General features: G+C 40.0%; 3 protein-coding genes across 5 annotated transcripts in view; 2 read left to right on the forward strand and 1 right to left on the reverse strand.

Annotated features, from left to right (window-relative positions):
* Nucleotides 1-3,463: 3,463 nt before the first annotated feature.
* CFAP43 (cilia and flagella associated protein 43) lies at nucleotides 3,464-102,177 on the reverse strand. The gene is made up of 38 exons (XM_029244562.1): nucleotides 102,015-102,177; nucleotides 100,383-100,636; nucleotides 94,559-94,655; nucleotides 89,191-89,358; nucleotides 85,935-86,085; nucleotides 81,336-81,495; nucleotides 77,912-77,979; nucleotides 76,202-76,333; nucleotides 71,734-71,850; nucleotides 65,197-65,277; nucleotides 60,731-60,879; nucleotides 58,825-58,928; nucleotides 55,283-55,423; nucleotides 54,299-54,471; nucleotides 53,013-53,162; nucleotides 50,798-50,928; nucleotides 48,699-48,846; nucleotides 46,126-46,227; nucleotides 45,290-45,367; nucleotides 39,733-39,858; nucleotides 34,392-34,496; nucleotides 32,108-32,224; nucleotides 30,986-31,213; nucleotides 29,192-29,398; nucleotides 28,174-28,263; nucleotides 27,797-27,877; nucleotides 27,045-27,170; nucleotides 21,813-21,932; nucleotides 18,876-18,983; nucleotides 17,227-17,313; nucleotides 16,451-16,539; nucleotides 14,645-14,858; nucleotides 13,434-13,546; nucleotides 11,802-11,961; nucleotides 7,151-7,315; nucleotides 5,280-5,360; nucleotides 3,925-4,078; nucleotides 3,464-3,737 (listed from the first exon to the last, which is right to left on the reverse strand). Exons 1-38 carry the CDS (start codon nucleotides 102,077-102,079, stop codon nucleotides 3,571-3,573), a joined length of 5,007 nt encoding a protein of 1,668 aa, XP_029100395.1. The 5' UTR covers nucleotides 102,080-102,177; the 3' UTR covers nucleotides 3,464-3,570.
* An 11,441-nt stretch (nucleotides 102,178-113,618) lies between these two features.
* On the forward strand, nucleotides 113,619-125,005 carry GSTO1 (glutathione S-transferase omega 1). Of its 2 annotated transcripts, none has more exons than XM_029201240.1 (6): nucleotides 113,619-113,729; nucleotides 113,926-114,034; nucleotides 117,257-117,479; nucleotides 120,148-120,246; nucleotides 123,908-124,014; nucleotides 124,781-125,005. In XM_029201240.1, exons 1-6 carry the CDS (start codon nucleotides 113,696-113,698, stop codon nucleotides 124,932-124,934), a joined length of 726 nt encoding a protein of 241 aa, XP_029057073.1. In that variant the 5' UTR covers nucleotides 113,619-113,695; the 3' UTR covers nucleotides 124,935-125,005. The 2 variants fall into 2 exon arrangements, with proteins under 2 accessions (XP_029057073.1, XP_029057072.1); XM_029201239.1 differs by having other exon boundaries at nucleotides 113,696-113,825.
* A 1,260-nt stretch (nucleotides 125,006-126,265) lies between these two features.
* The window catches only part of LOC114883450 (glutathione S-transferase omega-2-like), a 22,782-nt gene continuing 4,868 nt past the window's right edge, over nucleotides 126,266-144,179 (forward strand). The window contains exons 1-5 of one of the 2 annotated variants that reach the window (XM_029201263.1): nucleotides 126,266-126,332; nucleotides 131,500-131,721; nucleotides 131,990-132,098; nucleotides 133,769-133,991; nucleotides 134,939-135,040. In XM_029201263.1, coding sequence (XP_029057096.1) covers nucleotides 132,040-132,098; nucleotides 133,769-133,991; nucleotides 134,939-135,040 — 384 coding nt within the window. In that variant the 5' untranslated portion in view covers nucleotides 126,266-126,332; nucleotides 131,500-131,721; nucleotides 131,990-132,039. Of the gene's footprint in view, nucleotides 126,333-131,499; nucleotides 131,722-131,989; nucleotides 132,099-133,768; nucleotides 134,028-134,213; nucleotides 134,225-134,938; nucleotides 135,041-144,179 lie in introns of those variants that run through there. The other variant, XM_029201264.1, reaches the window with a different exon arrangement.

Genomic DNA, 144,179 nt, shown 5'->3' on the forward strand with positions numbered 1-144,179 from the left:
AGCCCATCTCTTTTTGTGGCTGGAGCTGTTGTATGTGAACTTGAAAGCAGAAAAGCTGGTGTGCTTAAGTCTGCCCTTACAGAGAAAGGCAGAGATGACGGAGAGAGAACTTTGTGGGTCAGTGGCTTCTTGGTTCTGGTTTCCAGTCTCTTGGGTCCTTTTAAGGGCTGAGACAGCTTTACTTAGTTGTGGTTTTTTTTCCCCCAATCTTAAAAGAAAAGTACTTCCCTACTACTTGGTAAACAGCGACTACCCTAAGCTTCCCCGCTCCGCCCCCAGCTGCTCCTTACTCTCAGCCCAGTCCTTCCCCGTGATCCAACAGACTATTAATGTTGGCATATCAAGACCCTGCTCTTGCATGCATTCGAATTGTTAATGCCCATGCCAGTAACCTAACCCTCACCCCGGCCTCAATTCTTGCCTTCTAGACACGCCATTGTCATTGGCTTCTGTGAACCCAAGAGGACTGGCCTTCCCTGGCTCTGGGATTCCCAGATGGGCATCCCTGGGAAGCTGTGCTGACCAGCCTCCATTGCTTCTTGCTGCTCAGCCAGAGGTCCTAAATGTGGCAGGAGAAGTGGTTTCCCTGGTGATGGTGCCAGCATTTGACTGCAGCTGCCCATTACTGACTAGCACATCCCCTGGAGTCACCCTTACACGTCCATTTGGGGGAACTACAGCATCAATGGGACTCTGGTTTGGGGAGAGTTTGGGAGCAGTTGGTGCTATAGCAATGGGGACTTCTAAGGCATTGGCTAGGTGCTGAGGGCTCCAACAGCTCAGTGAGCACTTCTACGAGAGGAGGTGGATCATGGAGTATGGATGGGGCTTATGGGAGAGTTTGGGGCCTAGGGGTGCCCATGAAGCAGTCCCCTTTTTAATAATTTCTATTGAATTTCACCTCCATTTAATAGGATATATTTATTAAGAACTACTGAATAAGAATTATTTTTATTCATTAAAATGAAAGCTAACACTTAGCACTTGCTTTGTGCCAGTTTTAAAGGTATGTTAACTCATTTGAGTTTTGCAATTATCAACATCCCAATTTTAAAGATGAGGAAATTTTAAGATTAACTAGTTATTTAGTGACAGTCAGAATTTGAACCCAAGCGACCCAGCAACAGAGCTCATAACCATGTTATGTTTGACCCAATTAATTATATATATTACTACTTGATAATATAGATAATATTTTAAAGGGCTATAAAAATACAAATATAATTGCTCTTAGTTCAGCAGAAGCTGAGAGGAATCAGTACCATAAACATATCAAGAGAGAGGACTGGGTTCCATGACCCATGTGCCCTTCCAAAGCACCTGCCAATAACCCCAAAGCAGAAGATGCCTCTTGTTGAAAGTGCTGCTACTAGAATACAGCTTGGGGGGGGCAAGAGGCTCTTGCTAACCTCCACTCTATTTATGCCTCAAAGCTAAGGCATTCAAGCAAGGAGCATTGCCAGAATCACTCAGGGTAGACACTAAGAAACAGAAACGAAACAGGCTGTTAAGACCTGGGAATCCACAGAGCACTGTCCAGCGAAATTTGTGGCCTTGCCTTAGTAGCAAATGGAGGCTCCAGTAGCTAACTTAGGTGACATGGAAATGTTACCAATAGGCACTACCCTGCTTAATCAGCCAAATCGACTACTTCAGGAGTCATTCTAGGTCTAAGGGGGGGAGCTGTCAAAATGATGTTGGTTCTATTTTCCTTACCATTCCCACCACTGATCACTATACAGGTGATCAATTATGGTACTATCCTGGCAATTTCTAAATAGAAGGTTTTAAAACTTCTAAATTTTTTTTTCTAAATAGAATGTTTTATAATTGCTCTCTTGCTTTACCTACACCAGTGTACATTGGGTATGGTGTTACTAATTAAACTTAACATTTAATTCACAAATTGCAGAACATTGAGACATTGACACCCTTTGGAGATTGTGGTTAATGATCCCAATGGTATTACCTTGGAATGCAGCAGTCCATAGGCTATGGAAAGGCAAAGCAGTTTTCTGAACAGTTAATCTTCTCATTACTTATTTATCATCATCTACATGAATAAAGTGATAAACTATTTCATGGAAATGTAAGAATTCTGATCACCAAATTCCTTTGTGTGTGTCTGTGTTTCTCCACACCAAGCAATTCTCAAAACACCATCTGGATGTCCTACAATTCAACTAAATTCTGACACATCTATCTGGAGACAGCATCAGATTCTACAAGTTAAGGGCTCAGACCCACAAGACCGCCCTCCACTTCAGATGCCATTTGAAAACCCAGATTGTTACCTGTGCTTCTGACCGGCTGGCAATAAATCAGAGGTTCCCAAGATTCCCTCCTTCCTTGGGTTCAGTTAATTTGCTAGAGTGGCTCACAGAACTCAGAGAAACATTTTATTTATCAGATTACCATTTTATTATAAAAGGATGTAACTCAGGAACCTCGGGATGGAAGAGATGCTTAAGGCAAGTTATGGTGAAAAGCTCAGAGCTTGCTTGCTCTCTCTGGGCACACTCTCCAAACCTTGTCCTTCTGGGCTTTTATGGAGACCTCATTACATAGGCACAATTGATTAAATCATTGGTCATTGGTGATCAATTCAACTTCCAGCCCCTTTACCCTTCCTAGAGGTGGGGGTGGGGGGTGGGTGTGCGTAAAGGGTGGGTGGGTGGGTGGGAGGTTGGGACACAGGGTTGGTTCTCCTCGAAAACAGCCCCCCATCCTTAGGTGCAATCCAGAAAGTCACCTCATTAACATAACAAGACACCTGTGCCTCTCTCATCACTTAGGAAATTCCGAGGGTTTTAGGATCTCTGTGCCAGGAATGGTGTCAAAGACCAAATATATATATTTCTTATTATAAATCACAATATCACAATGAGAAAATGCTTTTTTCCTGTTTACTAAACTATCGTGTGGGGCACAAAATTAAGTTCTGTTGCAATATATATGAATATAGAAGATTATGTCATGTTTATGTAGAACGTCTATGTAGAAGAAAATATGTTGTAATTTACAAATGATTTAGGGCTTGGTAAAAGTAAACAATTCACCTTGTTCCCATTGGTAGGACAGGGAATAATCTTAAACATTCTATTAATTTTTTTTCTGATGATAGAGAAATGCTTACTGAAGAAAATGGGAAATATAGAAAAGTATAAAAGATAAAAATCATTCATAATCTCATAACATTTCTGGTAATTTTATAAAATTAGAAATACCAGTAGTGGCTAAAAATAATTTTTTGTCTTTAAGACTTTCTATATTTCTACTGTGAAAATAATTTTTGATCAAATTAAGACAATAAAATAGATCTTGAATATATTCTGAGTTAAAATCGTGTTCATTCTTGAATAAAAATCATTTGTGTTACTTTAGACATTTATTCATGCAGGACGTTTTTATAATGACTAAGGCTAAAATCAATCAATTTGCTATTAAAAATATGCCACTAAGAGGAGACTCTACTTAAATTTCCTTATATAAGAGAGACAGAAATCATTTTAACCAAATGAAATTATTTTTAAAACGACTGATTTGGTCTTATGTTTCCCACCAGCATTTTTACATTTGAACGAGAGCAGGAAATGTTTTCATCCTTAATCTTTCAACTTCAGCCTGTAGTATTGAAATCTGCTCAGCTTGTTCTTTTGAAATTTTTGTTAACTTTTGCTGTTGCATCATGTTTTCATATCGTTCTTTGGCAATCTTTTCACAAGTCAGTGTAGACCCTTATCCCAGAAATGAAGAAGAAGGAATTATTTGGATTATTATCTATACTTTTAAATACAGAAACAGTACTCAGAATCAATTAAACATATGGAACAAATACGGGTAGCTTTATAACCACTGTACAGATTTTAGGAATTATGATCACTTTTAAAGAAATTGACAGTTGATTAAAGAAAAAAATCTTACCCACTGCATTACAGATGTCTTTTCTCTCTGAGACAGCCACCAGTTCTTCTCGTAAATTGCAGCTTAGGGTATAATTTGCTACATCTTTTTGATTGCTGTACCTTCTCAGTTTTTTAAGCAGCTTTTTGCAGTTTTCCACATTCTTTTTGTGGGTCTGAAATTTTTGTTCCCATGACACCCCACAGAAATAATTTTGAAAAAAATATATTTTATAAAGACATTATTCTTAAAATTTAAATACATTGTCATCATTAGGACATCTTACCATCATATCCCTAGTACCTAGCATAATACCTGCACATAGTGGGTACTTAAATTATTTGTTGATAGATAGAATGGTATGTTAGTACACATTTTAGAAAAATATTTGTATATTCTTAGAAATAAGAGAAGATTTAAAAAACACATAGCCTTGAGATTACTTTGTTTCCATCTTATATATGTTAAACACTCAAAACTGAGCATTGTTAGGCAATTAGGGTAAAACAAAGCCTTTACAATGCAAAGGAAAGACTATCAACACTTCTACTACATAAATCTTAGGTAACCTAATGTGAAACAGGAAATTCACCTACACTCTGATATCTCCCAAGGGGTTAATTCAAATGTTAAAAGAAGTGCTTCACAACCTAAATGACTGACAGATGAATGGATGAAGAAGATGGGGTACATACATACAATGGAATATTGCTCAGCCATTAAAAAGAATGAAATAATGCCATTTGCAGCAACATGGATGGACCTGGAGATTATCATACTAAGTGAAGTAAGTCAGACAGAGAAAGATAAATATAATATGATGTTGCTTATAGGCAGAATCTTAAAAAAATGATACAAATGAACTTATTTACAAAACAGAAACAGACTCCCAGACTTAGAGAACAAACTTATGGTTACTGGGGGAAGGGAGAGAGGGATAGATTGGGAGGTTGGGGTTGACATATACACACTGCTATATTTAAGATAGATAAGCAACAAGGACCTACTGTACAGCACAGGGAACTCTGCTCAATATTCTGCAATAACCTAAATGGGAAAAGAACTTGAAAAAGAATAGATACATGTATATGTATAACTGAATCACTTTGCTGTACACCTGAAACTAACACAACACTGTTCATCAACTATACTCCAATATAAAATAAAAATTTTTTAAAAAAAGAAGTGCTTCAGGCTACCACATTGGTTACAATTGCAAAGACACTATTTAGAGACCTCTAATTACATCCTGAATATCAGTATAAAAGAGCAAGATTTTGGTAGGTTCTATTTGAATTCATGATTTGCAAACTATTACTTTGTTTAAATCATTCACAACTACTGGAATTATAATGATCAGTATCCTTGAGACCTACCTTATCTAAAACAGCAATGGTTTGCTCCATTATTCCAATCTGAATGGCAATCATAGTCTCATAGTTTGGTTCATTTAAGTACTTTAAGAGGAAAAAAAAAACCCCACAATGTATGTAAGGATATTTTTTTCTATTTCTTTCAGTAGATAATTTTATAAAGATTATCTTAGTTTTGAAAGTTACTGTTTCTCATGAAAATTATCTATCCAAGTTAGGATTGACTTGACTTTAGTGTCATGCTATTTACTTATATTTGACTATTGATACACTCATCTATATACTAATAGTTACAAATGCCTAGAGTTTATCTTCTCATTCATTCATTCACTTATTCAACTCACCAAATATTTATTGTGTCTCATTTGAGAGTGTCTCATTAAGTCCCATATTAACAGTATCCCAGTTAAAGATACTGAGGGAGATAACAAAGATAGATAACATGACAGAGACTTCAAGAAAAAGAGAACGTGTAGTATGATTAGTTGCCAGAATGTATGTAAGGTGACATGCAAATTAAAAGGTGGTTTGAGTTGGGCCATGGTTTCTCTGAACTGGGGAAATCAAAAGGCTTTATGGATGAGGTGGCATTTAAACCAGACCTTGAAAAATAGATAGATTAGGGATGTGAAAAAAAATGCGGAAAAATATTGCAGGTAGAAGAACCAGTATAAGCAAAGGCACAGAGGTAGAATCCTGGAATATAAAATCAGTTTGGTTTGAGAATACTGATGTGTAAGAGGAACAGTGGGAATGAATTTCAAAAGATAGTTTGAAGGACACCGAACGCCACTTAAGGATTTCAGAATTCATGTGCCAGGTAAGAAGAGGAGCTTTAAAATGTTTGAGCAGAGTAGTAATGTTATTAGACCTGAATAGGAATGTGACAGCAGTATACAGTATAATTAGAAGAGAAAAACCCAAGGTCAAGAGACTAGTTAGGAGATTATTATAAAATACTCTAAACCATTGAAAAGGAAGGACTGAAGCAAGGTAAAGGCAGTGGGCATAGGGAATGAGGGAGTAAATGGATAAACTAGTCAAGACTTGGAAGACAAGGGAAAGAGCGGAATCAAAGAGGACAACAACTTTAACCCTGAGTGAATGGCTGAAAGAACAGAAATAAGCAAAATAAGAAGAGGAGCTGTTGGGAAGTAGGAAATACAGAAATAGAGCTTGAGAAAGGTCAGGTTCAGAGAGCTTAGATTGGAATTGGAATTTAACTGGAGTCCAGAAAGCTTGGATGAGTCTTAGCAGTGATCATGAAAGTCAGAAAAAGAGAAATCATCAAAGGAGAGGGCATGGAAAGAAACACAGAGCTGAGGGCAGAATCTTAAAAATAGCTATACTTAAGAGAAACAAAAGAGAAATGAGGAAAAGAGGCAGAGTGGTCTGACATGTTGGAAGAAATACAGGAGAAAACAGGGATGACTAAAGCCAAAACAATGGGCAATTAAGAATGAAGATGGATGGACTTCCCTGGCGGTCCAGTGGTTAACACTCCGCGCTTCCACTGCAGGTTCGATCCCTGGTCAGGGAACTAAGATTCCACATGCCACGCGGCCAAAAAAAAAAAGATGGACAAATGCTACAGGGATGGTTATGACTGGGAAAGGGACCACTAGATTTGACAATTAGGAAATTCTTGGTGAACTGCAAAACAGAACTATACTCCCGAATGGGTCACAAAGAACCAGAGGCAGCAAATGTAAACTACCGGAAGAAACAGACAGAATTCATAGTCACATTATGAACTACTTCTGGCATAGAACATGCTTGACATCACAGAGGCTTCTTATTAAATACTGGTTGAATGAATGAATACATTAATGAATGAAATTAAAATTATATAGTGGGGGGCAGGGAGAACTTACCTTTTGACGATCTCTTGAGAAAAACAGCATCTGAATATCCCGAGCCTTCTGATTTAGATCTTCCATTTGCATCTCCATTTTCTTATGTTCCCACTCGATCTGAAATATTCCTTTGTGGACTTCTTTACTTTCCATCATGCTAGCAACTTTCTTTTGTCCTTGAGTCTTAAAGAAAAAGTACATTCCGATATTCATATAATATGATTCTACATACAGGATACAGAATATTTGAAGCTGAATGCTTTTCTTAGAAAACGCTTGGAATGCAGAGATAATTCTATCCTCTTTCTTAAAATGTAGTAGATATTAAAAAATTACTTGTGGGCACAATCTGATCACTATAAAGCATGGTAGTTACTGAACAGAAGGGATTATAAGATACATTTGAATGGCATAGCCAATTTACTTTTATGTCAGTGATTAGGCAGGAACTCCTCTTGCCATCACCCATCTACCAATCTGTATGCGTTTATACCCCTAGTCTGCCCTGCTTTTTGACACTATAGATAAAGGATTGTAATTTAATGCAGCTAGGCACAGCAGTATCTTGTTGGTAGCTAGTGGAAAAGCAAAAACATTCAATGGGTTAAATATGATATTTAAACACCTAGATGTTTTGTACTTCATTTCAAATTGCCTACATGAAGTTCAGGAATATTTTCATGGAGTTGTTCTCCCAGATTGCTAACAGTGAAACTACTATGTCTCTAAAATAAATTTGTATGTGAGCTCCATCAGTTAATGTTTTATATTTTTCCTCCCTTCTCCTTCAAGAACTTAGTTTTTTCAAGTTCATGCCACTAGACTATACCAACTGCTACTCTTTCTAAAAATTATTTTCATCTTTTGGTCACTGCTTGGCCTCAGTTCCTTGAATTTCCCACTTTCAATGCTCTTTTCTCTATCTTGCTCAGCCACCCAGCTCCCATGATCATACCCTTGATCTTGTCATTGCCAGTTCCGAAATCTTAAGGTCAAGCATTTCTCTGGAGCAGTATTTCCCAAATGTGGGAAATATTGCCCCACCAGGGCACATTCAACTATGTCTGGGGACATTTCTGGCTGACATAATTGTAGGGGGGCATTGCTACTGGCATCTAGTGGGTAGAGGCCAGGGGGGCTGCTAAGCTTCACACAATACACAGGACATCTCTCCCCAAGAAACAATCATCCAGCTCAAAATGTCAGTAGTGCTGAGGTTGAGAAACACTTCTGTCGAACTACCACATCTCCTCTCTCCTTTCCTTTCAGTCAACTTTGTCATAAGATTTATTTTATAGTCCTGGTCTCAACTTCCTCACTTCATATTGTTTCTTCAGCCATCACCAATTGAGCTCCTGCCCCAACCCTCCACTGTCAAGTAATTGACATAGTGCATGGTTCCCTCCTCCTTGGAACTGTTTCTCTCATGGTTTCTAGGTTTCCTCCCATCTCACTGGCAGCTCCTTCTCAGTCTCCTCACTTAACTCCTTCTCTGCTAGATCTTTCAGAACTGGACTTCGGGTGTTGGCCCAAACGCCCTCCTCCTATCTACCCACTTCCTACGTGGTCTCAAGCAATCTTGTGGCATAAATTATCTATATGCAGATATCTATATGTAATAATCCATATGTAGTTAAATATATGTGATCTACATATAGAACACTCCTAAATATATATCTCAACCCTGAATTCTGGCTATTAGATATTTCCATTGGGGTGTTCTATAGGTATCTCAAATTTAACGAAAGCCAACATTCTTCATCCTATGTCCCCAGCCAAGGCTATACCTCCCCAGTCTTTCTCATGTCAGTGAATGACACCATCGCCTTCTCAGTTGCTCAAAAGCCAAAATATTAAGATTTATTCTTGATCCCTCTCTTTACCTGACCCTTCACATTCAGTCCATCAACAAATCTGATGATGGTTGCTCCTACCCTAACAACAAAAATTGAAGGAGAATTAAAAATTCCTGAGATAAACAAAAACTGAGGGAGTCCATCATTACTAGATTGCTCTACAAGAATTGCTAAAGGGAGTCCTTCAAGCTGAAATAAAAAGCAAGTAGATAGTAACTCAAAGCCAAAAGAAATAAAAAAAACAAAAAAACTAAATAAAAAATGTAACTACATAGGTAAATATAAAAGCCAGTATTCTTGTATTTTTGTTTGTAAGTACTCTATTTTTCCTGTGTGGTTTAAAAGAAAAATGCATAAAATAATAATTTAAAATCTATGTTAATGGACACATAATATATAAAGATGTAATTCATGATAATAATAACAAACTGGGGGAGAAACAGAGCTCCATGGAAGCAGAGATTTGCATACTACTGAAACTAAGTTGGTGTTAATTTGAACTAGTCTGTTATAAAATTAAGATGTTAATTGTAATTCCTAGGGGTAACCACTAAGAAAGCATACGGAAAAGGAAAAGAGAAGGGGATCAGAATGGTACTCTGCAAAAAACCCCAATTATCTACTAAAGAAAGCAATAATGGAGGGACTGAACAACCACAAAATATGACATGCAGAAAACAAATACCAAAATGGCAGCAGTAAGTTCTTCTTTACCAGTAATTACGTTCAATGTAAATGCATTAAAGCCTACAATTAAAAGGCAAAGATAGACACAATGGATTAAAAAAAGATCCAATAATATTCTGTCTAGAAGAGACTCACTTTAGATCCAATGACACAAGTAGCTCAAAGGTGAAAGGATAGAAAGATATCTTCCATGCAAACTGTAACCAAAAAACAGCTGGAATAGTTATACTAACATCAGACAAAATAAACTTTAACACAAAAATTGTCTTTTATATGCTGATAGAAGGCCAATCCTTCAAGAATATATAACAATTATAAACATATATTCACCTTAAAAGTTTCAAAATATATGAAGCAAAAATTGACAGAATTGAAGGAGAAATAGACATTTTAATAACCATAATTGGAGACTTCAATATCTTACTTCCACTAATGGATAGAACAAGTACATAGATCAATATAGAAATAGAGGATTTGAACACTACAAATTAATTAGACATAAGAGACATATACAGAATTCATCACTCAATAACAGCAGAATACACATTATCTGCAAGTGCAAATGGAACATTCTCAAATACAGATCACATGTTAGGCCATAAAATGAATCCTAATACATGTTAAAAGATGGAAATCATACAAAGTATCTGCTCTGACCACAAGGGAATGAAACTAGAAATCAATAACAGAAAGAAAACTGGAATATTTACAAATATGTGGAAATTCAACACCACATTATTAAATAATCAGTGAGGTCAAAAGAGAAATAAGGGATATTAGAAAATACTTTAAAATGAATGTAAGTGAAAATGTAACATACCAGAACTTATACAAATCCTTCTCAAACACTTAACAAAAAATTGAAAAGGAGGGAATATTTCCAAACATTTTATGAGGCCAACATTACCCTGTTTGATTATCAAAGCCAAAGACACCACAAGAAGAGAAAATTACAGGTCAATATCCTTGATGAACATGGATGCCAAAATCATGAACAAAATATTAGCAAACCAAAGTCAACAGTACATCAAAAGGATCACACACACACACACACACACACACACACACACACTCCTAGACATATGTTCAAACTGCTGAAAACCAAAGATAAAGAGAAAAATCTCAAAGGCAGACACATTATTTTAAGAGGAACAAAGATTAAAAAAATATAGTAGGCATCTTGTCAGTAGTTCCGTAAGCCAGAAGAAGATGAACACCTTTAAAGTGAAAAGAATAAGAGGGAGAAAGAAAGAACCTGTCAATCCAGGGAACCCAACAAAATATCTTTCAATAATAGAGGTGAATCAATTTCAGACAAGGAAAAACAGAGAATTTATTACCGACAGACTTGCAATTCAGTTGTTAAAAGAAGTTTTTTAAGTATAAGGTATATAATACAAGACAGAAACTTCAATCTATACAAAGAAAGATCTCTTGAAATAGTGAAATTGGAGGGGAATAGAAAATGCTTTTTTCTTATTTTCATCACTCTAAAAGATAACTATCTATAGCAACAATAATAACAATATATTGTGGGTTAAGAGCATTTATAAAAGTAATATGTATAGCAACATTAGCACATAATTCCCAAATAGCACAAAATCCTCAAATATTTGGAAATTAAATAACACACTTCTAAATAACCCATAGTAACTTCTAATAGGAAGTTACAAGGGAAATTAGATAATATTTTAAATGGAAAGAAAATAAAAATACAAAATTTCAAAATTTGCAGAATGCAGCTAAAATAGTGCTTAGAAAGCAATTTATAACATTAAATGTTTATATCAGAAAACAAGCAAGGTCTGAAATCAATTCTCTAAGCTTATCAAACTTATCATTAGGTGAGGAGATTGACTCTAACAAAATAATAGTATGTATATTAGGATGAACATTTAACTCCATGGTCCTGAACTTCTTTTACCTTAGAATTACCTGGCAAGCTTTAAAAAATGGGGTCTGGACACATTTGTAAACTTGTTCAGGTGATTCTAATGTAGAGTCAGAGTTAGCAACCACTGGTTCAACTGAATGAAAATGATTTACCATAGAAATGGGAGAATATGAAAAATATTTGGTACAGCAGGTGATATGTTGGTTTTTTCTCCTTAAAGCATGATAATTACCCGAATCACAGAATTCAAGCCTTCAATTATGTTCTTGTTGATGAGGATTGCATCAGAATAATCCAGCAGTAACTGGAAATTCTCCAGTTCTACTTGCCCTTGTTTAAGGAGGATTTGGATTGTCAAATTCAACTGGAATTTCACTTTGTCTTCCTGTAATCTAAATTGAAAAAGACTTTAAAGTAAGTAGTTGTAATACATTTATATTCAAAATTTCATCTATCATCTGATATATAAATTTGATAAAATATATCTGATATAAAAATTGAATATAAAATTCAAAATTAATTTTCCTTAAGTTGAAGGAAAACATGCTGGAGGTTAATGTGGAAAATATTTTCCCAATGACAAGCTTTCCTAGAGGTCTCTATGGTACCTCTTCTTACTGATGTGGAATTACACTTGGGCTGCTCAAAGAATGGTATGGACAGAAACACATTCATAAAGTTTTACTTCATGATTAAGAAAAGATTAATATGGTTTTGAATGTAAGTGGAAAAAATAGAGATGCTACCAAATAACAAATCTGTTAAAGTTCTGACTTTGTGTATTGACCTCTGACATTATATTAACAATGTTTAATCTGCATACTACTTATCAAATCTATTTTTAGGTAATTCATATTCCTACTTATCACCTAGATCTGAAAATGATGTTTAATGATGAATTTGGGAACATCAGAGAAGTATTTATCAATGTGGCTGTAAATACAGCCAAAAGTGAAGCAAGGACTTAAAACAGTAACCCAATTACTCTGGAAAATACAACAAGCTCCCTTGAAGAAAAAATATTAGCTGCTTAGGCCTCTACATGGAAATTTCTTGGATATCTACTTAATTTTCCACACAGTTTGCTTGTGTGGCTTGAGCTTAAAAGTACTTACCAGCAGAAACGTGTTCTTTGTATTTTCATGTGGAAGGAGATTAAAATAAAAGATTTTCCCCAAGTTTGCCTATTTGATTAAGTCACAGGAATGTGAGGTATAGTATAGGGAATATAGTCAACACAATTGTCACAACTTTGGGCTTCCCTGGTGGCGCAGTGGTTGAGAGTCCACCTGCTGATGCAGGGGACAAGGGCTCGTGCCCCGGTCTGGGAGGATCCCACATGCCGCAGAGCAGCTAGGCCCGTGACCCATGGCCACTGGGCCTGCGCATCTGGGGCTTGTGCTCTGCAACGGGAGAGGCCACAATGGTGAGAGGCCCGCGTACCGCAAAAAAAAAAAAAAAAAAAATTGTCATAACTTTGTGTGATGATAGATGGTAACGACCTATCATGGAGATCACTGAGTAATGTATAGGAATATCAAATCACTATGTGCGCATCTGAAACTAATTTTGTAAGTCAATTATGCTCCAAATTTAAAAAAAGGGAAAAACAGAAATTGAAGAGTAAAAAAAAACTTGACCATTTGCAGTACGAACAGTGGAGCATGTAGTAGGCAAATTTCATTCTGAAATAAGGTCTTATGTAACAAAATGCACTTTCTCAAGGAGAAGTTATAAAGCCATGAATATAGGTAAGCCAGTGCCAGCTGAAAACCAGTGAGTCAGCATTCTCTCCCCATGATAACACAACCTAATTTAGCCCTAGATTTTGAATAAATGAACATGAATGAAAGGTTCAAATTACAGGGTGAGCTCACGGAACACTTTTTCAATTTCATGTTGCACCTTCTCATCATCCTCAGTTCTCCTCTGGAGGAAAGCCACCATTTCTACTAAGCCAGCTGCTTTCTGCTTTACCTGAAGAAACCAAACCACCAACATCTCAGAACATACGGAGCTTTAGAAATAAAAGCAAACTAATTTTAAAGAACTTTAAAAAATATACATCTTTTAATTTTGCTACAAAACCTTAACAAGTCCAACTTTCTAAGAAATAAACCAAAATTTAAATCCTGCCATTATGTAATATAAGAAACCCAAAACCTACATGGTACCTCCCATGAATAATTAGAAAAGTATCAAATTTGCTTCTCACTGAAAGACAATAAGCAAGCAACTAGAATTTTTCTTATATCTTATCATCTTAGATAAAGTTTTACAATCATAGATACTTTAACAAAAATATGACAGCCTGACGCATGCGGCACACAATTTAGGTAATCTGGTGGCAGGGCCAGGGGGCAAGGTGTGGTCAAGAAGCAGCAAGAGGAAGAAGTCTCTTCCTAATTAAACACACTCTCAAATTGCTACCCTTTGTTACATTAACAAAATATTCTAGCAAAACTATAAAGCTGATTCTGGTGAAATATAATTCTTCTATGCAAAAAGGGATGAGGACTACTCAGGACCAGAGCAGACAGGAGAAGTTGTATCTACAACAGTGTTGTCCAAGAGAAATGTCACGTGAGCCATCGATGCAAGCCACATATGTAATTATAAATTTTGTAGGAGCCACATTATACAAGTGAAATGAAACAGATGAAATTAATTTTATTATCTTATTTAATACAATATATCCGAAACATTATCATTTCAACCCGTAAGGAATATAAAAAATATTAAGACACTTTCCCTTCTTTTTTTCATGCTAAGTCTTCTAAATCTGTGTGTATTTTCCAGTTACAGTATGTCTCAATTAGGACTGTCCACATTTATTTCAAGTAAAAAATAACCCCGTGTGGCTAGTGGCCATCAATTTGGGTCTACAAGTACTTAGCCCTCAATAGGACTGAGGTTAATATTTTATTTCTTTATCATTATTATTAATATTACTATTACCCTAGTGCGAAAACCTAAATAACTAGCTTTCCTAGAAGCACTGACCACCATAAACTATATATTTGATACTAGTACACTAAATGAAATGAAATAAAATAATAAAATGTTACTATATACTTTCTGTTCATTTTCCACTTTCGCTCGTCTGGTCATGCAGAAATGTTCCCAGACGGAGGGGTCCAAGCCTTGTGGCATGTTATTAATACTGTCCAAGTCATCCATGGCTTTCATTAACTGGGCAAAGGCATCCTTATTCAATTTCCCAGATCCTGGTCGCTCTCCAAAAGGCACAAGACTGGTCGTATCTGAGTGCACTTTTTGTTTGTGAATCCTGGTATTACCAATAAAAGCCCATCAACCTTTCACATTCTCACATACAAAAAAAATCACTGTTAAATTAATGCAACCCTTAGCAGAGGTGTGATACTGCAAGACAGTTTCCTGTGGCTAGTGGGTGGATTACCCCAAAGAGAAAAGCACCCACTTGGACCTTCTTCCATCCCCTCTGGATCCCCAGACATGACCTCGGCTGGACTGTAGATGTCCCCAGTTTCTGTCAGCACTGGCAGTTTTACCTGCACTAGAAAATGTCTCCCTTCTGGGCATTTTAAGCAGGTAAGTAAATGCCTGAGGGAAGTGTGGATGTCCCCTGGTTCTGCCCCATACATCCCCTGCTGGTATCCTTGTTGCAGGTGAGTAGCCTGGAGAATGTTCAGCTATATGTGCAACTGGAGAAGTGCCTCTTTTTATCTACATTAATGGATTAGTTTTGTTTCCCTGGCCTGCAGCTGGGAAGAGAAGGGTACAGAGATTTGTACCAGGCACTCACTCTCAAGGTGCTTTACAATACGTCGTGAAGTTACTATTGTTATCCTCTTTTTCTAGATGAAGGAAGTGAGGCTCTGAGAGAAGTGACTGGCCAAGGCCATAGGTCTGATAGATGTGGAGTTAGGATTTAAAGCTAATTCTGTTGGACAATAGAGTTTATACTTTTTCCACTGCTGCCTCCCAGTATATGGGAGGTCTCACTTCTTTCTTCACAGGCTTATGTAACTCACTCCTTTAAAAATAGGGAAACAAAGACATAAGGCTTGCTCTAGACTGAATTCCTCAGGTTGCATGTAACCTGTCAAAGGTGAGAGAATGGGTTTGCATCTCAGACACAAATGAGCCTATATCTTTGTGACAAACTCCATGATTCCTACATTATGTCTGATTAAAAATTATGGAAATCTGAATTTATAAAAATTTGGAAATCTGTGAAATGTAGTTCTAATGCTACTCTTGGTATAAAAATCAGATATTTTAGAACTCTTCTGATAATGGTTATTTTCAATCATTTATACTGGCATTTTTCAAACTTTATCTTGAACACAAATCACATGAGATGCTCCAAGGAAAGGGTATTGGTGGTCGAATAAGTCTGGAAAACATTTCCTACTCTATTTCTTATACTTGGGGATGCAAAGGCTACAAAAAGTTCTGAAATGTTCTTCAGTAAAGAAAATCTTTTAACTTTATCTTTTTCAACCCAGTATTTCCTTAAACTTATTTTGTCCTGGAAGACTTTTATGTGTAATTCCAATTCATACTGCAAGGGACTCATACTTGCTGGAACACATCTTGGGAAAAACAGTTTATAAATCTGTCTGCCATCTGTGTCTTACAAGGAACTACTTTCATGTATAAAATAGAACCTATAATAGCACTATGATTACTTAGATACTTAACTATTTTTAAATAGTAAAAAAGAAATCCTTAGTCTTCATTGCCTACTGTAAGATATAAGAATGATCTTTAACAAACTGAGTTATGATCAAGACACTTGAACATTTTCACATAAAAGATGTTACACTGAATATTACGAACTAATCGGGAGAAAAAGCTGACATCTAATAACATGATAACAAAGAGGAAACAAACCTTGGTCGGCGTTTAAAAAGTTTGTAGAGTATATCCACCTGATGACTGGGAATTTCAGAAAATTCCTTTTTAAAGCTGCGATCTAGAACCTAAGGGAAAACATATCATTGACAGGATTGTAACTTTGTTCAGAAGGCTTTTATTTGTTGACAATACTCTTTAAAATATAGGTTGTGTCACTTTGATTTTAAAAATTCATGAAAACTTGGTTTATAACCTTGTTAGAGGGTGACCACTCACTGTGCAAGGATTTAACAAAGATTTACTTTGAACAAGAAGCACCTCAGTAAATTTAAAACATTACTTCATATAAGAGGTCTTAGAAATCATTCAGAACTGAAGTTTCACAAAATGATATTTACCTGTAAAACATGCAAGTTACCTCTATTTTATTCCATTCCGTTCTATTCTATTCTTCTGTTTGCTTTTCTATCCTATTCTTTTCCATTATAAATCTGCTGATCATAGCCTACTAAATTGATTTCATAACCAACTAATGGGACTTGCAACCTGAAGTTCAAAAAGCTCCAAAGTCTACATGAGCTCTCTCTTTTTTGTACAAGAGAAAGCTTGAACGAGAGAAGTTTTAAAAAATTTATTTTACACAGTGATTTTTAGAAATACACAGTGGCATAGAATGAAGTACACCCGTAACTGTGAATTACAGTAGGAGAAAAATCTATGAGGAAATTAAATTATATCCCTCTTAATCTTCCCCAAATCCAGGCAGCAGCAACTCTATTGCATTAGCGAGTGGGTGAGACAACAGCTCTCACTTTGTCTTCCGCCAGTAAGTTGTCGTAGTGTTCCTTGTACATATCGAGGTCTTCTCTAGATTTCCGGATGGCCTCTGTAGTCTGGCTCTATAATAACATCGGGAATAGAAGATTGGAACTGGAGATTTTTCAGGATAAACAAAAATATTGGGGATACTGAAAAGAACAAGGAATTCCCTAGTACAAGATAAATGTGAAGTGAAGTATCGATTACATATAACATTCACAGAAGAAAGTAAACTGACTGGAGACTGAAAGGACAAACATCCACTCACCTGTTTCAAAGGGTAGCCAGCTCTGTATGTGAGTGTGTAAGTGACTAGGGAGCACACTACACTCTTGGCAGGGCAGTATGGATGATGAAATTGCACAGGCTTGGGAGTTGCACGGACCTTGGTTCTGAGAGACTGAATATGTAAATGGACAACGGCCAGACCGTATATAAAGATAGAGCCCTGACCCATAACCTACAACTAGCCAGGAGGGGAAACCACAGCCTCTGCAGCGATCGGCCCTAAACTGCCAGGACTTGGTCAATAACTTTCAGCTTTCCTAATTTTTGCCACCATTTTCAACTTAGGACCAACCAGAGAAAGCCAAAGCTCCTTCCTAAACCAAGCACATAGGTTGCCAAGCTTCTAATTAACTTGCTCCAGGCTTCTCCATGCCAACAACTTCGAATCAGGGAATAGCTGAAGCCCTCTCTTCTATTCATTATAAAGCTTTCTCATCCCCTGCCTGGCTTTGAGTGTCTGCCAAACACAAGTGATGGTGGCTGATTCCCTTACTATACCAAGCTCTGAATAAACAGTCTGCTTATTCTCATTTGGAGGGTCTTTATTTATATCTACAGTTCCAATTTCTGGTGTGTTACACACTAGTGAGTGACTTAGCCTGTTACCCGTCTCTCTGAGATGGACTCCTCATCTACAAAAGAAATCCCGTACTCTGTAGGGTTGTTATAAGTAGGGTTGTATTTAGAAGGTGCTTTGCATATGCTCTTTAACAGCCTCTTGGCAACAATAACTACATATGTCATTTGATACTTTATATCATTCATAAATGTCATTTATTAATACTAATAAAAGCTGACATCTTTTGAAAATTATCATGTGACATGTATTTTGTATTCATTGTCTCTTTAATGAAACATATCTATTCATGCTCCTATTTGAGATTTTCAAACTATGACAGCTTTTCATTCTATAAGCTAACCCATTACTTATATATTTAGTGAAACTTAGGGTGCCAAAAGGTCCAGAGAGAACAACATTCCCTAGAGAAGAGCTTGAAAATAGCTTTAAAGTTTATGTGTCTTGTCCAAGGTCCCATAGCTAGTCAGTGGTTAAAAGTGGGCCCCTTCAACCATGAAGCCACATGGCCTCATTTTATAAACCATATGTCATATGAAAGTTACATAGTTCGTTTGACTAAATGATTGCAGACGCAGAATCACATAACTTTATGAACAGATTGGAGTGGGCACTTTCATCTGACCCTGGGGCAAAGTCCCAGACAGGGAGCCAAGGAAAGCACACAGTTGAGTAGGAATGTAGAAGGAAGGAAGGGGCTAGGCATGTGAGCTCTTGTTAAGAGGGATCCCCTTTGTCAGAAGATGCTTGTACTCAGGTATCAGACACTATACTTACTTTCTCCTCCTGCTTCCTTGCAAGGTAGTTGTTCAGGAAGGCTTCTCTGGAGCTTATTTCTTCATCCAACAGTAAGGAAAACACAAGGTTGTTTATTTTCAATTCCTCCTACAGAAATATTTAAAAAGGGGGGAAATGATCAATATGCCTACCTTTGAAAGGATTTCCTGTTGAGGGTCACAGACTTGGCACTCATCAAGCAAGTTTATGACATACAAGTAAGAGAAATTCTTTTAAAGAAAAAGGGAATATAAACTTGCAATAACTGCTCAGTTGTTTTTACCTTTTTCAATTTTCATTGTAAGATAAAACACATACATAGGAAAATACGTAAAACAAATGTATAGTTGAATGAGTTATTATAAAGGCAAAACACACTTGTTATCACCACTCAATTAAGAACTAGAACTTTACCACTTTACCAGAGCCCTTTCCATGTGTCCCCATTCTAATCTCAACCCCGATAATAACCATTGTCCTGACTTTTATAGTAATCACCTCTTTATGTTTCTTTGCAGTATTATTACCCAAATATGTATCTCTAGGCACTATTGTATAACATGCTGGTGAAAAAACTGTCACATTTTAAAAGTCTCTTATAATCCACAGGTTCCCTTTCAGCCCTTTCTTTTCCTCACATTTATTTGCAGTTATCTGTAGTTTCACCTAGGCTGGGTTTTGCTAACTGCATACTTATGGCAAGTTTTTCAGAGTCCTTTATCCCATGTATTTCCTGAAAATTGGCAGCTGAATCAGAGGACAGATCAGACCTATGTTTGATCCTTTTATGAAGATCATAAAGGATATTGTGCTTTTTGATCAGGAAACAGGTAGTATCAAGTTGTCTTTCTTTTTGAGATGTTAGCAGCTGTAGATCTCAATGCCCGGGTCCATTAATCCACTGGGAGCTGCAAAATGGTGATGTTATATTTCTATCATTCCTTTTTCACTTACTGATTGAAATCCTCTTCTAAAGGGACGCTTCTCCCTATCTATTTGGTTACCTAGCAGTTTAGTTCATACAGGAAAACAGTAAATACTTGACACTTTCTCTTTATTAGTTTTTAGATAATAAATTTGTTATCCTTTGATGGCATTTTTATTTTTAAAATATCACACATTCATTAATCTAACAAATTTGATAGGTTTCAGTTAATTGCAATTATTATTATCGTTGAATCTTAAATTGTCCCATTTAGGGGAACTTTTAAAGTTGACTCCTGAGTCCTTTTGATGTTACTTAGTAGTCTTTGATAGTTTCCTCATTGTCTTGTATGAAAAGATGTTCTATCTTTTTAAAATAACAGCTTTACTAAGATGTATTTCACGATCCATACAATTCACTCCTTTAAAGTCTGTAATTCAATGGTTTTTAAAAATCAGATTACCAGTTGTGCAACCCTCACCACAATTTTAGAATATTTCATCACTTCTAAAAGAAATCCGTTAGCAGCCATTTCCCATTTCTCCCCACACCTCCCAGAGGTCTTCATGCCTCCACCCAAAGCAACCACTAATTTTAACTTTCTGTCTCTATGGATTTGCCTATTCCGGACATTTCATATATATGGAAACATTCAATATGTGGCCTAGAGTGTCTGGCTTCTTTCACTTAGCATGTTTTCAAGGTTCATCCATGTTGTAGAATGTATTATTACATTCTTTTTGTAGCTGAATAATATGCCATTATAGGGATAAACCACATTTTATTTATCCATTCATAGTTGTTGGACATTTGGATTATTTCTACGTTTTGGCCATTATGACTAACGCACTCTTAAGACTAATGCTGGAGCATTCATTCCCAATCTCCCCCCACCTAACTACCATATGCATACATCCTCTCCCTGCTGGGCCAGTGATTATGTTCTTCTATCTGTGGCCACGATAACTGAGGAACAGCCCCTCTCCCATCGCTACGGGTCTTGCTGGGTCCTGGTAATAGTGCCCTTCCCTTGCCTCTTTAACTCTAGGGATGACACTGGCTTCCCATCGTTTCTAGTCTCTGGCTGTTTCACCATTCTTTACTGTTTCTCTTAACCCTGCCCATACCTCAGTGAAGAGTCCCTGCATTACCTCTCTTAAACGTAACCCTTTCAGGGTACCATTCCTATTAGGACCCTGACAATACAGACATCCTCCTGGAGGTTCCTTAACCTCTCTCAACTTTTTTGGTTGGCCCCTTTGCTTTGGTGAGATACATCTTCCATTAGCTTCCAGAGAATGGGTGCATATAAATTTTTGAGACCTTGCATTTCTCAAAACATTATTCTCCTTTCACATTCAGTTGATAGTTTGGTCAGGTATAGAATCTAATGTTAGGAATAATTTTCCCTCAGAATTTAAAGCCTTCATTCTTGGTCTTCTTGCTTCTAAGTTATTGTATGCTTCATTTATATTCTTACTGCTGAATCAAATTAAGTCAGATTTTTCATCTGATCTTTTAGGGCATGTATATTATTCATTCATTCAACATACAAGATGAGCCCAGCCCTTTGCTAGTTGCTGGAAATACAAAAATGAACAAGACAGACTCGGTCCCTACCCTCACGGAGCTTAGAGTTTTGGGAGCATTAAAAAGTGATTCACAATAAATTAAAATTCAGTTGTAATAAGTGATAGGAAGTAAAAGAACAGAGTATATAACAAGAAGACCTAACCTAGTCTGGGACCTGAGAGATGAGTAGATATAGCCCAGGAAGCAGAGAGGTGGGCAGAGTCTTACTGCCGCGTTGGGAGGAAGGAGATGTGAACAGGAGGCAGAGAACTCAGCATGGCAAGTGAGGGGGGCGCCACAGATGAGGCTGGAGCAGGAGTCATGGCCATCGAGTGCAGGACCTGGATGCCAGACAGGGTGTTGGTCTTTGTCCTAAGAGCAATGACAGGCCCTGGAGGCTCCTTAAAAGAACAAGTCATATAAGTAAAGCTTTTATTTACCTGGCTGACAGCCATCTCCGCCCTCACTCTCCTTTCAAAGAGTCTTTTCAAATGTTCATCAAAATTCTGTGTGCTTTCTTGAATAGAGTTTTGAAGTTTCTTCATTTCTGTTTCTAATGACTAAAAGGAAATCAGCAGCAAAGTTAACATTTAGGAACATCAAATGTTCCTAGGAAGTGGTTGTTTACATTTTGCTAAAACAAAGGGGCAGGTGGAGGGCAGGCCTCGTGAGGTACTCTGGGCTCCCCCTTTAACCAGAGATGTTTCTGCTGGGTCTGCTATATTGTGAATCTGAGATTTTTGCTTAAAAAAGATTACACTGGGAAAAAAAAGTTAAAATCACTGATCAGGGCTAATGATGCAAGCAGACAGAGGTCCGGTAAAACAAATTGCAGCAAAGCTTTCCAGAAAATTCTGACTCTACACAGGACAGAAATTTCCAGGCACACAATCTGGCCCTAAGAAATCTTGGTTTGTTTTTTTAAGTTATGAATACAGTTGGTGGTTGAAAAACGTGGGTTTGAAATGTGTGTGTCCATTTATACGCAGATTTTTTTTTCAACAAATATGTATCACAGTACTACACCATCCACGGATGGTTGAATCCACAGATGTGGAGGGCCAACGGTAAAATTACACTCGGATTTTGGACTGTGAGGAGGGTCAGGGCCCCTAAGCCTGAGTCATTTAGGGGTGAACTGTATATATACATATTTATGTTATTTATACTCTCTCTTGTTTTCTGTATGTTTCCTCCCTCTATATAGTTCTACATCAGAAGGAAAAAGTACCACCTCCTTCTTTAAAATTCCAACAAGACTTAGCACTAAGCACACAGTAGGTAGGTGGAAAGATATAAATTTACATTTTTAAAGAGAATGACATCTGCAGATCAATCCTAGACATACTGTTAACAAACTATTTTTACCTTAGAAATTTTTGGTAACTTTTAAATTTTGATATAACTTCAAATTTACAGAAAAGATGCAAGAATAGGACAAAGAATTCTCATATGCTTTTAACCAAATTAATCAACGGTTAATATTCTACCCCATTTCCTTTATCGCTTGCTAAATCTCCCCCCCTTCCTCTCTCTCTCTCTCAACCATTTCAGAATAAGCTGCAGACACTTGAATACAGGCTAGTAATTTTGGTGTCTGCCACTCAGGTTAGGTCTGTCTGGCGTTTCCTGTGCTTAGACCAGCATGTACATTTCTAGCAGGAATGCTCCACAAATCATGTTGTATCCTTCCCAGTGCACCACTTCAGGAGACACAATGCTGCTTCATTTCACTTTGGCTGATGTTAACTGTGATCACTGGGTTAGGTAGCGTCTTCTAGTTTCTCTATTGTACCGTTCCCGCTTTTCCATTTGTAATTGATTTGTGGGAAAATACTTTGAGACTATGTAAAAAAATCTTGTTTCTCATCAAACTTTTAGCATCCATTGATAATTCTCACCTGAATCAATTATTACTATGATGGTAGAATGTTATTATTTTAAATTTATTTTAAAAAACCAAGTTTTCTCTATGCTGGTTTAATAAAGGAAGAGACTAACCCTGGGAAGATTATGGAGAGAGAAGTTTAGCAAAATGTATAGAAATATATGATACAAGGAGAAACACCACCTAAATTAGGCTAATTAAGCAATGAGGAAATATTAAAAATAAAACAAATACAGCTCTGGGCCAAATTTGCTTGTAATAATTTATGACACTATCTCATAGGAATGGAAAAATCCTATGAATTGTGGCCTCCTAGTAGTTGTTTATCAAGTTCAGGTGTTTCTGGATAATGGAAGCATCATTATATGGCAAATGGCCAAAGACACAGCCTCCTGAGGCCAGATTGTCCAAGGGTCCCCTATGCACCCTTCTTTAAACACTGAGCTTTCAGGCCTTTGAAGCTCTCTGGTCTGAAAGGAACTTTTTATGATATCAAAATGGTCTTTTGCTAAAACTGTTCTTCAGATGCCCCACACTCTTCTCATTGCAGGCCCTTCTCCAGGCTTTTCCATCTGCCTGCCGTCCCTTCCTCACTCTTCAACCTGTTCATTCTTTCTCATTCTTCTAATGTGAGAACAGATGCCACTTTCTCAAGGAAGCCTTTCTTGGGTCCTGTCTTGGGCACTATCGTGGGTCTTAGCAGCAAAGGCTGGCACAGGATTCCAGTGCACATGCTTTTGACACCTATACGGGGGTGAAGGAAACGGGTAGGAAGGGGCAGGAGCTGAGCTATGATGTGCTCTCAGGTGGCCCAGCCCTGGCCTGATTCTCAGGGGTATAAGGGTAATAGAGAGGCTCTGCTGACCTGTCCCAATTTGAGCCGAGAGGGCTGGACTTTCATACCCCCATCTCATCAGTCAATTGCTGGCCGTTCTGGGTGGGAGCAGTGGTATAACCTTGCGGTGTCTCTGGACAATAATGCCCCCTTGGTCAGCCAAGGGCAAGACTCCAGTGGCCTTGGGTATAAGCCTTTAGCTGCAGCACTCACAGCAGCAAAGGGACGGGCAGGCCAGCCTGTAAAGGGGACCAGGTGAACACCCCGATCTAAGTCAGCGCCTCTGTGTTTGCTGTTATAGAACTTGTCCTTCCTAATTTATCACACTGTAGTCAAATAATTATTTTGTGGATGTCCAGTTAATATATAACCCCCTTCACCAACAGATAGTGAACACTGAGGGTTGAGGACTGTGTCTTTCTATTCACCACGTGTCCCTTGGATCTAACGTTGGTGCACATAGTGGGAACTCAAGGAGTATTGGTTAAAAACACAAGTTTTTCCCTCAAACATTCCTGGGGAAATCTAATTTTGTCTAAAAATGTCTGTATCAGATGCTGAGAGACGAGAAGCAGGGGAGGTGAGAGATGGGAGACCAAGTAGGAAGGATGAACATACAATGCAGAATCCATCACACCAAGACTTTCTCCCATTCCCAGGACTTCCCTGGTAGTCCAGTGGTTAAGAATCCACCTTCCAGTGTGGGGGACGCGGGTTCGATCCGTGGTCCAGGAATATCCCACATGCCATGGAGCAACTAAGCCCCGCCACCACAACTACTGAGCCCATGCGCCACAACTACTAAGCCCATGCGCCACAACTACTGAGCCCGCATGCTGCAACTACTGAAGTTTACGCGCCTAGAGCCCGTGCTCCGCAACAAGAGAAGCCACCGCAGTGAGAAGCCCGTGTGCACCGCAACAAAGAGTAGCCCCCCCCTTGCTGCAACTAAAGAAAGCCCAGTCGGTGCACAGCAGTGAAGACCCAACGCAGCCAAAATATAAATTAAAAAAAAAAAGTTTTACAAATGAGTAAAAAAATAATTCAGTGTCAGGGAAATAGGTAGAGGTATAAAATGAGATAAGATTTGCATTAGTCAATGATTGTTGAAGCTGCATAAGGGCGTCATTATATATGTTTGACATTTTCCATAACACAAAAGTTTTTTTAAAAAAAAGATTCTCTTAAAAGAGGGGAAATAGAGACAGTGAACATCAGTTTTTCGAGGAGACATTGAGCAGTGGATTGAGAAGAAAGTGGAGTCAAGGGAGTGTTTGTTTTTTCTTTTCTTTTAACTTTTTATTTTGAAATAAATTCAGACTAACCCCAAAGTCACAAGAATAATAGAAAGAACTCCAGAATCCTGTTCAAGGGAGTCTTTTTTCCTTTTGTATAAGATGAGAGATGTATACAATGACTACAGCATGTGTCTATGGAAAAATCCAGTAGAGGGGGGAAAACTGACGATGCAGGGAAAAGGGGCAAATTGCTGGAGTAACAGCACTGAACAGGTAAGATGGGATGGGACCTAGTGCACGAGTGGAAGACCAGGCTTCGGCAGTTGCAAGGCCATTTCACCCATAAGGAACAGAAAGGCAGGGAGGATCTCTGGATTCAATGCAGGTGGGTGGTAGATGTGGCGGGAGAGGCGTAAGGAAAATCTCTTTTAGTTGCTTCTCTTCTCCCAGTGAAAAAGAAAATAAGGTGAGAGTGAGTTGACGGTCAGGTGTTGGAGGTTTGAGGATGGGGAGAACACATGAAGTGGCCCTCTAGGATCTCGCTAGGATCTTGTAGTCCACCCACCAGCAGAAGCTGCACCATGTGGTTACTTGTTAGAAATGCAGAATCTCAGGGTCCTTCTATGTCCTCAGAATGATGGACTCTGAATTTGTATTTTAAAAAAGCTCCCCCAGGTGATGTGGATTAAGCTAGGGGGAAATTGAAAGCTAGGGGGAATAGCATTGTTGAGCAGCTTTAGGGACACAATAAAGGTTAAAGTCATTAGACTGAAACCAGTCAGTATTTTTCCTTTACCCACTGCATGGTGCAGGTGCAGAGAAGGTTGAGTCCTGGCTTAATCAAGGCTGAGGTTTTACCAGGTGAGCATGGCCAAGGAGCAGGGGGTGAAGGTGTAGGCAGCAGGCTATTTTACAGTGCAAGACTGTGGAGTAAATGGCGCCACTTTAGGCGTCTATACTCTGTAACTTCTTGAAATCTTTACTGCATTCAAAACTACTCATTTTGGATAATACACAAAGACATTGTTAGAGGACTGCAGTGAATAAAAACAGGGACAAGTTAACAATACGTTCAAAGGAATTGTTCACCATAAAGCTGACAAACTGCCCTGCCTCAAATGATGGTATGATTTTACTTCCTTCACAGAAGGATAAATATCATTTACTTGGTTGTATACCATCACCTTTTACATCTCTATTATAACTGTAAGCACTTTTAATGTGGGAATGTTTCCTTGTGATGGAAGGATAAAAGTGGGAGACCTGCATTGCAAAAATCTCAAATTAGAACTTTATTGACTGTGTCATTTTTCTCTCAAGTCTTTTCCTTGAAATTGAGAGCAAGTCAAGCAACAGTATACAACTCAAATTGACGTAGACAATAGAGAGCAGTCCCTTGCAGTGCCTTGAACATACTACCATAGGTGTTCATTAGATATTTGAAGAATGAATGAAGGACCAAATGAACTGTAATGATGTGAAATTTGAAATCAATAAGAACTTTAAAAAATTGCTACATGTTCTTTTCGTTTTAAATTGTAGTAAGCCTTTAAATTTATCTCCACTCGCTTCTTCAAATTCTCTTGAGAATTTAAGCCCAAACACCATCTCTAGGCTACTAAAGACACTGAGAAAATAAAGAGCACTTCATTTGAAAAGATACTGAAACAAAACCCTTGCTAAGGTAGGTTATATTCTTTGCTCTTCTGACCTTTCTATACTTATCTCTTTCTTCATTTAATTCCTTGACTTTTTTCTCATACTCTTTGAATTGTTTCTTTTCCTTTTCAGACCACAAAGCATCAGGTTTTGACATGAAAGCAGGTTGAGGAATCACCTGAAGATATAAAGGAAAGCATATATTCTAGGTTAAACATAAATATAGCAATATAGTCAAATTCAGAGTTATTGTTACAGTTTAAAAAAAAGAGTCCTTTAAAAGGGTATAGTTCTTCACATTGGCAAGGCAATGACCTAACACTTTGACCAAAGGATATGAAAAAATGTTACAATGGTTTTTCTGTCACTTAAGCGAGGGTAAGCATTTTGGGATGTACCCTGACTCTTAGGTGACAAGCTCAAAAGTGTGAGTTGATATCTGCATAGCTAGAACTATGCCTGAGCTCCAGGGATACCTATGTCAGGTATCAAAGGGAATGTTTCTTGGTGTATCTGGAAAATTAGAGGTGCAGTATTATCCCTACTTTCTGTAGAGACCCAAACAACTGTGGTTGTTTTTTTGTTGTTGTTCATTTGTTTGCTTTTCATCAGATTGGAAGGCAAGCCTGGTGTTTCAAACTTCTTCTTCTTTGCCTGATGTGGTAAGTTTATAAGGTACTGGGGGGTGGTATATTTGTCGCTGTAGAATTTCTACAACTCAGGTTCACGTGGGAAAAAATGGTCACATTTCAGTAGCTCTTTCCATCCCATTCCACCTTCCACAAGGATGACCAGGAATCTCACCATTCTCAAAATGTCTTCCTTCTTGACTTCCAGAACTCCTCCCATCATGTCCATGAGGGCTCGGCGTCTTGTGGTGGGGCCCTTGGGAAAAAGCCAAGGTCAGAGAGGGTCACTGAGACAGAGGTCTGACACTCCAGTGGCACTGGGGACAGCCCCCCTGTCCCCAATGTTAGAATGACTGCATTTAGGATTGGGGAGGGTGGGCAGTGGCATGCATGGAGGGGAGAAGAGGAGGCCACTGAGATTCCAGTGACCTCTGACCACAACAAATGCCTTGATGTGTTTCTATGGTGGAGTACAAGACTATTCAACCAAATTAGGAACAAATATCCCTAAAACGAAAAGGGTCTTAGGTACCATTTAAAAAAACCGTATACCTGTGACAGAAGCAATCGCTCCATTTCACGGGTCACAAGCAATTCTGTTTTGGCTTTTTGCTGTGGATTAATATGTCTCTGAGCTGTAATCTGAAAGAGAAAATGTGGTTTCCTGCTGTTATTCTTACAAAATTCAAGCCATACTTTCTTTCCATACACCGGGAGGAGGTTAGAAGGGATTAAGGAGATAGAGGGACTATCCAGATTTTGCAACCAATTTCCTATCTTGGAATGAAGATGAGGTCCAAAATGAGAGAGTGAGAAAAATAGATGGTTACTGTTAACAGGGACTGTATGAGTGTTTGTTATTACTTCTAAGCAACACTATTATCTTTTGCCTCAAAGTAATCAAGATGGTTTCATGTGAGCAAGGGTGTTCTCTTTGAGTTACTTTTTATAAATGAAGTATGATTACATTTGAATTGTCTTCTTTAAGCATTTATTTGTAACTGCATTTGTGCCAAACACCTTTTAAGAAGGCTGTCCAGTGAGCCCCTTTCTCTGGGACCCATACTACTCTAATGGCTAGATAATTACTGGAGCTCCATCAGCCTCATTCCCATTATGTGACCCAGCCTCCATGGGTACAGGTGCTGGACCCAAGTTGGACCAAGAAGCCCCTTCCCAGGCGAATCCAGAACTAGGACTAAGAGATTATAGTTTGGACAAATTGCTCTCTTGAGCATAGGCGATATAACATAGAAACTGCTAGAGGCAGCTGAAATGCAGAGAGAAGTGAGTCAAGAGATGAAGAAAGAGCACTTCTGGACTCTCCACAAGGTTCCAGTGTGTGGTTCCTGCTTCTTTCTAGGCTTGGTGTCCAAATCTTCTCTGGACTCTACAGCATTCATAGAAAAAATCCCCATTATTGCTGGGGCTGTGTTAACTGTTTTTGTTACTTGTAACCAAGAATGCTACCTTATACGGTTGCTTCTGGTAGCAAAAACAAGAAGAATAAATAAGAGCCTGGAAGACGTCATGAGAAAGAAGGGAAGAGATGATGTACGGATAATCGTACCTCAGTACTTTCCACAATAAGGGTTCTCTCTGGCTTCTCACAGTCCTCAAATTCTGGTTGCCAGACTGATTCTTCCAACTCCAGATCCAAAACGATTTCTTGAATTCTTACATTTTTTTCCTTCACACGTGCAATTTCAATCTCTTTTTGTTTATATGCCGCATCAAACTCATTATTGAAAGCAGTTTTTACCTTGTAAATAATATCCTAAAATATCAATATGTTATTATAAACACACCATGTATTATACCTTTCCTGGCAACATGGTCCCACAGCTTTACTTTCCCTCCAAAATCACTTTACAAATTATAAGTAAAGTAATCTTTCTAAAATACTGTTTATATTAAGTCACGTCTTGGTTCAGTAATCTATAGTGGCATCCCACCATGGGTAAGGTTAAGCAACAGCATAACTGTTATACTACAACGTACTTCCAGAAACGCCCAATGTAACTCAGTGTGCAGGTATATTGATAAGTGGGTAATGGCTACTTGGAGGCTCTTTGGGCTATTCTCTCTACTTTTGTGTATGTTCTTAAAAAAATCCATCATAAAAATATTTAAAAAGAAATATTCAGTATTAAAGTTGGGAAATATCTTTTCTTTGGAACCAGGTTTGGGGAGAGGAGGTGAGGAAAAGATGGCCTCTAGAGGTCTGGAGAATCTTCCAGAGAAGCACAACTACACACAATATTCTTCCTCTGTATGGACAGGTCATTTTCAGGTAGAAAGGGAACCCAAGCTGCCCAGTTGGATCAGCCAGTTACTAAGGTGGATGTGGGTCCAGCTGGATTGCCCCTAGCTCTGCTGGTGAGTAGAATGATGGGTCAAACTAAAAGTAGACCTGACTTTACCGTCAGACTTCAGTCTATATATCTATCCTACTGAAGATGAAACCATTAAAGCAGGGTAGAAAATGATCTTAACGGCTCGCACCAGAATTTCTCTCAGGCTGAAATTACTTTCGTGTAGGAAAACACCTTAATAAAGCAGCAGGAAGGTGAGACACTGAGGGCATAGGTCAGCAGAAGCTAAGCAACAAAAGGGATAACTCAACAGTTCTCAGTATAAATGCACAGGAATTTTAGGTATTGGAGGAGACAAAGAAGAGAAAAAGATAGGAAGGGAGAGCAGAGTAACACAGCAAGAGGCTAAAACTCAAATTTCAGACATGGCTGAAGGATCTTCAGGAATAGGAATGGCCAAACATTAAATTTCAAACCGTCTGCATTGGTGCAATCTCAGTTACTGAGTTTTCGAAAACCTTCAGTAGGCGTGGCATGTACAGGTGTGTTCTGAAACTGACTTGTTTGGTGGAAAGCAAGGAGTAGGAGCTTAGAGCCTGAAGGACACCATACCTTATCCCTGAGCCCCAGCACTTACAGAAATCTTAGAGAGGAAATTGTATTTTCCTAGATTAAGGAGATAGATAAGCATTCACATCTTGATCTTACAGGGAGGTCCTAATTGACATCTGGGTTACCTAGAAGGTGGCATTCAAGGATTTCTTTTATCTTTGAGTTTCCCGAAGATCTAAGTAGAAAAATGGTTTGCGGTGTTAGTCAGCGGAGGGTGCTCTTCAGAAAACCTGGTATCACAGAACCCACACCAAATGGATGAAAACAACTCTTGTCCGCGAGCTCTGTTTAAAGAACATGGATGCTAGCCATGTGGATATTTCTCTGTGTACTTTAAAGACATCATTTGATTGGCATTGGATTTCAATTTGAGCCTTTGCAAGACACCTCATGGAAAGTTTTAGAGATTTTCAAGGGTAAAGAAAAAATTCACCCACTTTCAGTAATATAATTTGGTTGATTTTCTCCTCTCTGGAATGAAGTTCCAGTTGGCTTGACAACAAAGAGGTAGGTACCCTAAAATCAGTACTCAGACTACCAAGCAGGTAATTGGGCAAGTTGGTATCTTTTGCTGTCCCATCTTCTTCCTCTTCTTCATCCTCCTCTTCATGATGCTTTTTAACCAAGGTAATTGCAGACTGAACCTCTACAATTTCCTTCTGTAGCTAAATATAGAAAAAGATGAAATGAAAGTTATGCAATAAGAAGAATTCTCTAAAGGGAAATTTTGGGACAACTTAATTATTTCAACAATCATTTTAAGATGTTAATTGTCTTGCCAACAACTGAATTTAAAGTGATGTCCTGAACCTGCTGAAGAGAAAGCCTCAGAAATTGATAGACTGTAGATAAATCATAAGAGTAAAAATTCTTCTTGATAGTGTGTAATATTCATATTTTTCTGTCGGGACGACAGCTTCTCGTAAATATTTTGAGTCTTTCTTGGTACTTAAGCATTAAAAAATATACTTTCTCTTCACATTTTACAAAGGAACTTATTCACATAGGACTGGTATGTGTATGTAAAAAGAATTAAGCATGACTTCATTTTAGTTTTAGAAAAAGAATGGATGCAAAGTTCTGGCCAAAATGAAACTACACCAATTGGGCAGTGTTTTTAAGTTGTTTGACAGAGATTACTGGAAAAAAAAAAAAGCTAGGATTGCTTTAGGAAAACCATAAATCCCACCAAAACAGATTCTACTTCATCCTTGGCCAACTATCTTAAAACACAATCCCCAATGATAAGAGGTGGTAAAAAGAGTATGTGCGGATGAAGAACTTCTGACCAGGACAAGAACAAAATCCCAAATCTCAATTTTAAAAGTACATCATCATATTTGAGGGATAGCCAATGTTGTTAGGATATAGGCTCCTTACGTGGATATAGGCTCCTATATTCATTAGAATATATTCCTACACATAAACAAGGAATATAAATATAAACACAAACAATATCTAAACGTATTTTAAGTAGTATTCCAACTCAAATCTGTATGAAGGAAATCCTGAAAGAAAACACGTCACTTATATAAACACATATATGTTTAAAATTGTACTTTAAGACACTCTGCTTCGATCTTTTTTTGCTGCACGACTCTCTTCAATTCTTTAAGCTCCTCATCTGTGCGTTCTTTCATTGGGAAGTTCTCAACCACACGTGGGATGTGAAAGCACTTGGGAAAAAAAGAGCAAAATGAAATAAATCCATTTTTAGAACAATTGTGTGTATCTGGGGCAGAGTGGGGCATGTTTTCTCTCAACAAAATTAATCCATAGGTTATCATGCATGAGTGAAATGGCCCATGGAAGCTTTCTTTAAAATAAAACAATGTAGAGATTATCACACTAAGTGAAGTAAGTCAGAAGGAGAAAGACAAATACCATATGATACCCCTTATATGTGGAATCTAAAATATGGCACAAATGAACTTATCTATTTTGTAGACATAGAGAACAGACTTGTGGTTGCCAAGAGGAAGGAGGGAGGGAGAGGGATGGACTGGGAGTTTGGGGTTGGTAGATGCAAACTATTACATTTAGAATAAATGTAGATAAACAACAAGGTCCTAACGTATAGCACAGGGAACATTACTCAATATCCTGTGATAGACCATGATGGAAAAGAATATAAAAAAAGAATGTCTATATGTGTATAACTGAGTCACCTTGCTGTACAGCAGAGATTGTCACAACACTGTAAATCAACTCTACTTCGATTTAAAAAAAAGAAATAAAATAAAACAATGTATGCCTTCAGTACTGGTGTAAACTTTGTATAAAAAATACTGTGCTTTTGTGAAAGATTTATTTCTAGAGCAGTGCTTCTCAACCAGAAGTGATTTTGCTGGCCACTGTCTCCATCCTCTCCAGCCCCTCAGGGACATTTGGCAATGTCTGGAGACATTTTTGATTGTCACTGACTGGGGTGGCGGAGTCTGCTGGGGCCTGGTAGATAGAGGGCAGGGATGTTGCAAAATCCTCCAATCCTTAGGTCAGCCCCTACAACAAAGAATTATCCAGCCCCAAGTGTGCCGTTCTCGAGAAACCCTGTTTTAGAGCAATACTCAATCACATAAACGGAGGGTGATCAATACTTCATTATCTAAACAGGGGGCATATTTGAAAGTGAAAAAGGTGCTGTTAATAGTTACTCTAGGACCACAGGCATAAACTGGGACTCTTGGTCACCCTACACAAAGAGGGAAACTGTGTTGGGAGGAATCTCAATAAAAAGGCACAAAAAACAGTCCTTTAGAAAATGTGAAGGCAGGGGCGTCCCTGGTGGCGCAGTGGTTAAGAACGCACCTGCCAATGCAGGGGACAAGGGTTTGAGCCCTGGTCCAGGAAGATCCCACATGTCGCGCAGCAACTAAGCCTGTGCGCCACAACTACTGAGCCTGCGCTCTAGAGCTTGCGAGCCACAACTACTGAGCCCTCGTGCCACAACTACTGAAGCCCGTGCGCCTACAGCCCATGCTCTACAACAAGAGAAGCCACCGCAATGAGAAGCCCACACACTGCAACAAAGAGTAGACCCCGCTCACCGCAACTAGAGAAAGCCCGCACACAGGAGCGAAGACCTAACACAGCCAAAAATAAATTAAAAAAAAAAGATCATAAAAATCTCACTGTGAATATTTAAAAAAATAAAAAAGAAAAAGAAAATGTGAAGGCAGGTACAGGTAGAAATGTGAATAATACGCAGAGCAACTAAGCCCATGCGCCACAACTACTGAGCCTGTGCTCTAGAGCCGGTGAGCCACACTACTGAGCCCACGTGCCACAACTACTGAAGCCCGTGCGCCTAGAGCCCGTGCTCCACAACAAGATAAGCCACTGCAATGAGAAGCCATGCACCGCAACGAAGAGTAGCCCCCACTCACTGCAACTAAAGAAAGCCCACGCACAGCAACGAAGACCCAACACAGCCAAAAATAAATAAATAAATAAAATAAATTTATATGTAAGAAAGAAATGTGAATAATATTATGTCTAGTTTTCAATCTGTGTGGAATGTGAGTGAAGTGGCTTTTTGGAATAGACAGATATTGAGACCCGGATGCAGGTGGTGTCGTAGAGGAAAGAGGGAAAGAGGTGCTGAAACAAAGCTTAAGAGATGCTGGCTTAGAAGCACATGGGGACTGAGCAGAGACAAAAGAACGAGACAAGGGAAAATGACACATTGAGGTGGAGTCAGTACAAGAAGGAGCAAGGTGTGCTTCGAATGCTTTCCTATATATGGATTTTCTTAAACTTTTTCTTTTTAAAATTTTCTGCCATGAGACTTTCCATGAAAATTTTCATTGGCAAAGGTGTTGTACCTGAAGTTCTATCTGTTACCTTAAGAGCTCGGCCTTTCACAGCCATCGAATTCCAGCATTCTCCTTTGATAAGTTCAGCCAAATATCTCTTGGCTAGGTTTTGCATCTCAGCATCCTTTCTTATCTTAAGGAACACAAATGAAGGGAAAAGTAAGAATGAAACTGTGGCCTCAAAAACAATCTCAATTGTAAAAACCAGATGCACTTGGAGGGGGATACTTCCCTGTCTTTGGTTTAGTCTGGAGGCTTAGGATTCCATTCCTTGAGGACTAGGGTGTCAACACGAACACCACTAAGGCAGGCAGGTCCTACACAGGAGCCAAGGCAGGTGTGTGGGCAGTTGCACAGCCATGGTGGCTGGATAGCTAACACACACACCATCACAGATCTGCCTGGTTGGCGCAAGGTGCTAAAGCAAACCCACTGTGCCAAGTCTTCCTGTTTTATTAGAAAAGTTTGAAATATGTAAATGTTGGCTTAATCCTTGTCAATGCATATTTGAAGTGGCATTTTGTGACCTCTGTCTTGGGGTTTTATTGCACTATATTCTTCTATTGTTTATGTCCACTGTGAAATGAATGTTCCACTATTCTTGGGGATCGTATGATGTACCTTTTGCCATTTAGAAACATATGCTACCTCAATTAGTTTTACCTCCTTAAGTGATTAAGTATTCTTATTTTAATAAAGTTTGCCAAAAGAGCTGGCATGAAAGTGACACCCAACAATCCTTAGTCCTTAGGGTCCTCTTCAGAAACTTTTTTTTAAAAATTTTTTACTGAAGTATAGTTGATTTACAACGTTGTACAGAACCTCTTTTTTTTGGCATTTCACTTTGTTGGCAGATCGTTAGCAAACTAGCTGAAAATAATATCTCCCAGATTAGAAAATGTCTTATTTATTTATTCATTCATTCATTCATTTACTCATTTATTCATGTTTATTTTACTCATTGTCTGAACAAATACCTTGTTTAATTTGCGTTTTATTTATTTTTGATTTTACCCATTGAGTTAATGGCTAATACAGTTTTCAATTTTTTTTTTTTTTTTCAGAGATCAAAAATGTTCTTTGTTTAGAAATAAAGAAGGTATCTGATGGGCTCTGGACATGATGGTAGACTGGACATGGCTGAGGAAAGAATCTCTGAGCTAGAGAATGTAACAATAGAATCTTCAAAAACATAGAATTCCTTTATTCCTTTTTAATTTCCATGGAATCTGTAGTGATGTCCCTCTTTTCTTCCTAACATTAGTAATTGTATCTATCTCTTTTTTCTTAGCTTAGCTATAGGCTTATTCATTTTATCAATCTTTTCAAAGAATCGGCTTTTGATTTCATTGATTTTTTAAATTTAATTTATTTTTTTATACAGCAGGTTCTCATTAGCTATCCATTTTATACATATTAGTGTATACATGTCAATCCCAATCTCCCAATTCATCACACCACCACCACCACCACCCCGCCTCTTTCCCCCCTCGGCGTCCATACATTTGTTCTCTACATCTGTGCCTCTATTTCTGCCCTGCAAACCAGTTCATCTGTACCATTTTTCTAGGTTCCACATATATGCATTAATATATGATATTTGTTTTTCTCTTTCTGACTTACTTCACTCTGTATGACAGTCTCTAGATCCATCCCAATTTCGTTCCTTTTTATGGCTGAGTAATATTCCATTGTATATATGTACCACATCTTCTTTATCCATTCGTCTGTCGATGGGCATTTAGGTTGCTTCCATGTCCTGGCTATTGTAAATAGTGCTGCATTGAACATTGGGGTGCATGTGTCTTTTTGAATTATGGTCTTCTCTGGGTATATGCCCAGTAGTGGGATTGCTGGGTCATATGGTAATGCTATTTTTAGTTTTTTAAGGAACCTCCATGCTGTTCTCCATAGTGGCTGTATCAATTTACATTCCCACCAACAGTGCAAGAGGGTTCCCTTTCCTCCACACCCTCTCCAGCATTTGTTGTTTGTAGATGTTCTGATGACGCCCATTCTAACTGGTGTGAGGTGATACCTCATTGTAGTTTTGATTTGCATTTCCTTCATAATTAGTGATGTTGAGCAGCTTCTCATGTGCTTCTTGGCCATCTGTATGTCTTCTTTGGAGAAGTGTCTATTTAGGTCTTCTGCCCATTTTTGGATTGGGTTGTTTGTTTCTTTAATATTGAGCTGCATGAGCTGTTTATATATTTTGGAGGTTAATACTTTGTCCATTGATTTGTTTGCAAATATTTTCTCCCATTCTGAGGGTTATCTTTTCGTCTTGTTTATAGCTTCCTTTGCTGTGCAAAAGCTTTTAAGTTTCATTAGGTCCCATTTGTTTATTTTTGTTTTTATTTCCATTACTGTAGGAGGTGGATCAAAAAAGATCTTGGTGTGATTTATGTCAAAGAGTGTCCTTCCTATGTTTTCCTCTAAGAGTTTTACAGTGTCCGGTCTTACATTTAGGTCTCTAATACATTTTGAGGGTATTTTTGTGTATGGTGTTAGGGGGTGTTCTAATTTCATTCTTTTACATGTAGCTGTCCAGTTTTCCCAGCACCACTTATTGAAGAGACTGTCTTTTCTCCATTGTATATCCTTGCCTCCTTTGTCACAGGTTAGTTGACCATAGGTGCGTGGGTTTATCTCTGGGCTTTCTATCCTGTTCCATTGATCTGTATTTCTGTTTTTGTGCCAGTACCATATTGTCTTGATTACTGTAGCTTTGTAGTATTAAATTATTTTTTCTTAAACAGCTGTTTTGGCATATTAGTTGTCAGAACCTGTCTGATTCCCAGGCTCCTCCATTCCTCCCCTTGCTACTCTTGAGGCTATTTATCAATCCCTCCAGAATAATGCTAATACTGTGTCTAGGTGGTCATTACTGGGCTTTGGTCTTTGCCCTATTGTTGAGATCCTGGCCAGGGTGGGCTAGTAGCCTGGTCCCTTTAGGACTGGGATCCTTAGCTCTTCCCAGGGGTTAGTGTTCTGCTCCCAGGTGGATTTATGGTGCCATCTGCTAGCACTGTTCTGTCCTGGACTGTCTGGTTCTACTATCACGCCCAATCTAGGGCTGATATCTCTTCAAAAGCCCGGAGCTCAGGAAAACTAAACAACGTGAGGGAAATGAGCACGTGAAGAGCCTTTCTCTGTACCAAAGCCTGCGACAGAGTATCAAGGAGGCTCCTCGAGGGATGCACAGGAATTTGATAAGCATCAAGGGATGGGGGCACCTGGGGCAGAGGCACAGGGTGGGGGTCAGGTGAGGAGAGTGGCTTCATCAGTGGTCAGTAGGTCAACAGTCCAGAGGAGCAGGTTCATGGGGCCGAGTGGTCAGACAAGAGCTTGGAGAAAAAAGCAATGAGAGGGTGAGAACAGGGGCAGGCACCTAAGCCGAACTCATTTTAGAGTGATCAAGATGAATGGGCTGGGAGGACCTGGTGCCAGAATAGGAGGTGGCCTTCCAGGCCTGTGAGGCCAGGGCTGAGGAGGATGAGCCAGAAGCCTGGTGGGCAGACCAGGACTGCTTACCGGCTCAGACTCGAGTTGTGGGCTCCTAGCCAAGTGACTCGACCACCTAAGCCTTAGTTTCCTTAAGTGGGGAAAACAATAACCTATCTTTTTGGATTGCTGTGATGATCAAATAACATTCAAAAAGCCCCTAGATTGGTGCCTATCTGTTATAAGAAAAAGGGATCATTTCTAATAGCTTCCTGTTGTATGTTTAAAAACAAAAGCCAAATTCTTCACCACAACATACAAGGTCTTCAGAGCTGGCCTCTGCCTACCTCTCCCACCTCATTCTGTGAGGCCCTCTCCTGTCCACTGTGCTACAGCCTTTCTGGCCTTTCTGGCCCTGGAATATGCTGAGCAATTTCTGCTTCAGGGCCCTTGTTCTTGCTGCTCCCTTTGCCTGACATCTCTTTCCTCAGATCTCTGTATAGCCAGCTCCCTCTCTTCTCTTAGTCTGCAACTGAAAGGTCCCCTCTTTAAAGTTGTCTTCTCTGACCACAGAAGTAGATCCCCCACATCTATTATCAAATCTGGTTTGTTTCCATCATATAATATATAGAGATTTGTTTATGGTCTCTGGTCTCTACTAGAGTAGCCCCATGTGGGTGGGACCTATCTGTATTATTCATTGTATCCCCAGCACCTGCAGTAGTGCCTGGCATGTAATACGTGTTCAATAAATGTTGCAGAATGAATGAATGGATGGGCGAATGAACATCCAGGTGAATTTTATCTCCTTGAGTTAGTCCCTTGAGGTACTTTTGGTATTAATTCTGTTATTTAATATATTTCCTCTCATTCTCAGCCTCATGTCATTTACCATTTGGACAGATCTGCCTCATTTTCACATCTTTACTCCAGTCATTAATAAACATGTTTAACAGGACAGAGTCCTGGGCCACATGATTGGAGATTTCTCTCCTAGAATCATCAATCAAATAACAAGTCTCTTTTTGGTGTAGTTGTTTAACCAACTATAATCCAGTTAAATGTCCTTATATCCAGCTTTATTTAATTCTCTTGTTCAGTGGGGAAGATGTTTTTATACTTGCACACTCAAAGAATCAAATGTACTGTGCAGGTTGAGAGAGAGGTTGCTTAAGAACATCCTGTGTAAAACACTCTTAAGGCTTTTACCCAAAATAAAATCCGTATGAGTAAGCAATGTGTTGTGACTGCCACAAAACAGTGCAAAGGGTGAATTAATAGAAGTACAGTACCTAGAAAAGTGGAGGTTTCAGTTTATGCTTTTCTCTAAACTGGAAAGATAATAATTAAAATACTTTTGTGGGTGTCATACAGAAATAAAACGAAATTAGAGGAAAATTACAATAATAATAAAACTATTAAAACTACAGTATATGATATCATAGGAGCTGGGATAGTTAGCCTAGACAAGATACATAGGAAACATGATAATTGCTAGTCTTCTCTAACCACTTTCACAGTGGCTATAGAGATGGTGCTCAAAAGAGTAGAAGAATCAGTGAGTACAGGGAGAAAGATTTCAACTCTAATGAAGAAAGGGCTTACTAAACCAAAAATGTATGAGGTGGCTGAGGAGATCTCTAAAAATGTTCAAATATATGGTGGAAGATGGTTGGCATTAATGTCATGGGGGAGAGACAAACATCAGACGTCTGGCTGGTCTAGATGTTCTTCTTTGCCCTGACTCCCAAATTCAATAATTCTCTGACTCATTCCATTTGTATGCACTAAATTTGCTGTATTCACATCACGCTGGAAAAGGTTTGTTTTATTTGCATTATCCTAGAAAAGTTCTCCTTCCTATTTTCTTTTTACTTTCTTTATTAAATCTTTATGGTGCTTAAATCAGATTTTTTCCATACCTTTGCCACTTCTTCCTCACTTTCATCGTGGAGTCTTTCCAGTTCTTCAAGATCCAGACCAAATTCTTGTTGCTCTAATTTTGCAATATTATCTACTGCTTCATTTTCTTCCATCATGTCCAGAATCTGAATTTTCCAATAGTAAAGGATGGAGACAAGCAAAGAATTAAACTTTAAAGGGATGGTTTTCTGAGTCTCTTGAGACAGAAACCAATAAAAAAAAAAGATACTCTGTTTATCTAAATGTAACTATCAAATAAAGCATTAGGTAATAGGCTTACTTAGGTTTTAAGATTTAATCCATAAAAACTCATTCATCTAAAAACAACAAAAATATGTAATGCTATTAAGGAATTACTAATATTTAGGTGTGCTAGTAGTATTATTATTAAGAATTTTCAGAGTTCTTATCTTTTAGACACATATACTTAAATAATTAAAGGTGAAATGATATGACATCTGGGGTCTTTTTCAAAACAATCAGGGGAGAGGATAGTGGATGGTGTATAGAGGCAAAAATATTGGTGATTAGATTTATTATATTATTATTCCCTCCACTTTTATATATATTTGAACATTTCTATAATAAAAATCTTTAAAAGTTTATAGCTTCAAAAAAATTCAGTGACAAAGGGCACACATTACAACATATATGACAAAATATTAATATCTTCAAAATATAAAGAGCCCTTACAAATAAACAAAAAGAACAAAGACAATATGAGAGAAAAAAATGAGAACTTCAGTTTCAAAATTGACTGAGAATGGGCTTTACAATCTTCCTTTCTTGCCCCAATCCATAAAATTAAGAGGAAAAAAAGTGTATAATAAATCAATATATCCGACACTGCAATTAAGAGGGGGAAGAAAAGGATCCTTCAATAGCATGGAAACTCTAAAGTCTGAAGGATGAAAATCAGTTGGATCTGAATGATGTATCATGGCCCCATGGGTCCCCAGGACAGAGCTCAGCAAAAGGTAGACTGGAACACCTGCTGAAGTCAGATCTCCTACACATCTTCTTCCCAAGCTTGCTGAACTGGTGTAGTGAAATTATAATAGGGAATTTCAATTATAAAGAGTGAGAGAGTGGCATGGACTTATATATACTACCAAATGTAAAATAGATAGCTAGTGGGAAGCAGCCCCATAGCACAGGGAGATCAGCTCGGTGCTTTGTGACCACCTAGAGGGGTGGGATAGGGAGGGTGGGAGGGAGGGAGACGCAAGAGGGAAGAGGTATGGGAACATATGTATATATATAACTGATCCACTTTGTTATAAAGGAGAAACTAACACACCATTGTAAAGCAATTATACTCCAATAAAGATGTAAAAAAAAAAAAAAGAAAAAAATAATGAAAAAGCACAGAGCAAAAAAAAAAGAAAAAAAAGAGAGAATTCAGCAAGGTGGTCATATATAAAATTAGTAACATTCATATCCAGTAGTATCCAATTAGAAAATGTTATAGAAAATATTTCACTCACAAAAGACCTCACAAGAGATGTATACAAAGTCACTTTTAGACTATAAAACTTCACTAAAGAACTTGTTAAAAATGTGAATAAAGATATATATTTAATTATATGTAATATATAATATATAAGATTTATATATTTTATAAATATATACAATATATATGTATTAAATTTCAGAGATGGCAAATAAATTCTTCACCAAATCACACTGTAAGTAGTTATTCTCAATTAAAATCAAATCAGAGATTTTTACAGAGCTCAACAAGCTAATTTTAAAATTCAGATGAAAAAGTAAGTGTGCCTAAAGAGGCCAACATTTTCTGAAAGTGAAGAGCGAAGGGAGAATTACTTTCAAGATATAAAAACATTTTATAAAGCTATAGCAATTAAAATAGTTTGGAATTGGCTAAGGAAAAGATCCATGCTCAATATCAGAACATAGAGTGTCTAGAAATAATTCCGTATTCATGGGAATCCAGGGATTGATGAAGGAGGCACTGCAAATCAGCGGGAAAAGGACGGTATATTCAATAAAAAGCATTGGTGAAATGTGCTACTTATTTGAAAAAATAAAGTTAGATCTATACCTCATATCCACTCACAAAAGTAAATTACAGGTGAAATAAAGGAGTATCAGGAGAAATACGTGAGATTTGGAAGCCTTTAAAAATCATGCACATAAAGCAAAAGCTATAAATGATCAATGCACTCGGATAATAATTTTAAACTTTTGCATTTAAAAAGGTACAGTATAGGGACTTCCCAGGTGGCGCAGTGGTTAAGAATCCGCCTGCCAGTGCAGGGGACACGGGTTTGAGCCCTGGTCCGGGAGGATCCCACATGTCACGGAGCAACTGAGCCCGTGCGCCACAACTACTGAGCCTGCACTCTACAGACAGCGAGCCACAACTACTGAGCCCACCTGCCACAACTACTGAAGTCCGTGCGCCTAGAGCCCGTGCTCCACAACAAAAGAAACCACCGCGATGAGAAGCCTGCGGACCACAATGAAGAGCAGCCCCGGCTCGCCACAACTAGAGAAAGCCTGCGCACAGCAACAAAGACCCAACGCAGCCAAAATAAATACATTTATATAAAAAATAAATATAATAAATAAATAAAAAGGCGCAGTATAAAAGTTGAGACAAAACAGAAAATATTTGTAGTATATTGGGCTGAACCATATAAAACAGCAATCTCATGTGGTGCAACCTAATAATAAGGGCTACCTCCAGATTTGCCCAATGCACGTCTCCGTGCTCTTTTCCTCTTCCAGCTGAGTGGGATGAGATCAAGCAAGGCAACCTTAGAAGCCATGTGCTAGAGACAGCAGAGTCTCTGTCAGCTTGGGTCTCTGAATGACTGCATGGAACAGAGCAGCTGCTGACCTGAACACCTACCCAGAATTATTATATAACGCTAATTATTATAAAGAAATATAAGTTAAAAATAAAGAACTTCTACAATCAACAAGAAAAAGACCAGCAACCCGATAGAAAAATTGGCAAAGGACATGAACAGGGAATTTATAGAAGAGGAAATTCAGTCTTCAGAGTTATGAAAAGATGTTCAGCCTCATTAGTAATCAGGAAAACAAAAATTAAGCGGAGGAAATTACCAAAGAAATAATTAAAGAACATTTCCCAGACCTGAAAGAGAAAGGTTTCTTGTTAAAAGTGCTCCAGTGCCTAGCACATGAAAGAGACAAGAAAGCCCAAACAAGCTAGGGTCCTGGTATGAAACAGAATGACACACTCAAATGGCATAAATGGGGAGAGGGACCTTTAAAACAGATTTGGCATGGAAAGGGAAATCAGCAATGCATGATAAAGCATCTCAAGCGAGCAACCACGGGAAGCTATCACCACTCCCAGGTCTGAAAGGCAAGGATGGGAAGTGGTTACTAGAACCTGGGGAGATCAGTAGCTGTAGGAGAGGGCTAGCAGTCACTGCCAACTCATAACATCACAGAGAGGAAACTGGAGAAATAAAGACACTGACCTTGTCTTCTCCTGCCCCTCGATCGTCTGCTGATGCCACTCACTGTCTAAACCCAAACAGAAGACAGAGGCAAGAGAGCTCACTGATGCCATCCACAGAGGCCAGCCTCTTGGGGCTAGGAGCAGGGTGAAAAAGGGTGAAGAGTATGTCTGCACCAGCAAATCAAGAATATCCATCAAAGGTATGAAGGTGCATATTGTAAAATTTCCAAACACCAGAGAAAAAGAAAGGATCCTGTAAGTTTCCAGAGATAAAAATCTGGTTACCTAGAGAACTGGGAATCAAAAAGATATTGAGGGCTTCCCTGGTGGCGCAGTGGTTGAGATTCCGCCTGCTGATGGAGGGGACACGGGTTCGTGCCCCGGTCCGGGAAGATCCCACATGCCACGGAGCGGCTGGGCCCGTGAGCCATGGTCGCTGAGCCTGCGCGTCCGGAGCCTGTGCTCTGCAACGGAAGAGGCCACAACAGTGGGAGGTCCGTGTACCACACACACACACACACACACACACACACACACACAAAAAAGATATTGACTTCTCTAAAGCAAACACTGAAAGCTAAAAGACAATGGAGCAAGTCTTCAAAATTCTGAGGGTAAATCATTGTATTTGAGAAAAACCACGTCTCAAAAAATGTACCTCCTATGTACCCTTTCTCAAGAACAGAGTCAAAGCATTGTACACCTCTAGGGGGCAGGCATCACTCACACTGTATTACATTTGAATGACACTAGCACAGCTGCATGATAAATGATGTTCCCAAGTATGGGCCTGCACAGCAGTCCTGCTTAGAAAGCTACTGGAAGATGCACACCAAGAAGACAAAGAAAAACACACAGGACTCTGGAAACGGGCTCTAACTCAGGAGGCAGGTGAGACAATTTCCCAGGAAGATGGACAAGAGAAGTCCCTAGAACAGCAGCTGTGTGCCTGGTCTAGAGAGCAAGGTGCGTAGACCAGTGCTGGGACACAGAAAGCTCTAGAAGGGAGGTCTCACACACACACACAAAAAATTCACTGACAGATTGATTACCTCAGCTATCTAGCATTTTGAGAGAGTATGAATAGAAAGGCTTAATCTAAAACAAAGGCAATTGTTAATTCCAGGAAAAATGAAGTTGTAAAAATGGAAATGTAGTCATAATATACCATGTGGCTCAGCTCTGAAGAATATTTATATAACTATGATAGTGTACCTACTGAGCATTGATTTATGTGCATACAGTAGTGGTGGAGGGTGTAAAAGAACCTGAGTACTCATCTTCCATACCAGAAAGCCCACAGCGAGTGTCAAAATAGAAATATCAAGAAATAGCAGTATTAAGAAGACCATTACAAAGGTGGAGGTAAATATCCAAACAAAAAGGCTGAAAGAACTGAAAACATTTACCTCAGGACTGCAGGAATCATAGTGAAGAAAAGTAGATGCTAGAAAATGCTAGAAAAAACATTTTTTAAAATTTATTATTTATTTTTGGTTGCATTGGGTCTTTGTGGCTGTGCGCGGGCTTTCTCTAGTTGCGGCGAGCAGGGGCTGCTCTTCGTTGCCGTGCGCAGGCTTCTCACTGCGGTGGCTTCTCTTGTTGCGGAGCACGGGTTCTAGGCACACGGGCTTCAGTAGTTGTGGCTCGCGGGCTCTAGAGCGCAGGCTCAGTAGTTGTGGCGCACGGGCTTAGTTGCTCTGCAGCATGTGGGATCTTCCCAGACCAGGGCTCGAACCCGTGTCCCCTGCACTGGCAGGCGGGTTCTTAACCACTGTGCTACCAGGGAAGCCCCAAAAACATTATTTTTAATTATGTAACTCTGTATTATTTAATTTGTAAAAATGTAAATGTATAACGTTGACAAAAATAAGTATTAAGGACAGTATTTGGGGAAGACAGGAAGAAAACCACTGTTTATATGTTGTATGGTATGATAAAAATTATACCCTATTAAAGTGCCCAAGAAAACTAAGCTTACAGGCAGAGAAAAAAATGGGGTGTAGTGTCTCATGCTGGGTTGAACAAAATAAAGTTCAAAATGTAATTTTAGACGGAGGGCCAAATGTATTAGTATATGGAATCGCAACACTTACAGTTTTAGCAAGTGCTTTGATTCCTCTTTTTATCTCTTTCCTTTTGTTGGAAAACAGTTTAACCTCGTTTTTGATGGCCTGGAATGGAGAAAGTACATCATTTAAACAAGCAACAGGGACGATAGCGAGATGACAGATACATATGTACATACTTAGATACATAGATAGCACTTCCCTAGAAACAGAAATAAGGAAAAAATTAAAGACTAATAATATAAAGTGTACATGAAATAATACCACTGCAATACTTTGCTTAAATCTAAATTGCTACTATGTAAGTGGCCACTGAAGCAACTTGGAACTGAGGTCAATGATAAGGCCAACAGAAAGAAAATAATTTAGTGAAAAATTAAAGAACAGTTGATAACAGAAAACTAGTCTGCTATTTTATTGGGAACTTGAGTGAGACTAGATAAGCAAGCTAAATCCAGAGACAGGCTGCCACCTATGTCACCTTTCTGCACATCAGAAGCCACAATGTCTCTTCTGTTGCGGGCCCACCCCTTTTATTTAAGCCTACCTTGCAGCATCCCCCCAAATGTACTTCAGCATGAGGTATGTTAGTTCATTCTTTGCTTTGGCCTACGTGGACACTTTTCTCGGGTTTCGTATTAGCCTAAGTATAGCACTTAAAGCTCACATAACTTTATCTAAAACACTGGGCCGTGTTTAGTGTGTTTACCTGCTTTCAGGGAAGGTACACTTATACGATGTAATGGTCTGCCAAGTAGTATCTCTTTCCACTTTCTAACTTTCCAAGGGGTTTCACAGGAAACTAATCTATTTGGCACCCCTACAAAGCATTATTTCAAACTTCTCTCGTGTTTTATAAATACCTCTTGGCTTTTTTGTTGTATCCAGGGTATTTCCACCGTATTGTCAACTTTGACTAATTCCTCTTGTAATGAGTCATCGCTTAACCTCACATTCTCATTTATCTTAGAAGAAGACAGACATATCTTAAATTAAAAATTCATCAAGTTCTCCTCCTACCCTACTTCATTTAATTGCTTTGAATCCCTCACTTGTTGCATTTTAAAATATACCACCAAACAATTTGCCTGCTCAAGATGTAATGTTTAGCTAATTTTATTCCTTCCATTCTGTGCTTATATCAGCCACACTTTTCACTGAGAAAGCAGCAATGATCAGACAGGTCACACGTTCACCAGATCACTCTTGGCCTTCTTCCTGTTACTGTAGACCAAATGCTGCTGCCTATCAAGGCCTGCCCCACCATTTGTGCTTAGGATCTTAATCTTTTCCTCCTTCTTGAAGCCTCTGCACTTAAAAAAATTTCCATCACCCTTCTGCATCATCCATTTCTGCCTTCTACTGAATCTTTCCCTACAGTATCTAAACATGCTCTGGAATCTCCTGTCCCAGGAAAGCTACTCTCCACTGACCACCACCTTCCCCTTTAGCTGCCACCCTATTTCTGTGCTCCCTTTGCAGCAAAAAATCTTCAAAGAGTTTGGAACATCACACTCTGCTGGTTCTCCTGCAACCACACTGGCTGCCCCTTCTCAATCTCCTTCGCCTCCCTGAATTCTTCTCCTGGAGTTCTAGAAGTTGCTCTATCTTGGTCCCCTTCTGTGTGTCACCATCCACTCTTCCATGATGATCTTACTCAGTTTTATGGCTTTAAATTCCATTCATATGCCCCTGACTCTCAAATCAACATCTCGAGTCCTGGACTCTCCCCAGAACATCTACACAATAGCGTACTTGGTATCTCGCTTGGATGTCTAACAGTATTCTCATGCTCAGTCCAGGGAACTGATTTTAGATCCCCTTCTTTCTCCCCACAGTGGCTCCTCTCCCCACAGTCTTCCCCTTCTCTGTGAATGGTACCTTCTTCTACATAGTTCTTCAAGTAAAATACCTAGGAGTCATCCTTGAGTCCTTTCTTTCCCTTTCCCTCTATGTCCAATTCATCAGAAGTTCTGTCAGCTCTACCTCTGCAAACTGCCTGGAAACTACCACCTCTCCACAACACTCTTGCACCTCTATCACTGGTACCTAAGCCTTCTAACTCCTTCTCTGCTTCTACCCTTGTGCCCTACAGGAATCATTCTCCACACAGCGGAAGTAATCATTTCAAAAATGTAAATAAGATCTTGTAAATCCTCTGCTCAGAACACTTTAATAGGTTCTCATTACATGTAAAATTATGTCCAAATGCTACCTGCTTTACAAAGCCCTGCTTTCCCACCTCCAGGACCTTATCCCCTACCACTCTCTCCCTTGCTCACTTCAGCTGCACAGGCCTTTTTTAGGTCTTCAAACGTGCCAAGCTCTTTCTCCCTCTGCCCTGAGTGCTTGCCCCTCCCCCACATATTGGCACATTTCTTTTAAGTCAGATCACAGCCTTTCTCCGTGGAGGGGCTATTCCAGCCAAACACTATCACACCAAACCATTTTATTTGGTTTGGTAACAAAAATAGATTATTTGGTAACAAAATAGATCTTGTTACTACCTATTTTTTTCTTATTTATTTGATTATTTATCTCTCTCTGCTCACACCCAACCCCCAATTAGCATGTAAGCTCCATGAAAGCAGAAACTTTTCCTATCTTTTCATGCCTGTATCCCCCAGAGTCCAGCACTTTGTAGGCACTCGATAAATATTTGTTAAATGATTGAGTGAATAAATGTTCTCTGGCTAGACACATCCTAAATAATGTATGTGATGTAAAAGTATAGAGAGACTAGTTTGAACAAGCGCCAGAACTGTAGTAGATTTTTTTTTCAAGCAAGCCCAGACAGATCTTGTACTATGGTTTAAATGAGATCTGAAATGTGATATTTGTGTTGAGAAAGGCTGAATATTTTCTCTTAAATGTAGTGCATGCTCTTTTTGAAAATCATGAGGTAGCTGCATAATAAGGAATATTACTAAAATATCTGCTAAAATAAAACCACAAACTGAAAACTGATATCTGATTTAGGAAGGAAGGAAGGAAGGAAAAAAAGAAGGAAACAGGGACTTCCCTGGTGGTGCAGTGGTTAAGAATCTGCCTGCCAATGCAGGGGACAGGGGTTCAAGCTCTGGTCTGGGAAGATTCCACATGCCACGGAGCAACTAAGCCCCTGCGCCACAACTATTGAGCCTGTGTTCTAGAGCCTGCGAGCCACAACTACTGAGCCCGCATGCCACAACTCCTGAACCTGCACACCTAGAGCCCATGCTCTGCTACAAGAGAAGTCACCGCAATGAGAAGCCTGTGCACCACAAGGAATAGTAGCCCCCGCTCACCACAACTAGAGAAAGCCCGTCTGCACGCAGCAACGAAGACCAAACGTGGCCAAAATCAATCAATAAATAAATAAAATTTAAAAAAAAAAGAAGGAAAGAAAGGAGGGAGGGAGGAAGGAAGGAGAAAGAAAACTATAGTGAAACTCAACTGCATGTTCAGGTTCTGATCCCAAATCCAAGGAATCTTTTTTTGCTATACTTAAATAATCATTCTCCTCATCCATGGTGCTCCTCAGGTAAGTTGGAAGTTGCTGGCTATATTCAAGGATTTCATTGGCTAAGTTTCCTCCAAACTGCCTGTATTAATAAAAAAGAAAACACATAGGCTACAAAATCACAATTTGAAAAAGACACATTTAGCAGTATTATTTCCAGATACCTAACCATTTCTACGCAAAGAAATATGTGGATAGTTCTCTGCAGTGCCCTGTAGATATTAGGACTCTGCTTCTTAAAGGACAGTACTTTCATGGGCTCCAGGACATGACAAACTTCTTGACCTCCCTGGGGTCATCTCTCTTCACACTGTCCCCATACCCTTACCCTGCATGCCCTCTGTACCCATCTGCCCCGGTCATTGCGCAGAAGAGCCACTGCTCTGGTTGAACCCTCAGAGATAGTAGGTGCTGTGCTGCTTCACATATATAACCACATTACCACATTCAGTCCTCATAGCCCCCACCCCACACTCAGGAAAGTATTATTACTTCCACTCAATACACCAGGGCATTTCAAACTTCAGGCACATCAGCATGGCCTGGAGGGTTTGTTATAACAGATTCCTGGGCCCCACCCATAGAGATTCTGATTCGAAAAGTCTGGATGAGGCCCAAGAATATGCATTTCTAACAAGCTCACAGGTGCTGCAGATTCCACCTTGAATAACATGGTTATAGATGATTTAGAGGGATTGTCAGATGCCTAAGGTCACAAGTGCTGGACCAAGTTTTCAAACTCAACTGTTTTTGAGTCAGAGGTCCATGAGATTAACTGCCAATGGATGGAAATGTCCTCACTGCCGTAAATAGGGCTCCAGCACATGTTTGCTGTTGCTTGAGATGCTATGTGATCCCTTACTACAAAGAATGCATTAGGATTTATATAGTGAGATACAGGTTAGCGTTTTATTCAGGATTCCACGTATAAAATGGGCATGATGATACAGTCAGTCGTCAAATGGGTCTTTGAAATAAGTGGTGACCAAAATTGCTATGATATAGAATCTCCATAATATGTAACATTTCACAGTGTCACTGAGATACGCCATGTTTTATTATTGTTTTGCTCACAGGAGGCACCGTGAAATTTTTGTGGAAATGAATTGCACATTGACTAGTGACGTGCATCGGCAGATCAAACAAGGTAACGTTTCAAAGTCCAGGGTGTCACCTTCATGTTCTCTATGCCCTGGCCATTATCTGTATGCTTGGCTAATATTTGTTTATTTAGGATTTTAATTTTAGTCTAAGCAAAGCCTAAATAATTTAATATTGTCTAGGCAAAGTCTAATTAGGAAAGTAAATGTGTATGTGTTTACAGATACATACATACCTATGTCAGGTTTTTTAGAGATAAATAGGAGTTTTAAAAATGATCTACTGTTCAGAATTGTCCTCATTCCTTGTGCTCCTCCAACAGATTTTATGAAAGGGAGGACTGATCACTTCATAGGTCTTAACTGGGTCTTTTTATTTTTTGTATTTTGATGCTTTGACATCTGGGGTCTTGCTAATAACCTTGGAGGAAATGCCCCTTCCAGAACCAGCAATTCATAGAGATGGTAAACAACTCATCTGGAGCTCACCTTTCAAATGCAAACCCACCAACCCAGAGCCCACATCCCCAACCAAATCCTCTATTGGGCTTTCACACTTGGGACCACTATTTCTATCCTAATCATCCCTGGGTCAGGTACCAGAAAACTAGCAGCAGCCCCTATGGCCCAGAGCCCACTGAAATTATCCAAACTAGTCAATCCCAAACCTTCCCGCTCCTTGCCATAGAAACCATATTGAAGACACTTGCCCACATTTCCCTGCTCCCTCTGCCTCCTTTCCCTCCCTGGTGCTTCCCCATGTGGCACCCCCATAGCATGGCATATCCCCTCCTCTTGGGATCATTAGTATAACAATCTTTTCAATGGCAGTTGTCTCCTGTTGTGTTGGCCTTGCTACTACCTAAATAATAACAACATCTTTATTTTAAAACACCGTAGCATGTGAGGTTGCTTATTGTATACTGTACTTACCTCCATCTCAGGTTAACAAGGGTGCCGTCATCCTTCCCATTCACCAGAATGCTCTGTCCATCCATTGAAATTCTCACCGATTGAATTCCATGCCCCTGGTGAGAATGACTCCGACACTGAACAAATGTTTCCTTAATAGTTTTAGGAACAAAGTGCAGAAATTACAAATGCGATTCTACCACATGGTTTTCCTAAGGGGGTTACGTGCACTTTTGCTCGTGGATAAACCTTTTTCTATTTGTCAACAGCATTTTAGCTGGTATGGAGTAGCCTCTTAATAACACATAGCACTGAAAATTCCTAGTACAAAATACATTCACCAGTACTGGTTTGTTCTCCCTTCTGTGTAATACGGAAGAAGAGGGATTATTATCATCAATTTATAATAGGAAAATCAGACAGAGAGGTGAATGGACTTGCTGAAGACTACGAGAACGGGCCTTGAGCAAGCAGTGCGGGCAAATTCAGATGCCTTCACGGATTAGGCAAGTTCCCTTTATGTGCAGAGAGGCTGAGTGTGATAAGAGAAGGTGATGGGCTCTGTGAAGAATGACACAGGATGCCAATTAGACCAGTTTCATTAGAACCCAAACAAATCACTAATTGGTACACAGTGCAATGGTTTAAACTCTTTGACTAAAAACTGAGATTTCTTTATCACACTAGTTATCAACCATGATGCCTTTAAAAAATTTTTTAATTTTTTGAATAGGCAATACATTCAAATGTTTCAAAATTAAAAAACTATAAGAGTATGCAGTGAAATCTCCTTCCTGCCCCCATTCCCCAACACCTCCCAAAGGCAATCAATATTATTAGTTCCTTCAATATCCTTTCAGGGTTTTTTTTAATGTACATAAACAAATTTTTATACAAACAATTTTTAACATAAATTGTAACATAATACGTATATTACACACCTTGCCTTTCCTCCTTAACAATATATCTTGGGATTCTTTCCATACCGTTTCATAAAGATTTCCTCATTCTGTATTACAGCATAATATTCCATACTTTATTTATATACTGTTTATGTACCATTATTTATTTATCCAGTCCTCTGGTGATGGACATTAGGTTGCTTTTACAAACAGTACTGCCATGAATAACCTCCTCTGTGAGGTACTTTGCATACTCACCCAGAAAAACTCTGACGTCTTGCTGCTATCAGTTGTAGTGTACATTTACAAATCATTTGAATAAGAGACAATGTAGCAGAGTTTGCACATTGTTCACCTAAAAATAATTTCTAAGGGATTTAAGATTTTTCCTATATAATAATAATATCACTTTTGTCCAACTATATTCCAAATATGCTTTCTTGCACAAGTGAGCAAGGAGAGCTGGATATGCACAGCCAGGGCCCAGTTTACCTGTGGCCCCATGGGACAGTGGCATGTGGGGTGATTGTGATGCTTCGGGTGTGTGGGGTAGATCCCTGGGTAAAAATAACTGACCGAATTAAATTAAATTGATAACCAGTACTACTTGGTCTCAAAACCTAGAAAAGGATCTTTCACTCTTTTGGGAGAAGAAACTATTTTCATTTTTTCAGAGATCTGAGAAAAATGGAAATCAGAATTGGTAGTGGTACTGGTGACATCAAGGTCTGCAAGTGATAGGGGAGGACTCAGTAAGGGCCCCACCCTTCTCCCTTATGCTCTTCTAGCATCACGTGAAGAGTCAGGTGGCGGGGTGGCAGCAACAAGCCTAGAGGCCCTCCAGGCCAGGGAGCTAGCCGTAATCAACCCTAGGTTTGCACAGCAACTCACTATTTCCAAAGAAGTTTTAAATGTACCCTCTCACCAGCTCTCACCAGAATCCCACAGGGTGAGAGCAAGCAAGGCTTCCCTAAAATTGCAGAGGAGCAGCTGAAGCTCAGTGAGGCTCAGTGAGTTTCCAAGACACACAGTAAGTGGCGATGGAGCTGGGCTAGAGCTCACCTACTGTATCCCAGCCCCATGTTCCTTCTTTGCAAGATCTCAGTCTATTTGTTGGCATTTCCTCCCTTAGAGACTCAAACCTTAGCACATAAATACACCCAGTGTTGGAATCAATAACACCATTAGGGCTAAATAAGTTGTGAGTCAATTTAAATAAGTTGTGAGCCAATTTACTTAAGAGTTCTAATTCCTATTGTAAGAGCTTTTGTTCCTTATATGAGATCAAGACACACATCCCATAACTGGAAAAAAAAAAAAAAAAAGGAGTTTACCAAAGTATGAACATCTCGGATACACAGAATTCCACATTTAGCTATTGTTATGAGCCACAATCCATGTGGAGACAGAGAGAGCATTCCAGGTCCATATTGCTTGCTTTGTACTTTTTGGTATGACTTAAGAATGCAAATACCACTATGCTCCTGCCAAAGAAAATGACCACATTATAGAAAAGCTCAGGGCAGTGGTACCTTGGGGTTTGCAGTTGAGCATATCGAGTCAGATTCAAATCCAAAAACACTGTCATTGGAAATAAACTGATACATGATAAAGTGGGCACCTGTATTTGCACCACATTTTCCATCTCTGATTGCAAGTAAAAGTTCATTTTGGCCAACTAAGAAAAGCCTTCTTTGTATGTTAGCTACCATTAAAAATCCCAGCCTACAACTGACAATCTTTATTTCTCACTAATCCATTTCATATACCCCTGTGCTCAAGTCAAAATAAATGAGTCAATTTCCCCCCATGTTTCTCATGTATGCCCACCTTCAAACCTCTGCATGTGTTGTGACTTTTGTCTGGAATGCCCTTCCACATCCCATCCCCACCAATTTGGCCCCCCTCCCTACATAAGGAAACCCACCTCCCTGCCAAGATTGCACGCAATATTTCTCATGTCTAAATCTGACTTATTCTTCAAAGTCCCGTGCAAATATTACTTCCACCAGGAAGCTTCTCTTGAATCCTCCTTATGATAAACCATTTCTTCCATCTCTGAATGTCTTTGTCTCAGACCTTGCTGACATTGTCTACTCTGGGAGAGAAGCCCTTTGATTGAAGGATTTAGAAAAGCAAGGGTGATAGATAATCTGGGTCAGTATATGTAGCAGGAAATGACACAGTATGGGAGAAGTTTGAAGACAGTATGATGAAAGGATGCCAGAAACATAGTTTAGGTATTTTGTGCAATTTTCTTTGGGACTCAGGTACAAAGTTCCACCCAAAATCATCAACCCTGTAGCTGCTGACACCTGTGGAATAGATTTTCTAATGATAGATTTTTAAAAAACAGTTTTGAAAGGCACTAAACTAATATCGTGTCACCTGCACTTTTATCTGACAAGTATGATGTTGTAAGTGTGAGGTTGCTCAAATGTATTTTATGATGAATTAACAAATCATGCTAACATATATCTAATTCAAAGAAATTATGTTACTATAATAAAGACATTTGTTAACTGGACTAGAGTGTTAAAGCATGGATCACATCTAATAGATACGATGTGTCAATCTTGACGGCTAAGAAAAATGATAGCACGCTTAAGTTTTGGCATACTTTTTCAGGAAGAAGATAGCTGCAGATGTATGGCACTTGGTTACAGAAGCCATATATTCGGTTACTTTGAAAGTTCAAGACAGCTGAGGACAGAGTATGCTCTATCTCATACACGAACTTATGAATGAATGCATCTCTCAGCCTCCCTCGTTCATCAGCAAAGCTTGCAGAAACTATAAGATTTGGGGAAGAAGAGAAATCACTTGCACCATATATTGATTTTATTTTTAAAAAATTGTTATGAAAACTATGAAAAGCAAAATAAAAAAGTTAAATGCTCAATTAATGCAGAAACTATTAGGAGATAAAAATGATTGGAAAGCTACTTGGCTCCATTGGAAATACTTGAGTATTAAATGACTAATAGTGAGTAAAATATCTTTTATAAAGTCTTGGTTAATTTTATCAGTTAAGTAGAGACAGCATTAAAAGAAACTCATGATGGTCTAGAGTCTTAATTAAGACACAAAAGTACTTTGAGGTTTTTGACTCTTTTATACTCTATAATTATATATTTGCAAAATAGCTACCCAGATATATTTGTTATCTATTGATAAAATAAAGTGTCTATTTTATCAGACCTTTTCATCCCGAAAGCTTTCTTTATAATTTTATCAGTGAACGTAACTACACAGTAACCTATCTGAATTTGACTATGTATATTTAAGGCTACGAAAAAGAGACATCACAAAATGACAAATCAATTTGACAAAAGTGACAGTTGATCCTGTTTTTTCTCTGATAATAAGACAGATTCATATGAATGACGGGACCTAGAGGAAAGTCCACATTTCACGTTATGTAGCAGCCACATCAATTTCATTTTGTAAGACACAGAAAAGGTGGTGGCCATTTTAACCTCTTCACACGTTAAAAGGAAAAAAAATGCTATCACCCGGAAAAAAAAAAAAAAAAGAAGGAAAGCTATAGCAGCTATTCAACTGGATGCCCAGGACAGAATTTGTTGATCATTTTTTTCTTTACCTTGTGGTAGTATTTTAGGCAGAGTAAATATTTCCAGCCTGCTTCTTCCTGTTTCTGGAAGTGGGGAAAGCACCATCACTTCTACTACATCTGTTTCCAAAGGAGACACTGTGGATATTTGTAAAATGCCTTTGCCCACCTCTGAAAGAAAATGGAAATCAACACCACAAGTCATCATTGATAAGTTTATAGAATCTTTTATACTCCCAGGTAAGATATCACACTATAGAACTGCCTTCACTAAATCTTTAGATCCAAATTTATTTACTGGATATTTAAGTGACCTTTAAACATAAGTGATGGAAACATTTTTGATGAACAGATGGGGGCTTCTCCACATTAGATGTCTGGGTTGGCAGATTCAATCCAGCTCGGTTGGACTCAGCTTCTTTCCAGACAGAGAGGCCTCCAGAGTCTGCCATGTCCACCCCACTCAGCAGCAGCTGCACGCTCTGGCCTCTTGAATGTCCACTCCAGCCATCTGCCCATTCCCGATACTGAATAAACTCAGGCATCAGTGTTCTTTGCATTTGTAGTCAAGGTTTTGCAGGTGTGGTGGGATTACACATGCCTTTGTGAGTTTGTCCTCCAGAAACCCAGGTGATCTGACCTCTGCAAGGTGCTTGGGGCTCACCTTGGATTCTCTCCAGATTCACTACTGCCACTCTCCCCAGGGACTGTTCAGCATGTGTCCACTTTCTCAGGCCCCATCTCAGCCCCTCCCCTCAGGTGTCCACTGGATGACCTTTCCTCTTACTTGACGAGGAAGACAGAAAACATCTGACACAAACTTGACCTCAACTTTCTTATCCTGAATCTCACATTTTCTCTCTGTTTGTACCCATCTTCCTGCTTCATTTCTTGACATTTTTGTGGGAACAAAATGTAACCCTTTCCATCTGTGATTCTGAGTCCACACCTCTAATATCCTATTACACCATGTGCTATCAATTACCTCTTTTAATTTCCTTGTGTCTTGTATGGCTTCCCCTATTCAGTCCTCAAGACTCCCCTATCTTCAAATTAGGAGCTTCCTTCAACCCTGCTAATTCTAATTCTCTTTTAGAAGTTACTAATTCTCTTTTCTCCACTGCAAACTTCTAAGAACAGAAGTTGCTACTTACTGACTTCTTTTTCTGACCTCCACTCCCTCCTGAACCTCTTTGTCTCTCTGTTCCAGAGGAGTAGCTGTCCCTGGGCTCACACACTGACTGCCTCATCCTAGCCCTCACCCCACTCACACTTCTGCCACAGTCCACCCCTTCATGTAGCCTTCCTTCTTCAAGCTCTTCCTGGAGTGGGTGACTCCCAGTTCTGTCTTTACTCTGGCCCATCCTTAGTTTTCTTCACTGCCTTGTCTTCCTCTGCCCACAACTTCAGAGTAGGTAGCTTTTCCCATCCCACACTCTGACTGACCAGATATATTGAAAAATGTAACATTTAGGCAGGACTGGTACCCATTCTGAGGTCAGCCATAGGTCCTACCACATTCCATGTCATCTAATTTACATATTTAGGTTACCTGTTTGACCTCATTAAACAATTGGATTTGCTTCAATTCTGTCTTAAACCGTCTATCTCATCAGCTTCCAGGATTTCAAGATCAGAATTCTATCATTAGACTTTGAACTACAAATCTTCATTTCCAAATTTATGGTAAAGATTCCCAAATGAAGAGTTTATTGGCTTCAACTCTACAGAGCTATCACCCTATCCCTCTACCTCCATAACTTTCTTTTTCCCTGGGGTTTTTTGTTTGTTTGTTTGTTTTTGCGGTACGTGGGCCTCCCACCGTTGTGGCCTCTCCCATTGCGGAGCACAGGCTCCAGACGCGCAGGCTCAGCAGCCATGGCTCACGGGCCCAGCCGCTCCGCGGCATGTGGCATGTGGGATCTTCCCGGACAGGGGCACGAACCCATATCCCCTGCATCAGCAGGCGGACTCTCAACCACTGCGCCACCAGGGAAGCCTTTCCCTGAGTTTTTACTTCAACTGATGACAGCACAAACTTCCACCATCCAGGTTAGAAACTTTGGAGTCATTGCTGATCACTCCCTTTCACATATAATCAATTTTCAAGTCCTACCAATTCCATCACTCAGAGCTGTCCCCTCCTTTCTCTTCCCATGACTGCTGCATGGCCTCGTACATTGTGGAAAAGAGCACAAGCCCTGAAGTCGGTCTTCCTGAGTCTGAGTCCTGGCTCCACCACCACCTACCTTCACGGCTTTGAACAAATACTTAACCTCATTGTACCTCAATTGTCTTATGTTTAAATTGGGCATAACAGTAGTCTCTACCTCATAAAAGTTGTCTGTAAGAATTAAATGAATTAACACATGCCAAGTACTTAGAATACTGGCTATCACATGGCAAGGAATCCCTCAATAAATGTTGGCTATTGTTATGATTAATATCATTTCTTGCCTAAGTTACTGTAATATTATAGTTTCCTAACTCGTCTTTTTTATTCCATTCTCTTGCCTTTCTGCTCCAGCCTTCACAGTGATGCCAGAGTCATCCTCTAAAAACCAAGTCAAATCACACCAGTCCCATCTTGAAAACATCTGATGATGTGTCATTAACTACAGAACAAAGTCCAGACTCCTTGGAATGAAGTTCAGCGTGCTCCACTTTCTTTCAGACTTTTTCACCATGATCATCATCTAGTAAACTCTTATTTACCTGTTACACTAGACTTCTTACCATTCCAAGTGCCTTTGCTCAAACTTTTGTCCCAAGCTAGAATACCAACAAGCCCCATCCTCCACTACTTTAAGTCTTTGGAAAACTCTCCCCCAGTCCTCTGTGCCACCCCATCACTTCCACTCCTTTCTTCACACATGGCAGAATTAATTGCTTCTTCCCCTGAGCCTATACAGATCTCTGCTATTACTCTTCCACTAAATTGTCTCCTTGACCTTTCGATGCTCCTACAGAGCCTAGGTTCAGCATCTTACACCTAGCAGGCACTCAATTTTTAAAAATCAATACATAGATTTTAAAATATACATACATATTTGGTATGTAAAGCCAGAAAGAAAAGTATTAGTTCTTATTATTTATCACCTAAGCGCTATTTCACCTACCAAATCTGTGGTTTACCTGGGCGTTTGGATGCACATTACTGCAAAAGCTGGATGTCATTTTGTTTAAAGAGGAAACTCTAAAGATGCATGGAACAAAACTTTCTTTGGATATCTTAATTAAATAGAGATCAAATGTTATTTAAAAAGTATTTCAGGGATAAACCAACCCAACGTTCCTTTGTAGTAACATTAGAAACATTTAGCCATTTCATTAATTCATTAACTGATTCAAGAAGATTTATTTACCATCAACTATATACCAAGTACATGTACCGAAACCTCTAAATATGATGTGGGAATTCTCTTAAGTAACTTTGAACAGTTATTTAAATATCTCTGTTTTAGAAAACATGCTACAAGTAATTGTTTCACCGTAGCCCCATTTTCACAACTTTAAATTCTTTGGAATAAAGTGACCAATATTTTAAGTTAATAAGCATTCTACATGAGTACCTATGAATCCAAGAATCTGAAATAAGCTTGAGGGTTTGGCATCGATAACAAAGACGTGTCCTTCTGATGTTCCAACTAATAGATATATTCCTCTCTGGTCATACCTAGAAAAGAAGAAATCTGATTATCAGATTCTACTTGTTTCACTAATAAGATGGTAAACAAATTTATTGAATGACAGCATGGAGATACATCCAAAACCAGCTATTCTTATGGTTTGTGATTTTTAATATTATCAGACCTTATAAAAGGCGAGTGATTATATATAAATGCAATCATTACATTCTAGGCTAATACTGTTTCCCAATTGCAACTTACAAGTACATGGTCAAGAAGATTCACTAAAAATGGCTAACTATTTCATCATAAGTAAATGAAATATGACAGTAAAGCTTTCTTAATATTTCAAGTGGACATAAGCAATTGTCAAAGTAGTGATGAGTGGAACATTCCAATGCCTCTCAGTACCCATCCTGGCAGAAAGAGGAAGAATGTAGTGAAATGTTTCTATCCTATCATCAAATTGGAACAAGTGGGAAATGCAAATTAGGGTAAGAGAGAAAGATCTGAAAAAGGAGCACCAAAAAGTACAGTACAGAGGAGCAGAATGTAAATGGAGGGAGACTACAGATCCTTCCCCACTGAGCCAGAGGCAGCAGAGCTTGGAGGAACAACACAGATGGTGGAAACCCAGCTCCTCCCGGCACTAGTTGAGCAACCTTGGGCAAATGCTTCCCTTAACCTCTCTGAACCTAAATTATCTCACTTGTGAAATAGGAACAAGCATAATACTTTTCTGAATGTGGGGCAAATATCACACTCAATAAGCTACAGTGTGTGACAGCACCTCGAGCTGTAAAGCAGGGCATAAATGTCATTTCTTATTAATACTTACTATTATGATATAACGAAAGAAAGAATAATAACATGAATCTAAATCCAATGCTCTATGCTGTCTTCTTAAAAGTATTGCTTCAAAAAATTTGAAATTGGGCTTCCCTGGCGGCACAGTGGTTGAGAGTCCACCTGCCGATGCAGGGGACATGGGTTCGTGCCCCAGTCCGGGAAGATCCCACATGCCGCGGAGCGGCTGGGCCCGTGAGCCATGGCCGCTGAGCCTGCGCGTACGGAGCCTGTGCTCCACAACGGCAGAGACCATAACAGAGAGAGGCCCGCGTACAGCAAAAAAAAAAAAAAAAAAAAAAATTGAAATCAACTAAATGTCCATCAGCATACTGTCTTTTAAAAATTATGGTATACCCATATAATGGAATGCTATGTAGCTGTAAAAAAGAATGAGGAAGGTCTTCATGTGTGGATAGAAGACTTTCTCTAAGACATACCATTAAGTGGAAAAAAAAAAAATTGAGGTGCAGAACATTGTATATGGTTTGCTGCCCTGTAAGAGCCAAGGCAATGACTCTGGAGCCCAATTGCCTCGGTTCAAATCCTAAAACTTGCCATTTACTATGCATGTAATATTAATTATTATTTAAATTCTTTGTGCATCATCTTCCTTATCTCTAAAATGGACACAATAAGAATATCTATCTCATGAAGTTAATACAACAGAAGTGCTTGGCACACTCTAAGTGCTTGATATGTATTCATATAATTAAAAGGAAGTACTTATCTTTTTTGCTTGTTTATGAATAAAATATATCCAGAAAAAAGACATGAGAAATTGGTAACAGGCTGCCTCCAGCGAGGAGAACTGGGTATTCAGGGACAAGCATGGGAAACTTTACCATACACTGCTCTGTACTTCCTGAAGGTAGAACCGAGTCAATATATTAATTTTCAAAACAATACATGTAAAACTTAAAATTAAAAGAAATTAGGGCTTCACTGGAATTCTCAACAGACAAGCCTGACAAAGTTGCTGTCAGAAGCAGGCATTACTTACAGGAGGTACTGCACGGGCGATTCAGAGAGATAGGCCTTATGAACTGAGTGAGGGGATTCAACGTCCTGGATGTCGAGGAAGTGGACAAAGCCACCCTTGGTCCCCACGGCTGCAGAGAGGGAGGAGGGACAGCAAGCCAGAACTGTTGCCTGTTTAAAATAAACGCCATACAGAAACAGACTCACAGATATGGAAAACAAACTAGTGGTTACCAAAGGGAAGAGACAAGGAGGGAGGGACAAATTAGGGGTATGGGATTAACAGACATAAACTACTATACATAAAACAGATAAGCAACAAGGGTATACTGTAGAGCACAGGGAATTATACCTGCTATCTTGTAATAACTTATAATGGAGTATAACCTGCAAAAATACTGAATCACTATGCTGTACACCTGAAAATAACACAGTATTGTAAATCAATTACACTTCAATATAAAATAAAATAAAATAACCCCCCAGATGCTCAACTTCACTGTGCCAGAAAATGAAACCTGCTCTCCCTCACATAAGAATTCTACAGTTTATTTGAAAAGCCTGCAGAACAAGAAGAGTGGCAAGTGTGTGGTATTACAAATTATACACTCAACATTCTTCAGCTAATCGATAGCATAAGAAGTCACAGCAATCTGTACATCCTCCTCTTTCATCCTAAAATTAGAATGATAAAAATATAAGGAAATTGCTTGAACTTTAAACCATGGCTTCATTTCTATCCTTAAATGATTGCAAAATTATTATACCTGATAATAATGAAAAATAAAATAAGAAATTTAAAATATATCCCTAGCATCTTTTGGACATCTTTATAGAATGTTAGCAATTTTTAAAAATCAGCATTCAACTGCTGGATAACGGTAGATCCTGAGATGCTGGCATAACTGAGGAAGACTTAAGAAAATAACTATTGAGTTGGCCAAAAAGTTTGTTTGGGTTTTTCCATAAGATGTTACAGAACTTTTTGGCCAACCCAATATATCACTGGACCATGTGGCCTGTCACCAAAGAAATGCATCACAGATTCCTGCTTATGTCGCGATCATTTACAGAAGACGATGTCTAAGGGAATAAATTTTTTGTCATGATACTTAAGGAATCAGATTCATTCCTCTATAGTTGTCACTGACAAAGCCCACTGGGTTTCCCGGGAAAAATAAGATGGAATCTAGGTGATAAGGTCTAGCCTCTTCTGTTGTGCTTCATCTAGTTTCACTTGCTCATAGGGTGCTGTGTGCCGCAGTCTTGCACCCAGCACTTCAGACCAGGAAAGTGACACCTCGACTCCGTGGCCGTGTGGAGAAGCGCTGCCAATGACACCGCAATTCAAGATGGCGGCAGTGGCAGGCAGTGCGCAGAGACACTGCACCCAGAACTTGGATGTGAAGCCAGAGCAGCACAGCTGCACTAGCCCCGCGAGAGCTCCAACCCCCCCACCCCGTCCCCGCAATGAGGAGAACCATATAGAGCATCCCCACCCATCCCCCGTCCCAAAAACCTGTGCTCTAGAGCGAGAGCTCCCACCTCTCCGTTCTCCGATCAAAGAATAAAACTTTCCTTTGTTTCTGAACCAAACTCAGTCTCAATCGATTGGCACGGGCAACACCTGAGAAGAGGACCCCTACTGGGGCCCAACTCGAAAGGGGTGGTAACATAATTACATTTTGTAGTTTGTTTTGAATAAAATAATGGAATGTTAGAAATAGAAAAGATCTTAAAGAGATCATTGTTTTGCAGACTAGAAAACGGAGGCAAAGAAAAATGTAGCAATTTGCCCCAGGATCCCATAGCTTGTAACAAAGCTCAGAGGAAAACTCAGGTGTCCTGCCCCATTTAGAATGCACAGTTTCCCCATTGAGCAGGTTTTCATTTTGTTTTTTAAAGTGAATTTTCCAAGCCTTAACCAGTTTGAATCTTTAGTGGTATCTCAGTATGAAACTGGAAACGAAGTGGTGAGGGTTTTTTTAGCTAAAAGCCTTTATGGGAGATCTCAGTGTGTGTGTGTGTGTGTGTGTGTGTGTGTGTACGTGTGTCTGTGTTTCCTCAAAATAATCAGTTGAAATTACCCTCCATTCCAGGGCTATTGTGGACTAGGCTAAATATGTACAGCAATATTTGGAGGGGTCTTAGTTACCCTAGCAGGCACCATCAGGGGAAGCTAGTAGTGTTCATGCATCCTGCCATCATGATGCTGAGCAGGGTTCTCTAAGGACCACTGCCTAAAATGTTCATGGGGAGCACAGTCCCCAGCACAGGCAGGGAGATCTGGCCTCAGCACTGCTGGGTCAATCCACTTATCATTTCCCCACGGGGCAGCAGTATCCTCCAGTAAGGAGAAACCACTGACTCTCCCCAATAAGAGCTGAACTACATGAATGTACAATGCCTGGTTTGGAGCTCAATGAAGGGTTGTCTAATTACCTGTGACAGTCGTCCGAATCTCTCCCCTCTGATCAGAAGAAGGGAAGATATCTGAAGCAGAAAGAGGGTCTTTTGGTGGTACCTATATCCCTCCTTAGCCAGGAAGTGCAAGGTAAGTCCTGATTATACAGACCCTTGGGTGGGTTGTTAAACATCTCTATGTCTCTCATCTGTAAAAGGTGTGATCAGATGAGCTTTAAGATTTTTCTAGTTCTAGTAATTCTAACAGAAATGAATACATATAAACTTGTCACATAGATTATGGAATCTACACATATTCTTTCAGGTAAGAATTTTTATCTTTACTTTTTAGGATGAGTTTTTTATCTCACTGAATTTTATGCATCTTGTAATCCTCTTGCATCCTTTTGCATCTTGTATCCTCTTATGTGAAGTATGATGCTTCATCTTGTATTATAACTGAGATTTTAATTTATAACAGAGAAGGATTGTAACTTCTCTTCCTACTACCAAGATCCATATCTCATTTAGAACTGTGTAATACAGAAAATGATAATTTAAGAAAAAATAGCATTACCACTGTTTCTTGGTCTTTTTATATTTTTTAAAATATTATTTTATGTAAAATGCACCATGAACATGGTGGAAAGAATGGTATCACCTTATGGTAGGCTAGGGTTAGGCTTAGGTAAGGAATTGTGGTTTGCCACCCAGCATCAACACACCTTCCTTCTGGAAAATTTCTTGAATATCCATTGAGAAACCATCTCTCCCCTATTTTCAGGGCTGAGTGGAACAGATCTGACTCCCATTTCCTGGCTGACTTTAAGCCAGTTAGCATTTCTCATCCCCCTGTCTACAGTGATTAGTTCAGGGTTATTATTAAGATATTAGGAGGTATTTACTAAGCCTTCTGAAAAGGAGAAACCTTTTCTCTTCCTCCTCCCACTGTAGGAGGCTTTCTTCCCTGATGATCTGATGTGACGTTGGTACCTGTGGCATTTGGGTACCACTAAATGAAGCCTAAGATGAAACTAAAGACATAGTATACAGACAGAGAGGAAAACAAGATCCTTGGTAATATCATTTGAGTTGCTAGATCAAGCCACAGCTGAGCCCAGACAAACTCTATACTTTATAGTTGATTGAGTCAATAACCCCCACTTCTTAATTTTTGGTTCATGTTGGTTAGAGTGGTACTTTTCTTTCATTTGTTTGTTTTAATTTATTTTTGGCTGCACTGGGTCTTTGTTGCTGCACACGGGCTTTCTCTAGTTTTGGCGAGCGGGGCTACTGTTCATTGCGGTGTGCAAGCTTCTCATTGTGGTGGCTTCTCTTGTTGTGGAGCGTGGGCTCTAGGCACGCGGGCTTCAGTAGTTGTGGCACGCGGGCTCCAGTAGTTGTGGCACGCAGGCTCAGTAGTTGTGGCTCGCAGGCTCTAGAGCGCTGGTTCAGCAGTTGTGGCGCATGGGCTTAGTTGCTCCGCGGCATGTGGGATCTTCCCAGACTAGGGTTTGAAACCATGTTCCCCTGCATTGGCAGGCAGATTCTTATCCACTGCGCCACCAGGGAAGTCCCTTTCTTTCATTTCTAACCAATCCTCTTGAGGTTAGATGGGGTCATTTATCTAGTTATGGCCAAGGAGATGTATCATTTTTTAGTAAAAGCACTTAATTGCTAATTCAAGACCTTCCAGCACTCTTCCCATACCATGGCACTGAGGAGCTATTAGCTGGTGGAGCCTCTGTCGACTTTGTTCCCTGAAAGGCCATGTGGAGCAGAGAACCTGTCAATCCACAATGAACTTACAGCCTGAGTGAGATATAAACCATTAGGGTTTCAGGAATAACTACCACCACAGAAAATCTTGTTCTTTCCCATACACCAATAGAGTACCTTATGTTCCACCCTCTGGGCTGTGGAATATACTTTATACACAAGAATTACTCTAATATACAAGGTAAAAATGCAATAAGGCCTCTGTAATGAGTATTTCCACAGACTATTGACATGTGAATATGAAAAAGTAGGTTGGAGTAGAATTCAATATATATATTTTTAAATTCATTTATAAGGCACACTTACTGGGATATTCAGATAAATCCTGCTGACACAAGCACCATCCTCTATACCCCAAACACAAACTTCTCCTGACTGTGTGAGAGTCTGTAAAAGAAAGAAAAAGAAAACTCAAATGGAAAACAAGACTTTGCTATGGGAGTATGTTCTAAATTCCCTTCTAGTATGTCAATCCGATGATTTAGTATAAAATTTCATTTTATTTATGTGGATTAAAATTACAATTTCAACGTCAATACTTCTGATTTGAACAAATATTAACTATTACCTTTAATGCAATTTAAGTAACACATAATAACTAATTAGGATTAGAAAAGTGAAATAAAGTTTTTTTTTTCTGTGTAACATAATTGAAATAAGTTACTTGGAAATTCAATGAATTTCCTAGTGAATAAGCCTAGAAATAGAAAATCACAATTGGTATTTTAAAAAATTAATAGACTTTGCTTTAAAGAGCAGTTTTAGGATTACAGAAAATTTGAGCAGAAAGTAGAGAGTTGCACTTCCCTCCCTGCCCTTCCCAATATCCATACAATTTTCCCTGTTACTAACAACTTGCACTATTGTGGTATATTTGTTAGAATTGATGAGCCAATATTGATACAGTGTTATGGACTAAAGCCATAGTTTACATTAGGGTTTACTCTTTGTGTTATACATTCTATGGGTTTTTGACAAACGTACGATGACATGTAACCACCATCACAGTATCATACAGAATAGTTTCACTGCCCTAAAAATCCTCTATGCTTCACCTCTTCATCCCTCCCTCCCTCCCCACTGAACCTCTGGCAACCACTGATTGTTTTTAGTGTCTCCACAATTGTGCCTTGTCCAGAATGTCTTACAGAGGGAACCATACAGCTTTCTCAGATTGCCTTCTTTCACATAGCAATATGCATTTAAGGTTTCTCTATGTCTTTTCATGGCTTTATAGCTCATTTCATTTTAGTACTGAATAATATTCCATTGTATGGATGTACCACAGTTTGTTTATTCATTCTCTTATTGAAGGACATCTTGATTGCTTCCAAGTTTTGGCAATTATGAATAAAGATGCTATAAGCATTCACATGCAGATTTTAGTGTGGGCATAAAATTTCAACTAATGTGGGTAAACACTAAGAAGCCCAATTGCTGAATCATATGGTAAGAGTATGTTTAATTTTGTAGAAGCTGCCAACTGTCTTCCAAAGTGGCTGTACCATTTTGCCTCAGTAGTGAATGAGGGTTTCTGCTGCTCCATATCCTCACTAGCACTTTGTATTGTCAGTGTTTTGGATTTTAGACATTCTAATAGGTATGTAGTATTAATTTGCAATTCTCTGATGACGAAAAATGTTGAACATCTTTTCATCATTACTTTCCACCTATATATCTTCTGTGTTAAGGTGTTTATTCAGATTTTTTTCCCATTTTTCAATGGGGTTATTTTCTTATTGTTGAGTTTTAATAGTTCTTTGTATATTTTGGATACCAGTATTTTATCAGATATATGTTTTGCAAAGATTTTTCTTCCAGCCTGTGCTTTGTCTTTTCTTTCTCTTGACAGTGTCTTTTGCAGAGCAGAAGTCTTTAATTTTGATGAAGTCCAGCTTATCAATTTTTTCTTTCATGGATTGCATTTTTGGTGTTGTGTCTAGAAAGTCATTACCAAACCCAAGGTCACTTAGATTTTTCTCCTTTGTTATCTCCTAGGAGTTTTATAGTTTTCGTATTTTACATTTAGGTCTACAATCCATTTTGAGTTAATTTTTTGTGAAGGGTGTAAGATCTGTGACTAGATTTTTTTTCTTTTTTGGCATGTGAATGTCCACTTCCTCCTGCACCATTAGTTGAAAAAAACTATGCTTTCTCAATTAAATTGCTTTTGCATATTTGTGAAAGGTCGGTTGACTATATTTCAAGATACTGTTCCATTGATCTGTTTGTTTATTCTCTCACAAATACCATACTGTCTTGATTACTGTAGCTTTATAGTAAATATTGAAATTGGGTAGTGTTAGTCCTACCCAATTCTAGAATCAGTTCTAGAATCAGTAAGTTCTAGAATCAGTAAGTTCTAGAATCAGTTTATTGATATCCACAAAATAATTTACTGGGATGTTGATCGGAATTGCATTGAATCTATAAGCCAAGTTAGAAAGAATCGACATCTTAATAATACTGAGTCTTCTTACCCATGTACATGAAATATTTATGCATTTATTTAGATCTTGATTTCTTTCATCAGAGTTTTATAGTTTTTATCATATGTATCCTGTACATATTTTGTTAGATTTATTCCTATTTTACTTTTTCAGTGCTAACGTAAATGCTATTGTGTGGTAGTAAATTTCAAATTCCAATTCTTCACTGCTTGTATAAGAAAGCAATTGACTTTTGTATATTAAACTTGCACCCTGCAACCTTGTTATAATCACTTAGCTCCAGAAGGATTTTTTATTGATTCTCTGGGATTTTCTACATAGACAATCAGGTCATCTAAGAACAAAGTTTTATTTCTTCCCTCACAATCTTAATACCTTTTATTCCCCACGTCCCCCTTTTTTTTTTTTTTTGTCTTATTGCATTTAGGACTTCCAGTTGATTTCATTAAGGTTTTCTTTTTTAAAGATGTCCTTTATCAGACTGAAGAAGTTACCCACTATTTGTTGTTTGCTGAGAGGTTTTGTTTTGTAATGTTATTATTAATTATTTATTCAATGTATTTAATAGATATAGGCTCAGATTATTTATTTCTCCTTGTATGAGTTTTGGTAGATTACACCTTTCAAAGAATTGGTCCATTTCATCTAAACTATCAAATTTGTAGGCACAGAGTTGTTCATAATATGGTTGGCCCTCTGTATCTGTGGGTATCTGTATCTGTGGGTTCTGCACCTGCAGATACGGAGAGCTGACTGTACTATGCCATTTTATATAAAGGACTTGACCATTCGTGCATTTTGGTATCCACGGGGAGTCCTGTAACCAATCCCCCATGGATACTGAAGGATGACTGGACTCTTTTATTATCCTCTTAATGTCCCTGGGGTCAGTAGTAATGACCCCTCTTTAATTTTCATTTCTGATGTTAGTAATTTGTATCTCCTCTCTCTCTCTCTCCCTCCTCTCCCCACTGCCTCGTTAACTTGGCTAGAAGTTTATCAATTTTATTGATCTTTTTAAAGAGCCAGCTTTTGGTTTCTTAGATTTTCTCTACTGATTTCCTATTTTTAGTTTCATTGCATTCTGCTCTCATTTTTATTATTTCTTTTCTTCTGCTTACTTTGGATTTATTTTTTTTTTCTATTTCCTAAAGTGGGGGCTTAGATTATTGATCTTAAACATTCTTTTCTAATATATGCATTGAACGCTATAAATTTCCCTCTAAGCCCTGTATTCACTGCAAAATCCCATAAATCTTGATATGTAGTATATTCATTTTCATTTAGTTCAAATTTTTAATTACTCTTAAGACTTCTTTGAGCCATGTGTTATTAGAAGTGTGTTGTTTACTCTCCAATTATTTTGGGGTGGGGGGGAGTTTCCAGCTACCTTTCTGTTATTTACTTCTAATTTAATTCCATGTAGCCTGAGAACGTATTTCTTTTAAATGGTTAAGGTATGTTTTATGACCAAGAATGTGATCTATTTTGGTGAATAATTCATGTGAGCTTGAGAAGAATGTATATTATGCTATCATTTGATGAGGTAGTCTATAGATGTCAATTAGATCCAGTTGATTGATGGTATTGTTCAATTCACCTGTGATTTTGATCTTTTGCCTGCTGGTCTCTCTGAAAAATTTCTTTTAACATTCCTTGCAAGGCAGTTCTGCTAGTGACAAATTCCCTTAATTTTTATGTGTCTCAGAAAATATTTTTTCCTTCACTTTTGAAGGATAATTTTGCTGGATATAGAATCCTGGGTTTTTTTTTTTTCTTTCAACACTTTAGATATTCACTCTACTTTTGCTTACATGATTTCTGAAGAGCAGACCACTGTGATTCTTATCTTTGTTTCTTCAAGGGTAAGGTTTTTTTTCCCTTTGGATTTTTTTTAAAATTTTTACTTTGTTTTTGATTTTCTATCATTTGAATATAACAAGCTTTGGTGTAGATTTTTTGGTATTTATGCTGCTAGTGTTCTCTGAGCTTCCTGGATCTGTCATTAATTTTGAAAAATTCTCAGCTATTATTACGTGAAACATTTCCTCTGTTCCTTCCTTCCTTTCTTCTCCTGCTGCTATTCCTATTATGTGTATGTTATACCATTTATAATTGTCCCATGTTCTTGGATATTCTGTTCTTTCTTTTTCATTCTTTTTTCTTTTTGCATTTCAGTGTTGAAGGTTCTACTGACATTTCTGTAAGCTTATTGATTCTTTCCTTTGCAAAATTCAGTCTATTGATGAGCCCACCAAAGGCATTCTTCATTTCTGTTACACTGCTTTTTATTTCTAATATTTCTTTTTTCTTTCTTAGAGTTTCCACATCTCTGCTCATATTATCCAGTCATTCTTTCATGTTGTCCACTGTTTCCATAAGAATCCCTAGTATATTAATCATAGTTTGTTTTAAATTTCTGGCCTGGTAATTACAACGTGTCTGTCATATCTGAGTCTAGTTCTGACGCTTGCTCTATCTCTTCTGTTGTTGTCTTTTAGTATGCCTTATAATTTTTGTTCAAAGCTGGACATGACGTACTGGGTAAAAGAATATGAATTAAATAGACTGTAGTGTGAGGTTTTATGTTTATCTGGCTAGGAGTTAGACTGTGTTTACTGATTGCTGTAGCTGAATGTGTCAGAAACTAAAATTTCCTCTGGTGTCCTTGTTTTGGTCTGAGATATGCAGTTTCTCCAGTTGTAATCCACCTGGGTACTGGCTCCAGTGGTGGTTTCTACTTCTGGGCATCTGCTCCAGTAAGCTGTAATTCTTTGCATCTGCCTGTCTGTCTCTATAATTTTGGGGGGAGTGGTTTTCCCTATGACCTCAATTATCTGATGGGTCTAAGAGGAATTGTTGATTTTAAATTTATTCAGCTTTTTTCTTTTTAAGATATATTAATTAATTTATTTAATTTATTTATTTTTGGCTGCATTGGGTCTTTGTTGCTGTGCATGGGCTTTCCCTAGTTGCAGCAAGTGGGGGCTACTCTTCATTGTGGTGTGCGGGCTTCTCATTGCGGTGGCTTCTCTTGTTGCAGAGCATGGGCTCTAGGCACACGGGCTTCAGTAGTCGTGGCTCATGGGCTCGAGAGTGCAGGCTCAGTAGCTGTGGTGCACGGGCTTAGCTGCTCCGTGGCATGTGGGGTCTTCCCGGACCAGGGCTTGAACCCGTGTCCCCTGCATTGGCAGGTGGATTCTTAACCACTGCACCACCAGGGAAGCTCAATTCAGCTTTTTCTTGTTGTGAGGTTCTTTACATGCTGGACTGGAAACCCAAAGTTCATATTCATTTTTACAGATAAATTTTACTCTTTCACAGGATCAAGACTGAAAGCAGCTTAAAGTAACTGCAATGTGATACAATTTAAATTCTGTTTCTTGAATACTAGGGAGTGGGTAACATGATACTATGGATCAAGTATCTAAATCCTAAACATGAAAATCTTGTATTAAACTTTTTTATTGAGTTGAAACAACCCTAAAAACAGACATAACTCTTGTCAGAGAACATCTGGAAGAAAAATCACATAATCAGAATCTGAAGATTGGAAGGAACCTTAAGTGTTACCTATTCCATAGTCTATGTATTTTTTTATTTGCTAGAACTCCCAAAATCTTAATGGATTTGTTGATGAATTATATGAAAACTGAAATATGTTTCTTGAGATCAACTAAAAGTAAGCAGTTAAACACCAGAAAAAAATTTTCTTTTCTGCATGTAGAGGGAAATTTTTTTTTTTTCCGAAGTAGACTGAATACATGTTTTGTGCATGGCAACTATTTCATTTTCATTTTCAGATCGGGCTGCATCACTCTGAGAGAGTAAACACTAATAGTTTAATAAGTGTTGACAACTCATTAGCAATGAATGTGTTTAACGATCTGGCTTGGAAAGCTTGGATGGTGAATACAAACAGGATGGCTCCTACAGGGAACTCTGCTCAATATCATGTAGCAACCTAAGTGGGAAAAGAATTTGAAAAAGAATAGATACATGTATATGTATAACTGAATCACTTTACTGTACACCTGAAACTATCACAACATTGTTAACTACACTCTAGTATAAAACAAAAAGTTTAAAAAATAAAAACAAACAAACAAACAGGATGGCTCCTAAGATTTTAATTGCTTTGGTCATGTTCAGAGACTTAATATTATGAAGTCACAATATGATGATGTCATTCTAACTGGGGAGTAGATTTGATGATGGAAGTGGTTGGCATTTCTACCACATCTTCAAGAGTACGCTTGGGGGACTTCCCTGGTGGTCCAGTGGTTAAGACTTCGTGCTCCCAATCCCAATGCAGGGATTTACAACAGATTGCACATGAACTTCCAAAATCTTACCCTTAAATCCTACTGTGAAGCAATACCATATTCCTTACCATGCAGTATTCATTTCCAGGTGTGATAAAGTCTGTTGCCTGAAATTTCCCATCACAAGCCGCTAGGAGTTTTTCAAAGGTTGGCTCCTCATCAAAAGTGTAAATATAAATAGATCCCTGTAAATATACCAAAAAAGAAAAAAATAATGCAATTGTGTGTTCAGTTCAACAAATAGTTATTAAATGCTTACTGTGAACAAGGCACTGTGTGAGAAAAGGTAGTGGGAAAGTAGAGATAAACTCAGTAAGGCCCTGACCTTGAGGAGCTTAAAATATAAATGTTTATTGATTCATTCATTCATTCCTCAATTAAAATAATCAATAAATAGGACTTTCTTCTTTTCTCCATTTCCAAGCATTTTTTTAAGATTACAATACATATCAAAGCACTTTTTCCTGACTTTAAAAATAATGTCTACTTATGCAGAAAATTTGGAAAATGTAGAAAACCAGAAAAGTTGTTAAGATGAACTAACTTCTACCACATACTAGACCATGGTGGGCACTAACAAAAACTTTTAAATGTACATTTGTGAAAATTGTAGCGGTGTGGCTGAAGCTGTTACTTATGACGTGTTTATCATACTCAGGTTCCAAATTCACCTCTCCAAAAAATCTATCCTGTACATTATGCATCCCTGCCAAGTAACTGTAATATGGTATGTTTATTTAACTAGCAATAAGAAGTCTGCTTTCAACTGATCACAAGTTCTTCAAGTTTACTTAGGTTAAACATGAATATTTTCGTTCCTGTTTATCTAAAAAATACAACTCTGTAAAGTCTAAAATTTGGTAGGTATTTACTGATTTTACCTTTCATTAATTTACCTTTCATTAATTCCTTCAACAAATATTGAGTGGATACACTGTGCCAGACACAGCTCTGGATGCTGGGGCTGCATCAGAGGACAAAACAGACAAAAGTTCCCTGCCCTTATGGAGCTTACATTCTACTGGGGACTTCGGCCAATGAATAAGATATCTAAATAATATATATTGTAAGTTAAAGAGCAATAATTATAAGAAGAAAAAAATAAAGCAGGGAAAGAGGATATGACATGGCAAATAAGAGGGTGAAATTCTAAACTGAGTGTCCAAGAAAGGCTTTACAGAGAAGGTGTGTTTAGAGAAAAGCCTTGAAGGAAATGAGGAAGGGATTCATGTGGATTCTGTGGGAAACGCATTCCAGACAGAAGGAACAGCCAGTGCAAACACTCTGAGGGAGGAGCATGCCTGGTGCGTGTAAGCAAGCCGCATGATGACCAGCATGACTGAAGCAGGGTGAATAAGAAGAAGAGTCGTGGGAGATAAGGCCAGTGTGGGGAGTGGAGTCCACATCATGAAGGGCCTTGTAATGCATAGTGAAGATTTTGGCTTTTACTCAGAATAACATGGGGAATCACTGGAGGGCTCTGAGTAGTAGAGAGAGATGCTTTGCTCACTTTGGCTGCTATGTTGAGTACACATAGTCTATTCTATCATGTACTGAGAAAAGTATATTAAAATCTCCTATTGAGATCATGATTTTGTTTTTCCTTGTCATTTTGTCATGTTTTGCTTTATATATTTTGAGGCTATTTTATTTGGCACATATATATTTTAAAAGTTTATGTATTCCTAGTGAATTTAACCTTTTACTATTCTAAAATAAGCCCATTTATTCTTAGTAATGAACTTTGCCTATAAGTCTTTTTTGCCTAATATTAATATATCTCCAAAGGCTTTCTTTTGGTTAATGTTTGCATGATATATCTTTTCCCATTTTCTAAATTTACTTTCAATTTTTAATTTATTTTCAATGTTACTGTATTTCTTAAAATTTACTTTCAATCTTATGCTTTAGATATGTCACTTGAAAACAGTGCAGAGTTAGGTTTGGATTCCTTTTTGTTGTTGTTGTTGTTGTTGTTGTTGTTGTTGTTGTTGCAGTACACGGGCCTCTCACTGTTGTGGCCTCTCCCATTGCGGAGCACAGGCTCTGGACGCGCAGGCTCAGTGGCCATGGCTCATGGGCCCAGCCGCTCCGCAGCATGTTGGATCCTCCCAGACCAGGGCACGAACCCGTGTCCCCTGCATCGGCAGGCAGACTCCCAACCACTGTGCCACCAGGGAAGCCCTGGATTCTTTTTTAATCAAATATGGTAATCTTTGCCTTTTAACTAGACCAACTATTCTGTTTTGCTTTAATTGTAATTACTAGTATATCTGAGATTAAACATTACATTTTAATTTATGCTTTCTACTTTCTCATGTGTTTTGTGTTTCTTTTTCTCTCTTTTCTTACCTTGTTTTGCGTTGTTTTTTTTTTTTTAACATTTCACTTCCCCCCTCTATGATGTGGAAATTTCATCTGATGTTTCAGTTCTTTTATGGTTACCTTAGCAGTCAGAACATGCATACTTAGCTTATAAATATCAGAAGTTACTTAAAACATTTACTCTCTTCCCAGGAAATAAAATAAACTTGAAATACATTATTCCATTTACTCCTTTCCCTCCATCTTACATTATTGTTGTCTGGAATTTTAATTCAATGTTATTTTTAAACCCAACTTTGAATTATTTGTGCTGTTTTATACAGTCAGTGTTCACTTACATTTCTCTACACATTTACTACTGCTCTTCATTCTTTTTGCATCCCAGTCCTTCCACCTGGGGTCATTTTCCTTCTGCCTGAAGTACATTCTTTAGAATTTTCTCTAGTGATGATGTGCTAACAAACTCTCAATTCTGGAGTATCTAGAAAGTCTTTTTTTACCCCTGTACTGAAAATTATTTTCCCTGAGTATAGAATTCCGGGTGGTAATAACCTTATTTCACTAAATCAGGGGTCAGCAAACTTTTTCTATAAAAGGACAGCTAGTAAATATACTAGGCTTTGCAGGCCATGTGGTCTCTCACAACTACTTAATTCTACCATTGTAGTGTGAAAGCAGTCATAGATAATACATAAACAAGTGGGTCTGACTGTGTTCCAGTAAAACTTTATTTACAAAAATAAGCAGCAGGCTGGTTTTGGCCCATGGGTCTACAGTTTCCTGACCCCTGCACTACATGGAAGATCTCATTCCACTGTTTCTTACTTACATTATTGCCAGAGTAGTCAGCTGTTAGTGTAACTGAAAGTCCTTTGAAATAATCTGTTTTTTTCTCTGACTGCCTTTAAGATTTTCTCTTTGTCTTTGGTTTTCAAAAATTTCACTTTGTTAAGTCTAAGTGTGTATATTTTTCCTGCCTGGGATTCACTGGGCCTCTTGAAGCTGTAAATTCATGTATTTAATCAGTTCTGGAAAATATCTCTTTAAATATTACCTCTGTCTCACTCTCTCTCCTCTTTGGGATTCCAATCAAATACATGTTAGATCTTTTCACTGTATCATTCATTTCTCTTACCCTCCCTTCTGTATTTCCCATACTTTTGTCACTTGGGTTCATTCTGGACAACTTCTTCTGATCTATCTTCCATTCATTGATTCTCCAGTCTTCTGTCAGACATATTCATTTAATTTTTTCTTTGTTAGTATATTTTTATTTTTTAGAACTTCTATTTGTGTCTTTATCCCTTCTGTTATGTTACTTTTTTATTGTTTCCTGTTCTCCATAGATATTTTAAATTTGTCATTTATTAAAACATCGTTAGCACAGTTTAACTTCTGGTAATTACAGAAACTTAACTCTTTCCATATTTAAATTTAAATTTCTTTTAGGCAGAAAATCATTGAACTTTACTTGTAATTCATCTAAAATCATTGCCTAACAATATAAACTAATATATCCTGACCTAGGAGTCTTCCCAACAGTATAATTCAGGTGGGCATTTGATTTTAACCTGTATTTATTTCCCTCCCTTCTTCTCTTACAGAACCTGTGTCTTCCTTAGAGAACCACCCATGACCCCAGTCTCAGTTCATGTTTGGGTGGATTGACTCTACCCAGGGTCCAAGGGTAGACATGTGACTTAGGCCTGGTCAATGAGAGTTTAGAATTCCTCTGGACATAATACTTGACCCAGGGGTAAACAGGTGACCCAAGTTAGTACAATGAGTCTAGATTCCAGGACATTTTTTTCCAACTGGTATTTTCTACCGGGTCACCAAGAGGATAAAAATACAAAATTGGAGTTGCAGAAGGCTCTCTTGACACCACAGGGGCGAGTCTGCATAGAAAAGGAGGAAGCAGAGAGGAAACAGAGCCAAGATATGGCAGAAAAACAAGGCATGCAGCCTCATGGGAGCTCCTGGATTTATATCAATTCCTTGCTTGCTTTCAGTTATACACACAAAAACAAACAAACAAACATCCTTCTGTTATTTAGGTCTTTTAAACTGGGTATTTTTTCATTTGCAAGCTAAAGAGTCCTGACTAGTAGTGTATCATTATGCAACACACTCTGCCCTTCATTCCTGTCATACAATGATGATAATAATAATATCTTAAATTTCATGTCAAGAAACCACCATCTAGCATACCTTGTCTGTCTGAATCAGCAACATTCTGTAACTGGGAGAAAACATCAAATGTTCCACAGGCCCTTCAACCTCAAGAAAATCCTCTACTTTGTAATTTGTATCTTTAATAAGAAAAGAATACACAAAGCCATCCTAGAGACCAAAAACAATGAGATAAATGAAGAAAATTAGTCTTGATCAATGCATAGTATTCAATATACTTTCCTCATCAAACAAGCTAAGAATTACTGATTACCATCTACTATCCATTTTTTGGAATCATCATCTATGTTTACATTATCTAGAATGCCGTGGCTTCTTACCTTTATTTAGCCAACTTTTAACCATGTTTCCTGGTCAATGTTCAATTTTATCTCTTTTGTGACACATTTTTCAATTACCTAAAATTTTACTGATCTCTCCTTTCTTTGAACTTCTTTAGCATTTATCTTCTTACCACATTCTTCATTATATAGGAGGTGGGGCAGATGAGGCAGAGTTTATCGTGTGGCTGGTATCCAGAAGTCTCCTTACTTCAAAGACCTTAGCCTTAATGTATGTATAATCATCATTATGTGCATTTCCTAAATCTCTAAATGACTCAAAGGTAGGGAGTGTGCTGTTTATTTCCTTTGTATTTTCTTTTCTAGTTTTTCACACAGTGCTAGAAACAGGGCAAGTATCCAGTAAAAAAGCGTTGGTTAAATGTTGATCAGTTAGTTGTAAACAGCTTTAGGTTAATTTAACTACTCTCAAGAAAAACGGCTGGGTTCAGACTTAAGACCTGAGGGGAGAAATGTGCAAGGTGCTTTCTCCATGCCCATCATCCTTCTCCATCCCTCACCAGAGCAGATGCTCCAACCTCTCCTTTAAACTAGGTTAAAAAAACACACCAAGGGTGGCCTTGAGAAGGACAAATGCAGACTAAATGTAGGAGGAAGTAGTCCGTTGCAAGGTTGGGGAGAGGAGATTACAAGCTACATGTAGGTTAATGAGCTCCAGATTGTTTCTTGTTGGTGGAGCTACATCTCTCATTCTGACATCATTGCCTAGCTGCCCTTAGGTTCCTGGAGATGTGATCTGTGGCAAAAGAAGACACAAAGCTAACAGTGTTCTGGGACGGCTACCAGTAGACCTGAGATTTTAGTGTAGGTCAGCTCCAAACCTTAGCATTGATTACAACCACATGGAAATGTAACTTGGTCTGGCCTCTTTTCATACTTACTGAGGCTATATGCCCTAATAAACGAGAGCAAGAACTTTGGAGTTTGCCAAACCTGGGTTCAAGTCCCAGCTTCTCCACTTACTGGCTGGTGAACTCTCTAAGACTTGACTCCTTCATGTGTGTGTGTGTGTGTGTGTGTGTGTGTTTGGGGGGTTGGATTTTTTAATCCTGTTTTTGCTTATTTGCAGTAAGATAGACATATAATAGATCATTATACTGTTATCTCTAATTTTGTATATATTTGAAATTCTTCATAATAAAAAGTTTTACAATAAACATCTCCCCAAACAGAATTTTAATAACCTGACAGAACTTGACATCCCAAATCATGGCTCATCATAGAAAATAGAAGCAAATGGAAATTGTATATTTTCTTTTCTTTCTATTTGAAATAAATTTTTAACCATTTTTAAATTGAAGTATAGTTAATCTACAATGTTGTGTTAGCTTCAGATGTTTGTATATTTTCTTGAAAGCAATTGATTTTGAAGAAAAAAATACATTACAATTCCAGAAGCAAGCACGCCTCCCTTCTGATATGCCATGGTGACTGGACTGACAAGATTTCTTCCAACTTTGGAAAAGAAAAACAAGGTAAAACAGGTGACACATAATTAAAAGTGCTGTACAGAGTAATTAATCTCACTTGCTTTCCTAGGACTATTCATTTCTTTGTAATTCTTCTTTCCACAAATCAACTTCCTATCAGGATATGTGCTATGGTTCTCAAACAATGAAGAATAAAAGCTGCTTTGCAATGACTACTGATGTAAATCACACAAGTTTTTTTCTTTTAATGTTCTGTATCATCAGATCTATGGAAGTAACATTGTGGAATTATATAGTTAATATATTTTCTTTTTTAGGAAAGCAAGTATCAGAAATTTTAAGGGGTCAGAAAGAAAAAAGACAAAAACTATATTATATTAAGCTGTATACTTAAGATTTGTACATTTTATGGTATATAAATTTATACCTCAGTAAATAAAACACAGTGGACTTAAAAAAGTAAAAAGAAAAAGTGATCTATAAGAACTTTGTTATTAATAAAATATTGTCCTGGGGAAAGTAACAAAAAGCATATTACCTTTTATGTAGATAAACCGCAAGAACTATAAGATCAAAGGCTCAGAGACATGTATCAGACTTTTACTTACTGAACACTACATGCTTGGCATTTTGCCAGATGCTAAGACACATACTGTCCTTTCCTCAAAGACTATTCACCCCAGCAGTCTCTTCTTTCCAATCCAACTGCCACCAGAGTCCAGGTTGCTATGACTCCTGGCCTAGTCTAGGTGCCTGCTACTTATAGCCACCTGCTTCTAGGACTGTGCTTCCCTGAACTATGGATAATTAATCTCCCCAAGCACAATTCCAATTGGGGCACATCCCCATTCAGGAGTTGATGTCAGTCCACTGTCAGCTGAATTAAGTATAAATGCCTTAGTCAGACATTCAAGGTCAGATATGGTATCAGATAGATGTCCCTTTGTTCCCCACTATTCCTGCATAACACTCGATGCTCCAGACAAACTGGACCACTTCCCTTTCTCAGCCTTCCCCATGTTTTCTTGTTTATGCAGATACCATTGCCCCAACTTCCACCTACACTCATCTCTGTCTGTGAACCCATCCTTTAAGGGCTATTTTAAATGCCACCTACAAAATGACTTAACTTGGCAGTTTTCCCTCATCTGAATTCCCATAGCACTTTATGAAGTTCTCCTCACATCTTAATTTTCCTGGCTGCAATTATTTGTCAACTTGTCTTATTCTCTTTAATAAAATATAAATCAGCACGTTGAATGTGCTGATTATGAGATTATATATTTGCCACCTATGTCAACTTGGAGGCACCTTGCTTAGTGTCCTCCTCCACATTGTAGAAGCTAGATAAATATTTATTTGAAAGTATTTATAATATATCGTGAAAATAATAAAAAACAGTGTACAGAAAGGAAATAGTGAACAATATAAGACTACATACAGGGACTTCCTTGGTGGTCTATTGGTTAAGACTCTGCGCTTCCACTGCAGGGGGCGCAGGTTCGATCCCTGGTCAGGGAACTAAGATCCAGCATGCCGCGAAGTGTGGCCAAAAAAAAAAAAGACTACATACAACTAAGTCCTAAATTGTGTAAAACATTACAAGTGTGATAGGGATTTGGAAATGCGAAACATTGTTTGGTAATTCACTTTACAAACACACAGAAGTGCCAATTTACTCCCTAGCAATCTCTGGAATTAAACTATAGAGCCAAAGTTTGAGTAAGTCACAGTTCCTAACTTCAAAGAGTTGGTGACTAGTGGCAAAGACAGACAGGTACATGGGGCGTTGTAACAGCACAGGATGAGGCTCTAACAAAGAAGTGAGTCTGATGGAACCCCAAATGGGGCACCTGATTTTGCCTGTAGGTTGGGGTGAGGACAGAGGAAGGCTCCAGAATGGATAATTTTGCCAGGTAGACAAGGAAGAGAAGGGCATCCTAGACAAAGGTAACTACCAATGCCAGCAGGCAGAATTTAGAGAGAGCACAGGAATGATGAGAACTTCTAAAAGGATCAAGTGGGAGAGCTGAAACTGGAAAGATAGGCCAGAAAAGAGGCTTAGTTTTTAGAGAGCTGAGGGATGGCATTGTGGACATGAGATCAGAGGGTGGACTGGGCCTGGAGAGTACAGGTGACAGTAAAGGGAAGAGAGATGGGGACTGGGGTAGGAAAGTTGAACCTAATGGCTTCACTTTCTCAGTGGAGTGAGTCAGGGAACAGGAGAGGGAGCAGATAAGGGACATGCAGCTGGGAAAACTTGCTGTAGGACGTGGTGTTTGAGCTGGGAACTGGAGGATTCAGAGAGTAAGGTGGCAAGGGAATGAGCTGGGTGGTGTGTCTGTAAAATGATGGGAAGAAATGACTGGCTAGATCAGGAAACTCATACTGGGGAGTAGCAGGAAATAATATTATTAAAATAATAATATTTTTATTTTAATAATATTATTAAAACAATATTAATGGTGCAGGTAAGATCAGATTAGAGAAGGCATGAAATCAAGGCAAAGTAGTCCTTGAGTTATATGTTGAAAATGGTCTTCAAGTTTGGCAGGGATGAGATGCCTGATTTGGGTCAGCTGCGGATTAAGGTCAATGAAGTCAGCCCTAAGGTTGCTGCAGAAATCAAGGTGTGAAATAATAAGAGGAATTGGAGTGGAGCGTGCATTGGTCAGGTTGGAGAACTTGCCCTGGTGAGAATCCCTTCTCAAAGTGTCTACACGTAGCCCCCCACAAGGTGACATTGGCTTCTCTGACTCAGGCCCAACTCTGGCCACAGCTGATGGGACCAGGAATGGACACCAGATCCAAGGAGAATAGGTCAGATTCTCTCAGAAATTCTAACCAAGCAACAAAAAGTAATTTTCAAGATGGCAGTTGGTCTTAAAAGAAGGTCTTGTGGAGAAAGGGTCATTGTAGAAGGCACATTAGCTGATTAAACACAACAGGCATATATGTATGGGAAAGGATATAGCATAGTAGCTATGAACTTGGACTCTGAAGTCATTGTCTGGGTTCACGTGTCAGCTCCATAATTTACTAGTTATGTGAATTTGGGCATGTTTCTTAACCTCTTAATGCGTCCATTTCCTCATCTATATCATGAAGATAAAAATGTATTTCCTTACAAATTTGTTTTAAGGATTATGTGACATATACATATAGAGTGATAGCAGAAAGTCTAGAGCATAGAGCACTCAATAAACATTAGTTAGCTACAAGAAACATCCAGAGGACTCGGTAATGAACTAGAGGATAAAGAAGGAGGAATCAAAGATGTCTCTAGAAAGAGAAAAATAGGGAACAAAACATCCATTGTCAAGTGCAAAACCATCACCAATGGCTACACTTCTGGGAAGATAAAGCAAAGCAGTTTCTTACCCCTTGGTGGTCCGTCTTCTATCTTATTAAGCACAGTTACCTTCAAGTTTTCTCCACTAATCATTAAAAGATGACCCTCTTCACAGCCAACATATAGGTCACTTGTTGGAGTCCAGCAGTGCATAGTCGGGTGAAGCAAAGTATATAGATCGTCTTTAGGCTTCAAGGAAAGGTTTAAAACTTTGTGTTAAGACAACAGTCATGGCTTAAGAGCCAGAGAAATACTCAGCAAAAACAATTTCCAAGACAAAACAGGTGAACATGCGGTGGCTTCTCTGGTTGTGGAGCACGGGCTCTACGCACGCTGGCTTAGTAGTTGTGGCGCACAGGATTAGTTGCTCCGCAGCATGTGGGATCTTCCTGGGCCAGGGCTCGAACCCGTGTCCCCTGCATTGGCAGGCGGATTCTTAACCACTGCACCACCAGGGAAGTCCCACAAAAGTCTTGAGTAATAACTTCTACACTGTTTCTTGGTGGACTTTTTGATATCTTGCATCTAAGAAAGTCATTGTTTAGCTAAAATCACACCATTTGAGGAAGATTTTGGTCAACCTTTCCCCTCCTGGTTCTGCAGGGGGGCATGAATGTGATTTTCCTTGAGTGGCTATGGAGAGGCTGGCCTCGATCCTCTGCTTGGTTAACTGTCACGGGAAATAAGAGGACACTTTATCTGCCTCTGGTAGCCTCTCTAGTTCATGAAACATCCTACTTGACTTTGATTCCATGGAAAACTCAGAGAGAAATGCACAAATCTTTGGGATGTGCCTAGAAGAAATGTTGGTTTTGGGAACTAAAAATAATATGGACCAAGGGTCTATGGCAAATTTTTCCTGTAAAGGACCAGGTAGAGAATAGGCTTTGCAGACCACATAGGTCTCTGTCACATATCCCTTTTTTTTTTTTTAATCACTTAAAAATGTAAAAAACAGGGGCTTCCCTGGTGGCACAGTGGTTGAGAGTCTGCCTGCTAAGGCAGGGGACACGGGTTCGAGCCCTGGTCTGGGAGGATCCCACATGCCGCGGAGCAACTAGGCCCGTGAGCCACAACTACTGAGCCTGCACGTCTGGAGCCTGTGCTCTGCAACAAGACAGGCCGCGATAGTGAGATGCCCGAGCACCGCGATGAAGAGTGGCCCCTGCTTGCCACAACTAGGGAAAGCCCTCGCACAGAAACGAAGATCCAACACGGCAAAAATAAATAAATAAATAAATAAACTCCTACCCCCAACATCTTCTTGAAAAAAAAAAAAAAAAGAAAAAAGAAAATATAGTAGGCTATAGTAGAAGAGTGTTTAACTATTACAAGAGAATCTATGAGAAAGCAATTTGTTCTTCTTGGTAGAGTGAAGGAAGTGGACAGAGAGAGAATTATCATTTGGGATGGACCTGGAAATATGACTAAGGCAGAAATCATACATAGAAGCACTCCACGTGATAATTTTTTAAAGGATACATTGTCTTTAATTGTATGATTGGCCTATTTCATGCCCTCATAGCCTTGGATTGTTAGAAAATAAATACTTGAGTAACAATTTCGCCACCCAGTGGGCAGGAAAAGAAAGGGGACAAAATCACTCAAAAGGATTAAACTGTTGCTGATTAATGACATTTTTGTGGTGTCTAAACTGAGATTTGACTCAGAGGGAAAAGAGTTACTCACTGACTATCATTATTTAATCATCATTATTTAAAAGTTGCCTGGGTTGTCTTGATGACCTTAGACTATAAATCACAAAAAGACAGACTCTTACCTCGTATGGCAATGGGCTCAAAAATCTTTAAAAAACCACACATATCTGGTTCTCACAATACCAGTGAATCTGTATGTATGCCATAGAAGGTGAGAATTAAAACTTGGAATTTTCTTGCCTTGGTATATTAAGCTAGTATTGTGTGTGGCTTTTCTTACTTTAAGATAAACCTGGGCTTGTCTTCCTATTACTTTCTTTCATCAGTAAATATGTTCTGTGCTATTTAAAAATGAATGTAATATTATGTGGTGCAAGCAGAAACAATAATTTTCAATCCTGGAACCTGAGAATTTTAAAAGAAAAGGTGCCAATAGTGTTTAAAAGTATTTGTTGGTAACACCACCTCCTTGTTCAGTCCTCTGGAATCAAACATTTTGATCACTCGAGGACAAAATATAAAAAACTCAAGCCCAACTTAATATTGCTTTAGAAATTGTAAGCATCTGAATATGTGTCAGAATAGTTGAGTTTTAAAAGGAATTTCTGTTTAGTAACTTCTGCTTTAAAAAAAAAAAAAGTAGATGGAAAAAGAAAACTGGACCCTTGAGATTAAATTCACTATCTTGGATCCAATTTCTGCCCAGATAACACCTGCCTTTGATTTCCCCCATGCTACTAATGGATACCATTTCTAATGCCCCAAATAAGTTGTGTAACGTGATGCGGGCCTATTTAAAGTCCTATTTAATGTGTCTTTCTAGTGTTAGCTATAAGAGAAATAGGGGAGTATTTAACATTTGTAATTTTATAAAAATCCACATTTGTCAATTTTTAAGACCCTTTTTAAGGGTCAATTTTTAAGACCCTTAAATAGGTCAAGTCATTACTGGTTTCTTTGCCATTGGTACTGGGTCACAAGAAATTTCATTCACAGGAAGAAATAGAATCAAGACATTTGAGATCTAAGTTTAGTTATGCTTTCACTCATTGTTTTTAGCAATTTTTCTCACCTTATTTGTCTATAAAATGAAAGAAGTAAATACTGGGAAAGTTGATTTCTAATTTAAATGTAAAGTAAATGGCTTTAATAATATTCCCTGTATGATTTATAGATGTCATACTTTAATATCAAATTTGTTTTCAGAAAAAGGTTAAAATGAACTGAGTTACAAAAGTCCTAGGAAATAAAGATGTCTGTTTATTATGAGCATTTTAAAAAATGGTAACTCCACATTTAATTATTTAAAGGTGGCATTTCATAGCATTTTTCAAATAACAAGAACAATTGCTTGAATTTTAAATGTTTTATGTAGGAACCATCAAGTTGGCACAAAGGGTGAATGATGTGGGCTCCCACAGAAATTTGTTGCACACACACACACACACACACACACACATTTGAGATGGTTGAAAATGTGGGTTCTTTGGCATCAAAAACTAAGCATAGAAACATTGTTTCAAGTTGTAAACCTTGATGGCTGATGTGTTTGTTTTTACTTTGCTGCCCCACTGTGGCTGAATGTGGTTGCATTTCCAAGCATAGGACCTGTACTATTAAAAGGAATTAGTTATTTTCTGTAATTTAAAAAAGTGAGTAATTATCATCCTTTAGAGGAAATACTAAGAGCATACAACCTTTTCCCTTGCTGGCCAGAGATTTTTTGATTAATTATCACATGGAACTATTTTAAACATCTATAGCTTAATTCTCTGCAGTGTTCAGAAACACTGGGGAAACTCTACTTCTGTTCTCCTGGGCTTGGAGCTTTCACACAAGCATTCACATAACGCAGGTTCCAGAGGCTCAGCAGAATCCAGCCTCTTACCTTCATCCCAAAGGCCCTGCATGTGTCACTCTCTACTCCCTGCCTCGCTCTTGACCATCACTGCACCTCATTCCCCCTCACTTACTCTGCTCCAGACACAGGGCTCTTTTCTCAGCTCCTCAAACATACTGAGTTCTTTTCTTCCCCCAGGGCCTTGGCAGGCGCAGTTCTCCCTGCCTGAACACTCTTTACCCTGCTTATAGTAGGAGGAGCGCCTCCTTGTCCTTCAGTCATCTCCCCAGAGGCCTTCCTTGAGCAGCATGTTAATCTCTCTCTCACCTCCACGCCCACCTCTCATTTATCCTGTTGTAATAACTGTCACGTTTCACAACGATTTGCTGTATCTCTTTACTTCTGGTGTTGGTGGTGCTGCCGCTTTGTCTCCCTGGTAGAACGGAAGCTCCGAGAAGCAGGGTTATTATGCCTGGTTGGTCGCCATACGACCCTGCTGCCCGAAACAGTGCCTGCTACCTACAAGGAGCTTGATAAGTATCTGCTGAATGAAAAAAACTGAGTAACTGTTGGCAAACAGTTACTTATGAAGCTTTCTTCCACCGTTCTCCACTGCCTCATTTTCTCCTAGATTTGCTCCTGCTTCTGTGACTGTCCCCCCTCAGGCTCCTCTTCTTCCTCCTGTCTCTTGGCTGACTCCTTCCTCTCCGGCTCTCTTCCCTGACACCCTCTCTCTCCTTTTCCTCACCCCCTATCCCCTGCCCCCCGCCACGCTCCCACCATCCTCTCTGGCGGAATGACTCTGACCACACACTGTGTCTCCAGCCCTGCCTTCTCCTCCCTGACACTAGGTCCAAGTTGCCAGCTTCCACCTGGCATCTCCACCTGGATGCTGCCCAGCACTCCAAAGTCAGTATGTCCAAAACTGAAATCACATCTGGGCCCCCTGTTTCAGTTAGCAAGGCCATCATCTTCCGAGTCACCCAAACTCAAAACTCCAGAGCCTTCATCTCTCGTGGCCTCCAGGGCTAGTCTGAAATAAAAACCAGGAAGATCCTCTCTATCCTGCATGTCTCATGGGATGGTCATGAACGCAAATAGGCAAACACGGAGAGGGGCCAGGTCATTACCCTGAAAGTTTCTGCCTCTTCACCCACTAGTCCGGCAACGGCTGACACAGGGAGCACAGGTCCATAGACAGGATCTTTGGGCAATGATTGGGGAAAAATGACATCTGTTTCATTACAAAATGACCCATCTTCCAAAGGCAGTTTTACTGACCTGTGGAAAAAAGAGACATCAGAATAATCAGATTAACAGAAACAAGTCACTGATGGAACTGCTGCATATCAGTGGTAAGCAGAATGGGAGGTGTTACAACTCATTAAAAAAACCTAGCAAAAACCAGATGAAACCAAATAGTAGATTTAAAAATATATATCATAAAAGTACAAGTAATACACAGTCATAAATTAAGTATATAGGGATTTTTCAAAAAGTTAATATGTAAAGCAGGAATTGTAAATTTGAACACTGACAGAGGTTAAGCAGGTGGTGTGTGGCCAGGTAGGACTGTGGCAGATGGGAAAGTGTTTTCCCTCCTGTGAGACAGTGGAAAATATGTATATAGGTCTCTTCCTAGTTTCCTGGCACAGAGGTCCTGAAACCCTTGTAAGTCCCCAAGTGATAAGAGCATTTGGAGCATCTTCTGTGCTACTGAGGCGATTCTAGGTGGGCTCCTGGGTGGCTCCGGAACGGGTGCTGGTCACCAGAAAGACCAAGCCATGACTAGAAGCTTGGAAGTTTCAGCCCCAACTCCCATCCTCCAGAGAGAGCAGAGGAGCTGGAAATGCAGCAAATAATTGATCGTGTGACATGAGGAAGCCTCCATAAAATCACAATGGTAGGGAGTCTGCAGAGTCCCAGGAGTCACCAGGTTGGTGAACACATACACTTGGGAGGGTGATGCAGCCCAACTCCATGGGACAGAAATTCCTTCATTCAAGACCCTCCAAGACCTCGCCCTACGTGTCTCATCATTTAGCTGCTCATTTGTATCCTTTATCGTATCCTTTAATAAACTAGTAAATGTAAGTAAGTGTTGTTGCCCTGAGTTCTGTGAGCTGCTCTTGCAAATTAATGGAACCCAAGGAGGGAGTCATTGAAACCTCTAATCTATAGCCACTTAGTCAGAAGTACAGGTAACAACCTGGGCTGCAGCTAGCGTCTGAAGTGGAAAGGGGAGGACAGTCTTGTAGGACTGAACCCTTAGCCTGTGGAATCTGACTCTGTCTCTGGGTAGATAGCGTAAGAATTGAGTTGAATGGTAAGACACCCAGCTGGTATCAAGGAGACTTGCTTAGTGCCGGGACAAACCTCCTCCACAAATGTCAGAATTGAAGTGTTCACTGTGAGTAGTAAAGGAGACTCATGGGGAAGAAAAACACAGTAGGGAAGAACTAGGCTTTTCCCTACATAGAAAAAGAAAATCTGAGTTTTTTTCTCTATACACACCCCCTAAAGCTGGCAGGCACCACTCAGTTCCAACCAAGAGGGTTTGCTGACTTGTGAGAACTTTGGTTCCAAAATTTCAAGAGAAAATCATAATCTGTATATTTATGAGAAATTTCTCAAATTTTAAATATTGGCAACACACATGGACCAAAAAAAACATAAATGTAGGTTGTATTCAGCTACCTTTACAACCTCTAGTATCAAGAATTTATTTTCAGATTTGCCAAATATTTACTTTTAAACCACAACATGGCTATAAAAGTGAGTTTAGAGAATTCATGGCTTTATGTGTTAAACTCAAAATGTTTTTGGTTATGTTTTATGAATGATGAATAATTTTGAAAAATGATCACGCAAAAACAGTACTTACTACTCAAATGCAAGACTTAACTAAGTATTTTCAAATCCTGCTTGTTTTCTGATCCAGGACAATCCACTCACTTTGCCTCCCACTTTATTTGCCTATAGAAAAATCACAACTCAACATTCAGAGCTAAAGAAGCATATTCAAGGGAAGCAAAAGGAGAGAAAGATGTGATAAATTACTTGCCTGCCGTGGTGAGGATCTGATAGAGACATTACCCACTTTATAAAAAGGTACAGTGTTGTCAACTCTGCCTTGAGACAGATTTGGCTATTCAATGGGTTCTTGTAAAAATGAAATTGAGACATAAAGAATACTGAGGAGAAAGAAGTGCCTCTCTTAGGGTTTTCCATTCGAAAACTTCATTTACTAACTTTACATTGCTCTTTAAGAAGGCAGTTTTTCAAAAACTGCAATTTCAAGGATGTGTATGTCCAACGTTTCCTTAGTCTTTGACTTTGGGGAGTATGATGAGAATGGTCAGCTCAGGGGCACCCTGAGTCTTTGAATTCTTTTCAACAAAGGTACCATTATTATCAGCTATCACCAGGACATTGGTCATAGAAGTTCTCTTTGACCCAGTTCTATTTAAACAGGCAATTCCATGACTTCACTACATGCAACTACCCTTTTGTTTACAGATAATGTGGCTGAAGGTATAATCTACACACTCCCCATATCTAAAAATTTCTTATTTTTGAGATTTCAGTTGGGCATCAAAGTAATAGGAGCAAAAAGTGATAACATGACCTTTTTATTAAAAAATAATAATAATAATATATATATATATACACATACAATAGGAATGTTTTGAAATAGTAAGAGCAAATACAATTTTGATTTAAACCATGTGGGAAAAGCTTGATATTTAAAAGAAACTCAGTGGGAAATCAAAGCACAGAGAATCCTTTCGAAATGCAAACAACCACTCCAAGGAAATTATATTGATATATGTAGAAAGAATGTTTTAAGTTAAGATGCACGTATATACAGATGAACCCATTTGCAAGGCAGAAATAAAGACACAGATTCAGAGAACAAACGTATGGACACCAAAGGGGGAAAGCAGGGGTGGGTGGGGTGATGGTGGTGGGATGAATTGGGAGATTGGGATTGACAGATACACACTAATATGTATAAAACAGATAACTAATAAGAACCTGCTTAAAATAAATAAATAAATAAATAAGGAAGGGGAAAAAAAAGAACCTTCTGTATAGCTCAGGGAACTCTACTCAATACTCTGTAATAACCTATATGGGAATAGAATCCAAAAAAGAGTGGACATATGTATATATATAACTGATTCACTTTGCTGTACAGCAGAAACTAACGCAACATTGTAAATCAACTATACTCCAATTAAACTTAATTTAAAAGTATTTAAAAAACAAACAAAAAAAAAGGATGCACGTACAAGGCCACTTAATTCACCAGACTGATCCAATCACGTTACATGAATGCAAACAAAAATCCCCACTTTGCTGTGTTGCAATGAAGTCTCTTACTTTGCTTCAAGATAATGCTCCTGGTTACTTCTTTCGATTGTCCACACAGTCACTGCACTTGGACTTGACAAGCACAACTGGTGCCAGTTCATGGGGTTAAAAGTCATCTGGCTCACATCTATACCGGGTTGCGATTTCTTGCACAAAATGACACCCGATTCCCAGTTCCTGAGAGGAAAATTGAGTTTGGTGAAAAATAATTTGTTTGAACTTCATATCTTGAGAACATTTATCTAATTATCTGAAAACAATTTACATAAATTGAGAATTTATGATATAACTTATTAATCTATGATCTTAATATCAAATTTATAAATAATTATGCTTATCATTATAGTGTGCCCTCCTAGGGAAGCAAAATAACTATTTTAAAATATTACTCTTCAATATGCTACTAAGGCTGTTTTATCTCCTTATCAAATTTGGATTTGACCCATTCAAATCTAGAAAATGGAATATATCATCACATTTGCTGAAAAGTAAGTGTAGGTACCTAAATCTCTTCGTACACATGAGTACTCCTCATAGATCGAGACGTGCTGTACACACTGATGCCAGTAGACCATTTACTGAGCTTTTAAAATCATAGTACTAGTACCTTGAAACAGACTAAATCATTTACCTGTTTGAGAGAATATCGTGAATGCCTATCACGAGCAAGTTCCTTTGCTAGATGACATACACAGAAAAAAAATTAATGTTGAGCTGTCTGACTCCTGAATGGAGCCAGAACTCCATTCAGGGCTGTGGTTTGCGAATTGGAACTAATAGGTGTGGAGCTCGGCTTGTCTATCAGCTCCCTCCTGCTTCCACCTCTTTCCATCCCCGTCACAAAGGTCCCATCCATCAATATCAACCATTCTCTTGCTGGTACCACTGGTTCCCTGGATTTTTTGACTTTCTGCCTCAGATGCCTGGGAAAACCCATCAACCCTGGATGGATACAACTGAAAGCCTGGGCAGTTGAGAGAAAAGAAGAAAGATCACAGGACTAAGTGCGTCAGTGACATTATAAATTCATGGTTACCACCCCCAGGGACCCTCTATACCACCTCCAGTCCTGCTATGTTTCTCTGGTTGGTTTTCTCTCCTGTTCTCTAAAGTGCTGATTTTTTAATACTCTCCACTTTCCTGAAGCCTCAAACTCCTCCACCTCTTTCTTACTCTCAGTAAATGATTTCCACAAAGAAAACAGAGGCCATCAGCTGAGAATTCCTCCAAATTTCTGCTAGCGAGTGTAGTGACCTGCCAGGATCTGTATCATTCTTTCCCTCTCCTCTTCTGTTACAATGAAGGCATATCCTTCCTCCTGCCTAAGGCCAATTTCACCACCTGTGCTCTGGACCCTACAGGTCCTGACTTCTTAGGAACATTAGTTTATCCATTGTTCCTTCTCTTCTGCATCTTCAGACTCTCCCTCTCTCCTGACTCCTCCCTGTCAGCACTTAAATTAAGCGCTCATCTGTACTATCTTAAAAAAAAAAAAAAAAGCCCTCCCTCAGTCTCACCCTTCCACGTCTCTCTCCCTCCCTTCGAGCCAGACTTCCCTAGCGAGTTGTTCTAAACTCACCGCCTCCTCTTTCTCACGCCCACTCTCTCCTCACTCCAGGAAATCTGCATCCCATCACCACCATTCCATCGACAAAGCTGTGTGTCTCCAAGATCCACTGACATCCGCCTTCATCTCAAACCCAGCAGGCACTTCTCAGTCCTTGTCTAACTTCACTTCTGCAGAATTGGACTCCGCTCACCACAACTACCTTCTGGGATGACTCTTGGACTCTCTGTCACACGGCTCTTATGGGACACCCCATACCTGTTGGCCTCGCACTGTCTCTGGGACCTGGACCACCTCTTCTGCCTAGCTGACTCGGTGGCTGTCCAGCAGTGTAGGCTTCAACTAACTTCACGGGCACACCTCATGCCCGCTCCACACGCACAGGGCCATCCCAGGTTGCAATAAATCTGAAAGCGTGGCGGAGTTAATACCCTGGGCTGGGAAACTTTGATTGATAGGGTAACGGGAGTAGGTGGGTAAGTTCCCATATCTTCCTCTCCCTTCCCCAGCCCCCTGTGTCATAGCCCAGGGACTGTCCATGTTCACAGGAGTCCATTACGGCCTCTCAGAAGACCACCTGCGGGACAGAGCAGCCAAGTGGTACCCAGTAAAGTAATGCGCATTCACATTGGCTCCTTCCCCTTCCCTGCCCCCTTTTCCAGCTTGCCTCCCACCTGGAACTTTACTCCCTCCTAAAGAAGTCGCTGGTGAGCTTCCGCCTCAGGCTCTGCTTTCTCTGGAATCCAGGCTGAGGCATATTTTGGAACCTCCATGCCTCTGTCCCTCTTTGCTCCGTGACTGCTCCTTCTGAGTGTCCTGTGAGATCCCTCTGCCTCTTTCAATCCCTTTTATTGGTCTTCCTCTAGGTTCTGTCTGAGGTTCCTCTGTAGGTGCTCTAATCCACTTTTCGCACTTTGATTACTAATCTGATGTAACAACAACCAAATGTTAATCTCCAGCCCTCTCTCCTGTGCTCTGGGTCTGGCTATCTAGGACAGTGACAGATTGTGTCTCTCAACATCTGTTCTCCATTTCTTCCTCTGAGTAACAGAACCCCTGGTTTTTAGCCAGGCACATGTCACCCACAGTGAGGACCATATTTCCCAGCTTCCCTTGCAGCTTGATTTGACTTGTGACTAAGCTGGCCAGTGGGATCTAAGTGGCAGTGATGTGTGCAGCTCCCAGGCTGGGCATTCCAACAAATGTCTGTGCCCTTCCCCTTATGCTTTTCCTTTCCACATGGCTCCCCAGAATACATGGCTGGTGCCCCACTTCAGACTAGAGATGAAGGCAACACGCTAGGAGTAGGAGAACAACAAAATAGGGTGGACAGGTCCCAGACACTGGGGAGCCACCAGACCAGCCATGGGCTGCTCATACCTGGACTGCTGCATGGGAGGGAAAGAAACTTCAGTCTTGTTTAAGCCACCTCTTTAGGGTGATTTGGGCTTCTGTGACAGCAACTGAACCTAAATCCTAACTGATATATCAACTGCCAACTGGACATCCCCATTTCTTTATCTCAGGCACACTCAGCTGTCCCAACTCATCTTCCCCACTGCCTCGTCCAACCTCCCTCCACCCATGCTCTCTATATCTTTCTGAAAAGCACCACAACGTCCTCAAGTTTCCCAAATCACAACTCTGGGTAAAACCCTCAACTGTCCCTCTCCCTCAGCACCACGCCCAACATTCAGTCGGTCACCAAGCCTCATGGTACTGCCTCCTAAACATCTCCACTTTTCTCTGTCCCTATACTCACCACCCCAGTCCATGCCACAACCACCTCTCATCTGGACCACCACAGCCTCCTAATTGATGTTCATGGCTTACTTCCCTCCAATATCCTTCCATGATGTGACTAGGAGTGTCCTTACATGCAGATCTAATCATGTCACATCCCTGGTTAAAATCCTTAATAGTCTCCCAATGTCTCTAGGATAAAGGATGTGCCTACTAGCATGACTTATACATAGGGTGAGTATCCTTCTGTATTAATTATTGATAACATACCCCTTTCACTCTCACAAGTGTCCTGATTTGGATGGTAAACTACATGGTCACATATTTACAAGGCTGCTCATGAGCTGGCCTCAGACTGTCCCTCTGGGCTTGCCTCTCATGGCTGATCTCTTGTCCTCATCATTATGATCTCTTAATTAAATCCGCAAACTCGCCATATTTTCTGACCTCATGGCCTTTGCACATGCCTTTCCTCTGCTTAGAATCCTCTTCCTTTTCCTCTTCACAAAGCTGATTCCTACTCATCCTTTAAGTACTGCTATGGTTGAATTGTGTCCCCCACAATTCAAGGGTGGATGTCCTCACCCTCAGTATCTCAGAATGTGACCTTATTTGGAAGGAGGGTCTTTACTGAATTAAAAGAAGCCATTTAGGGTGGCCCTACTCCAATATGACTAGTATCCTTATAAAAAGGGGAAATTAAGAGACAGATACACATACAAGGAGAACACCATGTGAACACGAAGACAGTTATTCACAATCTGGAACAGATTGTCCCTCACAGTCCTCAGCAGGAGCCAACCCTGCTGACACCTTGATCTCAGAATTCAGGCCTCCAGAACTGTGAGACAATAAACTTCTATGCTTAAGCCACTCCGTTTGTGGTACTTTGTTAATGGCAGCCCTAGAAAACCAATACAACCATCAACAGGTGAGTGGGTAAACAAACTGTGGTACATCCATACCATGGAATAGAAAGGAATGAACTATTGAAACACACAGTACATGAGAGAATTTCAAAATAATTGTGCTGCATGGAAGAAGCCAGACCAAAAAATAGAGTATATAATGTATGTGCAATTCTAGAAAAGGCAAAGTAATCCAGAGTGTGAGTAAACACATCAGTGGTTCCCTGGGGCCGAGGGGCAGGGCAACGATGGTGTATAGGAATGTGTGGCAAGAGCCAGTAAGGAAGGGTCTGAAGAGCAAAGGGAAACTTTTGGAGGTGATGGATATATTCATTATCCTGATTATGGTGATGATTTATGGGTAAGTCAAAAGTTATCAAGTTGTGTGTGTGTGTGTGTGTGTGTGTGTGTGTATGAGCAGTATATTATACACCAGTCATACCTCAGTAAAGCTGTTTTTTAAAAAAGTAACTCTGCATAAACTAAGTGTTGTTCTCAGGATCTAGATTATTACATTTTTTCCTGAGAAATGCTGGTATGTAAGGAGTGTCCTCAACCATTGGTGGAACATTCTGTATTTCCCCTTAATAAGATAAATTCCCCCCTGAAGCAGTTTATATTATGGATGGAAGAGTGAGTGCAGCTTTGAAGGTGGCCACATGAAGTGACCCAGAAAAGACCAGGCATGTGTCTTATTCACAAGTATTTCCTCTACAGCTGGAAAATGGGATATAATGTTCCATTCTCTGAACATATAATTGTTCCAACGTCCCTAAAAACAATTACTCAGACTGAGCTCTAATATAGAGACCATCTTAATTTCAACATTAGTGGAAAATATGAAAATAATTCAAAGGTACAATTTGTTTTAAGAAAAGATGAAACTTTATGTACTTATCCATGTGCTCTGTACCTGACAAAGGAAATATTATAACAGGTTAACAAAAAGAGAAAGACGGTAATTAAGCTCTTTTAGCTTTTGCCCTGCCAATTTTCTGCCTGAAAGTAGTGACTATATTAAACCTTATGATTAGGACTTTTATTCCTTCCATTTTTCCTTGTTCTGGATTTTTCATGTATATGTCCTTTGATACAATCCAGAAGGACAGGATTAAAATGTGACCCAATGAAAGGAATTCTGCAGGAGGCTGCAACTTACCAGAGGGCCAGTTCAAATTCTGGGAGGGAGGAGTAACTAGCCAGGTAGGTGCCACAGTAACTGAATGAAAGTAAAGTGTAGTCCAGAAGAACATTGCCTAAAATACAAAATCCATTACAAGGATTTAACCATTATGTTCAGATTAACTATAGTCTTATAGTTTAATTTCCCTTATCTAATAATTTTTATGTAATTCAAAAGCATTTGGCTCCTGGAATAAGAGATGTCTTGGTTGATTTCTAACACTATTAACAGAAAGCTATGAGCTAAGTTCAGATACATGTTTAAAAGATTTTAGAGTGAATTAAGACCACAAGGTCACTCTCTCTAGTCTTCAGTGCAAAACTGAGCATGCTGCACCATGTATGTCCCCATTTGGCTTGAAACGGCCCAAGAACCATAAAATATTCCATAAATATATGAAACATGGTAATTAGAAAAATTATTCAAACAACTTGAAAAACCCTGGGGAGTTGTAGTAATTCTAGCTTACTTCCATATCTCTGACTCTTAGGCCATATCTGGCCCTTAGCTTAGTATCTTCCAGTTCTTGGAACAACTATAAAAGGTCTATTCTCATCTGTACCTACAGTTGAAGAAATGAAACGTGACATTAAAAGTCTTAGCAACAATGTGTTTAAAATGTGCATCATGAGGATGCTAAAACAGGGAAATGTCGGCTTCTGACTCCTTGCGTATGAGCCTCTGGTTTCCCCTCCTTTATCTGCTCTTCTTCAGTGTGGTTCCATAGATGCAAGCTTTGCCTTCTCCTATGTCTGTCTGTACATTCATGTCTTTGTATCAATTTTTACCCCTACCTTCAACAAAAAAGAATGCTATCAATTTCACTGCACTGTGCCTAGCAATTAGGAACTTTAGAAAAATTTGTGAACTTGATAAGCAGAATAACCTCATCTTGGTTTAAAAGACGCTTTTTAAAATGAATATTGAGATGGAAGAGTTTTTATGTTTTTGGTTGTTGGTAGTCTTGTAGTTTGGGCAAGTTCCATTGTTCTAATGAATATCTGTCTTTTTTCTTATTGTTTCATACATGCTCTGAAAATGTTTGGTCATCCTTGTTCCAAATATTTCCCTCAGTTTATTATTTGCCTGTTAATTTTTCATGTATTTTTGATGTTCATAAGATTTAAATTTGTATGTAATCAAAAACATGTCTTTCTATTTAAAATTTTATCCTTCGTGTGAAACGTTCTTTCCCATCCTCAAATTATTTCAATTTTCTACCACGTTTTTTCTACTTTTCAATGGGTTTGTTGTTTATAATGAACTCTTATTTTTGTTTGATATATGTTTTGATGTACAGTATGACATGAGTACCGAACTTGATACTTTTGTTCTCATAGTTTTAATACCATTGTTGAATAATCCATATCATCTACTGTGTGCATATGTGTAGGGGAGCATCTTCATCATGTACTTAGCTGTATATATTCTAGAGTCTGTCCCTAGCCTTCAGCTCTTCCATTGATGGAGTGATCCCTGCACCAATACAACACTCTACATAACTATAGCACCATAATGCTAAGAGGGCCCTCTGCCTTGGCATCAATCTCTTTCAAATTATTCCCATTCTCTACTTTTTGTTCTGGAAGAATATTCATTTCATTTAAGTACTCCTGGCTCTCTAAAACATATGATAAACCTATGAATTATACTCTGTGAAGATATGAGAAATATTTTTATAATAACTGGACTCTCCATGCAGGAATATGCCTATGTTTAAATATTTTATATCAGTGATTTTTGTAGTTTTCTTCCTTAAGGTCAGTCACATTTCTTCTTTGGAGTATTCCTAAGTGTTTAAATCTTCTAATTGTATGGATATTTATTTTGAAACCAGCATCTTACTGAGCATTATTTTATTAGTCCCAATATACTATTATGCATTAACTCCTTTCCCATAGGTATAATTTTTCAGTTTCATATTTTGTTGCGTTGGCTAGAAACTCCACGTTGGTTTTAATATTAGTGGTAACAACAGGCATCCTTGATGACTTAGTCCTAATTTTATTATAAATGTCTTTAGAGTTTCATTATTCAATATTAGTGTTGGCTATTGGTTTGAATTAACTTTCAATTGCTTGTACAGGGCTACAGCCAAATAATAAAGCTGGGGAAATTATTTTTAATTTTATTTTTAATTAAAAAATATTTTATTGGAGTATAATTGCTTTACAATGTTGTGTTAGTTTCTGCTGTACAGCAAAGTGAATCAGTTATATGTAGACATATGTCCCCTTTTTTAGATTTCCTTCCCATTTAGGTCACCACAGAGCATTGAGCTCCCTGTGCTATACAGCAGGTTCTCATTAGTTATCTATTTTATACATAGTAGTGTATACATGTCAATCCCAAACTCCAGTTCATCCCACCCCACCCCTCTTGGTATCCATAAGTTTGTTCTCTACATCTGTGTCTCTATTTCTGTAAAGATGTGGAAATTTTAAAAATGAAGGGTAGTTACGGTCCATGTACAGGCATACTTTGGAGATATGGGTTTGGTTTCAAACCACCACAATAAAGCAAATATTGCAATAAAGTGAGTAACAAATTTTCTTCGTTTCCCAGTGCATATAAAAGTCATATTTATACTGTAGTCTATGAAGTGTGCAATATCATTATGTCTAAAAAAATAATTTCCTTAATTTAAAAATATTTTATTACCAAAAGATGCTAAGCATCATCTCAGCCTTAAGTGAGTCATAATCTTTTTGCTGGTGGAGGGGCTTGCCTCCGTGTTGATGGCTGCTGCCTGATGAGGGTGGTGATTGCTGAAGGTTGGGGTGGCTGTGGCTATTTATTAAAATAAGACAATGAAGTTTGCCACATCAACTGACTCTTCCTTTCATGAACGATTTCTTTGCAGCACACAATGCTGTTTGGTAGCATTTTACCCAGGGTAGAACTCCTTTCAAAATTAAAGTCAATCTTCTCAAGCTCTGCCACTGCTTTATCAACTAAGTTTATGTAATATTCTAAACCTTTTCTTGTCATTTCAACAACCTCATAGCATCTTCACCAGGAATAGATTCCAACTCAAGAAGCCACTTTCTTTGCTCATCCATAAGAAGAAACTCCTCATCTCTTCAAGTTTTACAATGAGATTGCAGCAATTCAGTCACATCTTCAGGCTCCATTTCTCATTCTAGTTCCCCTGCTATTTCCACCATATCTGCAATTACTTCCTCCGCTAAAGTCTTGAACCCCTCAGTCATCCATCAGGGTTGGAATCAACTTCTTCCAAACTCCTGTTAATATTAATATTTTAACCTCTTTCAATGAATCACGAATGTTCTTAATGGCATCTAGAATGGTAAACCCTTTCCAGAAGGTTTTCAATTTACTTTGCCCAGATCCATCAGAAGAGTCAGTATCTATTGCAGTCCTACAAAATGTATTTCTTGAATAATAAGACTTGAAAGTTGAAATTACTCCTTGATCCATGGGGTGCAGAAGGGATGTTGCATTAGCAAGCTATGAAAACAACATTAATCTCATTGTACATCTCCACCAGAGCTCTTGGGTGACCAGGTGCACTGTCAATAAGCAGTAATATTTTGAAAGGAATCTTCTTTTCTAAGCAGTAGGTCTCAATAGTGAGCTTAAAATATTCAGTAAGCCATGTTGTAAACAGATGTGCTGTCGTCCAGGATTTGTAGAGTACAGGCAGAGTAGACTTACCACAGTTCTTAAAGGTCCTAGGATTTTCAGAATAGTAAATGGGCACTGACTTCAACTTCAAGTCACAAGCTGCATTAGCCCCTCACAAGAGAGTCAGCCTATCTTTTGAAGTTTTGAAACTAGGCATTGACTTCTCTTCTCTAGCTATAAAAGTCCCACAAGGTATCTTCTTCCAATAGAAGGCTGTTTCATCTACATTGAAAATCTGCTGCTTAGTGTAGCCACCTTTATTAATTATCTTAGCTGGATCTTCTAGATAACTTGCTGCAGCTACTACATCAGCACTTGCTGCTTCACCTTACACTTTTATGTTAGGGAGATGACTTCTTTCCTTAAACCTCATGAACCAACCTCTGGTAGCTTCAAACTTTTCTTCTGCAGCTTTCTCACCTCTCTCAGCCTTCACAGAATTAAAGCGAGTTAGGGCCTTGCTCTGGATTAGGTTTTGGCTTAAGGAAATATTGTGGCTGTTTGATCTTCTATCCAGACCACTAAAACTTCCTCCATATCAGCAATGAGACTGTTTTGCTTTCTTATCATTTGTGTGTTCACTGGAGTAGCACTCTGAATTTCCTTCAAGGACTCTTCCTTTGCATTCACCACTTGGCTAACAATTTGGTGCAAGAGGCCTAGCTTCCGGTCTATCTGGGCTTTTGACATGCCTTCTTCACTAAGCTTAATTATTTCTAGCTTTTGATTTAAAGTGAGATATGTGCGACTCTTCCTTTCACTTGAACACTTAGAGGCTATTGTAGGGTTACTAATGGGCCTAATTTCAATACTGTTGTGTCTCAAGGAATAGGGAGGCCTGAGGAGAGGGAGAGAGACAGGGGAATGGCTGTTTGGTGGAACAGTCAGAGCATATACAAAATTTAGAGATTAAGTTTGCCATCTTATTTGGGTGTAGTTTGTGGCACCCCAAAACAAATAAAATAGTAACATCAAAGATCACTGATCACCATAACAAATATAATAATGGGGAAAGTTTGAAAAATTGCACAGAGACAAGAAGTGAGCAAATACTATTGTAAAAATGGTGTCAATAGACTTGCTCAATGCAGGGTTGCCACAGACCTTCAATGTGTAAAAAATGCAGTATCTATGAAGCATAATAAAGCAAAGCACAATAGAACAAGATATGCCTGTAGACGGTTCCCAATGTATGAATGGGTTATGTTTTAAATGTTGTTTTAGTCTGTTAAGAACACAGACAAATTTCCCCACAAATAAAATGTTAAATTACAGTGAATATCCTTGGCATGATCCAAACACTTCTCTGATCATAAGCTACAGAACTGAGACCAGCCTCAAGACTTGCTAAGCTTTCCGTCCAAGATGTGTTAAATGAGGGAATCGTTACATGGAGGCCCTAGTATATGTGCAACAGCCCAGCCTGGGTCAGATGTATCTATGAATGAGTCAATAATAACTTAAATTGTAGGAAACATTGATTGACATTGTATATATGACATATATATATTACATATACATACACTTCATATATATATATGAAATGTATTATATAATTACATATGTTACACTTAATTTCATTTATTATCACCACAGCCTTAACAGTAGATACCATTATCCCCATTTCATGGATAAGGAAATTGAGGCTCAGAGACTTATCTTTAGAAGTTATACAACATCCATGCAGTTAGATTTTCCATAAATCATAAGGAAAGAAAATACTGTTCTGAAAAAGGTTTACAAACAACATTTAGTGCTCTAACAGAGTGTTCTAGCCCAGTGATTCTCAAGTTTAACGTGCGTATGAATCACCTAAGGAATCTGGTTAAAACGCAGATTACAATTCAGTAGGTCCTGGATGACAGCAGAGTTTCTGCATTTATAATAAGCATCCTAGGTAACGCAATGCTAATTGTAAGCAGACCACATATTAAGTAGCAAGGTTCTAGCCTACTTAATTAAATTCTAAGTGATCAGCCTGATTCCTTCCTTATAAATGTGTATTACCAAAAAACAAAACAAATAAAAAACCCACCAAAACTGAAAAAACAATCCTTCAAAAACAAAAAGACTTCATTTATAAGAGCTAGATCTGGTCACATCTTAAAACAAAATCCTTCAGTCATGGCAGAGGAAGCGTCTTGTAAGATACCTTTTAATTTGATCCTTCTGGTTAATCCAGGAAAGTTGTATATGTAGATGAGGGGTCTCAGCCGCCGGTCAGAAAAAGCCACAACCTCATGAGGAACGTTAGTTGCCACGACACCCACAGTTCCATTCATACACTGGAGTACAGTCTTTTTCTTGGTTTCAATATTAATAAATATTATGAAATTCCCACAAGGGTAGCAAATGGTGCTGTCGTTGACAAAATGAACATTCTGCCTGGGGAATCCTTGCACCCATCTTTGGGAAAAGATACGTCAACATCAATAAAATACATTTCAAATGCTTTTTCTTTCTTTATTTTTTAAACAAAAGATCATCAAAATTTTTGAAACATATCTATTCTCTTTTCACCCCCTTTCTGCCCAAACACACAAGGTTGCTGTGAGACCAGTCTGAGTCCAGGCACTACAGAAACTTAAATGCCACCTAAAGTTCCACAGGTCTCAAGAACCTTCTTCAGAGAGCTTTTCCAGTGAAGCACAACCTCTGTTCAAACTTGAAAAAATCTCAGAAGGATCTCTGGGGTTTTGTATACTTGGAAAAGAAAAAGTAAAAACAGAGAGAGAAAAGAGCTTGGTCCTAATTGAAAACAGGGTGCATCCTGGTCCTTACCTTTAAAATTAGTTTTGATTTTTAAAAGAAATGTTAAAAAAACAACTTTGAATAGGACTGCCTGCTTTATGGTTGTGAGCCCAGTAGGGAAATTGCTTCTTTACAAAGATGGAGCATGTGTAGCCATATTTTAGATCTAAAATGTAGAGATAAATGCAGCAAGTAAAAGGAATAAGTCAACATGAATGAAAAGATTAGAACACAAAAGTAACATATTTTTAAGTAAGGATTGTTTGGTGAGTGTAAGCTAGACCAAGGAGAGAGAGAGACTGAGAAGAGGGGGAGAGTCTACCTCTATTTAAATAGTAAAGATACGCTTAAAGATGGTGGAGAGGGCAAGAGAAAGACACTGGTTTGGAGAGAAACTTCATGGGAATGGAGAGTACAGCCAGGGCTGGTGGAGGATGCTGTGTGAACATAGGACAGGTAAAACTCTAGAATGTGGAAGGAGAGCAATACCAGCTTACACCTGGGCAGCGCTTTATGCTTTTCAAAGGCCAGTATAAGTGCAAACAAATCCAGAGTCGGTGGATAGGAGATAGAAGGAAGGGATTGATGGCCCTAACCTTGGGGAAAATCACCAAAGCCCACTAGGATGGGAGGAAGGCTGTCATTGGGATGGGGGTGGGGAGTGGGGAATATATATGAAAGCAAAACGGATCACTGAAGGTAAAATAGCCAAAAAGAGGAGGCAGAAATGGAGAGTGGAGGAGAGCAGTACTGGGTAAGCCAGCGAGGGTTGGGGTCACAGCATAGTGAGGGACGGAGGGGTGGGACGTGGAAAGAGCTGGAAATGTGGTCATTGAATAAGGGGACGAGGGGAATGGAGAGAAGTCACAGAGAAAGGAAGTCTGCAGGAAGGCGTTGGGGGTTGAAGGAAAAGAGGTCGAATTTGCGTGAAAGCAGGTCTACAGGGATGGGACGAAGCGGATAGGGAGAGGATGCAGTTCTGAGGGAAGAATTTCCACTAGACGAGTCAGTCGCGGGGCCGCGAACGCCTCACCTCACAGACAGGGACGCGCCGAGGGCGACGTTGTGGGCTTCATCTCGCTCCCGGCCTTGCGCCATGGGCCGTGTGTCTCTCAGCCGGGCCAGGGGCAGCAAACGCCAGGCCCAGGCCAGTGTCTGCAACGATTACACCGAGGCCCCGGGCTGCTGGGTTGGCGGTCTCCACTGTTTACACCGTATCCGGGAGACCGCAACCCCTGCGCCCATTGGCTCTGTCCTTTCAGCTGCTCCCTCTCGAGCCAAGCGGATTCGTGGAAGCGCTGACGGGTCTTGACCAATGGGAGAGCGGAGAGCGAAGCGAGGGGCTGGCCCCAAGGTGGGTGCTGGAGTGGCCCGGTACGGGGCGTATAATTACAAAATTAATAAATATCAGTAGCAGACTTTAATATTGAGTGGTGACCGTGCCAGACGTCTTTCCAAGCGCGGTCAGATATTATTTCATTTAATATTCAAACCCCCCAATCAGCCTCATTTTATAGAAAAGGAAAACAGGATAAGAGAATTAATTTGTCCAAGGCTACAAAACTGAGTGGGACTTAAAGCCAGATCTAGTCTAAATCTAGAGCTTCAAGCCTTTAATTACTTATTACACACTCTAATGGACCCTCAACTATTTCAAGGAGGCAGAAAGCTTCTGGAAGTAACTGATCGAAAGGTCAGCAGTTTTTCCTTGCCTCTTCGCTTCCCACTCAAACACTCTCTTGACCTCCCCTACTTTCCTTCTGCCCTCCCCCCTCTCCAGTCCTCTCCTCTTCCCTTCTATAGGTCTCTCCTTCTCATCTTGCCACCTTCTCTTCGTTTCATTCACAAATATTTACCCAGTATTACTGTGCATTGTGCTAGTTACTTGGAACAAAATAGTGAGCAAACCAGATACAGTTCCTTCCTTCATGGAACTTAGAAGAACTTCCTTCTTGGTGGAGCCCAGGGAGTGAGGGATAGACATCCACTCTATTACACAAATGTAGGAATCACAGATTGAATTAAGAAGAAAAGGAAAATGATATTATAGGGCTTATGTTGTGGTCCTCTCCTGGTTGGATGGGTAGTGTCAGAGCTGGTTTCTGTGTGCACATGCTGTTTTCACTGAGATTTCAAGGATGAGGAGTGATTGCTGCGGGTAGAGGATGGGGAATGGGCAGAGAACAGTTTTTGTAAAGGAATTAAGGCAGGAAAACAGATGGCATGAACTGGGAAGGGCAGTGTGATTGGAGCAGGGGGGGATCAGTAGAAAACACTGAAGGCTGGAGAAGCAGCAAAGCACCAGGTAAAGGCCAAGTTGAGAATTCTGGTCTTTATCCTAAGAGCCACAGAAATATATTAAATGGTTTTAAAGAGAGGAATGACATGACCCGATTTATGTTTATAAAAGATCATTCTGGCTGCAGGAGGATTATCAATTGTGTAGGAGAGTAGAGAGAATAGAAATAGGAAGATCTGCTAGGAGTCGATTTCATGGTCCCAACAAGGGAAGCAAAGCAGGGTTGTCACGCTGAGCACTACTGGCATTTGGGACTGGATGGGGGTGGGGGTGGGTCTCATGCCTTGCGGGATGTTTAGCAGCATCCCTGCCAGTAGCACCTCCACAGGTGTGACAATCAAAACTATCTATGGACATTGTCAAATGTCCCCTGGGGGACAAAATCACGCCCAGTTGAAAGCCACTGTTGAGTCCATGTGTTACAAATATCTTAAAGGTAAAAACCTGTAGACTTTGTTGATGGATTGATAAAGAGGGGTAAGAGAGAAGGAAGAATCCAGGATGGTCCTGGGTGTCTGATTATCACAGTCAGAGATGGTTGTGTCCTTTGCTGAGGTGGCATGAGGAAGGAGTGGAGCTCTGTGTTTCTGCCTTGAAGAATTTCTTTGCTGAAATGCGAGTGCCAAACACAGGCAGTGCTTAGTGCGAGTGCCAAACACAAAACTGGCTGACAAAATCCCACATTGCTGGGTCACAGGGAGAAGTGTCTTGGACAACAGTCAAGCTTTCTCCTCTAGTGCTTCTTAAGCTCTGGGCAATTTCTGTTGCTACTCCCTCACTAGTTGGCTTATTTGTATTTCCATCAAGCTCTCCATGCACCACCCCCCAAAACACAATATACCTTTAAGTACAACTTGAGCATTTTAAAGCCACCGCTAGAGAAGAATGTGATGAGGCAACTCCTGCCATTGCTCCCAGAGTAAATGGTAGGTAGAGGATGTAAGGTGGGCAGGAAGTGTGGACTCTGGGAAACAAATACGGACCTTGGCTGTGATCAGCTATGACTCTGGGAATCTGAACTTGCCCTGTGCTAGAGAAAAGGAGGAACTGAACAGAATCAAATTGAAAAAGCAATCTTGTGGCTATCTTACTCCACGAAATCCCAACTGGGTTTTAGATGAAAACAGAGGTCTCCAGCTGGGTTTCTGGGAAATATCCATGGCTGATACTCAGGAGAAGGTGCCCTGACCTCTGCACCATGCAGATCAGAGGAAGATGAGTGGCCTTTCTTTCTTAGTCGGGAAGGGGAAAGATAGACTATCCCAGAGAATGGACTGGGAGCGATAAATAAGGAAAATGAGTTCCAGTTCTCACTGTGAAAGATTTACTGATATCGGTAGGGGCACAAAGCACAAACCTCACAGCATTCAAGAGAAAAAAGCTGAGAACTCTGGAGCCAGAAAGGGGTTAATCACAGCAGTGTATCTTTCGGGTCGCAGTGGTGCTGGCAGAATATTGGGTGCTATTACCTGCTGTTACCATGACAGAGGCCTGAGTCCTTTAAAGCAGGGGACCCATGGCCAGAGCACCCCTTGCTGCATTTGTGAGTGGCACTATGTCACATGTGTTTGACAAACCATGTACTTAGTGAAAGACAAGATGATGTCAGAGGAAGACTTTGTAACGGCTGATGAAAGGGGAAAACAGGGTTATTTTTAAGAAGCATGATAAAATACATTACAGTGTAACAAAAAGTTAGGTATTTATCCCTGTGGGTGGTACCTGGAGGTAGAGGGGCTTCACCATGGAGGCTTGTGAGGTTGCTTGGGGCAATTTTGCAGAACTGATATCTACGGACTCTAACACAGACATCATTTAATCTGCATTAAATTCTCCATTGAAACTTCTCACAAAAGTAAAAGTTTTAAAGCACTAAAATCGGGCTTCCCTGGTAGTGCAGTGGTTATGAATCTGCCCGCCAAGGCAGGAGACACGGGTTCGAGCCCTGGTCCGCGAAGATCCCACATGCTGTGGAGCAACTAAGCCTATGTGCCACAACTACTGAGCCTGCGCTCTAGAGCCTGCAAGCCACAACTACTCAAGCCCGAGTGCCACAACTACTGAAGCCCGCACGCCTAGAGCCTGTGCTCCGCAATGAGAAGCCATTGCAGTAAGTTCATGCACCGCAATGAAGAGCAACCCTCACTCACCGCAACTAAAGAAAGCCTGCATGTAACAATGAAGACCTAATGCAGCCAAAAGTAAATAAATTAAAAAAAAATTTTTTTGAAAAGCACTAAAATCCATCAGTACCTTCCATTTTATATCCTTTTATCTGACTTCCTTTCAATTTCCTTTGCCTTTAGGGTCTGTGTACTGTGTTCCCTTAGACTAGAGACAAAGAAATAATGCTTTCCAAAAAACAACATGTACTGTGGCTATAAGTTTTTACTGGTAGAAACCTGGCATGACCTGAGCATGTATAAAAACACCTCATTAATATCAATTTCTTATATATTAGATAGTATAAAATTATTCCAGTTGCATTCCTGAAAATTCACAGAAGAATGTTCTTATCAAGTAGGTGTATATGGGCAGTAAAAACAGGTGATACTTAGAAGGAAGAAAACTATTTCTTACCACAAGGATCTCTAACTCTTTATCTTTAACCAGCAGAATCAGTTCAGTTTAGCTTCCTTAGGTTAATATTACTGACAATTACAGCTACAAAAACTACAACTACTGTGCCCTTTTACCTGTGGCTAACAGCAGTGTGTATCTAGATGTTCACATCTTATGCACACAAACACAAAGGCCTTGGAGATGGTTCACTGTAATGCAGAGCAGTACTACAGAGCTGTAGTTTCCTAGGACAGTAAATTCTCTTTCAACTTCTTTCTTCTGTCTTGCAAACTGGTTCATCTATACCATTTTTCTAGATTCCACATATAGGCATTAACATACGATACTTCTTTTTCTCTTTCTGACTTACTTCACTCTGTATGACAGTCTCTAGGTCCATCCATGTCTCTACAAATGACCCAATTTCGTTCCTTTTTATGGTTGAGTAATATTCCATTGTATATATGTACCACTTCTTCTTTATCCATTCGTCTATCGATGGACATTTAGGTTGCTTCCATGTCCTGGCTGTTGTAAATAGTGCTGCAATGAACATTGGGGTGCATGTGCCTTTTTGAACTATGGTTTTCTCAGGGTATATGCCCAGTAGTGAGATTGCTGGGTAATATGATAATTCTACGTTTAGTTTCTTAAGGAACCTCCATATTGTTCACCATAGTGGCTGTATCAATTTACATTCCCACCAACAGTGCAAGAGGGTTCCCTTTTCTCCACACCCTCTTCAGCATTTGTTGTTTGTAGATTTTCTGATGATGCCCATTCTAACCAGTGTGCGGTGATACCTCATTGATTTGCATTTCTCTAATAACTAGTGATGTTGAGGAGCTTTTCATGTGCCTCTTGGCCATCTGTATGTCTTCTTTGGAGAAATGTCTGTTTAGATCTTCTGCCCATTTTTTGATTGGGTTGTTTGTTTCTTTAATATTGAGCTGCATGAGCTGTTTATATATTTTGGAGATTAATCCTTTGTCCCTTGATTCATTTGCAAATATTTTCTCCCATTCTGAGCATTGTCTTTTCGTCTTGTTTATAGTTTCCTTGGCTGTGCAAAAGCTTTTAAGTTTCACTAGGTCCCATTTGTTTATTTTTGTTTTTATTTCCATTACTCTAGGAAGTGGGTCAAAAAAGATCTTGCTGTGATTTATGCCAAAGAGTTTTCTTCCTATGTTTTCCTCTAAGAGTTTGATAGTGTCCAGTCTTACATTTAGGTCTTTAATCCATTTTGAGTTTATTTTTGTGTATGGTGTTAGGGAGTGTTCTAATTTCATTCTTTTACATGTAGCTGTCCAGTTTTCCCAGCAGCACTTATTGAAGAGACTGTCTTTTCTCCATTGTATATCCTTGTCTCCTTTGTCATAGATTAGGTAACCATAGGTGCATGAGTTTATCTCTGGGCTTTCTATCCTGCTCCATTGATCTATATTTCTGTTTTTGTGCCAGTACCATATTGTCTTGATTACTGTAGCTTTGTAGTATAGTCTGAAGTCAGGGAGTCTGATTCCTCCAGCTCCATTTTTTTCCCTCAAGATTGCTTTGGCTATTCAGGTTCTTTTGTGTTCTTTTCTCTTCTCTAAATGTTTGATAGAATTCACCTGTGAAGCCATGTGGTCCTGGACTTTTGTTTGTTGGAAGATTTTTAATCACAGTTTCAACTTCATTACTTGTGATTGGTCTGTTCATATTTTCTATTTCTTCCTGGTTCAGTCTTGGAAGGTTGTACCTTTCTAAGAATATGTCCATTTTTTCCAGGTTGTCCATTTGATTGGCATAGAGTTGCTTGTAGTAGTCTCTTAGGATGCTTTGTATTTCTGTGGTGTCTGTTGTAACTTCTCCTTTTTCATTTCTAATTTGATTGATTCGAGTCCTCTCCCTCTTTTTCTTGATGAGTCTGGCTAAAGGTTTATCAATTTTGTTTATCTTCTCAAAGAACCAGCTTTTAGTTTTATTGATCTTTGCTATTGTTTTCTTAGTTTCTATTTCATTTATTTCTGCTCTGATCTTTATGATTTCTTTCCTTCTGCTAACTTTGGGTTTTGTTTGTTCTTCTTTCTCTAGTTCCTTTAGGTGTAAGTTTAGATTGTTTATTTGAGATTTTTCTTGTTTCTTGAGGTAGGATTGTATTGCTATAAACTTCCCTCGTAGAACTGCTTTTGCTGCATCCCATAGGTTTTGGATCGTCGTGTTCTCATTGTCATTTGTCTCTAGGTATTTTTTGATTTCCTCTTTGATTTCTTCAGTGATCTCTTGGTTATTTAGCAATGTATTGTTTAGCCTCCATGTGTTTGTGTTTTTTACGTTTTTTTCCCTGTAATTGCTTTCTAATCTCATAGCATTGTGGTAAGAAAAGATGCTTGATATGATTTCAATTTTCTTAAATTTATTGAGGCTTGATTTGTGACCTAAGATGTGATCTATCCTGGAGAATGTTCCGTGTGCACTTGAGAAGAAAGTGTAATCTGCTGTTTTTGGATGGAATGTCCTATAAATATCAATGAAATATATCTGGTCTATTGTGTCATTTAAAGCTTGTGTTTCCTTATTTTCTGTCTGGATGATCTGTCCATTGGTGTAAGTGAGGTGTTAAAGTCCCCCACTATTATGGTTATTATTGTTATTATATTATTATTACTATTGATTTCCTCTTTTATAGCTGTTAGCATGTGCCTTATGTATTGAGGTGCTCCTATGTTGGGTGCATATATATTTATAATTGTGATAGCTTCTTCTTGGATTGATCCCTTGATCATTATGTAGTGTCCTTCCTTGTCTCTTATAACATTCTTTATTTTAAAGTCTATTTTATCTGATATGAATATTGCTACTCCAGCTTTCTTTTGCATGGAGTATCTTTTTTCCATCCCCTCACTTTCAGTCTGTCAGTGTCCCTAGGTCTGAAGTGGGTCTCTTGTAGACAGCATATAGCTGGGTCCATTTGTATCCATTCAGTGAGCCTGTGTCTTTTGGTTGGAGCATTTAATCCATTCACAGTTAAGGTAATTATTGATATGTATGTTCCTATTACCATTTTCTTAATTGTTTGGGGTTTGTTTTCATAGGTCCTTTTCTTCTCTTGTGTTTCCCAGTTAGAGAAGTTCCTTTAGCATTTGTTGTAGAGCTGGTTTGGTGGTGCTGAATTCTCTTAGCTTTTGCTTGTCTGTAAAGCTTTTGATTTCTCCATTGAATCTGAATGAGATGCTTGCTGGGTAGAGTAATCTTGATTCTAGATTCTTCCCTTTCATCACTTTAAATATATCATGCCACTCCCTTCTGGCTTGTAGAGTTTCTGCTGAGAAATTAGCTGTTAACCTTATGGGAATTCCCGTGTATGTTATTTGTCATTTTTCCCTTGTTGCTTTTAATAATTTTTCTTTTTTTATAAATTTATTTATTTATTTTTGGCTGCCTTGTGTCTTCCTTGTTGGGTCTTCATTGCTGTGCACAGGCTTTCTCTAGTTGGGGTGAGCAAGGGCTACTCTTCATTGCAGTGCGCAGGCTTCTCATTGCAGTGGTTTCTGTTGTTGCAGAGCTCGGGCTGTAGGCACGTGGGCTTTGGTAGTTGTGGCATGCAGGCTCAGTTGTTGTGGCTCACAGGCTCTAGAGCGCAGGCTCTAGTTGTGGCACACGGGCTTAGTTGCTCTGTGCATGTCGGATCTTCCCAGACCAGGGCTTGAACCCATGTCCCCTGCATTGGCAGGCAGATTCTCAACCACTGCACCACCAGGGAAGTCCCAATAATTTTTCCTTGTCTTTAATTTTTGTCAATTTGACTACTATGTGTCTCAGTGTGTTTCTCCTTGGGTTTATCCTGCCTGGGGCTCTTTGCACTTCCTGGAATTGGGTGGCTATTTCCTTTCCCATGTTAGGGAAGTTTTCGACTATAATCTCTTCAAATATTTTCTTGGGTTCTTTCTCTCTCTCTTCTCCTTCTGGGACCCCTATAATGTGAATGTTGGTGCATTTAATGTTGTCCTAGAGGTCTCTTAGGTTGTCTTCATTTCTTTTCATTCTTTTTTCTTCATTCTGTTCTGTGGCAGTGAATTCCACCATTCTGTCTTCCAGGTCACTTATCTGTTCTTCTGCCTCAGTTATTCTGCTATTGACTCCTTCTAGTGTATTTTTCATTTCAGTTATTGTATTGTTTGTCTCTGTTTGTTTGTTCTTTAATTTTTCTAGGTCTTGGTTAAACATTTCTTACATCTTCTCAATCTTTGCCTCCATTCTTTTTCCGAGCACCTGGATCATCTTCACTATCATTGTTTTGAATTCTTTTTCTGGAAGGTTGCCTATCTTCACTTCATTTAGTTGTTTTCTGGAGTTTTATCTTGTTCCTTCATCTGGTACAAAGTCCTCTGCCTTTTCATTTTGTCTGTGTCTGTAAATGTGGTTTTCATGCCACAGGCTGCAGGATTGTAGTTCTTCTTGCTTCTGCTGTCTGCCCTCTGGTGGATGAGGCTATCTAAGAGGCTTGTGCAAGCTTCCTGATGGGACTGGTGGTGGGTAGAGCTGACTGTTGCTCTGGTGGGCAGAGCTCAGTAAAACTTTAATCCACTTGTCTGCTGATGGGTGGGGCTGAGTTCTCTCCCTCTTGGTTGTTTGGCCTGAGGCGATACAGCACTGGCGCCTACAGGCCCTTTGGTGGGGCTAATGGCGGACTCTGGGAGGGTTCAAAACAAGGAGTACTTCCCAGAACTTCTGCTGCCAGTGTCCTTGTCCCCTCGATGAGCCACAGTTGCCCCCTGCCTCTGCAGGAGACCCTCCAACACTAGCAGGTAGGTCTGGTTCAGTCTCCTATGGCGTCACTGCTCCTTCCCCCTGGGTCTTGTTGCACACACTACTTTGTGTATGCCTTCCAAGAGCGGAGTTTCTGTTTCCCCCAGACCTGTTGTAGTCCTGCAGTCAAATCCTGCTAACCTTGAAAGTCTGGGAATTGCTCCTCCTGTTGCCAGACCCCCAGGTTGGGAAACCTGACGTGGGGCTCAGAACCTTCACTCTAGTGGGTGGACTTCTGTGCTATAAGTGTTCTCCAGTCTGTGAGTCACCCACCCGTCAGTTAAGGGATTTGATTTTACTGTGATTGCGCCCCTCCTACCATCTCATTGTGGCTTCTCCTTTGTCTTTGGATGTGGGGTATCTTTTTTGGTGAGTTCCAGTGTCTTCCTGTCGATGACTGTTCAGCAGTTAGTTGTGATTCCGGTGCTCTCGCAAGAGGGAGTGAGTCTCAACTTCTTTCTTTGAGGAATTAACATTTTACTTTATTGATTAGCTGGATCTTTCTAATCATTACAACAAAATATTGCATTATTCATACTAATTAGGGGACGAGCCATTCCAAATAAAAGTTCTCAAATAATCCCTACACCTGGAATCACTAGTTTGGCCAATCAGAGGTTTTGCCTTGCTATGTTTAAATTCACAGGGTTAATTTGCATATCATTAATGTACTAAAGGCCTTCTAAACAGTTAATTTTCTAAAAAAGAGTTAAGTACGACTCATGTTTTAGCAAAAATGTGGTCTAATTTTTTTGTTTAGTATCTAATAATAACAAACATTTATTTAACATTCATTCTGTGCCAAGAACTAAGCATTTCTTATTTATTAACTAATTTAATGTTTCTTCAAACTCTATAAGAGAGGCATTAAGTTTCTACCACCACATTTTACAGAAGAGGGAACTGTAAAGTGTTCTTCTTTTTTCCATTGCACCAAGAGGGAAACACAGAGGGAACTTGCCCACATTCACATGGTTAATAAGGGGTCATTATAATTCATATGGTTTCATAATAAATTCATAAGTTAAATTATGAATTCATAAATTCGTATGTTAAAGCCCTAACCCTCAGTACATCAGAATGTGATCTTATTTGGAAAAAGGTTCATTGCAGTTGTAATTAGTTAAATTAAGATGAGGTCATACTGGAGTAGGATGGGCCCATAATCCAATATGACCGGTGTCTTTATAAAGAGGGGAAATTTGGACACAGACATGCACCCAAGAAGAAGGGCATGTGAAGATGAAGGCCGCTATTTGTTGATACTTCTACACTCCAAGGAACACCAGATTGCCACCTAACCACCAGAAGCTAGAGGAGAGGCACAGAACAGATTCTCCCTCACAGTCTTCAGAAGGAAACAACCCTGAGGCTTGTGCAACCTGGATCTGGGACTTACAGCCTCCAGAACTGTGAGAATAAATTTCCAGCATTTAAGTCACTCAGTTTGTGGTATTTTGTTAATGGCAGCCCTAGCAAACTAATACAGGCATGGAGTCAGGATCAAACTCAGGCAGGAAGCCTCCAGGATGGGCATGCTTATCACCTCACCCTGCAGCTCCAAAAATAGAGCTAATCAAAATAAAAGCGCTCCCTGCTCCTTCCTCCCCAATAAACAGCACAGGAGGCACCAGCTTGGAAATCTATGCAGACAAATAAGACATTGACTACTCTTTTCAGATACACACAGTATGTGTTCTATGTGCCCTGGAACCCCCTCTTTCCTGATTGAGGGGGCTGATTGAGTGAACGATCTGGCCAGACATTTTTCATAGACCTGCAGACTAAATTCACTAACCCACCTGCCTGACTCTAAGCATGTGCCCCTACTAGGGCTTCAAAATCCCCGTATTTAATAGATTTTTGAAAGCAGCATCATCATTCTGAGATTAGTAATATCCAGATTTGTGCTGTTTCCTTTGGGTTAAAATTAAAAGGATGTGTCCTAAGGGTGACAGTAGAGACAGTGACCCTCCCCAGTAGTCATATTATGTTAGTACAGACAGGAAAAGGAAACGGCTCTCCAGGTGGCTGGGCGACCTGGCCCTGGGCTATGGAAAGGAACCTTAGGAGAGCATGTTCTGGAACCTTGAGCAAGCACTGGCCCCGGGGGCCACAGGCTCTGAGGTAAGGGCAGCCCTTGGGTAGAGGGAGAGCTGCAACCAAGTCGGAGCCACGTGACTGGGGCCTGGGCATGCGTCCCTGCTGCCAGGGCGCGGGGTGTGGGAGGTCAGGGTCTGGATCCGGTGTGGACCCACGTGCCGCGAGACTGGAGACCACCATCCGTCAGGATCAGGGAAAGGCTGAGGATTTTGAGCTTCATTTGTGCTTTTTTTTTTTTCCATTGCACCAAGAGAACACCAAGTCTTTATTACACGAATTCCTATGAAATACCTCCAAGAAAAAACCCACACGTAGAAGAAAAAACAAAAACAAAAACGAACAAAGCCACACACAGGGACGGGGTGGGGGAGGGCGACTGCTGCTCCCTCTCTTCTGCGCCTGGGCCACTGTGGGGCGGTGAGGATCTGAGGGCCGCCGCACTTCCGCACTCGCTCGAGATGCTGAGCCGGGCCAGGGTCCCCCTCTGGCACCGCGGGGAGCCCTCCACGCTCTCATTATCTCTGGGTGACTTAGGGCCACCAAGACTGCTCCCAATGCCCCAACGCTGTACGGCTGGGCTGGCTCGTCATGGGGGCACCTCTTGGCCATCAGGCTGAACTTTGGTGCGACCGCCATCTGCGGTGTTTGAAGCTTTGCCCCAGCAAACCGGGAAGGCCGGCCCTGGGTCGGGGCTTACGGGGTGGGCGTCAGGCTACGATCTCCCACAAGGCGCGCGGGAGGCGGCGGCGGCGCGTTCCTTCTCGCGGATTGTGGGGAAGCCAGCCTGGGCGCGGGGTCGGATCGTCCAGGAGGCCTTCTGCGCGCGGGTTGCTGGCGCTTCTGGGAGAGACGGGGAGGGAGGGAGAGAGGGAGGAGGGAGGGAAGGAGGAAAGGCGGGGCGACCGACTTTCGGAATCGCCTGCAAGCCCGGGCGCGAGCCGGGCCTGTGCTGCGCCGACATGTCCGGAGGGTCAGCCAGGAGCCTGGGGAAGGGTGAGGCCTGCCCGCTGCGATCCGCGGCGACCCTCAGACGTGTGTCGGGGCCAGGGCCTGGGGGCTGGGGTGCTCCGGAGCGGAGCCACGCAGGAGGTCTTCCACCCGCGGGAAACTGGCCAGGCCCGGGGGGCGGCGGGAGGCTGAGAGTCCCCGCTGCTGTCGGGGCTGTAACCGCCTCCGCTTCTCCCCGCAGGAAGCGCGCCCCCGGGGCAGGTCCCCGAGGGCCTGATTCGCGTCTACAGTATGAGGTTCTGCCCGTTCGCCAAGAGGACGCTCCTGGTCCTGAAGGCCAAGGGAATTGGGTGAGGATCAAGGCGCGGGCCGCTCCCGGAGCCAGCCAGGAACCAACAGCTGCGGGAAGAGCGGGCGGAAATCTTCGATAGGGTCTCCGCAGCTTCCTTTACTACAAAATACATCAGCCTTTTTTTGGGGGGAGGGGGGGACAGAGAAAGTTATGAACCCTATCCTCGGGGGGCGGGAGGAATGCCACAGACACCACCAGTCTAGGACACCCCGTTTAGATTAACCATTTTATGGATCAGAAAAGCTGAGGCTCCAGTAAAGTTAGTGGCATGCAGAGATCCCTCGAATGGTAACCACAGGCAGCTCTTTTAGCTCTGGCAGACCCCTGATTTCTGCTGTACTTCCTTCTCTATCACCCCGCTTCTTTCATGTCCTGTTTATATTGTTTGCTGTTATTCTGAGGCTATAGTCCCTTCCTGAATAGTCGGTAATTTGCCCCCTTGAAGAGTCCAGACCTTGACCCTCCTCTGGACAGAGTGCTGAGTTAACTGTACTGTGAATATTCCTATAGATTGGGTTGTTGGTTGAGTGAAATAAAGTGTTTATGCCTAAAAATTCAGACTTTTGGGAAGCCTCACTGAAACTATTAAGGTGATTGACATATGGGTTATCCACAGGAAATATGCAAGTCATTGGCTTTTCCCTGAGCTGAAGAGCCATTGAACCGCCTCCCTTCCAATGACCTTTGGAATCTGTTGAACAGACATTAGATACCTGTAGTGTGGAAGTTTAAAACAAAGCCCCCATGACAAAGAAATTTTCCATGTATGTGCTTAGAATTTGTAAACTAATTTTAGTCTTCTTGGGGGAGAATTAAGCAGGCAATTCTTTTCTCTAAAAAAATAAGTAAGATATATTCTAAAGAAGAAAAACTAATTATCTTTGAATTAGTCATCACTTCAGTAGGATTTGCATCTTATTTTGGATGAAACAGATTGTGAACACATAGCAAAATATTCAACAGTAACATTTATCAAAACATTATTTTATCCAACTCTTGTAATGTTTACTGTATTAGTCAGGATTCTTTTATTGCATTTAAGAGATATCCATTTCAGTTGGATTGAAAAAAGACACATCTTGTGCTCATACAATTGAAAAGTCCAGGAGCAAGACACAGCTGGATCTGGGGCCACAAAGTCCTGGGTTAGTGCCCTTCTGGAACTCTGGGTTGAAAACAACCATATCTTATTGGGACAGTTTCCCAAAGGAAAATTGCAGTGATTTTACATAAAAGTGTGTGTATGGAGGGTGAAGGGTGTAACAGCTGCCAGGCAGTGCGAACAACAGAGGTCTGCTATGTTTATGGATCAGTTTTGAGTCCCAGAAGGCTTTGATTAGAGAGGTACTAGATTTTACCACATGATAGAATTTACTAAAGCATGGTTTTCTCTAAAAGGTGCATCTTCCAACTTGTTGCAGCAGGTATGTTGCCTTGTTGGCTCACCATGCCAGGTTATCAAAATGCATGTATGTTCTGAGAACTTTCTTTATGACAAAAGCCCAGGATTTACCTTTTCTTTTCATACTATAAAATTTCAGAAATGTTGATAATTCCTTAGCAGGGAACGTCATTTTTCTTGCAGTGGCTTGTATCTGAAGTGTCCGGTAATCTGACAGCACACGAACATTTTCATACATACACACAGATGCCAGTGTTCAATCTGGCTGTTCCTTTGTTTCCATGGGGGGAGGGATTGCATATTTAAATCCTCAAGATAATGCTGTTGTAGCTAGCTGCTGAGGTGGATGAGGAAATAGGAAACAAAAGGTGCTGGGTATATTATTTTTGAGTAGCTAATCTGTTCTATTGAACACTCATCCAGTTTTGACAATGATATGGACCTGGCTTTAACAATTATATGAAACTTTCTTTTCTCTTATTTCCCCTAAAATCTCTTAGGCAAGATACAAGTTAGTTCTAAAAACAATCTTAATATAGCCTGGACTTCACTTGTTTTTCACACTTAGTGTGATTTACCCATGTAACATTTTAAAAAAGTATCAAGGCATGGAGATTTAATCTGAAAGTTTATTTCGTGGATGGATTTTTTGGATTCCTTAATATTCTTGAAAAAAGTGAGGAACTTTCTATTAAAATTAGCAAAAGGAATTGAATTTTATCGTTGATTCTCATACAATGGAGTGGTGGGGTGTGGAGAAACGCAATTAGTTGGCTCATATATTTTTACAATTAAGATACTTCTTAGTCCCAAATGGAGTATCTAATTGACAATCTTGAAGCATTTCCACCTATGTATTCAACAAATGTGTACTGAGTACCTATCTGAAAATGTTTATATTTCTTCATAGCATTTAAATCTACTTATAACTTTGCTGATTTACATGTTGGTTTATGAATATGACCAAGACACACAAGATCCCTGCTTTCATGGAGCTTACATTCTAGGGAGGTGACATAACAAACATAATTAAGTAAGCAAAGTAATTTCAGTTACATATTATCAGTACAATGAAGAAAGTAATTCAAGAAATATAAAAAAGGCCGGTGTGGGGTTTCCCTGGTGGTGCAGTGGTTGAGAGTCCGCCTGCCGATGCAGGGGACACGGGTTCGTGCCCCGGTCTGGGAAGATCCCGCGTGCCGCGGAGTGGCTAGGCCCGTGAGCCATGGCCGCTAAGCCTGCGCGTCCGGAACCTGTGCTCTGCAATGGGAGAGGCCACAGCAGTGAGAGGCCCGCGTACCGCAAAAAACAAAAAAAAAAAAAAAAAAAAAAAAGATCATAATGACTAAAGGAAAAATCATAGGAAGCAGATGTGACAGGTAAGCCGGGGCCAGATCAAGGGGTTTAGAGTTTATCCTCATTGCAATGAGGAGCAAGCGAGGGGCTGTAAGTAAGCAGGAGGGTGGCCTCATCCAATTTACTTTTGTGTGTGGAGAATGGACCGTAGGGAGGTCACAGTGGAAACAGAGGGGCTGGTGGGACTATTGTAGAGGTCCAGGTGGCAGATGACATCTTAGATGAGGTGGCAGTGTTAAAGTTGAGAAGTGGATGAAGCCAGAATGTGATTTGAAGGTCTAGCTGACAGGTCTTGCTGATCCATTTGATTTGAGGAAGAGGTGGCAGGGGGAAGGAATCAAGGCCAAGCTGACTCTGAAATTTCGGTTCTGACCAGCTAAGTGGATGATAAGACCAATGAGGCTTTATTCAGGAGTACAAGAAAAATGTTACTCTCTTCATTGTCTTCTATGTGTTTTTCAGGCATGAAGTCATTAACATCAACCTAAAAAATAAGCCTGAGTGGTTCTTCAAGAAGAATCCCTTCGGCCTGGTGCCAGTTCTGGAAAACAGTCAGGGTCAAGTGATCTACGAATCTGCCATCACTTGTGAGTACCTGGATGAAGCATATCCAGGAAAGAAGCTGTTGCCAGATGACCCCTATGAGAAAGCTTGCCAAAAGATGGTCTTTGAGTTGTTTTCTAAGGTGTGTGTTCAAGAAATTTCAGCTCCTATATAACACCTTTGTTTTTTAAGCTAAATCACTGCTGTCACTGATGGTTCAGTGATTTCGGTGGGGAAGACAAACAGGATTATGCTCTTGTCCGCTTGGACATGTCCTACGAGCCCTTTCATGGTCCAGATCCTGTTAACTTCCCAAAGTTACACCTCTCCACTCTTCTCCTAACACTTTATATTCCTGTCATGCTGAATGTTTTTATTTTTCCCAAACTTGCCACCTTCTTCTCAACTCTTGCTGGAAGACTCTTCCCCCTTCTCACTTTGCCTGGTTGTCTCCAAGTCCTCTTTCCTGTACAGTCTGCGCTCCTGTATGTGCAGAACGTGAGGATGCTGAGGGCCCGCTATACTATGCCGTTTTATAAAGGACTTGTGTATCAGTGGATTTTGGTATCTGCTGGGGGCCCTGGAACCAATCCTTCAAGGAACCAAGGGACAACAGCCTTTGCTCAGATACCTTTGTCTTCTAGAAGCTTGTCCGGGCTGGGTTAGTGCCCAGCTCTGTGTGCCCATGTGTGCTAACTTTCCCCTGTGGGGACTGCCGTCTTCTTGCCTGTGTGTTGTACCAGGGCTGTGAGCTCCTTGAGGGTGAGGGCCGTGTTTCCATCACTGTTGGCCCACTGCCTAGGCTTGTGACCAGCCCTTCCTAGTTATGTGATGGTGAGCTAGTTGCTTATTAGTTTACCTCTGTGCCTCAGCTCATGTGTAAAATGAGTATAGTAATTGATCCCATCCCATTGATAAAAATCAGTTAATATAAAACACCTAGAGTCCAACAGATGGTAGATACTCAATGTTAGCTCTTGTTGTTCTAGCCACATTGTCTAGTTGTGAGCACCTTCTGTGTGTTGGCAATAGCTCCTTGTGGACTGAGTAAATGGCATTCCTATAGGAGAACTGTCTGTGTCTTAATTAGCATCAATGTTAAATCAAACATTTGGGTGAGTTCAAACAGTTAGTATTAACACAGAAATGACCAACAGTAGACAATGCGAATAGCATGGTCAGGTTATATCTCTATAATTCTGTTACTTTTGTCAGGATATATCTCAGCACAATAAGAAACATCTTATCTCTAGGGAAAGAAATGGTTAGAGAAATATCCAGAAGGTGAGACTTGTAGGGAGAACATTTTCTTAAAGGAGACATTGCAAAGGGAAGTCAATGGGGAAGGAAGAGGGAGTTGTCTGGCTTAGCAGAACGAAAGAATACTAGAGATGGTTGCCGTCAAAGATGATGGACAGGGAATATGGCATTTACAAGAAAGATGTTGGAGAATTTTTAAAAATAGTAACGAGATTCATTGTACTGTCCAGAAAGAAAATGAGCTAACAGCTGGAGATGCCCACCATTACTTCCCTCACACTTAGGGAAGAGGTGGCCTTAAGCACTATTATGACACCACCCTCCTGGCCCCAGTTCAGCAAACCAGAAATGCCCCCACCTGCATCCACAGCCAAATCATCTTCTCTCCTGGGAACTTGGAAATGAGACACAGAGACTAAGACAATAAATGTGTTGAGGTTTTAGAGGTGTATGTATATATCATTGGAGATGACAAATCAAAGTCACACAAAAAAAGAATTTTTAAGGAATCAGAAATTAAGAGCATTGCAAAGGGATTTGACATTTGGAAAATAACAAGGAGCAGACATTTAAGGAGAAGCAGAGATGAAAGACCAGGCAGGCCCAGATGGAAACGCAGAAGGAAGGGCTGCCTGCACACCTTCAGTTCCAATGACGGCAAGCTGTACCCTGGGATGGATGGGCTTTCAGGACATTCTCCTGTATTTTTACAAGTGCCTGTTTACTTCCACTGGACGAGTGGACTTTTGTCTCTTGCAGTGAGACAGTACCAAAGACCAAGCATTAAAACACAAACACTTCCACCACAAGCATGAAAGCATCTGACAGGACACCTGTCAAGTCTTCAGGTCATCAACCACTTTGAACTGTCTTCTCATGCCCTCCCCAAGATAGAAATCAGGAAAATCCCCTTCCCAGCTCCCTTTGCAGCTGGGGCCAAGGTCTGGACGTAGGCTTTTCCTCTCAGACACACACATGGTAGGGTTCAATTCAGAAATGAGCCATGTGGGGAAACAGGCTTGGTGTGGGGCGCTGGTTCTACTGGTGAGGGTGGCTGGTGGCAGAGCTCCTGGCTTTCACGAGCTGCGGTGGTTACCAGGTTGAATTCCAGAGTGGCATTGGTTACCTCAGAGTCCAACTTCTGGCAGCGGCACAGACTGTAGCATCTAGTGCTCGGTTCACTGGTGGCAGTGGGTGCTTCCCATCAGGTCAGTTCCCAGCATGATTCTGAAATGTTCCAGACCTGTTTGTTCAGCCTCTCAACAATTCTATGAGCCACTCAGTGTCTTTTTAGGACATTTTTGACCCAAGCTCACCAATCGGCTTCTCTTATTTGCAGCTTATAAAATCCTGACCAGTACAGCATCTTAAGGCAACAAAACTGTTTTTAAGATCAGTACCCGACCTCTGTGAGCAAAGGAATTGGTGTACTTTTGAAGTTTCTAGAACATCCTGACACTGGGTCTATGAGGGTTCTATGGCGCTTTTATATGAGGGGGCTGGTATAGTTAGCGTCACACTGATAAACTAAGAAATTACTCTCTGTCTAGGTACCACCTTTGTTATTAAGCTTTCTTAGAAGGCAAAATAAGGAAGACTGCTCTGGCCTGAAAGAAGAATTGCATAAAGAATTCAGCAAGCTAGAGGAGGTAATTAATCCCTTCTCCTTGATTTTTATTGAAGTGATACGTTGTATCTGCTGTCACCTTCTACTCTTTTCTTCAGACTCCCATTTCCAAAATCACTTTAATTAGCAATAATACCAAATAGGAAATTTTAGTTTACAACAGATAGCAGCTGTAAGCTGTTGTGTTTAAGATACAAACCAAAACACCTAATAATGGTTTGTCATGGGCTTGCTTTTAAAACATTTTATTGCACTGACATGAAAATATCACGGAAAAATTTCACCCACATTTCCAGTTTTTCACCTGTTATTTTTCCATGTTTGTTTTCAGTCCTTGAACATATATATTTTATATATATATAAATTTATTTATTTTTGGCTGAGTTGGGTCTCTGCTGCTGTGCACGGACTTTATCTAGTTGCAGTGAGCGGGGGCTACTCTTCATTGTGGTGTGCGGGCTTCTCATTGTGGTGGTTTCTCTTGCTGCGGAGCACGGGCTCTAGGCACGCGGGCTCAGTAGTTGTGGCTCATGGGCTCTAGAGCGCAGGCTCAGTAGTTGTGGCGCACGGACTTAGTTGCTCCGCGACATGTGGGATCTTCCCTTCCCAGACCAGGGCTTGAACCCGTGTCCCCTGCATTGGCAGGTGGATTCTTAACCACTGCACCACCAGCGAAGCCCAGTCCTTGAACATATATAAAAAAGTTAACATAACTATAATCAGAGTATAAGTCATTGTGTTCTTTTTCCCACTTACTATTATATAATAAACTTACATAAACTTATATAAAAAGAAATAAAATCGGGCTTCCCTGGTGGCGCAGTGGTTGAGAGTCCGCCTGCCGATGCAGGGGACACGGGTTCGTGCCCCGGTCCAGGAAGATCCCACATGCCGCGGAGCAGCTGGGCCCGTGAGCTATGGCCACTGAGCCTGTGCGTCTGGAGCCTGTGCTCTGCAACGGGAGAGGCCACAGCAGTGAGAGGCCCACGTACCACACACACAAAAAAAAAGAAATAAAATTACTTGCATAAAAACTTAAATAAAATTATATTAAAATGTTTATTATATAATAAACATTTCCCACAAGAGTTTGCCATTAGTCAGAGAGACATTTGGGGAAGCCCAGATGTGTTTTTACCTGCTTTGCGGAAGAGCTGCCATTTGGACCTGTATATGGAATCATCATCCTCCATTCACACTCAACCTTAGGTTTTTCCTGAGAGAAGATACAGTCCTGTCTTGTATGGGAATCCATCCTAACCTTTTATCGTTAAGTATGAACTTTGCTGGAGATTTTTTCAGAAACCTTTTTTTTTATTAAGAAAGTTCTATTACTAGTTTTCTAATTTTAAAAAAAGTCATGAATGAGTATTGGATTTTTAGTGTTTTGTTTGCATCTATTAGATCTACTGAAATGTTCATTGAACTTTTTCCCTTTAATCTGGTGAATATATATGGTGGCACTGACAGATTTTTCTGGTGTTGAACCATGCCAGTATTACTGTGTAAAACCTACTTGTTTTCAGTGGATTTTCATATATACTTTAGAATTAGTTGATATTTGAATGATTGTTGCATATTTGTTCGTAAAGAAGATTATTTTGTTATCATATCTTTATTTGGTTTTTATATCAAGGCTACTGTAACCTCATAAAATGCGTTGGCTTACTTTCTCTGGATTTCTAAGATCTGAAACCATTTGATAGGGTTTGGCTATTTCTTTAAAACATTTGAGTCCGGTGTCTTTTATGGGGGTGGAGTTTAATAGTACAGTTTCCTTAATGTTAATTGATTTTCAGGATTTTTATATTCTTTCTTGAATCAGGTTTTGTTTTATTTTTATTTTTGGCCACACCACATGCCGTGGGGGATCTTAAGTTCCCTGACCAGGGATCGAACCCATGCCTCCTGCACTGGAAGGCAGAGTCTTAACCACTGGACCGCCAGGGAATCAGTTTTCACATATAGGGACATGAAGATAATCATGTTTCCTGATTTCAAGTAATCTCTACGTACAACTGCAGTTGATTGACTCTTGAACAAGGTGAAGGTTGAAGGTACCAGCCCCTGGAGCAGTAGAACATCCACATACTACCTGCTAAATTTGGGGTTAGTTGGGGGACATATAATTTTCTTCCCATCTGAGTTCACAGAACTCCAGGTTAAGGACTCACACTTTACAGTGAGTGGTACCATTTCCATGTTTCAGGCTGCTGAACTATCATACTTATTTTATTTATGCATAATATTACCAGGCGCTACAGTTTAAGGACAACCGCAAACAATAGTGATTCACTGTACAATTCTGAGTGCTTAATAATTGCAAGGCACTCTGCTGGGCAGCATGGGAGGCAGAAGGTGAGATGCGGTCCCTACTGCTCAGATGATTAGTTTGGTGGTAGACCAAAGACAAATACTCAGATAGGTATAAGTGTTCTATCTTCAATGCAGAATGTTACAAGGGCCCTAAGAAAAACTATGGACGTTTTATAAAATGGTTTGGTGTTGATTAGCCAGATGATATTCTCAGTTCTTCTGTTCGCAAAACCATACCAATTCACCTTCTTAAATTTCAGAATCACAGTATTTGTGTTTGGTTTTCAAATAATTTTATTTGGCATCTGTTTAGCAGTTAATCTAGTTATTTCCAATATATTTTAAGTAATTTTTTATTGAAGTATTATATGCAGAGATTTACCCAAAGCATAAGAGTACAGCTTGGTGAATTTTTACAAAGTGAACACAGCCATGATACTAGCATCCATATCTAGAAACAGAATATTACTTTTGGATGGTTTTTGTACTTTATACAAATGGAATCATATAATATGCACTCTTTGGGGTCTGGCTTCTTTCATACAATATCAGGTTTCTGAGGTTCATCTATATTGTGTGTGGTTCATTCCTATTCTTTGTATAGTGTTCCAATGTTTGACTCCTGTACAATTTATCCATTTTAGTCCTGATAGACAGTAAACATTTCCACTTTGGGGATGTAACAAATAGTGCTTCAGTGAACATTCTTATACCTATCTTTTGGTGAACATATGTTCACATTTCCAAGGAATATAATTACTGGGTTATACAGTATGCATGAACTCAGCTTTAGTAGATACTGTTAAAACATGGTTGTACCAAATTATTGATACATTCCTATCAGCAGTAGATCCACACCCTTACTAAGTTTGTCTTGTTCATTTTAGCCATTCTGATGGATGTGAAGTGGTATGACATTTTGGTTCTAATTTGCATTTCCCTGATGACTAATATAGTTGAGCACCTTTTCAAATGGTTATTGGCCATTTTGACCTCCTCTTTTGTTTAGTCCAAGTCTTGCCCAGTTTTCTGATGGGTTTTCTGCCTTTTTTCTTTTTGATTCCCAGGAGTTCTTTCTATATTCTGAATACCAGTCCTTTGTTGGATATATCTATTACAAAGATCATGCACTCTGTAGCTTGTTTTATTTTTCTCCATTTTCCAGTTTATTTTATTGACCGTTTTGCTTCATCCCAAAACAAGAGATTCTAAAGCTTAAACTAATCAGACAAAAAGCCAACTTGAATATGTCAGGGTTAAACCTGCTGCTCTCACTTTCTTAACTTAACTCTTGCCTTCATCATTTCTTTTGATGAATCTTACCAGATGCACAAATAACAAGTACTCTTATGCTGTTTAATGTTCAGGTTCTGACTAATAAGAAGACAACCTTCTTTGGTGGCAGTTCTCTTTCTATGATTGATTACCTCATCTGGCCCTGGTTTGAATGGCTGGTAGCCCTGGAGTTAAATGAGTAAGATATTTGAATATTTTGTGCTTAATTTAGGATAATGATAACTGAAATAGTATATACTAACCTTTTTTTATGAACAAAAATTAACATATCTCACTCAACTGGCATGAATGGGAGCAAGCACACAGGAGGAGACTTGGACGTGCCAGGGCATGTCCTATACCTACACTCACCATTTTTCATCCTTGGGGCCGGTAGGGGTGGGGAGTTCTGTGACATGTAGTAAAATGTTTTAAAAGTAATTACGCCTTCCCTCCTGGTTAAAAATCCATAAGGATGTGCATTTTCATAAGGATTTCAGGAAGGATTGTATGACCAATGCTACCTCCCATTTACCATCAAGAGTCCCACACTATTTTCCAAACTCTGTGTTTCGAAGTTTGGCAGCGACCTTGCCTTACTGCCAATTCTTCGAGCTTAGAGCTATTCAGGGTTACTTTTAGTCACAATCTGACCATAGAATAACAAATATATAACATTCTTGGTTGTCTTTCATGTCCGTTTGGACAAGTTCTCATGCTAACTGAGCAAGTCACTTCACTCTAGTCTTAGATTCCTCTTCATAAAACAAGGACCTCTACAATATCTTCCAAATCTCATATTCAATGATTGCATGCATCTTAAATAAGTATTTTTAAAGAACTATTTTTAAAAGTTAGAGGAAAACAATATGAAACTGCAGAGTGGTAATAATGATATATAGGAGAATTTGCAATGCCTTCCTACTTAGCCTTGCTCACACCTTCATTCTTTCCATCTCCCACAGGTATGTAAACCACACTCCAAATCTTAAGCTCTGGATGGAAGCCATGATGAAAGATCCTGCAGTATCATCCCTCTTCATTGATCCAAAAGCCTTTCGAGGTTTCTTAGATCTCTACTTGCAGAACAACCTCGAGGCCTGTGACTATGGGCTCTGAAGGGGACAGGATATATCGGATAATATATCGGTTCACTAATGTGAATAACATGCTTTTATTTTACCAAGTGCTCTCATGTCTCACTGGATATCCTTCTCTGATTTGACAGTATGGCCTTACAGTGGGCTTTCCTCAAGTCCCTCCCGCAGAAATGTAAACACATTTCCTGTCTCAGGATGCTCAAAGGATGCTAAGGGTTCTATCACAGTCCATGCTGAAAACCTCTAAATCACCTCTAGTGAGAGCTGAACTTCAATCTGGATTTCTAACTGCCCATAGGACATTTCCACTTGGATACCGTGTTGTCATTTCAAGAGATGCCCTTTCAAGTTTGTCTTCTGGGTCCTGAGTTAAGAACTTTTCAATTCCTCATTCTTTCCTTTCCATCACTGACTCAATTTTACACCTTTCTTCTTACTGTTGTTGCCATTGAAGTCCAGACCCACGTCACCCAGGTGACTAGGTGGTCTCCTATTTGTTCTCCCAGTCTCCAGTCACTAACCCCTTCAAATCCTTCCTACCAAGTCTTACGCTGGGCACACAGAAGGTGTCCCATATTTGTAAGTGAATACTGTGAAGACCACCTCCATCAGTTCAGTATATAAGGCTGGATTTCATTCTACAGATGATTCAACTAAGGTCCTGAGGTTAAGTGAGGCCTTAAGACGCTGGCAGAAAGTTCTGGGTAAACACACCCACCACAGGGCTCTTATATCAGAACTAGGGGGTGGGCTGTCGACCTGCCCCAGTACAGTCTAGTTTCTTGTCCTTATTCTTAAACGTAAGAGCGCGTTAACAGTCACCTAAGGCTCACCCCTAGATTTCCGATTCGGTAGGGTTGGCCGAGGAGTTCACATTTGAAATGAGTCTTCCGCCCCATGGTGATGCAGGCGACCAGGGGGCCGCACCCTGAGAGGCAGCTGAGAATTGGTTGACTTCACAAACGGCCTCCAGCCGTCCACCTCGGCCGCCACCAACGCCCAGGCTCCGGGCGGACCCATCTCTGCCGCCGTTCGCCTGCCCCACCCGGGGCAGGCTGCGGGCAGACTTCGGTCGGATGTACACCAGGGGACTGAGGTGCCATGACCAGCCACTACCTGACTCCCACTTTGGCCAGCCACAGACACCCGCGAGGACCCAAGACTCCGGTACCCAGGAGCCTGTAACGCGGCCGCCCATTGGCTCAGCTTGGCACTGCGAAGCCGGGGCACATACAAAGGCTTGGAAGATTGGCTGAAGCTCCGGGCGCCGCGGCCAATTGGTGGATAGGATCGCGTTCTAGGGGGCGGTTTCCGCCTGGGCCCCGCCTCTTCCTGCGGCTCTCTTTCTCCCCATCCGGTTCCGTCGGCCGCGCACCTGGAGGTGCCTCGGGCTCGTCTCTCTTTTCACCTGCGCCGGGTGGGTTGCTGCCGCATGCATAGCATTTGAAGGGACGAGGGGTTAGAGGTCAATTTTGAATTATTCACGAATTTGGGAACCCAGAATAGGATTGCCAACTTTTAACTTTGCGTAACCGTTTTAAAAGAAAGCTCAACTACTTCACCAAAGTTTCATCAGAGATTTTACCGTCAAAAAAAAAAAAAAAAAAGCGCAAGGGCTATAATCTGAGAGTAAAGAACAGGTCTTTAAAGCGAATACCTTTAACTTAAAGGAGGAAAAAAAAGTCATTAAATTGTTCTCGTTTTCTGATTTGACTGGAGACAAGTAAAGACGACCCCATATCACTAATTGTCAGCCCTGCATTGGGCACCATTAATTTAGCTACATTATAGGGCACTGACAGACAGGGGCATTTGGTTCCCCAGGAATGTTCTTTCTTGTCAGAACTATGGGTCTTCCCTGCAACATTCAAATAATAGCTAACGGTTGCTACGTATTAAATGCTTCTCATCCATAGTCTGAATTACTTCAACCCAGACCATACAATGTGTTGGTACCATTAGGTCTGAATTACAGATGAGAACATCAGGGCATAGAAAGTTGCTGTGATTTGTCCGGGGTCGACCAGTAAATGTTGAAGAGGTGCTTTAAACCCAGCCTGAACTCTTTAACAGTCATTCAGACCATTCTTAAAATACGCGTTTAAATATGCCTCTGCCTCAGACTCTTTATTCATCAACTTTTAAGTTTTAGAGATTGAGCTGAGAGAGGACTGTAGCCACTTTTTTGACACACCACTGTTGTTCCTGGGATAGGACAGGAAGTGTTGATGTTCCTTTTCGAAACCCAAACAAATCGAAATTTGTTTGATTTTACAAGTGTTTCATTTTGGCTTATTTTAGGATCTTGAAAATCTGCCTTTGCTTATTCAAGTGTTATTATATAAGGTTGTTAATTTCTTTTCTTTGACCCCTTAAGCTATAAAATAGGGACAGGAAAGCAGAATCACGTACTTAAAAAGAAAGTCTCCTTTGACCCTGCTTTCCCCAGTGGGAAGATGAAGTTCCCCCACTGACAACTTTAGTAATCTTATTTAATGTCCCAAAGACATTAGAATACAGGATTCTCTCTGATCCTAACTTCTTTGAAACAAGTCCTAAATCTAGACCCGTTTGAAAAAGAGCCTTTTTCCTCACTTGCCTAACTCTTTGAACTTGGTGAATAATAGTGGAACTCCCAGTAACACAATCTGTCATGTAAATTAGGCTTCTGAAATACTAAGAGGAATGTCCTCCAGGTTCTGCCACTATCAGAGATTGGTATGACAAAAAAAAAATTTTTTTTAATTGCAAAATGCAAACCCCACTTCCTCTCCTCAAAACAGAGACTCAGGTAAATAGAGTGAAGAGATTATTATTAATGTGGTGGCACTTTTTTCCTAGAAGGCTTAAGTCATCATCACCCAGGACTGAAGTTCTCCCCATTTTCAAAACAGATGCCGTCATATTTCAGGTAGCTGGAAACCAATTTGGAGTAGGTTTAATATAGCCTTATTACCATTTATTTCTTGAATGACTCAGTATAATAGAGGTGTAAACATGATATACAAGGAACATTTGCAAAGAGGGTTTCAAAGAGGTACTTACTGAGTTTTAGAGAGGAAATAGGGTTAAGTTTAAAGGTCATAATTAAAATCTTTCTAGGGAAACCATAGTGTTCAGTGGTAAGATTAAAAACCACATTACTGAAAGGTAGCCTGCAGCATTCAACCCATTCAATTGGTATTAAACTGGTAACTGATGAAATAAGCATTCTGAGTTGAATTTTAATTCTAATGTGCTTGGCAAAGCCGAATTGCAGTGCACTTTATCTTTTTGGATATAAAATCAGAATGCACTATGCTATTAAAAATGTGTCCTTATTCACTAGTATTAATCATTAATTTTGAAGTACACTAAACTCTTACTGTACTGAGGACGGCCACCTGAACAATTTCATTCGCTACATCAAAACCCTTCAAGTAGGCGCTTAGTGTTCTCATTTTACAGGTGAGGAAGTTGATGGTCAAAGAGGTTAGATAGCTTGCCTAAGTGCCAAAGCCAGGGTTTGAATATAGTGCCCAGTGACACTATATTGACATAATATTGCTTCCATTCAGAGGAAGAACTTGCCATCCCTTTGTCCATTCTCCCCTGACTACATCAAATAGATTTGCATCATCTCAGAATGTGACTTCCCATATACAGGTATACAACTGACCCTTGAACAACATGGGTTTGAACTGCAAGGGTCCACTTATGCGTAGATTTTTTTCACTATGTACCGCAGTACTATATGATCTGCAGTTGGTTGAATCTGCAGGTGCAAGACCACGGATGCGGAGGGCTGACTGTAAAGTTATACTTGGATTTCCTTCTGTGTGGTGGACCAGCACCTTGAAACCCCTAGTTGTTAAGGGTCAGCCATACTTTTAATAAACAGTATTTTCCAACTCTCGGAGTTGCTTTTCTTGAAAAGGTGGGAATGAGGAGACACAACATGAAAATACATTCTCTTCTGGCATGGTAGAAAGGTGGAGCCAGGAACCTTTTACTTTACAAATGGAATCCTTAGCTTAGCTATTGCTAATCCAGTCATTGTCAGTGTATACCAGGGATGGGCAAACTAAAGCCAGTGGGCCGAGTCCAGCCCACTGCTCATTATTGCACAGTTCAAGAACTAAGAATGGTTGCAAAAAAGCATCAAGTGAAGGATTATGATTTGTGACATGTGAAAATTACGTGGAACTCCTCAATGGTAAGAAATGTCCCTCCCACCCTGATGCAGGATGCTCAGTAGTCAGGGAGGCTGTGCACATGTGGGGGTCAGAGGTTAGTGGGAAACCTCTATATATCTGGCTAAATTTTGCTGTGAACCTAAAACTTCTCTAAAAAACAAAGCCTATTAAAATATATATGAAGTTCAAATTCAACGTTCATAAGTAATGTTTTATTGGAACACAGCCACACCCATTTATTTATATATTATCTATGGCTGTTTTCACCCTACAAGGATAGAGTTGAGTAGTTGAGACAAGATGGCTTGAGAAGCCTAAAACATTTACCGTCTTGGCCTTTACAGAAAAAGTTTTCCCATCTCTCGTATAGATTAAGATCCTGGTTAGAGTGCTGCCCCTGGAGTCAAACTTCCAGGCTTCATAGTACCCTTTGCACCTCTTACTAGATGTAAGGCTTTGGACAAGTGACCTAACCTTGCTAGCCTCATTTTACTGAAGCAAGAATACAACCCTTAGAGGACTCTTTTAAGGATTAAATGAGTTAATACACATAAAGCACCTAATCCATGTTAGTGTAATTTATTTTGATTTTTGAGAATTTCACATTCCTCATACGGCCTTTCCTTTTAGAATCTGTTTATATTTTCTCTCAACTATTTGAAATATACTTTCTCTATGTGAGCGTTATATTTGTCTGATCAGGAGGCAGCTCCTTGTCTACCAGAAGCTCTCACATGACATGGTTATGTTGATTGTTCCTATTTTACCCTCCAGTTTGTACTTTTTGATCAAAAGTAGCTCCAGAAGAGTAGTTATCTTATTACTTCCTCTGTCTTCCAGATGCAGAACTGCCAGCATGGCAAGTCAAGAACCAGTTTGTCTTTTCCAATGCTAGGCTTCTTGGTGGCATATATGCATTTTCTTTCCAGAGGACATTTATTCATACATTTTGCCATTCCCCAGTTCTTAGAAAGTGACAACTTACCATATCTTACATAAAATCACTCTGAGTAACTTAGCAAAGAATGTAGTCGAGTGACTATTCTGAAGATTTTCAAAGATTCTTATTCAGCAGAAAAAAATGTAAACACAGCCAAGAATTTCTGGATAGGTTGGAATTCCAAAGACCAAAAGGTCCCTGTTCATAAGCTACATAATTAGGTTCTGGTACTTTAATAAAAGATATTTAGATGGAGCTAACATTTGTTGAGCAGCTATTATGTACTATATCTTTTTTGGGATTCATGTCCTTTCCACACTGTTGCCAGCTTTAGAGGCCAAGTCAATGAGCCAGACTTCGGACTTTTAAAGTTCTTCAACCCTACTAACTGGTCACTTTGGGCAAATAATTTTCTTTTTCTTTTTTTTTTTTTGGCCACGCTGCGCAGCTTGCGGGATCCTAGTTCCCTGACCAGGGTTAGAACCTGGGCCCCTGGCAGTGGAAGCACCGAGTCCTAACCACTGGACCACCAGGGCATTTCCTATTTTTCTGAGATTATTTTCTAACTTGTAAAATAGGAATAATAATAATAGCTGACTGAGTGGTTGTGGGAATCAAATAAGGTAACCCATGGAAATCATTTAGTCACTGTGAGTGAAACATAATACTTTTATTTCCTTCTTTACCTGTCAACCCCATAAAATGCATTTACAAGCAATTCCCATTTCAGCTCTATCCTGTAAAAATTAAAAGAATTGTATTTCCACCTGCTAAATTTTAGAATCTCAGCTTCTTAAGGTCAGAGCAAAAGATAGCTACCTCCTTTATCTCATGTAGATGGGCGTGCTATCCAAGTGGCCCCTGTATTGCTGGCTGTTCGCAACGTGTCCTTGGTAATTAAAAAGGGTCTTCTCTGAAATTTATACTGGGAGTTGGAAAGAGCTCACAAATTTGTCTTTGCCTCTAGGTATCTTGTTTCTGTTCATCACCAGTTTTTCATAGTTTGAGTAAAATCTCATAAATATGGCCAGAACTACGGTGAGGCAATGAGGACACAAAATTTAAGGAGACACTTTTAGGGTCGTGCAAGATCTTAACACTAATACGTTTTTCTTCTTATCTGCTAGATCATGAAAAAGTTCGGCCTTATTTTAAAATAAAGTACTCATTATACACACGGTATGGCCAATTGTCTTAGATACACAAGAGGGAGGGTTTAGAATGGGAAAGAAAACGTTAGCGTTACCCTGGTCAATTTTTTATTAAACTCCTTTGAAATAAGTGGAGTTTAAATGCCCATTCTTCACGGATTCTTGATGCAGAGAAGAGACGGCACAGGACGTTGTGAGTTCAAAGCAAGGTGTACTCTTCAGGTGTTTTTTGTTTGTTTTCTGTTGTTTGTTTTTTTTGCTTTTTGTTCTTTCCCCACTCCTGCTACGGCTTCCGAATCTGGGGCTATGTCTCTGCAGGTTGAATAATCCTAGCTGCCATCCTGGATCACTCCCCCTCTACCTCGCCACTGCCCTGTTGCTCCAAAACTGAATATGGGGCAAAAGGGGAGAGCCGGAGCGCTGCTGTCCTTGGAGCCTGCAGTGGCGGCAGCAAGCCACACGGCCACAACTGTGAGTCTTGGTCGCTGCGCAGACTCCAGGAGAGCGTGACTGACGATGCGACCAGGACCTTGGGGAAAGGTGAGTCCTCTTGACAGCTGTCCGCGGGCTGGGGGCGCCCCATGGCTGGATGTTGGCTCTGGTGAGGTGGCTGCCGGCCTTGGCCTCCACACCAGCGTAGCGAGGAGGGACAGGGTTCCTCCGCACAAAAGGCACGTGCAAAAAAAAGGTGTCTTCTCTGGGACATGGGAGACAGAGCACCCGTGGCCCTCTTGGGGTCCTGGGGAGGCGAGTGGGCCCCTCTCCCCTCTGGGCTAATCTGCCTCCCTGTATCCCCCTCCGCCCGCAGGGAGCGCCCCCCCAGGGCCTGTCCCAGAGGGCCTGATCCGCCTCTACAGCATGAGGTTCTGCCCCTACGCGCACAGGACGCGCCTGGTCCTCCAGGCCAAAGGCATCAGGTGAGAAGCAGGGGGGCCCCTGTAGGCGCGTGGGAACGTCTGATATCTGGGGAGCCCTGGTCAGATTTCAGAGGCTCTCTGTGCCTTTCTTCTGAGGCAAAGTCAATAAACGGTTAGCAAAGGACAGGTTCTTGAGAGTGCCGTCCTGAAATGCAGAGACAGGCCTGTGCAGGAGACTTTTAGGACAGCTCAGAGTAAACTGAATGATGGCTCGGTGAGCTGGTTCCTCCCCTAGAGCTTGTGAAGAAAGGCACCACGGAGGCTACCGGGGCCTTCTCTGACTGCTCTGTCCAGTGTAAACCCCACCCCACCCCAGGCGTCTTCAGGTCAATTCTGTTCTCTTCATTGCGCTTGCAATGTTTTCTTATTTGTTTATCCGTCTTTCCTTTACATCTCCCAGCCCCTCCCCCAACACACATAGAAACACACACACAAATGTAAGTTCTTGAAGGTAGGGACTTGTCTCTCTTATTCATGGGCCAGAAGAAAGCCTGGCACGTAGTAGGTGCTTAAAACTATTTTTTGAATGAACAAATAGTTCCAAACGGTGAAATAGAAGGAACTGCTATCAAAGAGGTGTCCTGAAGTTTCCCACACACCTGATAATAGGTACACACCCGTCCAGAAGGCATTTTGCATGATGAGCTCCTGCAAAGGACATCTGGATTTGGAAGGCAGAGCAACTTTGCTGGAATGTGGACGGCTGGATGGACCGGCTCAAAGCCAAGGTGTTGAGAAGTGTTACTCCAGCCTCTTGACTCTGGCCTCGGAGAATCGGTAGTTCGGGAGTTTTGGTTTCATGTTAAAGAGATGCAGAGACTAATACAGAGATGTTTTAAAGAAAATTATGTAATTCTGCTCTGTGGAGTTTCTATGGCTTATATTTCCAGGCTCTTCCCTCTTGCTCAATTCTACTTGGCCTTAAGGTTACCTTTTTTTTTTTTTTTTAAGAAAAATAACAATTGATGTTTTGCCCCCAGTGATGAAGTGGCAGCTTAGGAACTGATGTAAATACTTCCTGGGGGCAGGGTTTCTCACCCTTGGCACTGTTGACATTCGGAGCTGGATAGTTCTTTGCTCTGTGTGTTTGGTGAGGGAGGAGCTGTCCTGTGCACTGCTGGATGTCTAACGGCATCCCTGGCCTCTACCCCTTAGATGGCAGTAGAATCCCCCTCCCTCCAGTTGTGGCAAACGAAGAATGTCTCCAGATATCAGATTTGTACTTTCAAACTTTAAAATGTACTGAAATCTGTGGTGCCATGGTTAAGCTTGTGAGCTCTGAGTCAGACTGCCTGGCCTCCCATCTCGGCTGTACCACTTCTTAGTGGGTGATATTGGGCAGGAGATTCAACCACAGGGAGGCTTATTTCTCACAGGGGCTGTGTTAAATGTTTTCTTTGCCTCCCCTCCGTTGCTGCTCATCATGATTCCCCGATTCACTGGGGAATCATGAGGAGCTAATGGGATAAGGCATCGAAAACATCTAGCACATCTTACTGCAGGAATGAAGACGATGTTGTTACGTATTTTTCTTTGTACAAACCTAAATTTTAAAAAAACTCATTGCAAATTTTAATTTTATAGATTGATTGCTTCTGCTTTCAAGATGAGTGTCTGCCTGCCTGAGCCTTTCATTTTTGTTCTGTCCTGTTTTCCCTTTGCTTTGCAAGACATGAAGTTATCAACATTAACCTGAGAAACAAGCCTGAATGGTACTTTACAAAGCACCCTTTTGGCAAAATTCCTGTCCTGGAGAACAGCAAATGTCAACTAATCTATGAGTCTGTCATTGCTTGTGAGTACCTGGATGACGCTTATCCTGGAAGGAAGCTGTATCCATGTGACTCTTATGAGCGAGCTCGCCAAAAGATGTTATTGGACCTATTCTATAAGGTATATCCAATTTTTTTAAAAAGCCACTTACACTCTGTTTTACTTTGTATGTCTTTCCCAAACTCCAATCCATTTTAAAAGTCAAATCGTTGGTTAAATTGATATGTTTTAATACATATGTGTGCCTTAGGAGGATAACTAGTGTGGAATTATAGTAAAGCTGTAACCTCTGATATTAAAGGTTAAAGGCTTAGCTGATAGGTACTTTTCCATTTGAACTAGCAGTCTCAAGAGTTACGGTTATGGCATGGTTATGACTGTGTAACTTGAGACAGGAATATTGAAAGAATTGAAAACTGGTGGTACTTTAAAGGAACCATTTCCAAGATCCCAGGTAAAAAAAAAAAAAAATTGGGATGTGAAAAAGGTAATGCACAGAAGGAGATTGGCCTTTATGGGGAACAAAAGTGCCAACCACCCAGGAAATGTGCAGAAGAGAGAAAAGGGGGCACCTGTTGATAGTGGGAGAGAATATGATGGAGAAATTTTAAGATAGTTCTCTTTGAAAAGAAACAAAAATAACTCAGTGATATTAATAGCTGATGTCTGTTGAGCACTTGTGATGTGCCAAGCACTGTTCTAACTACCTTATAAAGGTTAACTCGTTTAATCCTCACGACTGCCCTTTAAAGTGGGTATTATTATTGCTCCTTCCTCACATGAGAACATTGAGGCTTAGAGAGGGTAAGTGCCCTACCCAAGATTGTACAGCATGGAAATAGCTGACCAAGTAAGGAACACCGGAGAGCCCCCTCTAAAACACCTTGTTTACCAGGGTGCTGTGACAAGTGGATTCCTGAAACCACAGAGGTGGCCCTCAGAGGGAGCTGGGGAGCCTGGATGTGGGTGTTGGCCTGTTCAGCTGGAGTGACAAAGCTCTGGCTGCATTTTTAGGCAGAGCAGGAGCCCTCAGACTTCTCCACTAAGAACCTGTGTCCTCTTATCAGGTCCCACATTTGACCAAGGAGTGTCTGATAGCATTGAGATGTGGGAGAGAATGCGCTGATCTGAAGCTAGCCCTGCGTCAGGAGTTCTGCAACCTGGAAGAGGTACAAAACGGGTCCCCCTCCTGGCCAGATGCAGTGGAAGAAGTGATGCAGGTCCCCACCCTGGTCACCCTGGCACCCTCCACTTTCACAGATTTATTCTTTTCCTGCCAGACTTTGATAAGTTCAGTTACTAGGCATCTGATTTTAACTTGTGGGTACTTGCCCTCTGCTAACCTGCTCTGGAACTTTTCTTGAAAATCTGGCAAGGAGTGAGGGAGGGCATGTGATGAATTTCTTTCTTTCCCAGAATCACCACATTCCTTAAGTATCTCTGCACAGATCCTCTAGCTTCTGCCACTGAGTCCAAGGTCTATGTTGGTTAGAGATTGTGTTTGGCTGCTAGTAAAAGGGACCTAACCACTGTAAATTTGTCCTTTAAGGGTTTATTCTTTCACACACACACACAGACACACACACACACACACACACACACACACAGGTAAGGTAGTACAGGGCTGTTTTGATGCCTTCTTCATGAAGTTACCAGGGACTGAGGCCTTTTCTCTCTTCCTGTTCTGTTATTTTTGGTGCAAGGCTTGTATACTCAAAATAACAAGATAGCTTGCTAGAACTGCAGCCATCACATCCAAGTCCCAGGTCACAGAAAGGACAACAGAAAGGAAAAAAATGGCAAAAGGCCATACTACTTTAAAGGCTTTCCTGAAAGTCCTACCCCATGACTACTTAAATCTCATTGGCCAGAACTTAGTTGTAGAGTCATAAGTATCTGCAGGGGAGGCTGGGAAATTTAGTCTTTTAGCTGGGAACACCTTGCATAAAATCAGAGTTCTATAATCAAGAAAGAAGGGGAAAGTGTCTATTGGTAAGCAAGGAGCAATGACTGTTATCAGATCCTCCATTAATCTGGCAGTAATGGGGAATTCCCTGGTGGTCCAGTGGTCCAGTGGTTAGGACTCTGCACTCTCACTGCTGAGGGCCTGGGTTGAATCCCTGGTTGAGGAACTAAGATCCCACCAGCCCTGTGGCGAGGCCAAAAAAAAAATCCAGCAGTAATAGGGCTACTTACCCTGTACATCTAGAATAACCTGGAAGGCGGTTCTTTGACTTCCTTTATCTTTGTTCCAGAAGCTGATAAATTCCCCCTATGGGTGGGTTGTAATTCTTTTGGCAGCCAGAGAATGCTATTTTTATCCCCTAAAGGGAAGGCTGATTACTAATATGCTTCCATTTGACCTTTGTTAAGTGGAAGCAGTTCAGTTTATTTACAATGCCAGCTGCCTATCTTAGATTTATACAGTTGCAGTATTTCTGGATGATGAATAGTCATGTGTAAGAAATGTCAGCCTTGGGGCTTCCCTGGTGGCGCAGTGGTTGAGAGCCCGCCTGCCGAAGCAGGGGACACAGGTTCGTGCCCCGGTCCGGGAAGATCCCACATGCTGCGGAGCAGCTGGGCCCGTGAGCCATGGCCGCTGAGCCTGCGCATCCGGAGCCTGTGCTCTGCAACGGGAGAGGCCACAGCAGTGAGAGGCCCGCGTACCGCACAAAAAAAAAAAAAAAAAAAGAAAAGAAATGTCAGCCTTTGGTCCTGAGAACACAGACTGTGGTCTTGACTCCAAGGAGGCAACTAGGATGAGGTAGACTCTTGGATCCTAGACTTGGCTTTACTAGATTACAGAACCTTTGGTAAGGTTCTGGACCTCTCTGTGCCTTGGTTTCCACATTTATAGGATGAGGGAGTGTTTTAAAACAGAGAGTTTCTGGGTTCTACAGAGGGACCACTGAGTAGGGGAGGTCTGGTGGGTGGTTCCAGATCCTGCTTCAGCCACACCAGCCCTGCTCTTATCACCGGATTTAACAAGACATCCAATAAGCTCGAATTTGGAGAGGGAGGGGGACCTCTGCTTTCAAAAAGAAGTTTGAAAGCTCTTGCCCATAGAGAATGTTTAAGGTCTTTATTTCAAATATCAGCTGAACTGATTTTATCATGTCTGGTTACCTTTTTACAGTTAATTGCTGGGCCAGGGAAAGGAGCTGGGAAACAAAACCCTTTAAACTCAGAGATAATTAAAAACACATTTTGAACTGTGTTCCTCCTACTCTGTGTTTGGATGATGGATGAACTTTGAAAATTACAGATTGCTAAAGAAACGTATAATATTACGACGGAGGCACAGTTCTTTAGCTGGGTTCTTCTAGGGGAAGTGAACCTGTATTTTTGTGCCAGGCATGATGCTACAGGTGCTTTGAATACATCCTCTCATTTAATCTTGCCAACAACCCTGTCAGATCTAATAAATAGCATCAGTGAAAGCTACCTAAACCAGGGCTGGTTTAAGGACCACTGAGTATTCAGCATTGTTCTACCAGATTTGAATGTAGCTTTTGTCCCCTAAAATGTTAGCAGGAATTATAACTACAACAAAGGCAGTATCAGAATCTGAAACATGCCCACTGAGCTTGAATTATTTGATTAATTCCTCTCAATACCAGTGTATTGACTCTAGGAGATTCTAGTGAAATTGAAACTTGTCCGAATAATTCTAATAGAGATGGCCCCTCTCTATTAATAGAGATGACGTGTACAATTTTTTCCCATGGTTTTGTACAATCAGGATTTTCTGTGAGTTGAAAATATTTTAAATATCCTTGGGCTTTCTGAGTGATAAACAACTTAAGAGACCAGACTTAAGAGACCAGAGCCACGTTATCCTCAAGCAAACGGCTCAGTTTAACTTTTGCAGCCTTACACTGACATTTTCTTCTTTTGAAATAAATGCCCTGTTTGACTTTGAAATTTTTCTTTAAAAAAAAGTTTCATCGAAATTAAAGGCTTATTGTGCTTGTTATATAACCATATTTTTCTATGTCATTTTTACAATTCTTTGAGATACATTACTGCTGTTTTTCTTTCTAACCAGCAGGCTCCCCTCTTGCTTTCCTGTTCTGAACATTTTCCTGAGTTTTAAAAACTGCTGGGCTGCCCTTCTCTAACCACACGTTCTGTCTTCAATCCAATTTGCTAGTCTTTACTGAATCATTAATCTCAGCAGCGTAATTTTTTTAAGCTTTAGTTTTTTAATCTTTATTACTGACTTTCATTTCCAAATAGCACCTGATCCCATCTTTCTTTTATCTTTGTGGATTGGAATGTTGGCAGAACCTCTCAGCTGTTCTTTTTTCGGGTGGCAGTGCCTTCATTCTACATGTTTTCATTATGGAAGTAGTCCAATCAAGTCCAAGTGCAGTGAAGGACAGGATTCAGCCAGATTACAGTCACTCCCCATCTCTTCCCAACCCTCCCAGTTATAGGCAACTACTAATTTACTTTCTTTCTCTATGGATTTACCTGTTTTGGACATTTCATATACATGGAATCATTTAACGTTAGCCTTCCATGTGCTTCTTTTACTTAGTGTAATGTTTTCAAGTTTCATCCTTTACTCCTTTTCATGGCTTAGTAGTATTTCATTGTATGGATACACCAACCTTGTTTATCCACACATCAGTTGATGGATACTTGGGTTGTTTCCACTTTTTGGCTCTTATGAATAGTGTTGCTGTGAACATTCATTTATGAGATTTTGGCTCAGACATATGTTGTCAGTTCTCTTGGATTTGTTAGCTAATTCAGCATGTCCACCTATGTGCCATTTTTTGGTTGTAATCACCATTCCTCCACACTAGGGAACTGGTTATCTTCTAGTTACCGTGGCTACCTGAGCAGTTTTAGTGCTGCTAGTTTAGTAACTTAATTCATTGTCCAATTCTGACAGCTGCTTTCTAGGTAAACTAATATTTGCTGTATTTCTTTTAAGACACTTCCTCTATACCTTCTCCCACCATGTAAACAATAGAATAATAGTTCTTCTTGTTATTTAAAAATTAATTTTACTCATCTTTGATTATAAAGTAATACTTGTTCATTAGAGAAAGTGTGGAAAATATAGAAAAATATAGAAACTAAGAAAAGAAATTCATAATCCCACTACCCAGAAACAACCACTGTTATTATTTTTTTCTCTCCTTTTCTTATGTATATTATTATATAGTTGAAATTGTACTGTATGTAGAACTTGGTTACCATTATGACATAAGGATTTTTCCCATATTTTAATAAACTCTATAAATGCTTATTTATTGGTATAAGGGTGTTTATTAGAGCAGCCTTATTTGTTATGGTGAAAAATTATAAACCTTAATGTACATTAGATAGGGAATGGTTAAATGAAGGCTTCCCTGGTTAAGAATCCGCCTGCCAATGCAGGGGCCATGGGTTCCAGCCCTGGTCCGGGAAGATACCACAAGCCGCGGAGCAACTAAGCCCGTGTGCCACAACTACTGAGCCTGTGCTCTAGAGCCCACAAGCCACAACTGCTGAAGCCTGCGTGCCTAGAGCCTGTGCTCTGCAACAACAGAAGCCACCGCAATGAGAAGCCCGCGCACAGCAACAAAGACCTAACGCAGCCAAAAATAAACTAAATAGAATTTTTAAAATTTATTAAAAAAAAGAATGAGGTAGATCCATGTGTTCTGAGATGAAAAGATTGCCTAGAAATATTAAATGAATTACACAGTAATACAAGTGATATGATCCAATTTTGTAGAAGAAAACAAAACTTAACTATATATGCATATATATATATACATGTAAATAAACGCCTGGAAAAATGTCTGGAGAGACACACATCAGACTCCTACTGGTGACTGCTACTGGGAAGGGGATTAGCACTGGGGTGGGAAAGAAAAGTGGTTAAGAGCAGGGATAGGAAGGGAGAGTCTTTACCTTTTATACTGCTTTCTGTGTTTGAATTTTTTTTAAATAATGAGAATGCATTTCTCAGATGTGTAATTATTAAAGATGGAAAAAAATCACTTTTCATTCTGCATAATTTGCCATATGTATAAGCCATAGTTATTTATCCAGCAACACTCATTAGAGTTATTTAGTTTGTTTCAGTTGCTTACCGTTGTGAATGATGCTGCCAGGAACAGCAGCTTCTTTGCATAAAAATCCTTTTCTCTATTTTAGAATATGTCCTAGGCTGCACTTCCAGGAATGGAGTTACCAGATCACAGGGTATGACCACTTTAGAGGCTGGAGCTGGATGTTGCTAAATTGCTTCCTCCAAGACATGTGCTGTATACCCCCACCCTCAGTGTATGGAAAATGCCCTTTGTATCATCCCCTTTTCACTGTTGGGAGATTTCATTTAAAAAGATATTTGCCTGTTTTGAGAAACAGTAGTTTCTCATCCTTGATTTAATGTATATTTCTTTGATTGCTAGTGAGGTGGTAGATTTTCCCCCAAAGTATTCCATCTCTTCGTGTTTTATTTATGAAAATGGTCTACTACCCACCTGTTTGTCAAGGTCTTACTGATTTTCCTTGTTGATTTATTTTTTTAGAGTTCCTTATCTATAAAGGATATTGGCCTGTTTCTAAGGCACATTTTTTGGTTTTGTTTTAACTTTTTGTCTTTGTTTTGTACATATATAAATATAACATTATTGTTCTATAAGTCTTTCCTGTTGTGATTTCTTCTGATACTTTTATACATAGGAAATCCTCTCCTCCTTCAGAGATTTGATATTCATTTATATTTTCATCCACCACCCATCACTTTAAAAATATTTGACTTGTCAAGACTTACCCAACTAGCTTTTCCCCCCTACTATCTTACAAATATATTTTGACAAAAGAATTAAGCCCGTGAAAAGGATTCCAGGATAGAATTTTCAGGGTGGTCCTTTGATCCCCCCAAATGTTGACAGGTTGCATTCCAAATCTTCACAGGGAGCTCCAGGTTGTAAGTGGTGGTCAGTAGGAGGGGCGTGTTCTGCACAGACCCTACTTCTCAGGCTTCTTTCTAGAGAAGTAGCTTTATTTATACTCTAAGTTTGTTCTATACCCTTGGTTTGTTTTAAAGGGAATCAGTTCATCTTCGTTAGCTCAGCCTCAGCTATAGTATGTCAGTGTAGCAGGGACCTGAAATTTGAAATCTTGAGAATCTCCCCCTTGTCTTATATGAACTTAAAAGATTTCTGCCCTGGAGTTGAGTACTTTGCTTCTGCTTCTGGATAAGGGCCTGCATCGCTGATGTACCGGCAAGTGGCTTTGTGTATTTTATTGGGGGAGGGGGGTCTGCTTCATTTTTTTTTTTTTAATAAATTGCTATTTTATTTTTTAAATTTATAATTTATTTATTTACTTATTTATGGCTGCACTGGGTCTTTGTTGCTGCATGGGGGCTTTCTCTAGTTGCGGCGAGCGGGGGCTACTCTTCATTGCGGTGCGCGGGCTTCTCACTGCGGTGGCTTCTCTTGTTGCAGAGCACGGGCTCTAGGCACGCGGGCTTCAGTAGTTGTGGCACGCGGGCTCAGTAGTTATGGTACACGGGCTCAGTTGCTCCGCGGCATGTGGGATCTTCCCGGACCAGGGCTCGAACCCGTGTCCCCTGCGTTGGCAGGCAGATTCTTAACCACTGTGCCACCAGAGAAGTCCCGGGTCTGCTTCTTAAGAAGTATTTCCATCAAGAAAAACCTCTTTCTTCCTCCTCCAACCAGGACAACAGCATCCGCTGAGGGCCACCAAGCTGTCCTGGTTAGAGGTCCAGGATTTGTCGGCTGTGGTGTAAATGACCACGTGTAGGGCAGGTGGCCAAGTCAAGGTCTAAAGTGCAGTTATTGAAGCTGCACTTGAGAGTCCAAGATTGTAGTCTGAAGCTTTTTAGAATGCCTGGTTTGAGGAAGTCTGGGCTTTGCTTCTCTTTACAATCTTCCTCCTTAAAAAAATTTTGCAGATTTCCTTTTCCTCCTTGTTGAACCTCCTGGCGGGGAAGCCACGGCCAGTGAGCCTCACCACGATGGCCACGAGGGAGAGCCCCGCGCCGCGCGCTTCTTCCTTCTACGTGCGCTCTAGCACGAACCTCCTTTCGTCCACCTGGGGGAGCCCAAGAGGCCTTCGCAGTAGATGAGTGGCCCTTCCAGGCTTTTCAAGTTTGGGGTGGAAGTAGCGATACTCACGTCTCACCAAGCAGTCCCTCCCTCTTGATTTGCATGTTCACTCCTAACCCCTTGTCACATCTAAAAGCAAGAAAAGGATCTGTAGTCATTTTTCAGTGAAGTGGAGAACAGAAAAGTTTTAAAAATAGAGTTTTCTACTATTCCAGAGCATCAAATGGCTTTCCCTAAAATATCTCAATTCTTAACCTGAATTGAAGATGTGTGAACACTTTAAGGAAGCCTGAGGGCTTGAAGCTAGAGGCTCAGTTCCCTCCCCAGGCCATGCATGGCCTTGTGGGGATGTCTAGGGCCTTGGTGGAAAAGTGTCTTCTCTAAGCAGGCCATCTTGCCTTGCTTGACGATACCAAGGACAATAGTTCTGAGAGTGAGGGAGTCCGTCATGAGAAAAGCTATTCAACATTAAGAATGGCCAATATCATTATATGTGGCAGGTGGGTGACAGGAATAACTCAAAACAGTTTTTTTTAATGACATTGGATATTAACATAAGCACTGCTAAGTGGGTCGAGATAACCACAGCTTCCTGTTTTGTTTCTGATGACAGAACACTTAGGAACGATAAGACATTGGACATTAAGACGGTCGGTTTATTTTTACTTCTGAGTATCTGAAAATTTGTCAGAGCAGATAATTGGCTGTAAACAAGGGACTTAGTTTAAACTGAGAACACAGAAGAACTCTTTTGAGTCAAGTTGCCTGAAGACCTTCTTATCCATGGAATGAAACAGGAAGGAGAGAATTTTGAAAAGCTCCTTTGCCATGATTGTGTCACACCTCTTGGTTAGTTAGCTGCTCTGGCAGAGCCCCTGACAGAGAGACTGAGAAAGAGGAAAATTGAGGGGGAAGTTCTCACAGGGTCGCTCAGAGCTGAGCCAGTCCTTGGATGTAGAGGGAAAGAGGCTTTCAGAGTTTGCTGATTCTAAGCTTTTTGCTGCTACATAAATTTTAAGAACAGGCAAAGAATTCACAAGAGACTTGGGGAAGCCTCTGTGATTAGAGTCATCATACATACATATCTGAAGTTGAATGACACAGGGTTGACGCTAGTCTGGGACTTAGGAGAATGGTGTTTTTGTCTCAGCTCTGGCACTAACCAGAGAGCCCTCTTTACTTCCCTGGGTTGGAGTTTCCTCCTCTGTAAGCGAGAGTCTCTTGTGCTTCCACGCAGGAGACAAGAATCAGCTCACCAGCATGTTTTCCTCTCCACTTGAACTGCCAGGAAACTCAAGTCAAATCCAAAGCTTTATTTATTAAAGAACTCTGCAGGAGCCTTGGCTTGATGTCTTGAGACCGGTTTCCTTCCTTATTTTGACCTTCTGTTCTAGCTTTTACTTTCCCTGATCTTAGCATGGTATTATTTTTCATATTTAATATTTTAGTGTACACGTTTTTGTACACTGCAACCCTAATCCTTTGTGTAATAATGAGCATGGTATAAATAAATGGAAAAATGGAAGGGGAGTCACACTAGAAGAATCCCAGTGGCCCTTCCAGTACTGAAGTTCTGTGATTCTAAGGGGACAAGTCATTTCACATGTCCGGAAAGTCTCAGGTTTGCAGAGGAGGGAGCTCTCCTATTGAAGATCCTAACGGTAATAAACCTCCAAGGAGGCCTGGCCAGGTTGTGCTCCTGGGTTACTGCAATGTGTCTGTAGGGGAGCCAGCACTTTGTGCTGGTTTATAGGAAGACTGCTTCTCTATTGGGATTTTTAGACTTGCTCTATATGAAATCTGGTGGAGAAATGCCTGTCTGAGGCAGGGCTCAAGAATCTACAGCTGTATCAAGAACTCCAAGGAATTTTGATGTCACACTTGGATTAAAGAAAGTCCGAGGGAACGTGTAAATGTACTGCAGGGGCGAGGGAGAGGCTGGCAGAAGACAATTGATGCCTCATTCATTTCATCCATATGCTTATCTTGACTTTTTATTGTACCAAGCACCTTGATAAGGCTTAAACTGCTTTATGAGTGTTTATATAAAAATTGATTGTACCTGTAAGATCATATATATTCAAAGGCAGACTCCTACTCTGAGTAAATGAAAAGCTTGAAAAATATACACTAAATAAACGTCAATTACTAAGCAGCTATGCATTTTCAAAATATCTCATTACTTTACCAAGGGACTCATCATGGGTTCTAGTAAATGTCCGTA

Source organism: Monodon monoceros, unplaced genomic scaffold, assembly GCF_005190385.1.
Source record: "Monodon monoceros isolate NGI ecotype Baffin Bay Population unplaced genomic scaffold, NGI_Narwhal_1 Super_Scaffold_4, whole genome shotgun sequence".
NCBI lineage: Eukaryota > Metazoa > Chordata > Mammalia > Artiodactyla > Monodontidae > Monodon > Monodon monoceros.

Excerpts from the sequence above, each read along its gene's own strand:
- CFAP43 (XM_029244562.1), bottom strand. The coding sequence starts at position 102,079 with ATGGCGCAAGGCCGGGAGCGAGATGAAGCCCACAACGTCGCCCTCGGC. Across the intron at positions 39,859-45,289 it reads TCAAAGCACTTGCTAAAACT|ATTCTGGACATGATGGAAGA; the intron begins GTAAGTGTTGCG and ends TGGAAAATTCAG. Across the intron at positions 14,859-16,450 it reads CTTTTTAAACGCCGACCAAG|GATTCACAAACAAAAAGTGC; the intron begins GTTTGTTTCCTC and ends TGGTAATACCAG.
- GSTO1 (XM_029201239.1), top strand. The coding sequence starts at position 113,696 with ATGTCCGGAGGGTCAGCCAGGAGCCTGGGGAAGGGTGAGGCCTGCCCG. Across the intron at positions 114,035-117,256 it reads CTGAAGGCCAAGGGAATTGG|GCATGAAGTCATTAACATCA; the intron begins GTGAGGATCAAG and ends TGTGTTTTTCAG. Across the intron at positions 117,480-120,147 it reads TCTTTGAGTTGTTTTCTAAG|GTACCACCTTTGTTATTAAG; the intron begins GTGTGTGTTCAA and ends CTCTCTGTCTAG.